Source organism: Arachis hypogaea, chromosome 4 (genome assembly GCF_003086295.3).
Source record: "Arachis hypogaea cultivar Tifrunner chromosome 4, arahy.Tifrunner.gnm2.J5K5, whole genome shotgun sequence".
Taxonomy (NCBI): domain Eukaryota; kingdom Viridiplantae; phylum Streptophyta; class Magnoliopsida; order Fabales; family Fabaceae; genus Arachis; species Arachis hypogaea.
The window spans coordinates 52243623-52387801 of NC_092039.1; the positions used below are offsets into that span (position 1 = coordinate 52243623).

General features: G+C 40.3%; 1 non-coding gene across 1 annotated transcript; it reads left to right on the forward strand.

The window, feature by feature from the left end:
* The first annotated feature begins 80699 nt into the window (after nt 1-80699).
* Nucleotides 80700-80803, forward strand: LOC112799427 (small nucleolar RNA R71). Its single transcript, XR_003201009.1, has one exon. It is a non-coding gene; the product is annotated as a small nucleolar RNA R71 (small nucleolar RNA).
* The last annotated feature ends 63376 nt before the right edge of the window (nt 80804-144179 follow it).

Sequence of the window (144179 nt, forward strand, 5' to 3'; positions counted from 1 at the left end):
CGTTGGAAAGTAGACATCCTGGGCTTTCCAGCAATATTTAATAGTCCATACTTTGCCCGAGAATTGATGGCCCAAACCGGCATTTCAAATCAGCTTCAGAATTCCCGGCTTTAAACGCCAGAACTGGCACAAAAATGGGAGTTAAACGCCCAAACTGGCACAAAAGCTGGCGTTTAACTACAGGAAAAGTCTCTACACATGAAAGCTTAAATTCTCAGCCCAAGCACACACCAAGTGGACCCCGAAAGTGGATTTTTACGTCATTTACTCATTCTTGTAAACCCCAGGTCACTAGTTCACTATAAATAGGACTTTTTGCCATTGTATCTATACCTCATGACACTTTACACATTTCATATTGTACTTTCTACGGCATGAGTCTCTAAACCCCATGGTTGGGGGTGAGGAGCTCTGCTGTGTCTTGATGGATTAATGCAATTACTACTGTTTTTCATTCAATCATGCTTGCTTCCATTCTAAGATATCACTCGTTCCTCAATTTGATGAATGTGATGATCTGTGACACTCATCATCATTCTCACCCATGAACGTGTGCCTTACAGCCACCTCCGTTCTACTTTAGATTGAGTGGATATCTCTTGGGTTCTTTAACCAGAATCTTCGTGGTATAAGCTAGAATGTATTGGCGGCCATTCTTGAGAATCCGGAAGGTCTAAACCTTGTCTTTGGTATTCTGAGTAGGATTCAGGGATTGAATGACTGTGATGAGCTTCAAACTCACGATTGTGGGGCGTTAGTGACAGACGTAAAAGAATCACTGGATTTTATTCCGACATGATCGAGAACCGAGAGATGAATAGCCGTGCTGTGACAGAGCGCGTTGAACATTTTCACTGAGAGGATGGGAGGTAGCCATTGACAATGGTGAAACCCTACATACAGCTTGCCATGGAAGGAGCCTTGTGTGCATGAAGAAGAAGACAGTAGGAAAGCAGAGATTCAGAAGATAGAGCATCTCCAAAACTTCAACCTGTTCTCCATTACTGCAAAACAAGTATTTATTTCATGTTTTTCTACTTTTCACAATTAAACCTGAGAATTATTGATATCCTGACTAAGAGTTACAACATAACCATAGCTTGCTTCAAGCCGACAATCTCCGTGGGATCGACCCTTACTCACGTAAGGTATTACTTGGATGACCCAGTGCACTTGCTGGTTAGTTGTGCGGAATTACAAAAGTGTGATTGCAATTTCGTGCACCAAGTTTTTGGCGCTATTGCCGGGGATTGTTCGAGTTTGGACAACTGACGGTCTATCTTGTTGCTTAGATTAGGAATATTTTATTTTTGTTGGTTTAGAGTCTTTTATTTGAGTCTAGTTTCATATTTTAAGTTTGGTGTCAATTGCATGCTTTTACTTTCTCTTAATTTTTTTTCGAAATTGCATAGTCCTAGCTGTTTCTTTACCTATAAAAATTCTAAGTTTGGTATCTTCTTTGTGTTTTCCTTTAAATTTTCGAAAATTTGTGTTTGATTTTCTAAAAATTTTAAGTTTGGTGTCATTTTGTTATTTTTCTCTTTCCACATTTCAAAAATCAAATCTTTTTCAAAATAATTTTCAATCATATCTTCTTAATTGCTAATTCCAAAATCTTTTTAATTAATTAATTAATTTAGTTTTCAATTTGCTTTGATTTTTTTTCTTTTGGTTTTCGAATTTTTTATTTTATTTTTCATTCATTTTAGTTTATTATTTTCAGTTACTTTAAAAAAAAAAATATATATATATATATATATATATATATATATATATATATATATATATATATATATATAACAATATCCACATCCTCTCCCTTTCTCCATCATGGACCTAAGTGGAATTGAGCAGTCCAGAAGGACTCTGGGGTCATATGCTAACCCCATTACAGCTGCATATGGGAGTAGCATCTGTATACCTCCCATTAAAGCAAGCAGCTTTGAGCTAAATCCTCAGCTCATTATCATGGTGCAGCAAAATTGCCAGTATTCCGGTCTTTCACAGGAAGAACCTACTGAGTTTCTGGCACAGTTTTTACAAATTGCTGACACAGTACGTGATAAAGAAGTGGATCAAGATGTCTACAGATTGTTACTGTTTCCATTTGCTGTAAAAGATCAAGCTAAGATGTGGTTGAATAACCAACCCACAGCAAGCATAAAAACATGGAGACAGTTATCAGACAGATTCCTGAATTAATTTTACCCTCCAAAAAGGATGACACAGCTAAGGCTGGACATCCAAGGCTTTAAACAAGAGGATAATGAGTCCCTTTATAATACCTGGGAGAGGTACAGAGGGATGCTAAGGAAATGCCCTTCTGAAATGTTTTCAGAGTGGGTACAGTTAGACATCTTCTACTATGGGGTTACAGAAAAAGCTCAGATGTCTTTAGACCACTCAGCTGGTGGATCTATACACATGAGGAAGACGATTGAAGAAGCTCAAGATCTCATAGATACAGTTGCTAGAAATCATCATCTATACTCAAGCAGTGAGTCCTCTATAAAAGAAGAAGCTATGGCTGTAACTACTGATCCTAATCCTCAAGAACAGATTGTTGAACTTAATCAGCAATTACTCCTGATGACAAAACAGTTAGCAGAATTTAAAGAGATGCTCCAAGAAAATAAAATTGCTAACAAGAATATAGAATCACAGTTGGATCAGACAAAACAGCAGCTATCTAAACAGATAACAGAAGAATGGCAAGCAGTTCAACTAAGGAGTGGAAAGACATTGAATAATTTAGCTCAAAGTAGCAAAAAGCCAAGAAAGGAACAACTGACAGAGGATAACCAAACCACTGCCCAAAATCCCTCTGAGGACAGTAAGAGCCCAGAGAGGAATCCTTCTGGCATTCAAACGCCAGAAAAGGGGGAAAAGTTGGCGTTAAACGCCCATTCCTTGCCCAGTTCTGGCGTTCAAACGCCAGAAAAGGGTGGGAAGCTGGCGTTAAACGCCCATCCTGTACCCAATCCTGGCGTTCAAATGCCAATGAGGAATCAGACACCTGAGAGTGCTGATAGTAACCCCTCTAAGAAGGCTTCTCCAACCACCTCTGTAGGGAATAAACCTGCAACAACTAAGGTTGAAGAATATAAAGCCAAGATGCCTTATCCTCAGAAACTCCACCAAGCGGAACAGGATAAACAATTTGCCCGCTTTGCAGACTATCTCAGGACTTTTGAAATAAAGATTCCATTTGCAGAAGCACTTGAGCAAATACCCTCTTATGCTAAGTTCATGAAAGAGATCTTAAGTCAGAAGAAGGATTGGAGAGAAACTGAAAAGGTGTTTCTCACTAAAGAATGCAGTACAGTCATTCTGAAAAGCTTACCAGAGAAGCTTCAAGATCCAGGAAGCTTTATGATACCATGCACATTAGAAGGTGCTTATACCAAGAGAGCCCTATGTGACCTTGGAGAAAGTATCAACCTAATACCTGCATCTACTATCAGAAAGCCTGGGTTGACTGAAGAAGTCAAACCAACCCGGATATGTCTCCAACTTGCTGATGGCTCCATTAAATATCCATCAGGCATAATTGAGGACATGATTGTCAAGGTTGGGCCATTTGCCTTTCCAACTGACTTTGTAGTGCTGGAAATAGAGGAGCACAAGAGTGCAACTCTCATCCTAGGAAGACCCTTCCTAGCAACTGGACGAACTCTCATTGATGTACAAAAAGGGGAAGTGACCCTGAGAGTCAATGAGGATGAGTTCAAGTTAAATGCTGTCAAAGCTATTCAGCATCCAGACACATCAAATGATTGCATGAGCGTTGATATTATTGACTCTTTGGTGGAAGAGATCAATATGACTGAGAGTCTCGAATCAGAGCTAAAGGATATCTTTAAATATGTTCAGCCTGACATGGAGGAACCAGAGGAAATAAAAGAACCTCTGAAAATTCCTCAGGAATAGGATAAGCCTCCTAAACCCGAGCTCAAGCCACTACCACCATCCCTGAAGTATGCATTTCTGGGAGAAGGTGACACTTTTCCAGTGATCATAAGCTCTGCTTTAAATTCACAGGAAGAGGAAGCACTAATTCAAGTGTTAAAGACACACAAGACAGCTCTTCGGTGGTCCATCAATGATCTTAAAGGCATTAGCCCAGCAAGATGCATGCACAAGATCCTATTGGAAGATAATGCCAAGCCAGTGGTTCAACCACAGAGGCGGCTAAATCCAGCCATGAAGGAGGTGGTGCAGAAAGAGGTCACTAAGTTATTAGAGGCTGGGATTATTTATCCTATTTCTGATAGCCCCTGGGTGAGCCCTGTCCAAGTTGTCCCCAAGAAGGGAGGCATGACAGTGGTTCATAATGAAAAGAATGAAGTGGTTCCTACAAGAACAGTTACAGGGTGGCGTATGTGTATTGATTACAGAAGGCTCAATACAGCCACCAGAAAGGATCATTTTCCTTTACCATTCATAGACCAAATGCTAGAAAGACTAGCGGGTCATGATTATTATTGCTTTTTGGATGGCTATTCAGGCTATAATCAAATTGTAGTGGACCCTCAAGATCAAGAGAAAATAGCATTCACCTGTCCTTCTGGCGTGTTTGCTTACAGAAGAATGCATTTTGGTCTATGCAATGCACCTGCAACCTTTCAGAGGTGCATGCTCTCTATCTTCTCTGATATGGTAGAGAAGTTCCTGGAAGTCTTCATGGATGACTTCTCAGTATTTGGAGACTCATTCAGCTCCTGTCTTGATCATTTAGCACTTGTCCTGAAAAGATGCTAAGAGACTAACCTGGTCTTAAACTGGGAGAAATGTCACTTTATGGTGACTGAAGGAATTGTCCTTGGGCACAAAATTTCAAGCAAGGGAATAGAGGTGGATCAAGAAAAGGTAGAGGTAATTGAAAAATTACCACCACCTGCCAATGTTAAGGCAATCAGAAGCTTTCTGGGGCATGCAGGATTATACAGAAGGTTTATAAAGGACTTTTCAAAAATTACAAAACCTCTAAGCAACCTGCTAGCTGCTGACACACCATTTGTGTTTGACACACAGTGTCTGCAGGCGTTTGGGACCCTGAAAGCCAAGCTGGTCACAGCACCAGTCATCTCTGCACCAGACTAGACATTACCATTCGAACTAATGTCTGATGCCAGTGACCATGCCATTGGTGCAGTGTTGGGACAGAGGCATAACAAGCTTCTGCACATCATTTATTATGCTAGCCGTGTTCTAAATGACACACAGAAGAATTACACAACCACAGAAAAAGAGTTACTTGCAGTGGTTTATGCCATTGACAAGTTTAGATCCTATTTAGTAGGGTCAAAAGTGATTGTGTACACTGACCATGCTGCTCTTAAATACTTACTCACAAAGCAGGATTCAAAACCCAGGCTCATAAGGTAGGTGTTGCTTCTGCAAGAGTTTGATATAGAAATAAGAGACAGAAAAGGGACAGAGAACCAGGTAGCTGATCATCTGTCCCGAATAGAACCAGTAGCAGGGGCGTCCCTCCCTTCTACTGAGATCTTTGAGACCTTTCCAGATGAGCAACTCTTTGCCATTCAGGAAGCTCCATGGTTTGCAGACATTGCAAATTATAAAGCTGTGAGGTTCATACCACAGGAGTACAGCAGGGTGCAAAGAAAAAAATTAATTTCAGATGCCAAGTACTACCTATGGGATGAGCCATATCTCTTTAAGAGATGTGCAGACAGAATAATCTGCAGATGTGTACCTAGAGAGGAAGCACAAAGGATCCTATGGCATTGCCATGGATCACAGTATGGGGGACATTTCGGAGGTGAGCGAACAGCCACTAAGGTCCTGCAATGTGGATTCTACTGGCCTACTCTCTATAGGGATGCCCGAGAGTTTGTGCGTAACTGTGATAGTTGCCAAAGAGCTGGTAACTTGCCTCATGGTTACGCCATGCCTCAATAAGGGATCTTAGAGATTGAATTGTTTGATGTATGGGGTATTGACTTCATGGGTCCCTTCCCACCATCATACTCAAACACTTATATTCTGGTGGCAGTAGACTATGTATCTAAATGGGTAGAAGCAATTGCCACACCCAATAATGATACCAAGACCGTGCTGAAATTCCTCCAGAAACATATCTTCAGCAGGTTTGGTGTTCCCAGAGTACTAATCAGTGATGGGGGCACTCATTTCTGCAATAAATAGCTGTACTCTGCTATGGTCCGATATGGAATTAGCCACAAAGTAGCAACTCCGTATCATCCACAAACAAATGGGCAAGCTGAAGTCTCTAATAGAGAGCTAAAAAAAATCCTGGAACGGACTGTTATTGCCCGTAGAAAGGATTGGGCAAAGAGCTTGGATGATGCTCTGTGGGCATACAGAACAGCATTCAAGACTCCTATAGGAACCTCTCCATACCAACTTGTGTATGGGAAGTCCTGTCATCTGCCCGTGGAACTGGAACATAAAGCCTACTGAGCAACTAGATTCCTAAACATGGATGCTAAGTTAGTTGGTGAAAAAAGATTTCTCCAGCTAAATGAGCTAGAGGAGTTCAGACTCAGTGCCTTTGAAAATGCAAAAATCTATAAGAAAAAGGCAAAGAAGTGGCATGACAAAAAGTTATCATCCAGAGTCTTTGAGCCAGGACAAAAAGTTTTGCTCTTCAACTCTAGGCTCAGACTATTCCCAGGAAAACTTAAATCCCGATGGAGGGGTCCGTATGTGATTACAGGAGTGTCACCATATGGATATGTTGAGCTTCAAGATATTGATTCTGATAAATAGTTCATTGTTAATGGACAGAGGATCAAACATTATCTTGAAAGCAATTTTGAGCAAGAATGCTCAAAATTGAGGCTTGAATGAAGCACAGTTAAGGTCCAGCTAAAGACAATAAAGAAGCGCTTGCTGGGAGGCAACCCAGCTATTAGCAGGTGATTTATTTTACTTAATAGAATATTGACATACATTCTTCAAGGTTGATCATCAAAATTGAAGGAATTCACAGAGTTACAGAAGAATTCAATGCAAAAAGCAGAGAAAAAGAGTTTGTTGGCAAGAAAACACCAGTAAAGGGTACTTTGGGCGTTAAACGCCAGTAAAGGTACCATTTTGGGCGTTAAACGCAAGAATGGGTACTATTCTGGGCGTTTAACGCCAGGATTGCAGCATCCTGGGCGTTTGGCAAAACGCCCAGTGATGAAGGGGTTTCTGGCGTTTAACGCCAGCCAGGGTACCTGGCTGGGCGTTAAATGCCATAATGGCCAATATTTGGGCGTTAAACGCCAGAATGGATACCATTCTGGGCGTATAATTCCAGAAAGGTAGGGGACAGAGATTTTGTTTTCCACTTCAAATTTTTTCAAACTTTCTTGTTTTGATCCATAATTTTCTGCATAAACACATTACAAACATTCATCATTCACCTTCAAATTTCAAAAATTAAATAATTTTCTAAATCATTCTTCAAATCTCTTTCAAATCCTTTCCAAATCTTCTTCAAAAACTCAAATATCTTCTCAAATTCTTTCCATATCTTCTCAAATCTCCTTCAAAATTTTCGAAATCAATCCCCCTCCCTTATAAATACATGTTCGGCCATCCCCCTCTCCCCACCATTCGAATTTGCTCTCCTCCTCTCTCTCCTCTTTCCTTTCTTTTGCTTGAGGGCAAGCAAACCTCTAAGTTTGGTGCGCTTTTCCGTGATCACTAAGCCAAGATTTATCAAGATCATGGCTCCTAAAGGAAAACAAACCAATTCAAAAGGCAAGAAAGAGAATAATCCAAAGAATCTTTGGAGTCAAGAGAAGTTCTTAACCAAAGAACATGCAGACCATTACCACAAAATAATGGGTCTGAGGTCAGTGATCCCGGAAGTCAGATTTGATCTGAAAGAAGATGAATATCCGGAGATCCAAGAGCAAATTCGAAACAGAGGATGGGAAGTTCTAACCAACCCTGAGACAAAGGTTGGAAGAAACATGGTTCAGGAATTCTACTCAAATCTGTGGCTGACAAATAAGCAGAGAATGACTGGAATTGCTTTTCATACCTACAGAACCATGGTCAGAGGGAGAATTATTTAATTCTATCTGGACAAAATAAAAGAGGTCTTCAAATTGCCTCAACTACAAGATGATCCTGAATCCTTTAATAGGAGAATGGTGAGAGTAGATAAGGGGTTGGATCAAGTTCTAGAGGACATATGCCTCCCTGGAACTAAGTGGACAACCAATTCAAAAGGTGTCCCAAACCAACTCAAGAGGGGAGATCTCAAACCAATTGTAAGAGGTTGGCTAGACTTCATTGGGCGTTCTATATTGCCCACTAGCAAGCGTTCTGAGGTCACGGTCAAGAGAGCAGTGATGATTCATTGCATTATGCTTGGAAAAGAAGTGGAAATTCATCATTTGATTTCTTGTGAGATTTACACAATTGCAAACAAGAACTCCATTGAAGCCAAACTGGCTTACCCAAGCTTAATCTCTCTGCTATGCAAAGATGCTGGGGTGAAGATGGGAGTAGATGAATTCATCCCAATTAAACATCCAATCACCAAGAAGTCAATGGAAGGACAAATGCAAGATAACTCTATCAAAAGGAGGGCGCAGGAATTCCTCCCCGAACTTCCTGAAATTGACTACTAAGCCAGCCTAGAAGCATCTGTTGCCAAGCTGCAAGAAACTATGGAACAAATTAAGGAAGAACAGCAGAATCAAAACTGCATGCTCTGTAAATTGCTGAAGGAACAAGAGAAGCAGGGGCGTGAGCTATAGGAGCTGAAGCACCAGAAGCTCTCCCTTGAAGGGTCAAATACCCCACAAGTTGAGGGAGCATCCACTTCTCAAAATCAAGGTTGTTGAGTCCTAACTCTGTGATAACCTCTATCATTAGGAGCCTATTTTAGAGTCATTTAAATTTTTTTTTTATTACTATTAGTCTTATCTTATATTTATTTTTGAGTCTTGTTCTTAATTCATGATTAATAAAATTTAAGGTTCATGTCTTAAAGCTATGAATGTCCTATGAATCCATCACCTCTCTTAAATGAAAAATGTTTTAATCACAAAAGAACAAGAAGTACAGGATTTCAAATTCATCTCTGAAAATAATTGAATTAGTTTGATGTGGTGACAATACTTTTTGTTTTCTGAATGAATGCTTGAACAGTGCATATGTCTTTTGAATTTGTTGATTAAAGAATGTTAAACTTGTTGGCTCTTGAAAGAATGATGGAAAAAGAGAAATGTTATTGAGGATCTGAAAAATCATCAGATTGATTCTTGAAGCAAGAAAAAGCAGTGAAATGAAAAAAAAGAGAAAGAGAAGAGAGAGAGCAAGTAGAAAAAGCCAATAGCCCTTTAAACAAAAAGGAAAGGGTAAAAAATAAAAAGTGATCCAAGGCAAAAAGAGCGTGCTTAAGAACCCTGGACACCTCTAATTGGGGACTCTAGCAAAGCTGAGTCACAATCTGAAAAGGTTTACCCAGTTATGTGTCTATGGCATGTATGTATCCGGTGGTAATACTGGAAGACAGAGTGCTTTGGGCCACAGCCAAGACTTATAAAGTAGCTGTGTTCAAGAATCATCATACTTAACTGGGAGAATCAATAACACTATCTAAATTCTGAGTTCCTATAGATGCCAATCATTCTAAACTGCAAAGGATAAAGTGAGATGCCAAAACTGTTCAGAGGCAAAAAGTTACTAGTCCCACTCATCTAACTGGAGCTAAGTTTCATTGATATTTTGGAGCCTATAGTATGTTTTCTTCTTTTCATCCTATTTGATTTTCAGTTGCTTGGGGACAAGCAATAATTTAAGTTTGGTGTTGTGATGAGCGGATAATTTATACGCTTTTTGGCACTATTTTTAGTATGTTTTTAGTACATTTTAGTTAGTTTTTAGTATGTTTTTATGAGTTTTTATTTAAAATTCACTTTTCTGGGCTTTACTATGAGTTTGTATGTTTTTCTGCGATTTCAGATAATTTCTGGCTGAAATTGAGGGACCTGAGAAAAGATCTGATTCAGAGGCTGAAAAAGGACTGCAGATGCTGTTGGATTCTGACCTCCCTACACTCGAAGTGGATTTTCTGGAGCTACAGAAGCCCAATTTGCGCGCTCTCAATTGCGTTGGAAAGTAGACATCCTGGACTTTCCAGAATTATATAATAGTCCATACGTTGCCCAAGAATTAATGGCCCAAACCGGCGTTTTAAATCAGCTTCAGAATTCTCGGCGTTAAACGCTGGAACTGGCACAAAAATGAGTTAAACGTCGGAACTGGCACAAAAATGGGAGTTAAACACCCAAACTGGCACAAAAGCTGGCGTTTAACTCCAGGAAAAGTCTCTACACATGAAAGCTTCAATGCTCAGCCCAAGCACACACCAAGTGGACCCCGGAAGTGGATTTTTACGTCATTTACTCATTCTTGTAAACCCCAGGTCACTAGTTCACTATAAATAGGACTTTTTGCTATTGTATCTGTACCTCATGACACTTTACATGTTTCATATTGTACTTTCTATGGCATGAGTCTCTAAACCCCATGGTTGGGGGTGAGGAGCTCTGCTGTGTCTTGATGGATTAATGCAATTACTACTATTTTTCATTCAATCACGCTTGCTTCCATTCTAAGATATCATTTGTTCCTCAATTTGATGAATGTGATGATCCGTGACACTCATCATCATTCTAACCCATGAACGTGTGCCTAACAACCACCTCCGTTCTACTTTAGATTGAGTGGATATCTCTTGGGTTCTTTAACCAGAATCTTCGTGGTATAAGCTAGAATGTATTGGCGGCCATTCTTGAGAATTCAGAAGGTCTAAACCTTGTCTGTGGTATTCTGAGTAGGATTCAGGGATTGAATGACTGTGATGAGCTTCAAACTCGCGATTGTGGGGCATTAGTGACAGACGCAAAAGAATCACTGGATTCTATTCCGACATGATCGAGAACCGACAGATGAATAGCCGTGCTGTGACAAAGCGCGTTGAACATTTTCATTGAGAGGATGGGAGGTAGCCATTGACAACAGTGAAACCCTACATACAAAAGTCGTGGGATCGACCCTTACTCACGTAAGGTATTACTTGGACGACCCAGTGCACTTGCTGGTTAGTTGTGCGGAATTACAAAAGTGTGATTGCAATTTCGTGCACCACGTACCTTTTAGCAAAACATTCCTGGCCTTCCTCTGGCCGTTTGCGAGATGTCTTCGTCCGTTTTTGTGGATCTTTGTAGAGTGTCGGTACTTTGTTGCCCGACTTCTTTTGATCACTTCTGATTTTGTCCACTTTCTGGTTGGTCGAGGTGGTCCTTGGGGCTAATTTGTCCGACGACCTTTTAGTGTTTTCGTAGAACACTTTTTAGTCATTCTGAACAATTTTGATAGCCTTGTCGTGGAGCCGTGGCTTTTTGGGCGGAGCTATGTCCGTTTTAGCGCACGTTTTTCGTTGGTCCGACATCTTCTTGTCGGTCCAAGTTGTAGCTTTCGTTGGTCCGACTTCTTCTTTTCGGTCCAGTTGTAGCTTTCGTTGATCCGACTTCTTCTTGTCGGTCTCTTCTGAGTTATGTCTGTAATCCTCTTTCTTGGACCTTGTTCAAGTCTCTTTCAGGGATTACTTTTATAACTTTTGTCGCTTGGGCCGACTTTGTCATGTCGGGTCCTCCTAAGTTATTTCTGTAATCCTCTTTCTTGGACCTTGTTCAAGTCTCTTTCAGGGATTACTTTTATAAATTTTGTCGTTTGGGCCGACTTTGTCATGTCAGGCTCTTCTAAGTTATATCTGTAATCCTCTTTCTTGGACCTTGTTCAGGTCTCTTTTAGGGATTACCTTTATAACTTGTTTTGTAGGAGACCGACTTCGTTAGGTCGATCTCTTCTAAGTTATTTTTGTAATCCTCTTTCTTGGACCTTTGTTAGGTCTCTTTCAGGGATTACTTTTATAACTTGTCTTGTAGGAGACCAACTTCGTTAGGTCAATCTCTTCTAAGTTATAGCAATTCCTCTTTAATAGGGTTGGCCAGACCTCTTTCCAGGGATTTGCTGATAACTTGGGTTGACTTGGTCCGACTTTTTAGTGTCGGCCAGTCTTTTTAAGTTATTATATAGCAATCCATAAGACATCGTCAGGTTCTTTTTGGGATCACTTTCGATAACTTCTTGCATTATTCTGTGTTCATCTTTGCCAATTCGTAGATGGTGGTTTCTATCCCGGTTTGATCGTCCTTTAGGTGAATCGCGTTTTCACCTTTGTCGGACGATCATTCCTATCGAGATCGTACAGTGAATCTGTTCTTCACTTTCTATCGATCTGTTGCTTTATAATCGAATGATGAATGCTTCAGATTAATGCGTCTTGGGAGTTTGTAGAGCAGTAAATTTTGGTTTTCACTTTGTCGACCTTTGTCAAAATCAAACGATGAATTCGGTTTTCATCGTGGTCGGGCGGTGAAGTTAGTTTTCACCTTGCCGACTTGTTTCTTTGTAATCGGACGATGACTTTGGTTTTCATCTTGCCAACTTTGTCGTGATCGGGCGGTGAATCTGGTGTTCACCTTGCCGACCTGCCGTAGTCGGGCGTCTTGGTAGGAAACTTTTTAGTGAATCTGTAATTTTTTAATAAAATGAAGATAAGAGTGTGTACATGTTAGTACTTACCTTTCTAGGTCGGGCAATCTTTTTGGATCTTAGCCTGGTGCCCTTTGTAGGCATGCCATGACCTTGGTAGCTCTTGGCCCTCGAGGTTGGACACTTTGTAGTAACATTTCCCCAGTTCTTCTGAACAACTTGGTATGATCCTTTCCAGTTGGCTGCTAGCTTCTCTTCTTCTGACCGACCTATTCTGATGTCATTTCGGATTAGGATGAGATCGTCGTTGCTAGGTTACCTTCCGATTGTATCCTGAGGCCATTTGACGTTTTAACACCTCTTCCTTGGTCTTTGCTCTTTCTCAGATTTCTGGAAGTAGGTCGAGTTCTTCCTTTTGAAGTTGGGAGTTGGCCTCTTCACTGTTGTGGATCAGTCTGGGTGATCCTTCTTCAACCTCCACTGGGATCATTGCCTCCATTCTGTAAGCTAATCGGAAAGGTGATTTCTTTGTGGTGGAGTGTGGAGTTGTCCAATATGCCCATAGGACTTGTCGAAACTCTTCTGGTAGGGCTATGTTTTTGATGTAAAGTTTTGACTTTATAGTTGGGTTTTTGCTCTGAAGAACTTTGGTTCAAAAAAGCTTGCCTCTTTGATCGTTTGTTATGACTTTTCTTTTGTCATTCGCCTTTGAGAAGAATGTGGGCTTTTAGGGTTTTGTTGCTGCTTTTGTTTCTTTTCATCGTTGCCTGACTCCTTTTGTATAAAAGTTCTAGCTTTTGTTTTGACCTTTTGTCTGAGAGGTGTTCGGACTGTTTGAGTATAGATTGTCTACTTCTCTTCTCTGTGTTCTTGCTCTGTTGTTGCCTCCAAAGGGTGCCCCTGGACTTTCGTGTGAGTCCTGGAGTTTCTCTTTTACTGCTGTATCTGACATCTGATATTTTGCTGTTATTGTCCGAGTTGTTTCCTTATTTGTCTGAGTTGTTTGGTAATAACCCCATGGTTGACCTATGTCTTCTTGAAAAAATATTGCAGAGATGTCTACTAAGATCCCGGACGGCATGTCTGATTGACTAGATTCCATAGTTTTAATGCGTGTTACTGTGGCTGACCCTGAGTACTGTGTGCGACTTAGGAGGTTCCGTAGAATTTGTATAGGGATGAGGAGAAGAATTATGAGCTGGTGTCGCCAGACTCTGAGGAGAGGGTTTGTTTTCCTTCCTTGTTGTGGTCTTGTAATGTAGCCTGGATGATGCTTCTATTATTGCCCCCTGGTTTGGTGTTAGCTAATTTTGAAAGTGCATCAGCTTGGGCATTCTGCTCCCGAGGTATGTATCGGACTTCATATTCCCCGAATTGTCCGAGCTGTTGGTACTGGCTGATTTTAAAAGTGCATCAGCTCGGGCATTCTGCTCCCGAGGTATGTGTCGGACTTCGTATTCCTCGAAATGTTCGAGCTGTTTTTTGTTTCTTTCTAGGGTCCCTCGAATTGTCTGAGCTGTTCTCTAATTTTGTCCAGGGTCCCCCGAATTACCCGAGGTATTTTTTCATAGTGGGATCCTCAGCTTGGTTACTCCCTTCTATTTGTGAGGTGACTACTTGTGAATTACTGGACATGGTAAGCTCCTACCTTTTTAGCTAGTCTTAAACCAGCGAGTATTGCCTCGTATTCAACTTGGTCATTTAGCTTGATTTGGCTTCCCTGATCGCTTTATATAATTATGCCTGCACCACTCCCGGTTTTGTTTGAAGAGTCGTCCATGTAGAGTTTCCATTTTGTAGGATTTCCCGGGGTGTCAGTGTTCTCTGTAATAAAGTCAGCCAAATACTGTGATTTGATGACTGTCTGAGCTTTATGTCGAATATCGATTTCAAATAACTTGACTGCCCACTGTAGAATTCTTCCTGCTAAGTCTGTTTTCTGTAGGATGCCTTCTATAGGCTGGTTGGTCTGAACTCTGATAGTGTGAGCTTGAAAGTATCGGTGGAGTCATCGAGAGGTGAGTATGAGGGCGTAGGCAAACTGCTCTATCTCTTGATAGTTTAGTTCGGCCCCTTGTAGAGCCTTGATGATGAAGTAGACGGGTTGTTGCCCACTTTTGTCTTCTTTAACTAGTGATGAGGCTATTGCCAGACTTCCCACTACGGGGTATAATATGAGCTTTTCACTTTCCCTTGGTTTGGTAAGAATGGGTGGTTGCCCCAAGAATTTTCAAAATCTTGGAAGGCTTGCTTGCACCCCGTAGTCCTATTCAAACCTCTCTCCCTTCCTTAATATACCTCTTTGAGGTGTCCTTTGCGAGATGATTTAGAGATCCTTCCTCCTCCGAATCCTCCATGAACATGTCTCTCAGGGGTGTGAGGTGGACATTCAACTCGTTCGACCTCTTTGGTGTGAGACGTTCGACTTGTCCGACCTCTTTGGTGTGAGGTTGACCTTCAACTTGTCCGACCACTTTGGTGTGAGATGGACCTTCAACTTTGTCCGACCTCTTTGGTGTGAGGTGGACCTTCAACTTTTCCGACCACTTTGGTGTGAGGTGGACCTTCAACTTTGTCCGACCTCTTTGGTGTGAGGTGGACCTTCAATGCGTCCGACTTCTTTGGTGTGAGGTGGACCTTCAACTTGTCCGACCTCTTTGGTGTGAGGTGGACTTACGCGTCCGACCTCTTTGGTGTGAGGTGGACCTTCAACTCATCCGACCTCTTTTGTGTGAGGTGGACTTTCAACGCGTCCGACCTCTTTTGTTTTTGATTGGGCGAGTTGATGGGATCTTCTCAGTGTTGCATATTTCTCGGTAGAAATCCACAACATACACCCGAAGGGGGTGTAATTGTGGTATTTTCTAGGCTTCTCTCCACGTTGATCTTCTTTTTTCTTGGACTCTTTATCCTTATCCCGAGAGGAGTAGGAATGTTCGGTTTTTGAGATCTCTCCTAGTCGAGAGTTTTCCTCCATGTTGATGTACTTCTCTACTCGTTCTTGTACCTCATTTAGAGATGTTTGGGTGCTTCCTGGATATTGAGTGGTTAAAAGGTCCTTCTCGTAGACCATTGATGAGGCCCCTAATAGCTACTTCTGTTGGTAGACTTTGTATGCCCATACATGTTTTGTTGAATCTTTCCATGTTGTTGCGAAGGCTCTCTCGATCTTCTTGCTTGATCCCTAATAGGCTCGGTGCGTGTTTGGCTTTGTCCTTCTGGATGGAGAATAACGGATTGCATCTGAGGCCTCTGTGAAATACATCCTGCTTCTGAAATTGCTAAGATGATGGCTTGGATCTGATATGCCGTCGTACGGGGTCATGTCTGGAGCTTTGAAGTCCTTTGGGACCTTTAGCTTTCGTGATCTCTTTGGTGAATGGATCTTGATCCTTGCAGGAGCTATCCTCATGAGAGGATCGATTAGCTTTGGCCTTGAGATCGGCTTCGAGTTTTAGGAGTTTGTCCTCCAATTCCCGGCGTCGCTTTATCTCCCTTTGTAGGTCTTTCTCAGGCTCTCGTTGATGTGGGGCTTCTTCTTCCAGTTCTTTTAAACGGTCTTGAAGCGCCTCCATGGCTCCCGTGTTTAGAGAATCCTTTTCATTGTTAAGTTGAGGAGTATCCTTTGGTGTAGTGTCCGCATTTTTGTGCCACGTTCTATCCTCTAGATCTGAATCGTGGTCATTGTCATGGTTGTCCGCCATGGTGATTGGATGACTTCCAAGTTCCCCGGCAACGGCGTCAATGTTCCGGGGGTTACCTGAAACTTTAGGTCGATCTCGGTCGAGATCTTTTGTGTTGGTCGAAGCCGACGTGTCCGGCAGGTGCATAGCGGCAGGAGCTGGTGTGTCCGACTTGTGGAACTGAGAGTGCTGCTGATCCTTTATCACCAAAGGGTGGGGGTACCTGCAAGGGACTCCGATGCTTAATTTAGCAAGGGTATTAAGCAGGTATTGAGTAGAATCAGAGTATGAATTATACCTGGGTGCTCCAGTGTATTTATAAAGGTGAGGAGTGACCTTCTGTGGATAAGATAAGTCAGTTATCTTATCTTATCTTATCTTTGAGTGAAGTCATCTTATCTTTAGAGGAACCGCCTTTATCTTTCTAGGCTTTGGCTGCCTTTAGATTGCTGTGTTCCTTCATTTTGGGCCTGCTTTGGGCTCCTTTGGCGATTTTGGCCGAGCTCTTTGAGAAGAGGTCGGGCATTGGCCGAGCTCTTTGAGAAGAGGTCAGATAGTCTAACCTGAAAAGGTCGGTCGGCTTGTCGCTAAACATCATGGGTTGGACAGCTTGACCCAGGGTATGAACACTTGTCTTCTGTCTGTTTTTGAGCAGGAACAGGGACAAGAAATCTCTTATAGATTTTGATCCTGAACCTGAAAGGACTTTGAGGTGGTGTTTGCAACAAGCTATACTTTACAAGGCTAGTGAAAATCTGAGGGAAACTTCTGAAAAGGAAGCTGCAGAGTCCACCATGGATCAGAATCGTGCTTTGAATGCCAATATGGCAAATCTGAATGAGAATGAACCTAGAAGAGTGCTTGGCTCGTATACTGCTCCCAATCCAGATTTTTATGGAAAAAGTATTATGGTGCTTTCTACAGCTACAAACAATTTTGAACTGAAGCCTCAACTAGACACTCTTGTGCAACAAAATTGTCAGTACCATGGACTTCCTCTGGAAGACTCGAATCAATTTATTTCTAATTTCCTGTAGATTTGTGATACTGTGAACACGAATGGAGTGAATCTCAAAGTTTACAAACTCATGCTCTTCCCATTTGCTTTGAGGGATAGAGCAAAGCTGTGGCTAGATTCTCAACCCAAGGAGAGCCTGGACACTTGGGATAAGGTGGTCATTGGATTTTTGACTAAATTTTTCCCACCACAAAAGCTGACCAAGCTAAAGGTAAAGGTTCAGACCTTCAGACAGAAAGATGGTGAGACCCTCTATGAAGCCTGGAAGAGATACAAGTTGCTGACCAGAGAATGCCCTCCGGACATGTTTTCTAAATGGACTCAGCTAGATATCTTTTATGAGGACTTATGTGAAATGTCCTATATGTGTTTAGATAATTCTGCAGGTGGCTCATTGCACATGAAGAAGACACAAGAGGAAACTACTGAGCTTATTGAGTTGGTTGCTAGCAACCAATATTTATACTCATTTAACAAGAATCCTGTGAACTCTGGGAACCCTCAGAAGAAAGGCGTGTTGGAAGTAGAAGCTTTTGATGCTTATCTTGCTCAGAACAAAATTTTATCTCAGCAGATAAATTTAATTTCTCAACAATTGAGTGGGATGCAGGTTTGACCTGTTAACCCTCAGAATGCACCTCAAGAGGCCCCTTATGACATGACTGGTAGCTCTATGCAAGGTGAGAATTATGATTATGCACAATCTTCTACTAAACAGGTCTATTACATGGGAAATACTCCTGGAAACCCCAATAAAGATCCATACTCTAAGACCTATAATCAGGGGTGGAGAAATCACCCAAATTTTGGGTGAAGAGAGCAACCTCAGAGATCACAGAATTTTAACAATAATTTGATGCACAAAAATTTGTCTCTCAACAAATTTCCCTTCGAAAAGTATACCAAATTGTCGTCAAGTAAAAACTCACAATAGTGTGAGGTCGAATCCCACAAGGATTGATTGGTCAAGCAACTTTAGTTGGAAAGATGTGCTAGTTGAGCTAAACAGAAATTGAGTTGGGAATTGCAGAAAATTAAATAGCGGGAAAGTAAAGTGCAGAAAGTAAATTGCAGAATCTTAAATGGGGATTTGGGGAAATGAACATGAAGATAAATGGCAGAAAGTAAAGAGAATGGGTAAGATCAGAAATGGGGAATTCATTGGGCGTAGGAGATGTTGCGTTCTCTAGATCAAATTCATTCTCATCTCTTCCTCAATCAATGCATTCATTGATCTCCTTGGCAATCTTAGGTGATTGGATCCCAATTCTTTGGCAACCCAATCTCTCTAAGCTTGAACAATTGCCCAATTCCTTGATTTAATTGCTCATGGGAAGAGATGAAGTATTGTCACTAATTATACCACATGTATTTCCAAATCAAAGTGTTGGGAAGATTACATGTCACTATATCCATCCAAACCCCAATTTGGTCCAACATGAGAAAGCATTTCTAGCATGATCTCCTCATCCCTTTTCCAAGGCTCAGAGGACATCCAATTATGGAGAGTTTCTTTTCCAAGACAACTAGCCAATTGAATTAAGATTGAAAGCTTTCTAGCAAATCAAGAGAAAAGAAAGAGGAAGAAGAAAGAAAACTATAATTGATCCATCAAATTACAACAGAGCTCCCTAACCAAATGAAAGGGGGTTTAGTTATTCATAGCTCTGGATATGGAAATGGAAAATGGTAGAAAAGAGTACATTCTCCAGAAACTAGAAAAGTGCAGAAAAGTAAATATACAAGGTGTAGTTCTCTAAATTGCCAAGATCCTTTCTAGTTCAAAACTACTCCTATATATACTACTCTTCTTGATCTTCTAGTTAGTTCTTCAAGACTAGGATATGGGCCTTTGATCTTGAGTTGAAGCAGTTATAATCTTTAGTGGGCTCAGCTTTGCTTGCAGAAAAGTGTGAGTTAGGCATGGACGTTAGTTAGAACGATTGTAGTGTTAACGTTAAGTGAAAATGTGGGTTCCAGAACGTTAGTGACGATCACCTTTTCCACTAACGTTCCAACCCACTAATGATCCACATTAACTTCAACGTTAGTGGCACCAACGTAACCACTAACATTGCCTCTTGGTCCTTTGCAAACGTTATTGGCGTTATCCTTTTTCTATAACGTTGGCTCTTGGGTCTTCTCCCTACGTTAGAGTTCACGTTAGTGTAACTAACGTGACCCTTAACGTGGGCATGCCTAAGCTTCGAGAGTGTGAGTGACACTTACCTTTGTCACTAACGCTCCAAACGCCCCTCCTTCCCACGTTAAAGTTCACGTTAATTGGATTAACGTTACCATTAACGTGGTGGTGATTGCCATCTCTAACGTTAGTGACAAAGGTAAGTGTCACTAACATTGGCCGATCATGCTTAGCTCCACGTTACTCTTCACGTAGTGGTCTTAACGTGACCACTAACGTGGGCATTCTTGGCTTAGTCCAACGTTAGTGACAAAGGTGAGTGTCACTAACGTTGGCAATTGCTTCCTCCCCCCGTTAGAGTTCACGTTAATTGGATTAATGTGGCTCTTAACGTGGCTAAATGTGCCCTTGTGGAATGTTAGTGGCATTCACTTTTACCACTAACGTTGGAGCTCCTCTTTGACTCCACGTTAGCTACCACGTTAATGTACTTAACGTGGCAACTAACATGGGCTATGATGGCGTCGAAGGCGTTATTGGCGATCACTTTTTCTATTAACACTACAGCTTGTCACCATTCCACGTTAATGGTCACGTTAATTAGCTTAACGTGACAACTAACGTGGCTCCTTCTTGCTTCCTTTGTCCTGAAATCAAGCAATTAAAGTGCATCAAAGCTCTTGTTCTAAGTCATGAGATCATGCATCATCAATTATATCATTCAAGTCATGATTAATTCTCATGAAATCATGTAAAGTTCACAATGTTTGCTTGAATCAAGGTGTAAGTGTATTTTCATCCAAAAACTTGCTTATTTACTAAGAAAATGCATGAAACTACCCTAAAACTGTAAAGAAAAGGTCAGTGAAACTGGCCAAGATGCCATGTCATCAATAATCCTCTTATATTTGGGTAATTAGGGATTTTATGCCATATAAACTAGAATTGAACTTCACCCTCTAATTGGAATTAAGTGACCAAGGAATTGGCGGTTGATGAAGGTTAAAGGAAACTAAAAAGGTCTAAGGAATTAAGGTTTAGTCACATATAGTTTGCCATGAATTGAATCTTGCATGATTATAATAGTTAGTAAGAAAAGTTAATCCGGAAGATAGATATCTCTGAAGCCTTAACGGTTTCTCCATATATACTTCACAACTTGTTCATTGCTTGCTTTTTAGATTCTCTGAATTACTGTTTGATGCATTTAAACACTCAACAGTCTTTTCTATTTGTCTAACTAAGTAAATCACTTAACCGTTGTTGCTTCAATCCTCATGGGATCGACCCTCATTCACTTGAGGTACTACTTGGTACGACCCGATGCACTTGCCGATTAGTTTGTGGGTTATAAATTCCGCACCAAGTTTTTGGCACCGTTGCCGGGGATTGACTGTTATTGACAACTGTTAGTTGTTTGATTAATTAGATTAGGCATTTTAGTTTTTATTTTATTTAATTCTGCCTAATAATTTTTGTATTCTAGTGCTAGTATTTTTCTTTAATTTCTGAAATTATGTTTGGTGTTACCTAGTTAATTTAATTTTAATTTTCCAGTTTAATTTTCTTTATAAATTTTGAATTTCCTCGTTTTATTAGTTTATATAATTTTCGAAAATCCCTCTGTTTGATTATTTAGTGTTTTATTTTTGTTTCTTTAAAGGTTATCTCACTGGAAATTCTCTACACTCTGACGTAGAGAATCCGACTTTTCTTGTCTTCTATCTGTTTATGAGCAAGAACAGGGACAAGAAACCTCTTATAGATTTTGATCCTGAACCTGAAAGGACTTTGAGGTGGTGGTGTTTGCAACAAGCTATACTTTACAAGGCTAGTGAAAATCTGAGTGAAACTTCTGAAAAGGAAGCTGCAGAGTCCATCATGGATTAGAATCGTGCTTTGAATGCCAATATGGCAAATCTGAATGAGAATGAACCTAGAAGAGTGCTTGGCTCGTATACTGCTCCCAATCCAGATTTTTATAGAAAAAGTATTGTGGTGGTTTCTATAGCTACAAACAATTTTGAACTGAAGCCTCAACTAGACACTCTTGTGCAACAAAATTGTTGGTATCATGGACTTTCTCTGGAAGACTCGAATCAATTTATTTTTAATTTCCTGAAGATTTGTGATACTGTGAACACGAATGGAGTGAATCTCGAAGTTTACAAACTCATGCTCTTCCCATTTGCTTTGAGGGATAGAGCAAAGCTGTGGCTAGATTCTCAACCCAAGGAGAGCCTGGCACTTGGGATAAGGTGGTCACTGGATTTCTGACTAAATTTTTCCCACCACAAAAGCTGACCAAGCTAAAGGTAAAGGTTCAGACCTTCAGACAGAAAGATGGTGAGACCCTCTATGAAGCCTGGAAGAGATACAAGCTGCTGACCAGAGAATGCCCTCCGTACATGTTTTCTAAATGGACTCAGCTAGATATCTTTTATGAGGACTTATGCGAAATGTCCTATATGTGTTTAGATAATTCTGTAGGTGGCTCATTGCACATGAAGAAGACACAAGAGGAGACTACTGAGCTTATTGAGTTGGTTGCTAGCAACCAATATTTATACTCATTTAACAAGAATCCTGTGAACTCTGGGAACCCTCAGAAGAAAGGCGTGTTGGAAGTAGAAGCTTTTGATGCTTATCTTGCTCAGAACAAAATTTTATCTCAGCAGATAAATTTAATTTCTCAACAATTGAGTGGGATGCAGGTTTGACCTGTTAACCCTCAGAATGCACCTCAAGAGGCCCCTTATGACATGACTGGTAGCTCTATGCAAGGTGAGAATTATGATTATGCACAATCTTCTACTAAACAGGTCTATTACATGGGAAATACTCCTGGAAACCCCAATAAAGATCCATACTCTAAGACCTATAATCAGGGGTGGAGAAATCACCCAAATTTTGGGTGAAGAGAGCAACCTCAGAGATCACAGAATTTTAACAATAATTTGATGCACAAAAATTTGTCTCTCAACAAATTTCCCTTCGAAAAGTATACCAAATTGTCGTCAAGTAAAAACTCACAATAGTGTGAGGTCGAATCCCACAAGGATTGATTGGTCAAGCAACTTTAGTTGGAAAGATGTGCTAGTTGAGCTAAACAGAAATTGAGTTGGGAATTGCAGAAAATTAAATAGCGGGAAAGGAAAGTGCAGAAAGTAAATTGCAGAATCTTAAATGATGATTTAGGAAAGTGAACATGAAGATAAATGGCAGAAAGTAAAGAGAATGGGTAAGATCAGAAATGGGAAATTCATTGGGCTTAGGAGATGTTGCGTTCTCCGGATCAAATTCATTCTCATCTCTTCCTCAATCAATGCATTCATTGATCTCCTTGGCAATCTTAGGTGATTGGATCCCAATTCGTTGGCAACCCAATCTGTCTAAGCTTGAGCAATTGCCCAATTCCTTGATTTAATTTCTCATGGGAAGAGATGAAGTATGGTCACTGATTATACCACATGTATTTCCAAATCAAAGTGTTGCGAAGATTACATGTCACTATATCCATCCAAACCCTAATTTGGTCCAACATGAGAAAGCATTTCTAGCATGATCTCCTCATCCCTTTTCCAAGGCTCAGAAGACATCCAATTATGGAGAGTTTCTTTTCCAAGACAACTAGCCAATTGAATTAAGATTGAAAGCTTTCTAGCATATCAAGAGAAAAGAAAGAGGAAGAAGAAAGAAAACTATAATTAATCCATCAAATTACAACAGAGCTCCCTAACCCAATGAAAGGGGGTTTAGTTATTCATAGCTCTGGATATGGAAATGGAAAATGGTAGAAAAGAGTACATTCTCCAGAAACTAGAAAAGTGCAGAAAAGTAAATATACAAGGTGTAGTTCTCCAAATTGCCAAGCTCCTTTCTAGTTCAAAACTACTCCTATATATACTACTCTTCTTGATCTTCTAGTTAGTTCTTCAAGTCTAGGATATGGGCCTTTCATCTTCAGTTGAAGCAGTTTTAATCTCTAGTGGGCTCAGCTTTGCTTGCAGAAAAGTGTGACTTAGGCATGGATGTTAGTTAGGACGGTTGTAGCATTAACGTTAAGTGAAAATGTGGGTTCCAGAATGTTAGTGACGATCACCTTTTCCACTAACGTTCCAACCCACTAATGATCCACGTTAATTTCAACGTTTGTGGCACCAACGTAACCACTAACATTGCCTCTTGGTCCTTTGCTAACGTTATTGGTGTTCACCTTTTTCAATAACATTGGCTCTTGGGTCTTCTCCCTACGTTAAAGTTCACGTTAGTGTAACTAACGTGACCCTTAACGTGGGCATGCCTAAGCTTCGAGAGTGTTAGTAACACTTACCTTTGTCACTAACGCTCCAAACGCCCTTCCTTCCCACGTTAAAATTCACGTTAATTGGATTAACGTGACCACTAACGTGGTGGTGATTGCCATCTCCAACGTTAGTGACAAAGGTGAGTGTCACTAACGTTGGCCCATCATGCTTAGCTCCACGTTACTCTTCACGTAGTGGTCTTAACGTGACCACTAACATGGGCACTCTTGGCTTTGTCCAACTTTAGTGACAAAGGTGAGTGTCACTAACGTTGGCATGTATTTTCTCCCCCCACGTTAGAGTTCACGTTAATTAGATTAATGTGGCTAAATGTGCCTTTGTGGAATGTTAGTGCAATTCACTTTTACCACTAACGTTGGAGCTCCTCTTTTCCTCCACGTTAGCTACCACGTTAATGTACTTAACATGGCAACTAACGTGGGCTATGATGGCGTCGAAGGCGTTATTGGCGATCACTTTTTCCATTAACGCTACAAGCTTGTCCCCATTTCACATTAGTGGTCACGTTAATTAACTTAACGTGACAACTAATGTGGCTCCTTCTTGCTTCATTTGTCTTGAAATCAAGCAATTAACCTGCATCAAAGCTCTGCTCCAAGTCATGAGATTATGCATCATCAATTATATCATTCAATTTCTGCCTAATTCTCATGAAATCATGTAAAGTTCACAATGTTTGCTTGAATCAAGGTGTAAGTGTATTTTCATCCAAAACTTGCTTATTTACTAAGAAAATATATGAAACTACCCTAAAACAGTAAAGAAAAGGTCAGTGAAACTGGCCAAGATGCCCTGGCATCACAACACCAAACTTAAAGCTTGCTTGTCCCTAAGCAAGTACTGAAACATAGGACAAATGAATGAAAGAACAAGATAAACAATCTATTGTTATTGAAGTCAAATTCCTGGTTTATGGGGTTTCGTGCAAAGCAACTTAGGTTCCTTCCTTCACTGGTGTTCAGGTCCTTATCATGCCCTTGAACTCTTGCTTGATTGCATCCCTTGAGACTTCTTATTTATTGATCCTCCCCTCTTTTCCAAGGTTTATTGCATTCTTTTTAGGCTAAGTGCTCTGTGAGAGGGCGATTCTTTAAGATAAGCTTTCAGCCAACACTCCCGAACCAGTTGTTTCAAGGTGTTAGGTGTTAAGACACCCCTAAGGACTTACTCCCTCAAGTCTCTTTTCCCCAGACATGCACACCACAGGCACATGGTTTGTTTATTTTTTTCTTTCTTGAGACCTTGGTGTCCAGCACCTCTTTGGGTTACTAAGTGCTCTGTAGCAAGGGTTGCTCTTGATAGTGGACTTTTTGCTGATAATCCCAAGTTAGTTAGCCCAAGTTACCAAGTGATAAGGCACCCCTGAGAGCTTATTCATCCAAGCATATCCCTTGCACAGGAACACCATAGACACAAGCCTCAATATTCAAACCCTTGGTACATAGCCTCATTTCTTATAACTGTTCTTTCCTTTTTATACTCTTATTGTTCTTTCCCTTTTTCTTATTGGGATCTTGTTAATTAGTTAGTCTCAAAAGGATGTGTTCCAAGCATGTGATTTAGAGCATATAATTGTCTAATTACCTTGTTGGTGAACCAACTTAGCTAATTAATTACCATACCACGAACTTAAGAATTCACTTCACAAGATAAACCCGACTCTTGTTTTTGGTAACTTTTTCTTTTTAATTGACTTAAAAGGACAAGCATACATATAAGAAAGATGACAATGGAAAGCCAGGGACCTAGACCAACACTGAAATTTTAAAGGCAGAATTGAAAGTTCCTAAGCTACTATGGAAGCATGTTCTATTTCATACATGATTTTCCTTATTTAAAACTTGAAAAAGATAAAACGAAGAGGGAGCTCCACCACCTTTTACTTATTAGAATGCTTATGTCCCTCTGTTTCCTTTGTCCTAGGGTCCTTCTTGATTGCTCGAATCCCCATTTCCTTTGCACTTCCCAATAAGCTTTTTCCAGAAACCAGCATCCTCCATCTTCTTCTTCAATGCTTCCTTCTGTTGTTTCACCTTCCCCTCCTCTTGTTCTGTTAGGTCTTTGCAAACTGCATCATATCTTGGGATGACAGGGTGGAAATTATGCATATGCTCAGCCACATAAGTCAACTTGGCTTGAGTGTTTATGCTAAACTCTTCCTGATGTAGCTGCCGTCCTTCATTGAGTATGCTAAACTCGTTGAATGCTTTCATCTGAGATATCTGACATTAGTTGAGTTCTTGAAGGCATTTGTCCTGATGCTCTTGCCTTTTAGTTACTTGATTGATGGCTTGGGTGAGCTGGGAGTAGTGCTTCTGTTGCTGCTCCATTTGTTGTTTCTGCCACTCACTTTATTGATTCATCCAATTAGAGAGCAGTTCTTCTTGATGATCCATCCTTTGGGATTGAATGTGTAGTTGTTGTTCTTATCCCTCCATATAACTCCTTGCTTGATCTTCAATGGCTCCTTCAATGTGATTCAAGTTTATGTTAGTTGGATCGTAGTACTCTTCTTGCTGGTATTCTTTTTGATGAGGTTCTTCTTGGTGGGGTTTTTCTTGGTGAGGTTCTTCTTGTGATGTTCTTTTCCTTATCTGAGGCCTTCTTTGTTGTTGAGCGGGTGCCACATAGGTTATATGCTGGAGCATAACTAACCTCCCAGGGTTTACCCATTTTGGATTGTTATCTTCGAATACTACCTTGGCTTTCATGCATAGTCTAAGGATGGTGCTGGGGTACCAAAGTCTAGCACCCGGATCATTCTTCTCGGCTGAGTCTTGGATTCCCTCAACTATAATTTCGTGCACGTTAATACTTCCACCCTTTATTAAGCAATGTACCATAATAGCTCGAGCAATGTTGACCTCAGAACTGTTTGCTGCTGGGAGGATAGATCTCCTCACGGGCTCAAACCATCCCTTGGCTTCTGAGATGAGGTCTCCTCTCCTAATGAATCGCGGTCTTCTATCTGAGTACCTTTCCCAATCAGATCCTATAACACACATATCGTTCACAATTTCTTCAAGTTCATCATTGTCGGGGCCATTACTTATTCTTACTTGATAATTGGGCTCATCAAATTATGGCAATCTCAGCTGAAGAGTCCTTGTTATAGCATTGGGGCTGAAGTCTACCTTTGTTCCTCTCACATAGCTTTTGAAGGTGGGAGCCCTGGTAGTGTCTTCTCTGGCCACATTGGCATAGAACTCCTTGATGAGATTTGCATTTATCTTTGTTTCTGGGTTCAAGAGCTTTTGCCAACCCCTCTGTTCAATCTTCTCTCTAATTTGTGGGCACTCATTCTCATTGAACTGGAATGTCAACTCTGGCAATATTTTCTTGTGTCTTATCCGTTCAAATTGGAGCTCATGGAAGGCGGTCTTTAATCTCCCTCTATCGAAAGGAATGCTCTCCACCGGTTCCTTCCCCTTTCGCCTCTTAGAGCTTGATGATGCCATGAGTAAGAGTTGGTGTGTGAAGGTGTTGAGTGTGTGTGTTCGAAAGAGAGAGGAGAGATGGATTGAGAGGATAATTACACATGGAATGGGTTAGAGTGGGGGTTATATAGGAGGATGATGAGATTGAAGGGTGTGGATTGATAGAAAAATCCAATGGTGGATGATTAGGGTTTAGCACTAGATAGGCACAAGGATCACCACTTTTATGAATTGATTGGTTCGGTCTCTGATGGTGTTTTTGTGGAAAAACAAATTTCTAACACACAAATCCAACCGGCAAGTATACCGGGTCGCATCAAGTAGTAATAACTCACAAGAGTGAGGTCGATCCCACAGGGATTGATGGATCAAGCAACTTTAGTGGGTGATTAGTTTAGTCAAGCTAACATTGAAGTGAATTGTGTGAAGTTGATCAACAGAAAGTAAATTGCAGGAATGATAAAGTTGTAGAATGTAAATGGGCAGAAAAATTAAAGAGCAAGAAAGTAAAATAGCTGAAACTTAAATTGCAAGAAAAGTAAATTGCATGAAAAGTAAAGGGGGGTTGGGTGCTGGAAATTAAAGAGAGCAATAGATCGAAACTCAGAAACTCTTGCAGAAAGCTTAACTTGCAGGAAAGTAAATTGGGATCATGAACAGAAATGTAAAATGAAGAACAAGTGCAGAAGAATTAAATTGCTTGAAAGTAAATTGAAAACCAATGGAACAGTAAAAACAGAAGAGCGGCCAAGAACTCAACTCAATTGCAAAATAAAATTGAAGATCTCAGGGAATCAAAGAGACTAGAAAACAAGTCTAGATCTCAATTCCTTCCTTGAGCAAAGTAGAAAGCAGATTGAAGAAGAAAGAAAGATGAAAGCCATAGAGAAAAACTTGGATCCAAAACTCAATTCACTGAATTATGCAGAAAATCAACAAAGAGCAATCTTAGATCAAGAATGAAACAGAATTCCTTCAAATCTCAATCCAAGATTCAAGACAGAAATGAAAATTAAAGGAGAGAGCTCTCAAATCCTAATGCTCCCTAGTGGAGCTAGCCTTTCTCATTCAGCTCCCCTACAAAGATGGAAATGATGCCTTATATAGGCTTTACAAAATAAAATGAAATTGAAATGAAAAACAAATTAAATGAAAATCCTAATTCTAGCTTGTTCTTGTGCCTTTGAGTGATGATGTGGGCTTTGCTTGCTTTGGATTTGAGGGAGAATGGGTCTTGGATGGCCTTGATTCAATTTGGTGAGGAATTGAATTAAATTGAATTTTGGTTGATTTTGGCCCATATGTTGCTCCCAAGAGGCTGCCCTGCTCTTGTGGAGGGCAGAGCAGGGAAACTTTGTGTGAGGAAGCATATTGTGTGCCAAATGTGGGAGCATCAGGATGCTGCCCTGCCCTTGTGGAGGGCAGGGCAATGTTGCCTTGGTGTGTCTTGTGCACACACCAAGTTCCTTGACCGTGCCATGATGGGCTTGTGTGCGGCAAGGAGTAGCGCCTAAGCCTTTACTTCCTTGAAGGTCTTGTGTTCGAACCTTGGTGAAAGCACTTGAGGAGCAATTTTTTTTCTTAATTTTTCATGAAGAGCACGACATTGCCCTGCTCTCCAAGAGGGCAGGGCAGAAAATTGAGCGCTACTTGCTTTGGGTGAGGCTCCAGCTTCGAACCTTAGTGGAAGCACATTGGTTTATTTTCGCTTATTTTTGGCCCTTAAAGATGCCTTTCGTTCCTGCCTTAATTGTACACCAAATATGGATTGCTAGATATCGTTGGAAAGCCCTAAAAGTCATCTTTCCAACGCAATTAGAAGCACATCAATCGGACGTTTGTAGCTCAAGTTATAGCCCTTTGAAGTAGGCATGGTCATGCTGTGAGCGGCCAGATTTTAACTTAACGAAAATTTGCTCCAACCTCACTTTGTTTCATCATGATTCTGCCCTGCCCTTGGCAAAAGCAGGGCAGTGTGCGTGCTGGTTGCTTTCTTCTTTAATTTGATCATGGGGCCACGCTTTTAAAAGCGTGGCCTAAGGCTCCAAAGTGTGCTCTAACTTCAAAGTGTGTCCAAAGCTCTTTTTTTTCTCCTTTTTTTGTGCTTTTTTGCTTCTTTTTCTTCTTATTTCCTACAAGATTTATAAAATTAAAAGATCAAGGAAATATACCAATTAAGTATAAAAGCATTCAATATTTAAGCACAAATCATCAATTTCTTGTATGAAAAAGCATAGAAAATAGGTATATGACACAACACCAAACTTAAACCTTGCTTGTCCCCAAGAAAGAAAAGAATCATGCAATAAAGATTGACAATCTAAGGTAAGAAGAATAGCAACTCAATGTTCATGGTAAGCTAGTTTTCTATGCATGCTTCAATCACAAAAGAAATGTAAATGATTGATGCTTCCATCTAGCTCAATTTATGAAATCTTTTTCTTATAATTCTTCCTTGAAATAAGCTTTTGATTTGATTTTTTTTTTTAGCTTTTCCTTTTGGGTGCTTTGCCCCATGAGTTAATAACAAAGCTACGACTTCTAAATGCTTTGTTTTCAAGTATTACCACTTGATACATAAGCACCACAAGCATTTAATTAGAGGACTTTATTAAGCTCATTTTTCTTTTCTTTTCTTGACTCTCTAATCATTGATTCTCAGAGCCTTGAGTTTTGAGGGAGTGCTTTTGCACTTGAGCCTAGCCTTGACTTCTAAGTGTTTTGTTTTCAAGCATTTGGCTTGATACATAAACACCACAAGCACTTAGCAAATAAATTGCCATTGGTACTCAGAGCCTTCAGCTTTCTCATTCTTTCCCTTTTTCTTTTCTTGCTTTAATTGTATTTGCTTCTTCAAGGTTTTCATGATTTCAAAAGATTTCACAAAATGTACTATATGAAAGACTTCAATTAAATAAAATCCAATGCAATTGAGCAACAATCAATCATACTAGCTTTCCAATACTTGTATGCACATGCTAAGTTCTTTTTTTAATGCCTTGTTTGTTTATGATCATGATACTTTACTGCTTTTGAACTCACAGAATTCAAGTTGGTAGTTATAATGCCACAGCAACATATTACAAATAAAGATTCAAGCTATGCTTTATTCATACACACATGTAAATAGAGAAGATAATAAGACAATCATGCAATTTAAGTGCTGGAAACAAATTAGAAGAAAAGGAACTCTACAACCTTGTAGTTCATCTTCATTATTGTTGTCCTTTTTCCTCTATTCTTCCTCTTTCCCTTGCCAAACTCAGTATGCTTGTTCATCCTCAAGCAATAATTAGAACAGTGGCTATGGGGCTAAGATAGATCATGAATGTCTTACATAATGAAATGTTAGCATTACATGTGTTGCAAGCAAGCAAAAATGAAAAATAACAATCAAGGCACAAGAGACAGCGACATTTTGATTGCAAGCATAAGAAGGTGTGCACAATACTTTGCATAAAGAATAAGTGGCACACCAAACTTAGTGTGACACTTTCAGTTGGAATTGATACAAGTATCTAATAGATATTGGAACCAAATTTTGTTGCATAGCAACACCAAACTTAGAATGCAATCATATGTCAATTTATTTGAATTAAAACTAAGCAGGTGAAACTATTATTTGTTAAGTACAATCACCAAGCCAAGAATCTGTCATGAATAAAGCTCTCTTGGTAATGTATTAACAAACACAGTAAATAAGCAAACTAAAATGAAAGCATTTAAAAACAGAAAAATGACAAAAGAAAGTAGAATGACAAAGTGTCAAATTAAAAGAAAAAAAATAACACTATAGAGGCATTATGATTATGCAGACAAGTAGTGTTGCTTGAATGAATTGCATAGAAAATAAGTGGCACACCAAACTTAGAATCTTGGTGTGTCACTTTCATTTTTGATTTGATGCAATCATCCAAAAAGATTGAGAACACTTTGTTGCAAGGCAACACCAAACTTAGAATGTAACCATATGCCAATTTATTGAATTTAAACAAAGCATAGAAAGAAATGTACCTACGGTTGGGTTACCTCCCAACAAGTGCTCTTTTAGTGTCATTAGCTTGACATGTTGCTCTTCACTTTCTTCCTCTTCTTCCAGTTTGTTAAGAGGAATGACCTCAAGGGGGGAGAAGATTCAGCTACTGTCCCTTGTCTTGGCCTTTCCTCAGCAAGCTTCCTTTTGCAAATGGCTTGATTGATCTTGCTTGCTGGATCAGGGATAGGATTGGTGCTCTTGTTAGTTGCCTTCACTTCTTTGGATTCATGAATTGGTTGCTGTGTGATTTTGGGAGTTTGATCTTCATCCAGAGCCTTTTGAATTGGTGGTTCAATGAGCTTGTCCTTCATGTGCCTCTCTGTTTTCCTTGAGTTTGGACGTTCTTGATTATCCTCCTCACTAGCTTGTTCTTCCACTTCCTCTTTTACACTCAACATTTGCTTTAATAGCTCTTTTATGGAGGAGGTTTGTTGATCTTCCCAAGCTTTCTTCATCTCCTCTTCATATTTTTCGATCAGTGTTGAGCATCTTTGGTCCAGGGGAGTTTGAGGAGGTTGTGAGTGTTCAGGTTCTCTTGTCATCTCAAGTGCAGTTTTAGGTTCAAATGTTTCCACCACCTCTTCCTTCTTTGCAATTTCACTTGATGCAGTAGCCTCTTCCTCTTGTTTTTCCTCCTTCTTCGTTGCACTCACCAATTGAGCTAGCTGCACTTCCATGTTTTTTAGGGAGTTTTCTTGTTCTTTCCAAACTTTCGTTGTCTTCTCCTCATATCTTTTGAGCATGGACTCAAGCTTTGAGAACCTTGAGTGGTTCATGGAAGTTTGTGTGGGTGGTAAGTTTTGAAAGGGGCTTTCTGTTGAAGCATGGTCAAGTGATGATATCTTTGGATGAATATCATATGGAGCATTAGAATCCCCTTCCCAACCACCATTAGAATCATGACTTGCATCATTTTGTGGTGGAAGGAAATATCCCATATGGTTCTCTTGCTCATCTTGTGTTTCTGAAGCAAATCTCCATGAGTTGGAGTGTTCAGAATGTGTATTCTCTTGGTGATATTCCCAGCCATCATTAGATATTGGTGATGGTGGATGATATCCCATAAAATTTTGTTTGACCATAAGATGAGTTGAACTCCATTTGTATTTTGTAAACATTAATGAAATTTGAAATTCATGTCACAGAGAAAGAATTTCTTAGTGAGGCAATAACTCAAACACCTTGCTTTCAACTTAGAACAGAGAATAAAAACAAAGAAAATGCTTGATCTAGACTTCTCACCCACTTAATCATTGTTGATCTAATCAATCCCCGGCAACGGCGCCAAAAACTTGATGTGTGGAAAACGATCCAACACAAAACTCACCGGCAAGTGTACCGAGTCGCATCAAGTAATAAAAACTCACGGGAGTGAGGTCGATCCCACAGGGATTGAAGGATTGAGCAATTTTAGTTTAGTGGTTGATTTAGTCAAGCGAATCAAGTATTGGTTGAGTGGTTTATCATTAACAGAAGCTAAATTGCTTGGAATGTAAAGGGAGAGGGGAGAATTGCAGTAAATTAAAGAACAGGAAAGTAAAAGATACTGAATCTTAAAGAGCAAGAAATTAAATGACTGAAACTTAAAGTGCAAGAAATGTAAATTGCAGTAACTTAAATTGGAAGAAATGTAAATTGCTTGAATGGAAAAGGGATTTAGGGATTGGGAATTCCGAATTTCAGCAAGGGAAAGTAAATTGCAACAATTAATAAATCAGAAGATGAATTGTAAGTAACTAAAATTCAAACAGGAAAATGAAATTAAATTGCAGCAAGGGTTCACAGAAGAACCAAAAAGGCCTGAGATCCCATTTTCCTTTTTGGTTCTTATGTGAACCCTTGCTGCAATTTAATTTCATTTTCCTGTTTGAATTTTAGTTACTTACAATTCATCTTCTGATTTATTAATTGTTGCAATTTACTTTCCCTTGCTGAAATTCGGAATTCCCAATCCCTAAATCCCTTTTCCATTCAAGCAATTTACATTTCTTGCAATTTAAGTTACTGCAATTTACATTTCTTGCACTTTAAGTTTCAGTCATTTAATTTCTTGCTCTTTAAGATTCAGTATCTTTTACTTTCCTGTTCTTTAATTTACTGCAATTCTCCCCTCTTCCTTTACATTCCAAGCAATTTAGTTTCTGTTAATGATAAACCACTCAACCAATACTTGATTCGCTTGACTAAATCAACCACTAAACTAAAATTGCTCAATCCTTCAATTCCTGTGGGATCGACCTCACTCCCGTGAGTTTTTATTACTTGATGCGACCCGGTACACTTGCCGGTGAGTTTTGTGTTGGATCATTTTCCACACATCAAAATCGTACTTAGACCATTTTCACTGAGAGGATCATACAGCCTGCCATGGAAGGAACCCATGCGTGTTTGGAGAAGAAGACAGTAGGAAAGCAGAGATTCAGATGACAGAGCATCTCCAGAACCTCAACCTGTTCCTCACTACTGATGACAAGTCATCTTAGCCTAGTTTTACTAGCCTTTTTCTTTTGTTTTCAATTGAATTATGCACTTTCTTGCATCCTAAGTAAGTGATTTGGAATGAAAATGCATAACTTCTTTAAATCAAACAACCACCATGAAATTAACGTTAACTCATAAGGTTTAAGCTGAATTTAATTGATTTTTAATTGATTTATAAGCCTTGTGAATTTAGTGATACTTTGAGTGGTTATTTTGGTTGATTGTAGGTGAAGAAAAGAAGAAAAGAGAAAGCGTGGCCTAAGAAAGTGTGGCCAAAGGAGAAAAAGGCGTGGCTTATAATGGAGGAAGCAAGCATTGCCCTCCACAAGGGCACACTGCCCTCTAGGAGGGCAACATAAGGGAACAAAGCTTGAAAGGCAACTCTGCCCTGCCCACTACAAGGGCAGAGCACAAATCTGTGCCTTGGAATCAAGAAGAACAAAATGTTGCCCTGCCCTCCTCAAGGGCAGTATCGGGCCTTCATGGAAAATAAATCAAAGGAAAATGCCTACCAATGCTTGCCACAAGAGTTGAACACGGGACCATGAGGAAGCAAGGAATTAAGCCTCACTTTGGTACCAAGAAAGCCAAGGAAAATGTGTAGCGTGTGTAGCATCCAAGTTTCGAACACGGGGCTTCAAGGTGGAAACACTGCCCTGCCCTCCGCGAGGGCAGGGCAGCATTTTGTGGTGCACAGCCAGCGCACCATTCTGGCGCAGCAAGGGAAGGCTCGGCAGCACTAGCAGCACGCACAGGCACCAATCTGGTGCACCAAAAAGTTATGCCCTGCCCTCCGCGAGGGCAGGGCAGCATCCTGCAGCACACACCAACGCACCACGCATCAATTTTCTGCCCTGCCCTCCACAAGGGCAGGGCAGCCTCCTGGAAGCTATTGTTTTTTGGGCTAAAATTGGATTAAAAATCCAATAAAATTCATTTCTTCAGCAAATCAAAAGCCCATCCAAATCCCAAGATCCAAGAATAGAAAGTGTATAAATAGGAGATAGTTTGATGTAATTAGGACCTTTGGCTTTACTTTTGAACTTTTACTTGGCTTTTGAATTTTGCACTTTCATTTTGAGCTCTTGAACTTTCCCTTGGGAATTTGACTGAGATTTCAGAGAATTGGGGAGGAGAATTGATCTCTCTTCTTCCTCATTCTTACTTGGGCACTTTTATTTTTCTTGTTTGAGTTTTGGGTGAGAAGAATTGAGGAAATTCTGTCTCAATCTCCATTTAAAATCTCTTTAAATCTTCTTCTGCACAATTGAGTTTAATTTCAGTTCCTCTACTGCTTCTTCTTCAATTTCTTTTTAATTGCTTTGTGAACTTGGGTCTGGGAAGGCAATTGAGATCTAGACTTTGCTTTCTAGTCTCTTGAGATCTGAGATCCCATTTTCCTTTTGGTTCTTCTGTGAACCTTGTTGCACTTTAATTTCAATTTCTGTTTGAATTCTCGTTGTTTCCAATTTAATCTCTGCTCTATTAATTGTTGCAATTTACTTTTCTTTGCTGAAATTCTGAATTCCCAATCCTCAACCCCTTTTCCATTCAAGCAATTTATATTTCTTGCCATTTAAGTTACTGCAATTTACATTTCTTGCACTTTAAGTTTCAATCATTTACTTTCTTGTTCTTTAAGATTCAGCAAGTTTACTTTCCTGCTCTTTAATTTACTGCAATTTCCTCTTCTCCCTTTACATTCCAAGCAATCTAGCTTATGTTAAATACAACTCACTCAACTAAAACTTAATTCGCGTGACTAAATCAACCACTAAACTAAAATTGCTCAATCCTTCAATCCCTGTGGGATCGACCTCACTCATGTGAGTTATTATTACTTGATGCGACCCGGTACACTTGCCGGTGAGTTTTGTGTTGGATCGTTTTCCACACATCAAGTTTTTGGCGCCGTTGCCGGGGATTGAAATAGATTGACAATGATTAAGTGAAGTGGTGATCTAGATCAAGCACTTTTACTTTTCTGTTCTTTAATTTTCAATTAACCCACTAACTGTTTGAATTTTTTCCTGAGATAACTGAAACTTCGCTTTAACAACAAAGTGAAGTTTTCCTAGAAATCTCTGGCATTATGCAATGCTCTTGCTTACACAAGAGAAGCAATTTCTGCCACTAATCTCCCAAGTCCATCAACTGTTTGATACTTTGTGCCAGCTAACCTTCTGAATCACATTCTGAGTTTGAATATATTCAATCATCACTTGAATTGTTTGTGATTGTGCAGATCATGGATGGGAACTCAACAAATTCTAGCAATCATGAGAGCAATATCCCCACCATGGGTGATAATGTAACCCATAGTTCGAAGCAACTATCCATAGCCATGAATGATGTTGCTCAATGGTTCGAAGCTTTCCCACAAGGAAGCATTATCGGATGGGAAGAACTGATGAGTGAACTTCTAGTCAAGATGAACCCATCACAGAGAATTGTTAAATCAGAGGCAGAAGTGCACCCATTCACACAAGAAAAAGAAATTGAAGATGCTCGTGCAGTCATGAGCCAAAACAAGCAGATGCATCATCAGACTCTACAACAACTAGACATGATGGCCAGAAAAATCGCTGAGCTGAGACATGCTGTAGTACATACATACAACCAGACTCAAAACTCATATGGGGGTAATCAAGCTGAACAAAGTTTTGGGGTCATTAACCATGAGCAACAAAGCTATGGGCACTTACAATCTCCAAGCAGTCACTCAAGCATGTTCCAACAGAGGGATCGGAAGGATGTGTACAATCCGCCATGGAAAACTCGATCCAACTGGAGGGGGCTTGAGAACAAAAACCAAAAACCAAGGGACTTCAACTGCAACAATCCCAACTTCAGAAACCAACATAAAACACACCTCCATAACAACAATAATCACACACAACCCTAACACACACCCTTCCAAGCCCGTCCTACCTCACCACTCACCCAAAATGACTTTCATCGACCACCACAATTGACACAGCCACTGATGGTGTTTTTGTGGAAAAATGAATTTCCAACACACATATCTAACCGGCAAGTGTACCGGGTCGCATCAAGTAATAATAACTCACAAGAGTGAGGTCGATCCCACAGGGATTGATGGATCAAGCAATTTTAGTGGGTGATTAGTTTAGTCAAGCTAACATTGAAGTGAATTGTGTGAAACTGTAGCCAACAGAATGTAAATTTGCAGGAATTGTAAATGACAGAATGTAAATAGGCAGGAAGCTTAAAGAGCAAGAAAAGTAAATTGGCAAAATCTCAAATGACAAGAAATCTAAATTGCATCAAATGTAAAGGGGATTGGGTGCAGGAAATTTAAAGGAAAGCAATAAGCAGCACTTAGACTAATTGCAGAATAATTAAATTGCATGAAAAGTAAAAGGACTTGGATGCTGGAAATTAAAATTCAACAAAAGAATGTAAGGAGCAATCAAGCAGACGAGTTGCTTGCAATAAATCTTAAACAGAAAACAGAATTGCTTGAAGGAGCAAACAGAAATTAAATTCAGTTTAATTGCCAAATGAGATTGAAGATCTCAGGAAATCAAAGAGACTAGAGAACAAGTCTAGATCTCAATTCCTTCCTTGATCCAACCAAGAACAATTGCAGAAGGAATGAAGATAAATGAATTGCAGAATTAAAAGAGAAGATGAAGCAGTATGTGAATTTCAATTATGCAGAAAAAGTAACCAAGAGATCTCAAGGTGAGAATGAAACAGAATTCCTCCAATCTCACTCAAGATTTAAAACAGAAAAGAAAACTAAAGGAGAGAGCTATCTATTCCTAATGGAGCCGGCCTCCTTTCAAAGATGGAAATGATGCCTTATATAGGCTTTACAAAATAAAATGAAAATGAAATTAAAACAAATTACAAAAATGAAAATCCTAAATTACTTGATCCATGTGCCTTTGAGTGATGATTTGGGCTTTGCTTGCTTTGGATTTGAGGAGAAATGGGTTTGGTTGGCCTTGATTCAATTTGGAGAGGAATTGAATTTAAATGAAAATTTGGTTGAATTTTTGCCCATGTTGCTCCCAGGAGGCTGCCCTGCCCTTGTGGAGGGCAGGGCAGAAAATTGGTGCATGGTGGTGCGTCCTTGGTGCGTGAGATGCTGCCCTGCCCGCGCCAAGGGCAAGGCAGGAAAAGTTGGTGCGCCAGAAATTCCTTGGTGCTGTCAGAATCAGGAATTGGTGCGCCAGAATTGAAAATTGGTGCGCCAGAATTGAGCTTGGTGCATAGGATGCTGCCCTGCCCTCGCAGAGGGCAGGGCAGGAAATTTTGGTGCTGCCAGGATTGAGGTTGGTGCGCCAGATGCTGCCAGGGACGTGCCATGGTGCGCCAGATGCTGCCAGAACGTGCCATGGTGCGCCAGATTTGTGCACCAACCCAAATGCTGCCCTGCCCTCGCGGAGGGCAGGGCAGTGTTTTCACTTTGATGTCCCAAGTTTGAACCATGGCCGAAACATACGCTACTTAATTTCCTTGGCTTTCTTGGCACCAAAGTAAGGCCTAGTTTCTTGCTTTCTCATGGCCCTTAAAGATGCCTTTCGTTCCTACCTCAATTGTGCGCCAAATATGGATTGCTATATATCGTTGGAAAGCTCTGAATGTCAGCTTTCCAACGCAACTGGAAGCACATCAATTGGACATCTGTAGCTCAAGTTATAGCCCTTTGAAGTAGGCATGGTCATGCTGTGTGCGGCCAGATTTTAACTTAGCGAAAATTCTTGCTTCCAACCACACTTTGCATCACGATTCTGCCCTGCCCTTGGCAAGGGCAGGATCGTGTGCGTGCTGGCTGCTTCCTTTCTTGATTTGGTCATGGGCCACGCTTTTAAAAGCGTGGCCTAAGGCTCCAAAGTGTACCCAACTTCAAAATGTACCCCAAAGCTCTTTTTTTCTCCTTTTTTTGTGCTTCTTTGCTTCTTTTTCTTCTTATTTCCTACAAGATTTATAAAATTAAAAGATCAAGAAAATATATCATTTAAGCACAAAAGCATTCAATATTTAAGCACAAATCATCAATTTCTTGTATGAAAAAGCATAGAAAATGGGTATATGATGACTTGTCATCACAACACCAAACTTAAACCTTGCTTGTCCCCAAGCAAGAAAAGAATCATGCAATAGAAATTGACAATCCAAGGTAAGAAGAGTAGCAAGTTAATGTTCATGGCAAGCTAGTTTTCTATGCATGCTACAATTACAAAAGAGATGTAAATGATTGATGCTTCTATCTAGCTTATTTTATGAAATCTTTTTCTTATAATTCTTCCTTGAAACAAGCTTTTGATTTTTTTTTCTCCTTTTGGGTGCTTTGCCCCATGAGTTAATAACAAAGCTAGGACTTCTAAATGCTTTGTTTTCAAGTATTACCACTTGATACATAAGCACCACAAGCATTTAATTAGAGGACTTCATTAAGCTCATTCTTCTTTTCTTTTCTTGACTCTCTAATCATTGATGCTCAGAGCCTTGAGCTTTAAGGGAGTGCTTTTGCACTTGAGCCTAGCCTTGACTTCTAAGTGTTTTGTTTTCAAGCATTTGGCTTGATACATAAACACCACAAGCACTTAGCAAATAAATTGCCATTGGTACTCAGAGCCTTCAACTTTCTCATTCTTTCCCTTTTTCTTTTCTTGCTTTAATTGTATTTGCTTCTTCAAGGTTTTCATGATTTCAAAAGATTTCACAAAATGTACTAGATGAAAAACTTCAATTAAATAAAATCCAATGCAATTGAGCAACAATTAATCATACTAGCTTTCCAATACTTGTATGCACATGCTAAATTCTTCTTTAATGCCTTGTTTGTTTATGATCATGATGCTTTACTGCTTTTGAATTCACAAAGCTCAAGTTGGTAGTTATAATGCCACAGCAACATATTATAAATCAAAATTCAAGTTATGCTTATTCATACCACACATGCATACAGAGAATATAAAGACAATCATGCAATTTAAAGTGTTGGAAACAAAGGAGAGGAAAAGGAACTTTACAACCTTGTAGTTCATCTTCATTATTATTGTCCTTTTTCTCCAATTCTTCCCTTTCCCTTGCCAACTTAGAGTGCTTGCTCATCCTCAAGCAACAATTAGAACAATGGCTATGGGGCTAAGATGGATCATGAATGTCTTACACAATGAAATGTTAGTAGCACATGTGTTTTAAGCAAGCAAAAATGAAAAATAACAATCAAGGCATAAGAGACAGTGACATTTGATTGCAAGCATAAGAAGGTGTGCACAATACTTTGCATAAAGAATAAGTGGCACACCAAACTTAGTGTGACACTTTCACTTGAAATTAATACAAGTATCTAGTAAGCATTGGAACCAAATTTTGTTGCATTGCAACACCAAACTTAGAATGCAACCATATGTCAATTTATTTGAACTAAGACTAAACAAAAGAAACTGTTATTTGTTGAATACAATCACCAAGCCAAGAATATGTCATGAATAAAGATCTCTTGGTGATATATTAACAAAAACAGTTAAGGAGCAAAATAAGTGGAAGCATTAAAAATAAGGAAATAACTAAAGTAAACAGAATAATAAAATGTCAAACCAAAAGAAAAACAACACTGCAAAGGCTTTATGATTATGCAGACAAGTGGTGTTGCTTAATGAATTGCATAGAGAATTAAGTGGCACACCAAACTTAGAATCTTAGTACGTCACTTCCATTTTTGATTTGATGCAATCATCCAAAAAGATTGAAAACAAGTTGTTGCAAGACAACACCAAACTTAGAATGTAACCATATGCCCATTTATTGAATTTAAACAAAGTAAAGAACGAAAACAAAGAAGAGAAGAAATTATACCTACGGTTGGGTTACCTCCCAACAAGTGCTCTTTTAGTGTCATTAGCTTGACATGTTGCTCTTCACTTTCTTCCTCTTCTTCCAGTTTGTTAAGAGGAATGACTTCAAGAGGGGAGAAGTTTCAGCTATTGCCCCCTGTCTTGGTCTCCTTTCAGCAAGCTTCCTTGTGAAATTAGCTTGATTAATCTTGCTTACTGGATCAGGGGGAGGATTGTTTGCAGCTGACCTTCTCTTGAATTTTGTCCTTGGTATCTTGGTCACAATCCTCTTCTTGGTGCTTTTGTTAATTGCCTTCACTTCTTGGATGTCAAGACATGGTTGCTGTGTGATTATTGGAGTGATTTCTTCATTAAGAGCCTCTTGAATTGGTGGTTCCATGAATCCTTCTATGCAACTCTCTGCTTCAATTGAGGGTGACTTCTCTTGAGTGTCTTCCTCACTTTCTTGATCCTCCACTTCTTCCCTTGTCACCTCAAGTGCAGTTTCATTTTCAACCACCTCATTCTTCATTGAAAGTTCACTTGATGCAGTGACCTCCTTATCTTGCTCTTCCACTTTCTCCTTCACATCCATCAATTGGCCTTCATTTTCCTTGCTCAGTGGTTCTACGCTCCTCCTTGTTTGCTCTAAGGGGCCATTCATCTTCTTGAAGATGATTTCTTTCCAGGATTGGGGTTGTGTGTATCTTTCCACGAGTTTTTTATGTATTTCAATGGCTTGAAGGTAATCCTCATCAGGTGGTTCAAGAGATGAAGGTTGAGAGTAATCATAATCAAGTGATGAAGAACTTTCAAATGAGAAACTGGGACGTGAGGGTGGATGCTCTTCCATTCTTTGGTGATACTTTCATCCACCATGAGGATAATGATATGAATCATTTTGTGGTGGTGGTTGGTATCCCATATGATTTTCTTGCTCATCTTGTGTCTCTGAAGCAAATCTCCATGAATTGGAGTGCTCAAAATGTGTATTCTCTTGGTGATATTCCCAGCCACCATTAGAGATTGGTGATGGTGGGTATATCCCATAAAATTTGTTTGATCATAAGATGAGTTGAACTCCATTTGAATTTTGTAAAACACAACACCAAGGGAAATTGAAATTCATATCTCAAAGATGAATTTCTTAGTGAGGCAATAACTCAAACACCTTGGTTTCAACTTAGAACAGAGAACAAAAATAAAGAAAATGCTTGATCTAGACTTCTCACCCACTTAATCATTGTTGATCTAAATCAATCCCCGGCAACGGCGCCAAAAACTTGATGGTGTTTTTGTGGAAAAATGAATTTCCAACACACATATCTAACCGGCAAGTGTACCGGGTCGCATCAAGTAATAATAACTCACAAGAGTGAGGTCGATCCCACAGGGATTGATGGATCAAGCAATTTTAGTGGGTGATTAGTTTAGTCAAGCTAACATTGAAGTGAATTGTGTGAAACTGTAGCCAACAGAATGTAAATTTGCAGGAATTGTAAATGACAGAATGTAAATAGGCAGGAAGCTTAAAGAGCAAGAAAAGTAAATTGGCAAAATCTCAAATGACAAGAAATCTAAATTGCATCAAATGTAAAGGGGATTGGGTGCAGGAAATTTAAAGGAAAGCAATAAGCAGCACTTAGACTAATTGCAGAATAATTAAATTGCATGAAAAGTAAAAGGACTTGGATGCTGGAAATTAAAATTCAACAAAAGAATGTAAGGAGCAATCAAGCAGACGAGTTGCTTGCAATAAATCTTAAACAGAAAACAGAATTGCTTGAAGGAGCAAACAGAAATTAAATTCAGTTTAATTGCCAAATGAGATTGAAGATCTCAGGTAATCAAAGAGACTAGAGAACAAGTCTAGATCTCAATTCCTTCCTTGATCCAACCAAGAACAATTGCAGAAGGAATGAAGATAAATGAATTGTAGAATTAAAAGAGAAGATGAAGCAGTATGTGAATTTCAATTATGCAGAAAAAGTAACCAAGAGATCTCAAGGTGAGAATGAAACAGAATTCCTCCAATCTCACTCAAGATTTAAAACAGAAAAGAAAACTAAAGGAGAGAGCTATCTATTCCTAATGGAGCCGGCCTCCTTTCAAAGATGGAAATGATGCCTTATATAGGCTTTACAAAATAAAATGAAAATGAAATTAAAACAAATTACAAAAATGAAAATCCTAAATTACTTGATCCATGTGCCTTTGAGTGATGATTTGGGCTTTGCTTGCTTTGGATTTGAGGAGAAATGGGTTTGGTTGGCCTTGATTCAATTTGGAGAGGAATTGAATTTAAATGAAAATTTGGTTGAATTTTGGCCCATGTTGCTCCCAGGAGGCTGCCCTGCCCTTGTGGAGGGCAGGGCAGAAAATTGGTGCATGGTGGTGCGTCCTTGGTGCGTGAGATGCTGCCCTGCCCGCGCCAAGGGCAGGGCAGGAAAAGTTGGTGCGCCAGAAATTCCTTGGTGCTGCCAGAATCAGGAATTGGTGCGCCAGAATTGAAAATTGGTGCGCCAGAATTGAGCTTGGTGCATAGGATGCTGCCCTGCCCTCGCAGAGGGCAGGGCAGGAAATTTTGGTGCTGCCAGGATTGAGGTTGGTGCGCCAGATGCTGCGAGGGACGTGCCATGGTGCGCCAGATGCTGCCAGAACGTGCCATGGTGCGCCAGATTTGTGCACCAACCCAAATGCTGCCCTGCCCTCGCGGAGGGTAGGGCAGTGTTTTCACTTTGATGTCCCAAGTTCGAACCATGGCCGAAACACACGCTACTTAATTTCCTTGGCTTTCTTGGCACCAAAGTAAGGCCTAGTTTCTTGCTTTCTCATGGCCCTTAAAGATGCCTTTTGTTCTTGCCTCAATTGTGCGCCAAATATGGATTGCTATATATCGTTGGAAAGCTCTGAATGTCAACTTTCCAACGCAACTGGAAGCACATCAATTGGACGTCTGTAGCTCAAGTTATAGCCCTTTGAAGTAGGCATGGTCATGCTGTGTGCGGCCAGATTTTAACTTAGCGAAAATTCTTGCTTCCAACCACACTTTGCATCACGATTCTGCCCTGCCCTTGGCAAGGGCAGGATCGTGTGCGTGCTGGCTGCTTCCTTTCTTGATTTGGTCATGGGCCACGCTTTTAAAAGCGTGGCCTAAGGCTCCAAAGTGTACCCAACTTCAAAATGTACCCCAAAGCTCTTTTTTTCTCCTTTTTTTGTGCTTCTTTGCTTCTTTTTCTTCTTATTTCCTACAAGATTTATAAAATTAAAAGATCAAGAAAATATATCATTTAAGCACAAAAGCATTCAATATTTAAGCACAAATCATCAATTTCTTGTATGAAAAAGCATAGAAAATGGGTATATGATGACTTGTCATCAGCCACAACCACTTCCAACCTTTCAAAGAATCTATGTTCTAGAAATGCTGATGGAAAGGTTCATGAAAATTCAAGAAATGATGGCAATAGAGCAGGAAGAAATAAAGAAACATCAAGAGATGATAAGCAAGAACCAAGAGGCTTCACTCAGAAGACTTGAAAGGCAGATGGAACAACTGGTTCAAAACCTTGTTGAATTGGGTGAGAAGAAGGGAACTCTGAACCCAAAGAGCCATGAGAAGGATGCTGGGTTGAAAGAGAAGGAAGTCGTGGAGGAAAGTAAGAAGTCAATGGAAAGAGAAACAGAGGGAAGGAAGCCCATAGCAAGAGGAGGAAACCTAAGGCAACAGAAGCCTCAACTTCCATGAGCACAGAATGAAGAATGTCAAGCTAGTGACAATAAAAGAGCGCTTGTTGGGAGGCAACCCAACCGGAGGTAACCATCTTTTCATATCTATTTCAATAAAAAGGTTAATTAGTTTTATCTAGATTGCAAGAAGCTAAGTTTGGTGTTGCACACCAAAACAATCTAAAGGAGAATGAAGGATTCTATGTTTGGTGTTCCACCAAAATCCCATCATAAAATACATTCTCACTTTCTGCATAATGCTAGCTTCAAGCATCTAGACGAACTAGTTAACTATTTTGCTGTTTCCTAGTTTTCAATTTTATTGCTTTTGACAAAGAAAAAAAAATTATCACACATGGTTAATTTGATGCATGAAAACCATTGGCAAGGTACTAAGTTTGGTGTTCCCACACCAAAGTAAGTTCAAAGGCCGACAAATAAATCATGCAGACTAACCATTGTTTCTAAGTGCTTGGGGAACAAGCAACTTTCAATATCACTGCAGAGTATCATACAAGCTTTTGGAGATATTAAGCATCATCAACCTAAGAGATGACAGATGGACATGAAGGCCAGTAATGATGATGATGAGGAAGAGGACAGCAAGCGAACTCCAAAAGGTTGTATTGTTCAGTGATTATTTTGTATCAGATGCTGCTAAGTTGAAAGTTACATAATACCCTTGCCTGTCTGCATAATATAGTTTTTCTATAATTCAATAAGCAAGATGCTTGATCATTCACAACATTTTTTCTCTTCAAAACTTCTTTGCACTCAATTTTCAAAAAAAAAATGCATCACATGAAAGTTCTTTGAAACGAAGGATTGAGGAATTAAACAACTTTGAGGCAAGCAAAAGATTAGGAGATGTGGCGGTTCTAGTTGTGTGATTATGTATTGAGGTTGCATGCTTATGAAAACTTGCATGGGAGCTCATAGGTAGGACATGAAGTTCAAAGAAGTATTGTGGAGATTCTCAAAAATTTATTGATCCAAGAAGCAGCAAACAAAACAAAAGAAAAAAAAAGGGGAACATGGCCCAAGGCTCTGAGCATCAATTACTAGGCAGAAAAAGAAAGAAGAAACAAAACTCAAAGAGTTGTTAGCCTAGTAAATGCTTGTAGTTAAGCTGTGTCAAAGAAAGAGGCTTGAGCAAGTAAATCCTTAGGGGTGCTTTAACACCTAATACCTTAAAACCAACTGGTTTAGGAGTATTGATTGAAAGCTTATCTAAAGAGCCGCTTTGAGACATGAAACTTAGAGTCGAGGCCAAAGCACAGAAACTATAAGCTGCTTCAAGGTGATTACATATAAAGAGATCTCCATGATACCATTTGAATGGAAATCCTAAGACCTAAGACTCCCAAGATGTAGGGACTAGTGAGCACTGAAGCCCTTGCATGAGCATATGATTTAGAGTTCACCCCACTGTCACTTAATCACTTCACTCACAGGACCTGACAAGTTATTCTTCAATCCGTCTTAATTGAAAGAACCATTGAGCATAAGTCCTTTCTTGCTTGGGGACAAGCAAGTTTTAAGTTTGGTGTTGTGATGACAAGTCATCTTAGCCTAGTTTTACTAGCCTTTTTCTTTTGTTTTCAATTGAATTATGCACTTTCTTGCATCCTAAGTAAGTGATTTGGAATGAAAATGCATAACTTCTTTAAATCAAACAACCACCATGAAATTAACGTTAACTCATAAGGTTTAAGCAAATTTAATTGATTTTTAATTGATTTATAAGCCTTGTGAATTTAGTGATACTTTGAGTGGTTATTTTGGTTGATTGTAGGTGAAGAAAAGAAGAAAAGAGAAAGCGTGGCCTAAGAAAGTGTGGCCAAAGGAGAAAAAGGCGTGGCTTATAATGGAGGAAGCAAGCATTGCCCTCCACAAGGGCACACTACCCTCTAGGAGGGCAACATAAGGGAACAAAGCTTGAAAGGCAACTCTGCCCTGCCCACTACAAGGGCAGAGCACAAATCTGTGCCTTGGAATCAAGAAGAACAAAATGTTGCCCTGCCCTCCTCAAGGGCAGTATCGGGCCTTCATGGAAAATAAATCAAAGGAAAATGCCTACCAATGCTTGCCACAAGAGTTGAACACGGGACCATGAGGAAGCAAGGAATTAAGCCTCACTTTGGTACCAAGAAAGCCAAGGAAAATGTGTAGCGTGTGTAGCATCCAAGTTTCGAACACGGGGCTTCAAGGTGGAAACACTGCCCTGCCCTCCGCGAGGGCAGGGCAGCATTTTGTGGTGCACAGCCAGCGCACCATTCTGGCGCACCAAGGGAAGGCTCGGCAGCACTAGCAGCACGCACAGGCACCAATCTGGTGCACCAAAAAGTTATGCCCTGCCCTCCGCGAAGGCAGGGCAGCATCCTGCAGCACACACCAACACACCACGCATCAATTTTCTGCCCTGCCCTCCACAAGGGCAGGGCAGCCTCCTGTAAGCTATTGTTTTTTGGGCTAAAATTGGATTAAAAATCCAATAAAATTCATTTCTTCAGCAAATCAAAAGCCCATCCAAATCCCAAGATCCAAGAATAGAAAGTGTATAAATAGGAGATAGTTTGATGTAATTAGGACCTTTGGCTTTACTTTTGAACTTTTACTTGGCTTTTGAATTTTGCACTTTCATTTTGAGCTCTTGAACTTTCCCTTGGGAATTTGACTGAGATTTCAGAGAATTGGGGAGGAGAATTGATCTCTCTTCTTCCTCATTCTTACTTGGGCACTTTTATTTTTCTTGTTTGAGTTTTGGGTGAGAAGAATTGAGGAAATTCTGTCTCAATCTCCATTTAAAATCTCTTTAAATCTTCTTCTGCACAATTGAGTTTAATTTCAGTTCCTCTACTGCTTCTTCTTCAATTTCTTTTTAATTGCTTTGTGAACTTGGGTCTGGGAAGGCAATTGAGATCTAGACTTTGCTTTCTAGTCTCTTGAGATCTGAGATCCCATTTTCCTTGTTGGTTCTTCTGTGAACCTTGCTGCACTTTAATTTCAATTTCTGTTTGAATTCTCGTTGTTTCCAATTTAATCTCTGCTCTATTAATTGTTGCAATTTACTTTTCTTTGCTGAAATTCTGAATTCCCAATCCTCAACCCCTTTTCCATTCAAGCAATTTATATTTCTTGCCATTTAAGTTACTGCAATTTACATTTCTTGCACTTTAAGTTTCAGTCATTTACTTTCTTGTTCTTTAAGATTCAGCAAGTTTACTTTCCTGCTCTTTAATTTATTGCAATTTCCCCTTCTCCCTTTACATTCCAAGCAATCTAGCTTCTGTTAAATACAACTCACTCAACTAAAACTTAATTCGCCTGACTAAATCAACCACTAAACTAAAATTTCTCAATCCTTCAATCCCTATGGGATCGACCTCACTCATGTGAGTTATTATTACTTGATGCGACCCGGTACACTTGCCGGTGAGTTTTGTGTTGGATCGTTTTCCACACATCAACTACTGAATCACAAGTATCATTTATTTCATGTTATTTACTTTTCATAAACAAAATCATTTTTATCACTAATCTCCTGACTAAGATTTACAAGATAACTATAGCTTGCTTCAAGCCGGCAATCTCCGTGGGATCGACCCTTACTCACGTAAGGTATTACTTGGACGACCCAGTGCACTTGCTGGTTAGTTTTGCGAAGTTGCAAAGGTGTGATTGCAATTTTATGCACCAACCACCAAAGTGGCCTCCATAATCAGAGTTATGACAGTGCCAAAGAATCTGCTGTGTTTTCTCATTCAAGACACATCTCTGGAATATAGCATCTGAGCATCTTCTAAAAAGGTATGGTTCCTCCTAAAAGTAGTACTTTGCATCAGTCAGTAGCTTCTTCACTTATTGTTTACTGTACTCTTTTGGAATGAAATTCATGGCTTTGTAATTTGCATTGTCTCAAAATCGTGGAGCCTGTTGAATGGTAAACAGTTGCTCATCCAGAAATGTCTCAATCACAGCTGTGGGTGGTTGCACGCCCTCCTCCTGTTCAATCCTGGAAAGGTGGTCAGCTACTTAATTTTCTGACCCTTTTCTGGCTTTGATCTCAATATCAAACTCTTGAAGGAGTAGCACCCATCTGATTAATCTTGGTTTAGAATCCTATTTGGTTAAAAGGTACTTCAAAGCAGCATGATCAGTATAAACAATAACCTTAGAACCAATTAAATAGGACCTAAACTTATCAATAGCATACACAATAGATAATAATTCTTTTTCTGTAGTTGTGTAATTTTTTTGAGCATCATTTAACACACGACTAGCGTAGTAAATGACATGTATAAGCTTGCCATGCCTCTGTCCTAAAACAGCTCCCATAGCATAATCACTAGCATCACACATTAATTCAAATGGCAAATCCCACTCAGGGGGAGCTATGATAGGACCAGAGGTAAGGTTTGCTTTTAGATTTTCAAAAGCATTCAGGCATTCAGTATCAAACACAAAAAGAACATCAGCAACTAGTAGGTTGCTCAATGGTTTAGCAATCTTAGAAAAATCCTTTATAAATCTTCTGTAAAATCCTGCATGACCCAAGAAACTCCAGACTGCCTTAACGTTAGATGGTGGCGGTAATTTTCAATTACCTCCACCTTGGTTCTATCAACCTCAATCCTTTTGCTTGAAATCCGGTGTCTAAGAACAATACCTTCTGTAACCATAAAGTGATATTTTTCCCAATTTAAAACAAGGTTTGATTCTTGACACCATTTCAAGACCAGAGATAAATGCTTAAGGCATGATTCAAAAGAATTACAAAAAACAGAAAAATCATCCATAAATACCTCAATAAACTTTTCAACCATATAAAAAAAATTGAAAGCATACACCTCTGAAAAGTTGTTGGGTGTTACATAGTCCAAATGGCATTCTCCTGTAAGCAAATACTCCAAAAGGACATGTAAATGTTGTTTTCTCTTGATCTTGTGGGTCCACTGCTATTTGGTTATATCCAGAATATCCATCTAGAAAACAATAAAAAGCATGACCAGCTAACCTCTCAAGCATCTGAACAATGAAAGGCAGGGGGAAGTGATCCTTCCTTGTAGTAGTGTTGAGCCTCCTGTAGTCTATGCACATTTTCCATCTTATGACGATCCTTGTAGGAATTAGCTCATTCTTTTTATTCTTGATCACTATCATCCCTCCTTTCTTGGGAACTACCTGCACAAGACTCACCCAAGGGCTATCATAAATAGGGTATATAATGCCGGCTTCTCATAGTTTTATTACCTCTTTTTGGACTACCCTTTTCATTTTTGGATTGAGTCTCCTTTGTGGTTGCACAACCGGTATAGCATCATGTTCAAGAAGGATCTTGTGCATACACTTGGTTAGACTAATCCCCTTTAAATCACCAATGGTCTACCCAAGAGCTGTTTTATGGCTCCTGAGCACTGCAATAAACGCCTCTTTCTCACCAGGCTTCAAGGAAAAGCTAATAATCACTGAATATGAATCATTTTCACCTAGGAACACATATTTCAGAGAAGGAGGCAAAGGCTTTAGCTCAAGCTTGGGGACTTCTTCCTACACCATAGGCGTGTTCATCAGTTTCTTCTGGGAGGTGAATCATCAATCTTAAGTAATTCATACTCAGAGAGAGGATTCAGAATATCATAAAGTACCTCAGCTTCTAGTACCACTTGAACAAGTGGTTCAACAACATCAACTCTCATACACCCTTCAGAATCATTAGGATGTTTGAGGGCTTCAAATACATTAAGGAACACCTGTTCTTCATTGACCCGCAGGGTTAATTCTCCCTTTTTTACATCAATCAGAGCTCTACCTGTAGCCAAAATGGGTCTTCCAAGAATAATAGAGGACTTTTTATCCTCTTCCATATCCAATATAACAAAATCAGTAGGAAAAATAAATGGCCCTACTTTCACAAGTAAATCTTCAACAACCCCCATAGGAAATTTAATAGAAAGATCAGCAAGTTGAAGAGAAATACGAGTGGGTTTTACCTCCTTAATTTGGAGCTTTTTCATAACCGAAAGTGGCATCAGATTGATGCTAGCTCCAAGATCACACAAAGCTCTCTGAATAGTGACATCTCCAATGGTGCAAGGAATTACAAAGCTCCCTGGATCATGCATCTTCTCAGGAAGGTTATGTTGAATAATAGCATTGCATTCCTTAGTTAACACCACAGTCTCTTGTTCCTTCTAATTCCTCTTGTTAGTCAATAGTTCTTTCATGAATTTAGCATAGAGAGGTATTTTCTCAATTTCCTCAGCAAAATGAATGTTGATTTGTAGCTTCTTGAAGACTTCTAAAAATCTAGAAAATTGTTTGTCTTTGAAAGCCTTCTAAAGCCTTCGAGAATATGGCATTTTACACTTGTATAGAGGAGCCTTTGGCAATGTAAGGTGAGTGTCAAGAGAGGCTGGGAATGGGTTATCTACTCGCCTAGGAGAGACTTGCTCTACCTCTTCTTTCTTCTCCTCTGGGGCTTCTTTTTCAACTAGCTCTTCATTGACCTTAGTCTCAAAACCAGCTACCTTACCACTTCTCAATTGAATGGCTTTACAGTCTTCTCTTGGTTTCACCACTGTATCACTAGAAAATGTACTTGAAGGCCTCTCAGATATTTACTTGCTCAACTGGCCTACTTGCACCTCTAAGTTTCTGATGAAAGCTCTAGTTTTCTACATAAAATTATTCAGTAATACTTCCCAATCAGTGTTCTTCTGGGGCTGAAAATCTGTCTGCTGAGGTGGTTGTTATTGATGAGACTAAAATTGGCAGTTATTATGATTATTTTGCTGGAAACTGCCCTGAGAATTATGATGCCAGGGCATCTTGGCCAGTTTCACTGACATTTTCTTTACTGTTTTAGGGTAGTTTCATGTATTTTCTTAGTAAATAAGCAAGTTTTGGATGAAATTACACTTACACCTTGATTCAAGCAAATATTGTGAATTTTACATGATTTCATGAGAATTAGGCAGGAATTGAATGATATAATTGATGATGCAAAATCTCATGACTTGGAGCAGAGCTTTGATGCACTTCAATTGCTTGATTTTAGGACAAAGGAAGCAAGAAGGAGCCACGGTAGTTGTCATGTTAAGTTAATTAACGTGACCACTAACATGGAATGGGGACAAGCTTGTAACGTTAATGGAAAAAGTGATCGCCAATAACGCCTTCGACGCCATCATAGCCCACGTTAGTTGCCACGTTAAGTACATTAACGTGGTAGCTAACGTGGAGAAAAAGAGGAGCTCCAACGTTAGTGATAAAAGTGAATGCCATTAACATTCTACAAAGGCACATTTAGCCATGTTAAGAGCAACGTTAATCCAATTAACGTGAACTTAAAGGTGGGGGGAGGAAACAATTGCCAACGTAAGTGACACTCACCTTTGTCACTAATGTTGGACTAAGCCAAGAGTGCCCACGTTAGTGGTCACGTTAAGACCACTAACGTGAAGAGTAACGTGGAGCTAAGCATGATAGGCCAACGTTAGTGGTCACTTTAATCCAATTAACGTGAACTCTAATGTGGGAAGGACGGGCGTTTGGAGCGTTAGTGACAAAGGTAAGTGTCACTAATGCTCTCGAAGCTTAGGCATGCCCACGTTAAGGGTCACGTTAGTTACACTAACGTAACCTCTAACGTGGGGAGAAGACCCAAGAGCCAACATTATTCAATAAGGTGAACGCCAATAACGTTTGTGAAGGACCAAGAGGAAACGTTAGTGGTCACGTTGGTGCCACTAACGTTGAAGTTAACGTGGATCATTAGTGGGTTGGAACATTAGTGGAAAAGGTGATTGTCACTAACGTTCTCGAACCCACATTTTCAGTTAACGTTAACACTACTAACGTCCTAACTAACGTCCATACCTAACTCACACTTTTCTGCAAGCAAAGCTGAGCCCACTAAAGATTGTAACTGCTTCAACTCAAGATCAAAGGCCCATATCCAAGACATGAAGAACTAACTAGAAGATCAAGAAGAGTAGTATATATAGGAGCAGTTTTGAACTAGAAAAGAGCCTGGTAATTTGGAGAACTACACCTTGTATATTTACTTTTTTGCACTTTTCTAGTTACTGGAGAATGTACTCTTTTCTACCATTTTCCATTTCCATTTCCAGAGCTATGAACAACTAAACCCCCTTTCATTGGGTTAGGGAGCTCTATTTGTAATTTGATGGATCAATTATAGTTTTCATTCTTCTTCCTCTTTCTTTTCTCTTGATTTACTAGAAAGCTTTCAATCTTAATTCAATTGGTTAGTTGTCTTGGAAAAGAAACTTTCCATAATTGGATCTCCTCTAAGCCTTGGAAAAGGGATGAGGAGATCATGCTAGAAATGCTTTCTCATGTTGGACCAAATTGGGGTTTGGACGAATATAGTGACATGTAATCTTCTCAACACTTTGATTTGGAAATACATGTGGTATAATCAGTGACCATACTTCATCTCTTCCCATGAGTAATTAAATCAAGGAATTGGGCAATTGTTCAAGCTTAGAGAGATTGGGTTGCCAAGGAATTGGGATCCAATCACCTAAGATTGCCAAGGAGATCAATGAATGCAATGATTGAGGAAGAGATGGGAATGAATTTGATCCAGAGAATGCAACATCTCCTAAGCCCAATGAATTCCCCATTTATGATCTTACCCATTCTCTTTACTTTCTGCCATTTATCTTCATGTTTATTTCCCCAAATCCCCATTTAAGATTCTGCAATTTACTTTCTGCACTTTACTTTCCCGCTATTTAATTTTTTGCAATTCCCAACTCAATTTCTATTTAGCTCAACTAGCACATCTTTCCAACTAAAGTTGCTTGACCAATCAATCCCTGTGGGATTCGACCTCACTCTATTGTAAGTTTTTACTTGACGAAAATTCGGTATACTTGCCGAAGGAAAATTTGTTGAGAGACAAGTTTTCATGCATCAAGTTTATGGCACCATTGCCGGGGGATTGATTTTGTATCGACAATGATTAAGTTGGAAGTTCACTAGATTGAGCATTTTCTTTTGATTGTTTATTTTACCTAGTCAATTATCTTTAGTTTCAGTTATTTTCTTCCCTATCCCCTCTCCCCCTCTTTGTTTTCTTTTTCTTTGTTGTTATTTACAATTCTATTCACTAACCCACTAACTATTTGATAATTTGCACCACTCACACTAACAGCCACTCTAACAAGAATAATCTCTTCATTTTATTTTTTGCTGTGTTCTCTGTTAGTTGTATGACAGGGAGAAGAAGCGGAGCTTCAACTTCCTTTGATTCTAAACCTGAGAGGACCTTCCTTAGATTAAGGAGGGAAGCAAGAGGGAAAAGAGTTGTTGGTCCTGAGGAAGAGGAAGAGTACTTTGAAACAAACATAGAGGAGAACATGGAAAATAACCATGAAGGAGAAGCTCACAACCATGTCAGAGAGGGCCCTCTGAATCATGCTGGGCAAGAGAGAAGAGTTCTAGGCTCTTACATCAATCCGAACCCAGAAAAATTGTGGAAGTAGTATCCAAAAGCCAACCATACATGCCAATAACTTTGAACGAAAATCCCAGCTCATCACCCTTGTTCAGAATAATTGTTCATTCAGAGGAAGTGCCCAAAAAAGACCCCAATCAACATGTAACCACCTTCCTAAGAATATGTGACACTGTGAAGTCTAATGGTGTTCATCTGGATGTCTATAGATTACTTTTGTTCCCTTTTTCACTCAAGGACAAAGCATCTAAATAGTTGGAATCTTTTTCGAAGGAGAGTTTGACATATTGGGAAGATGTAGTGAACAAATTTTTGGCAAGATTCTACCCCCCTCAAAGAATCAATAGGTTGAGAGCTGAGGTACAAACCTCCAGGCAACAAGATGGTGAAGCTCTCTATGAGGCTTAGGAGAGGTTTAAGAATTAACAAGAATGTGCCCACCAGACATGTTCAATGAATGGGTTCAACTATACATCTTTTATGAGGGTCTTTCCTATGAGTCAAAGAAGGCCGTAGACCATTCATCAGTGGGCTCTATAAACAAGAAGAAGACCATTGAAGAGGCCATATATGTCATTGAGACTGTAGCTGAGAATGACTACTTCTATGCTTCTGAAAGAAGCAACACTCGAGGAGTGATGGAGTTGAACCATATGGATGCACTGCTGGCTCAAAATAAGATGATCACCAAGCAGTTAGCTGACCTTACCAAGAAGGTGGAAGAGAACCAAGTTGCAGCAGTCATCACTTCAGCACCAGCTCAAGAAGGAGTGAATACAGAAGAAGAAGGTGACTGGGAACAAGCCAATTATGTTGGGACTCACCCAGACAGACCCATGATCCATACTCCAAAACTTACAATTTTGGTTGGAGAAACCACCCTAATTTTGGGTGGGGAAATCAACAAGACCAAGGCCAAGGCCAGAGCTGCCACACCCACAATCTTGACAACAATGCTACTCACCAACATCCCTCACAGAGATCATATCAACACCCACCTAATCACCCTTCTCAACCTCCATACCAAAACCAACATGACCACTCTCAACCTCCCAATCTCAACCCACCATCACCAACCGAAAATAGACTCTCCAGAATTGAGACTTTACTTGAAGACATATGTAAGAAAGTCCAAGACAACAGAGTGTTCAAGGATGAAGTGCGAGCCAATATCAAAAACTAGGGAGACACCATCAAGAGACTGGAGTCCCAAGTGGGGTATCTATCTCAACAGTTTTCCAAACCTACTGATAGGTTTCCAAGTGACACAGAGAAGAACCCAAGAGGAGAAGCAAAGAAAGTAAGATGGGAGGAATGCAAGATGATCACTCTAAGTGATGAGAGGAGTGTGGAAGAAGCAAACACACAAACAGAATACTTCCAAGACAATCCAAAGGAAAAGCATGAAGAGAGAAATCAAGAGGAGCTAAAGAAAGAGGAGACTCTGAACCCGTATGCACCTCTTCCCCAAAGGCTCAAGGGTGGTGTAGCAAGGAGAGTATATTTAAGGTTCCTCAACATGTTTGCATCCCTTCATGTGAACATACCATTCATTAAGGCTCTACAGCAAATGCCCTCATACATCAAGTACATAAAGGAGCTGCTAACCAAAAAGAGTTCACTGAAAGGTGGGCAAACAATAGTGATGAATAAGGAGTGCAATGCTCTCATCCAAACAGTTCCACCTACAAAAAAGAAGGACCCAAGGAGTTTTCACATCCCATGTGCTATAGGAGAAACATTGATTGATAAGGGACTCTGTGACCTGGGGGCAAGCATCAACTTAATGCCTCTATCCCTCATGAAAAAGCTTCAAATCAATGAGCTAACACCCACGGACGTAATCATCAAACTGGTTAACAAAACTCAAAAATAGGCAATAGGAGTGGTTGAAAATGTGTTAGTGAAGGTTGGGAACTACTTCCTTCCCACAGACTTTGTTATCTTGGATATGGAAGAGAATCACATCCATCCCATCATTCTTGGGATACCATTCTTAGCCACAGCGAGGGCATTTATAGGTGTGGAGCGAGGAGAACTAATATTGAGGATACACGATGAACAATTCACCTTCAATGTGTCACAAGAAGTAGATCATGATAACAAAGAGTTAAGGGAAGAGCACAATAAGAAACTGATGGAAGAGACAAGCACGGGAGCACAAGCACCACACTTGAGAATCCCTATGGATGACAAGCAATGTGGTCAGAAGGAGAAACAGCCAAGTGTAAACCAAGAGGAGTTAGACCCACTAGAGTCACATAAGACAAGCAACAAAACCATCCTAAAAGAAAAAACCACAAGGAGCAAGGTAACATCAAGGGAAACAAGGAAAAAGGCCCCAAGGGGATGGAAGAACAAGAAGATTCCTACAGAGGGTTTCTCTCTAGGAGATGAAGTGGTCTCCGCTTATCTTCCACCTATACCACCTCATCTCCCCACCATCCCATCTCAGCTGCCTCCAGTGTACACCATCAGCAAAATTCTGTCCTTAGAACATGTGGAACTTCTTAACAAGGCCAATGGAGACAGATTCACTGTAAGAGGGGAAGATTTGAAGCACTACCAACCACCCTGACAAAGGTCAAACGTCAAGCTAATGACGCTAAAGAAGCGCTTCATGGGAGGCAACCCATGCTTGATATCCTTTCTTTTTATTCTTTAATAGTAGTTAATAAAGCAAGGTTCATGAATTCTAAATCAACTTTGACAAACACTTATAAGAATCTCTACATGCAGCATATAGTGAATGACAAGTTTGGTGTTCAAGGCACACTAAGAGGACTTGAACACAATTCATATTATGCCAACCTTAGAGCCTTAATAAAATATTTTTTACACCACATGATCACAAACTAAGTTTGGTGTCACCTACGTTGCATGCATGAGCACTTAATTGGTCGGTTGGTTTGTATTCATGAATGGCCCTTAGTTAGTCAAAAGTAAAATAAAAAAAAAGGTGGCTAGCCTCCAAAAATTTCTTTTTACCGCCATAATTCAAACTAATCTCTCTTTTCTTTTGTCTTGCAAGGATATTAAAGGGAATATTGGAAGAAATTGAAGGGACAACCAATTGAAGGGGGGTTCGGCCACTTCACCAAAGGAACTACACACTTGTCTTCAAGGGGAGTACCTTGGGAAGTGTTGCCATGCAACATTGGGAGTAGGATAGCCTTGGAGACTGATGACATGTCATCATATACCTATTTTCTATGCTTTTTCATACAAGAAATTGATGATTTGTGCTTAAATATTGAATGCTTTTATACTTAATTGGTATATTTCCTTGATCTTTTAATTTTATAAATCTTGTAGGAAATAAGAAGAAAAAGAAGCAAAGAAGCACAAAAAAAGGAGAAAAAAAAGAGCTTTGGACACACTTTGAAGTTGGAGCACACTTTGGAGCCTTAGGCCACGCTTTTAAAAGCGTGGCCCATGATCAAATTAAAGAAGAAAGCAACCAGCACGCACACTGCCCTGCTCTTGCCAAGGGCAGGGCAGAATCATGATGAAACAAAGTGAGGTTGGAGCAAATTTTCGCTAAGTTAAAATCTGGCCACTCACAGCATGACCATGCCTACTTCAAAGGGCTATAACTTGAGCTACAAACGTTTGATTGATGTGCTTCCAGTTGCGTTGGAAAGCTGTCTTTTAGAGCTTTCCAACGATATATAGCAATCTATATTTGGCGTACAATTGAGGCAGGAACGGAAGGCATCTTTAAGGGCCAAAAATAAGCGAAAATAAACCAATGTGCTTCCACCAAGGTTCGAAGCTGGAGCCTCACCCAAAGCAAGTAGCGCTCAATTTTCTGCCCTGCCCTCTTGGAGAGCAGGGCAATGTCGTGCTCTTCATGAAAAATCAAGAAAAAAAATTGCTCCTCAAGTGCTTTCACCAAGGTTCGAACACAAGACCTTCAAGGAAGTAAAGGCTTAGGCGCTACTCCTTGGCGCACACAAGCCCATCATGGCACGGTCAAGGAACTTGGTGCGCGCACAAGACACACCAAGGCAACATTGCCCTGCCCTCCACAAGGGCAGGGCAGCATCCTGATGCTCCCACATTTGGCACGCAATATGCTTCCTCACACAAAGTTTCCCTGCTCTGCCCTCCACAAGAGCAGGGCAGCCTCCTGGGAGCAACATATGGGCCAAAAATCAACCAAAATTCAATTTAATTCAATTCCTCACCAAATTGAATCAAGGCCATCCAAGACCCATTCTCCCTCAAATCCAAAGCAAGAAAAGCCCACATCATCACTCAAAGGCACAAGAACAAGCTAGAATTAGGATTTTCATTTAATTTGTTTTTCATTTCAATTTCATTTTATTTTGTAAAGCCTATATAAGGCATCATTTCCATCTTTGTAGGGGAGCTGAATGAGAAAGGCTAGCTCCACTAGGGAGCATTAGGATTTGAGAGCTCTCTCCTTTAATTTTCATTTCTGTCTTGAATCTTGGATTGAGATTTGAAGGAATTCTGTTTCATTCTTGATCTAAGATTGCTCTTTGTTGATTTTCTGCATAATTCAGTGAATTGAGTTTTGGATCCAAGTTTTTCTCTACGGCTTTCATCTTTCTTTCTTCTTCAATCTGCTTTCTACTTTGCTCAAGGAAGGAATTGAGATCTAGACTTGTTTTCTAGTCTCTTTGATTCCCTGAGATCTTCAATTTTATTTTGCAATTGAGTTGAGTTCTTGGCCGCTCTTCTGTTTTTACTGTTCCATTGGTTTTCAATTTACTTTCAAGCAATTTAATTCTTCTGCACTTGTTCTTCATTTTACATTTCTGTTCATGATCCTAATTTACTTTCCTGCAAGTTAAGCTTTCTGCAAGAGTTTCTGAGTTTTGATCTATTGCTCTCTTTAATTTCCAGCACCCAACCCCCCTTTACTTTTCATGCAATTTACTTTTCTTGCAATTTAAGTTTCAGGTATTTTACTTTCTTGCTCTTTAAGTTTTCTGCCCATTTACATTCTACAACTTTATCATTCCTGCAATTTACTTTCTGTTGATCAACTTCACACAATTCACTTCAATGTTAGCTTGACTAAACTAATCACCCACTAAAGTTGCTTGATCCATCAATCCCTGTGGGATCGACCTCACTCTTGTGAGTTATTACTACTTGATGCGACCCGATATACTTGCCGGTTAGATTTTGTGTTGGAAATTTGTTTTTCCACAAAAACACCATCAAGTTTTTGGCGCCGTTGCCGGGGATTGAAATAGATTGACAATGATTAAGTGAAGTGGAGATCTAGATCAAGCACTTTTTCTTTTCTGTTGCTTTAGTTTTGGCTAACACACTAACTGTTTGAATTTTTGCTTAAACTAACTAAAACTTCATTCTAGCTATAGATTGAAGTTTCATTGGTTTTCTGGATCTGTGTGTTTATTGTTGTGTGTTTGTATGTCAGGTACAGGAAGATCTTCCCCTATCCTCTCTGAAATCGACCAAAGAACTCTTCGAAGAATAAGAAGAGCTGAAAGAGGGAAGAACGTTGTTGGAGAGGAAGAATCTGAGGAGGAATTCCAAGAAATGGAAGGAGATCCATCAAATCTCAACCAACCAGGAGGAGGGGCCAACAATAACCCACAACAAAGAAGAGTCCTGGCTTCATACACATTTGCAAATACTAGACACTATGGAAGTAGCATTCTTACTCCTAATGTCAATGCAAACAATTTTGAACTAAAGCCACAACTCATCACTTTGGTTCAAAACAACTGCTCTTTTGGAGGAGGGCCATTTGAGGACCCAAATCAACACTTATCTACCTTCTTGAGGATTTGTGATACTGTGAAAACCAATGGTGTGCCTCCTGACAGCTACAAGTTGTTGCTCTTTCCATTTTCTCTCAGAGACAAAGCCACCCAATGGCTAGAGACATTTCCAAAGGAGAGCATCAACACTTGGGATGACTTGGTGAGCAAGTTTCTTGCCAAATTTTACCCCCCTCAAAGGATCATAAGATTGAAGACTGAGGTGCAGACATTCACTCAAATGGAGGCTGAAAATTTATATGAAGCATGGGAAAGATATAAGGCACTATTGAGGAAATGTCCACCAGAGATGTTCATGGAGTGGGATAAGATGCAGAACTTCTATGAGGGACTCACTCTGAAGGCTCAAGAAGCACTTGACCATTCAGCTGGAGGCTCATTACAACTCATGAAAACTATAGAGGAAGCTCAAAATCTCATTGATATGGTGGCTAACAACCAATATTTCTTTGCTCACCAAAGGCAACGCCAACCATCACAAAGGAGAGGAGTAATGGAGTTGGAAGGAGTGGATTCAATCTTAGCTCAAAACAAAATGATGCAGCAGCAAATTCAGCAACAATTTGAGCAAATGGCCAAAAGGATTGATGGCCTGCAAGTTGCATCAGTAAGTGCCACAAGCCAACCAGCAACTACTTGGGGTCAGAATGAAGAAATTCAAGAGGAGCAACAGCAAGAGCAAGTCTAATACATGCACAACCAAAATCCTGGAACTAATGAAGTCTGTGGAGATATTTACAATCCTTCTTGGAAGAACCATCCCAACCTCAGATGGGGAGACAACCACAATCAAATTCAGCAGCCATGGCAAAGGAACTCAACTCAAAACAATTGGAAAAACACAAACAACAACCAGCCAAACACTAACCAAAACACATACAGAAAACTACAAAACACTTATCCCAACTCTAACCATTATCCACCCAATAACCACCCAACTAACCAAAACACCTATCATCATCCATCAACACCCCAAAACCAACCAATCTTACAAGACTCTCAGAGGATTACTAATCTAGAGATGCTCATGGAGAAGATGATGAAGAACCAAGAATTGACAACAAAGAACCAGGAAGCTTCCATGAAGAATTTGGAGAGGCAGATTGGGAAAATCTCCAAACAAATTTCTGTTGAAAACCCATCAAGCTCGCTACCAAGTGACACCATTCCTAATCCAAAAGAGGAATGCAAAGTAATACAGTTGAGGAGTGGAAAAATACTGCTGAAAGATGAAGAAGCCACCAAGAAGCCCAAGGAAAGTGACAAGAAACAAGTTGAAAAAGAAGCAGCCAATGACGAAGGTGCAACAGCAAGCAAGTACTCTCAGAATCAACCTCAAGAGAAAGAAAATAGACCACAAAACGTGAAGAAGGGAAAGCAGATCATGGAAGAACCGATTCCAAGACAACTTCAAGGGGAGAAAAGTTTGACACCTCCATTGCCTTATCCCCAAAGATTCCACAAAAAGACAAAGGATCAACATTTCCACAAATTCCTTGAGACTTTCAAGAAGTTGGAAATCAACATACCGCTAGCTGAGGCATTAGAGCAAATGCCTTTGTATGCCAAGTTCTTAAAGGAACTCATCAACAAGAAAAGAGACTGGAATGAAAAGGAGACAGTAATTCTCAATGAAGAATATAGTGCTGTGTTACAAAAAGGAATCCCACCAAAGCTTAAAGATCTAGGGAGTTTTGTAGTATCATGCACCATAGGCAATTTAACTTTGGACAAAGCTCTCTGTGATCTTAGAGCTAGCATCAACTTAATGCCCCTATCCATGATGAGGAAGCTTGCTATAGAAGAACTCAAACCCACCAGGATGTCACTAATCATGGCAGATAAATCAATCAAGACACCCAATGGAATTGTGGAAAATCTGTTAGTGAAGGTTGGGAAGTTTATCTTTCCTGCGGATTTTGTAATTTTGGACACCGACGAGGAAGGAAACAATTCAATAATCTTGGGAAGACCGTTTCTAGCAACTGCAAGAGCCATTATAGATGTGGAAAAAGGAGAAATGATCTTCAGAGTACACAATGAGCAAATGATCATAAATGTTTTCAAGTCAATGCAACACATTCCTGAGCAAGAAGATTACTTGAGGGTGGATGTGATAGAAAGCCTGGTGGAAGAAATATTAGACACTAATCAGCATGAGCAAGAAGGAGAAATTAATCAAGAGACAGCAAGGGAACACGCAGCTGAGATCTCTATTGACAAGGAGGAAAACCCAAGCAAGAAGAAAGAAGTGCATAAACAAGAGCTGAAGCCATTACCTACTCATCTCAAATATGCATTCCTAGGCACATCAGAGAGCTTCCCAGTGATCATCAATTCATCCCTGACAAAAAAAGAAGAAGGAGAGCTTCTTGATGTACACAGAGCTCACAAGGATGCTTTAGGATGGACCATCGATGATTTGAAAGGCATTAGCCCAGCAATATGTATGCATAAAATCCTCTTGGAGGATAATTTCAAAGTAGTAGTTCAACCTCAGAGAAGGTTAAATCCTGCGATGAAGGAAGTTGTCCAGAAAGAAGTAATGAAATTGTGGAATGCTGGGATAATATATCCTATCTCTGATAGTCCATGGATAAGCCCAGTCCAAGTGGTACCAAAGAAGTGAGGAATGACAGTCATTGTTAATGAGAATAATGAACTCATTCCAACAAGAACTGTGACAGGATGGAGAATGTGTATTGATTATAGGAGGTTGAATGACGCCACACGCAAAGATCATTTCCCACTTCCTTTCATTGATCAGATGCTTGAAAGATTAGCCGGCCATGCATACTATTGCTTCCTGGATGGCTATTCTGGGTATAATCAGATAGTGGTAGATCCAAAGGACCAAGAAAAGACTTCATTCACTTGTCCATTTGGAGTTTTTGCTTATAGAAGAATGCCATTTAGACTATGCAATGCCCCAGCCACTTTTCAAAGGTGTATGCTCTCCATTTTTTCAGATATGGTAGAAACGTTTTTAGAGGTTTTCATGGATGACTTTTCTATTTTTGGTGACAATTTCAGTACTTGCCTGAAACATCTAACTCTTGTTTTGAAATGGTGCCAAGAAACCAATTTGGTTTTAAACTGGGAAAAGTGCCATTTCATGGTGCCTGAGGGGATTGTTCTTGGTCACAAAGTTTCAAGAAAAGGGATAGAGGTTGATAAGGCAAAGGTGGAAATTATAGAGAAGCTTCCCCCACCAATTAATGTAAAATCTGTTAGAAGTTTCTTGGGACATGCAGGATTTTATAGAAGGTTTATCAAGGATATTTCGAAAATAGCTAAACATTTGAGTAATCTATTAATGATTGATAACCCTTTTGTTTTTGATGAAAACTGCCGGCATGCTTTTGAAACTTTAAAACATAAACTCACAACAACACCAATTATCACACCCCCGGATTGGGAAATACCCTTTGAACTCATGTGTGATGTGAGTGATATTGCAATTGGTGTTGTGCTTGGACAAAAAAAGGGAAACCTGCATCATGTCATATATTATGCAAGTAAGGTGTTGAATGAGGCTCAAAAAAATTACACCACAACAGAGAAGGAATTGTTAGCTGTAGTTTATGCGTTTGATAAGTTTAGATCATACTTGATAGGATCTAAAATTGTGGTTTATACTGACCATGCTGCCCTCAAGTATTTGATGTCAAAGCAGGATGCTAAACCAAGACTTATCAGGTGGATACTACTTCTACAGGAGTTTGATATTGAGATAAGGGACAGGAAAGGTATTGAGAACCGAGTTGCTGACCATTTGTCAAGGTTGCCACAAGAGAAAATTCAAGAAGCTTCACAACCTGTGAATGAAAGCTTCCCAGATGAACATCTTCTGCTGATCCAACAAACACCATGGTTCGCTGATATAGCAAACTACAAAGTGGGGAGGAAGATACCTCAAGAATTCACTAAGCAACAAGTGAAGAAGCTAATCAATGAAGCAAGGAAATTCTTATGGGATGAACCTTATCTGTTCAAAAGATGTACCATGGGACCCTTTCCCCCTTCTTATTCTTTCAGATATATCTTGGTAGCAGTAGAGTATGTTTCAAAGTGGGTGGAAGCCATAGCCACAACTACCTGTGATGCACAAATTGTCCTTCAATTCCTAAAGAAGCGCATTTTCACTAGATATGGAGTACCCAAGGGTCTTGTTAGTGATGGTGGTGGTCATTTTCGTAACAAACAAATGGAGAAACTTCTTCATAAATATGGAGTTATTCATAAAGTGGCCACACCATATCTCCCTCAGACTAATGGGCAGGCTGAATTAGCAAACAGAGAACTGAAGAAAATCCTAGAGAAAACAGTAGGTAGCACAAGAAAGGATTGGGCTAGGAAGTTGGAAGATGCACTTTGGGCGTACAGAACAGCTTTCAAAACTCCTATTGGGAAGTCTCCCTTTCAGCTGTTATATGGCAAATCTTGTCATCTCCCTGTAGAGCTTGAACACAAAGCCTTTTGGGCTACTAAACTTCTAAACCTTGATTCTGAAGCAGCAGGGGAGAAAAGGTTGTTGCAGCTAAATGAGCTGGATGAATTCAGGCTAGAAGCCTATGAAAATACCAAGATATACAAGGAAAAAGCCAAGAGATGGCATGACAGGAAGATTTTGAAGAAAGAATTCAAACCTGGACAACAAGTACTCTTATACAACTCACGACTCAAGATATTCCCTGGCAAGCTTAAGTCTAAATGGACTGGTCCATATTTGGTAACTAAGGTCTTTCCTTATGGGAGTATTGAATTGCTAGATGAAGCAACAAAGAGTCGGTTTACAGCAAATGGTCACAGAGCAAAGCTATATCTAGGAGGACAATGGGACAAGGAAAAAGAGGTTCAGAACCTAAATCCTCCTTGAAGTAAAAACAGAAGATGTCAAGCTAGTGACAATAAAAGAGTGCTTGTTGGGAGGCAACCCAACCTGAGGTAGTTTTATTTCATAAAATTTTCAATAAAAATGTTGAATAATTGGTATGGATTGCAAGGAGCTAAGTTTGGTGTTGCACACCAAAACAATTTAAGGGAGAATGAAAGATTCTAAGTTTGGTGTTCCACCAAAAATGTTATTTAAAAACACATTCTCACCTCTTGCATGATGCTAGCTCCAAGCAACCAAACACATTATTCAACTGTTTAACTTCTTTCTAGCTTTAATTTCATAACCTTTAGCAAGGACACAAGGTTTCACATATGGTTAACTGTTGCATCAGAAGCAGTGGCAAACAATTAAGTTTGGTGTTCTCACACCTAAATAAAACCAAGGGCCACACTCGATTTATGCATACTAACCAAGTAATTAAGGGCTTGAGAAGCAAGCAACTTTGAGAATTATGCAGGACATGAGTCAACAATTGAAGATATTGTGCATCTTAACTCAAAGAAAACACAACAGAAGGAAGAATCAAAGGGCTGCAACTTCGAAGGTTGTATCTAAACTTAATCCTTGCTGCTGTGAATTGTTTTGAACATGGAAACCATTATATATCCTGCTAAAGTGTTTATCTAGTTGCAAGTGAAGTTGTTTGATTAAGTATGCTAAATCTGCATGTTGTTTGTTATCCATCACTTAGTTAAATTTTGTTTTGTTTCCCACATGCTTGAATAAAAGAGAATTGTTTGAATTGAAAAGTGAAATATCCAATGTTGCATAAGTAAGAATGGAAGTTAATGGTGGTATATGTGTTTGATTAAATGCATAACTCATGAAATAATTGTTGCATAATATCATTTTCATTTAAGTGTGAGTTAGCTTGCTGTTATAAAGATTCTCATCAATAAAAGAAAAAGCCCTTGGGAACAAAAACAGAAAGAAAAGGAAGAAGAAAAAGCCAAAGTGGCAAGAAAAACAAAGAATAAAGGTTGGACACCAATAGCTTGGACCCTAGGACATATGCCTGTGGTGTTCTTGTACTAAGATATGCTTGGATAAGTAAATTCTAAGGGGTATTTTGAAACCCGGTCACTTAGATCAACTGATTTGGGATGGCCAATTGAAAGTCCAAAATAAAGAGCAACTTAGATACAGAACATTTAGTTATCCAAAGAGATGCTGGGCATCAATGATCCTAGGAAGAAATAGTGAGCCATGTGTCTGTGGTGGAAAGATGTTGAGTAAAAGAAAAAAATAAAGCCAAAGGCTACTACTGCAACATTAGACACCAAACCTCCAAAAGAATAAGCTTGTTAAGTATTATAAGAAAGAAAAGATAGCAAGGGAGTAATTAAAAAGTAAGGGCAGAGCACGGTTGCCTCTCAAGATTTGTTTCCTTATATTGCCCTCCTAAAGGGCAGTGTGCCCTTGTGGAGGGCAATGCTTGCACTCCTCCTTTATGCGCCACGCCTTTTTCTCCTTGGGCCACGCTTCCTTAAGCCACACTTCCTCTTTTCTTCTTTTCTTCACCTATAATAAACCAAAACAACTACTCAAAGTATCACTAAATTCACAAGGCTTATAAATCAATTAAAATTTAATTAAAATTAGCTTAAACCTCATGATTTAGCATCAATTTAATGGTAGTTGCTTGATTTAAAGAAGTTGTGCATTTTCATTCCAAATCACTTACTTAGGATGTAAGAAAGTGCATAAAGACTAATAAAACAAGTGAAATTAGCTTGAAAAATGGGTATATGATGACTTGTCATCAGGTTTCTGCACGGCTAATCAAATGTCAGATTTCTTGTCTCAGATGAAAAATACCAGACATAGCTACCACACGGCTAATCATCTATCGGTTCTCACTTGTGTCGGAATAGGATCTCTCTATCCTTTTGCATACTGTCACTGCGCCCAACATTCGTGAGTTTGAAGCTCGTCACAGTCATCCCTTCTAGATCCTACTCAGAATACCATAGACAAGGTTTAGACTTTTTGGATCTCATGAATGTTGCCCTTTGGTTCTAGCCTCTACCACGAAGGTTCTAATCTCACGGACTCGATCCGTGGATCAGAAACCCAAGAGATACGCACTCAAGCTATCGTCCAATGACTACGTTGAGCTCAGATATTACGGGAGTGGTTGTCAGCCACGAGTTCATAAGGTTGAGGATAATGATGAGTGTCATGGATCATCATATTCTCTATTTTGAAGTACGCGTAAGTATCTTAGAATAGAATTAAGCGTGATTGAAAAGAAATCAATAGTAATTACATTAATCCATTGAAACACAGTAGAGCTCCTCAACCCCACATATGGGGTTTAGAAACTCATGCCGTAGAAGATACAATATGAAATGTAAAAAATGCATAAGTTCTAAATGAATCTCTAAAAGTAGTTTTTATAGTAAACTAGTGACTTAGGTTTACAAAAAATGAGTAACTAAGTGCAGATAGTGCAGAAATTCACTTCTGTGGTCCACTTGGTGAGTTTTTGGGCTAAAATTTGAAGCTTTCACGTGCATAGGCCATTCTTGGAGTTAAACGCCGACTTGGGTGCCAGTTTGGGCGTTTAACTCCAGTTTTGGTGCTAGTTCAGGCGTTTTACACCAGAAAATGGTTTTTGGCTGGCATTTAACGCCAGTTTGGGCCATCAAATCTCAGGCAAAGTATGGACTATTATAAATTTCTGGAAAGCCCAAGATTTCTACTTTCTAACACAATTGAGAGCGCGCCAATTGGGCTTCTGTAGCTCTGGAAAATCTACTTCGAGTGCAGGAGGGTCAGAATCCAACAACATCTGTAGTCCTATCTCTGCCTTTAAATCAGATTTTTGCTCAGGTCCCTCAATTTCAGTCAGAAAATAGCTGATATTATAGAAAAACTCATAAACTCATAGTGATGTCCAGAATAGTGATTTTTGAATAAAATTTAATAAAAACATAACAAAAGTGAATAAAACATGCTAAAAACTATATGAAAACACTACCAAAAAGCATATAAAATATCCACTCATCACAACACTAAACTTAAACTGTTGCTTGTCCCCAAGCAACTAGACAAAAAAATAGGATAAAAAGAAGATTATGGTGCAATAACATCTCAGAGTCTTTAATGAAGCTCAAATTCAAATTAGATGAGTGGGGCTTAGAAATTTTTGCTTCTGAATAGTTTTGGCATCTCATTTTATTCTTTGAAGTTCAGAATGATTGGCATCCGTAGGAACTCAGAATTGAGATAGAGTTATAGATTCTCCTAGTTAAGTATATTGATCCTTGAACACAGCTTCTTATGAGTCTTGGCCATGACCCTAAGCATCTTGTTTTCCAGTATTACCACCGGATACATAAATGCCACAGACACATAACTGAGTGAACCTTTTCAGATTTTGACTCAGCTTTGCTAGAGTCCCCAGTTAGAGGTATCCAGAGTTCTTAAGCACACTCTTTTGCTTTAGATCACAACTTTAACCACTCAGTCCCAAGCTTTTCACTTGGACCTTCATGACACAAGCACATGGTTAGGGACAGCTTGATTTAGCAGCTTAGGCCAGGATTTTATTCCTTTGGGCCCTTCTATTCACTGATGCTCAAAGCCTTGGATCCTCTTTACCCTTGCCTTTTAGTTTAAAGGGTTACTGGCTTTTTGCTCTTGCCTTTTGATTTTAAAGAGCTATTGGCTTTTTCTTCTTGCTTTTTTTTCGCAAGCTTTGTGTTTTTCACTGCTTTTTCTTGCTTTAAGAATCAATTTTATGATTTTTCAGATTATCAATAACATTTCTCTTTTTTCATTATTCTTTCAAGAGCCAACAATTTTAACATTCATAAACTTCATTATAAAAAATATACACCATTCAAGCATTCATTCAGAGAGCTAAAGTAATGCCACCACATATAAATAATTTGAATTTTTCTTATTTTGTACTTAAAATATTTGCACCCTTGCTCTTCTAAAAAAATCTACTATTTTATTCATGTTTGATGATGATAAGAAGAGTAAATTATACCTAAATTGATAAAAATAATACTAATGCTCATGCAACTCTAATACTAATACTCATGCAACTCTTAAAATAGGTCTCTAATAACAGAAGTTATCACAGAGTTAAGACTCAACAACCTTTATTTTGAGAGAGAGGTACTCCCTTAATCTGTGGGACGGCCTGCTCTTCAAGGGACAGCTTCTGGCGCTTTAGCTTATGTAGCTCATGCCCTTGCTTCTCTTGTTCCTTGAGCAGTTTGCAAAGCATGCTATTTTGATTCTGCTGCTCTTCTTTGAGTTGATCCATAGCTTCTTGCAGCTTCGTGACAGATGCTTCTAAGCGGGCCCAATAGTCAAATTGAAGAATTTCTGGGAGGAGCTCATGCGCCCTCCTCTTGATGGGGTTGTCTTGAACTTGAGGTCCATCCATTACTTTTTTGGTGATTGGGCGTTCAAATAAGATGTACTCATCCACACCTATCTATACCCCTGCATCATTACATAATAGACTAATCAAGCTTGGGTAAGCCAATTTGGCCTCAGTGGATTCCTTGTTTGCAAATATGTAAATTTCACAAGGAATCAGCTGATGAACCTCCAGTTCTTTTCCCAACATAATATAGTGAATCGTCACTGCTCTTTTAACAGTGACTTCAGAGCAGTTATTGGGGGGAAGTATAGAGCGCCCAATAAAATCCAGCCAGCCCCTAGCAACTAGTTTGAGATCTCCTCTCTTCAGTTGGTTTAGGATACCTTTTGAATTGGTTATCCACTTGGTTCCAGGGAGGCATATGTCCTCTAGAACTTGATCCAGCTTTTTATCTTTAGCCATTCTCCTATTAAAGGATTATGGATCATCTTGTAGTTAAGGAAGTTTGAGGACTTCTCTCACTTTGTCAAGGTGGAAGTAAATAACCTTCCCTCTTACCATAGTCCGAAAAGTGTGGAAGGAAGTTTCCTTCATTCTTTGCCTATCTGTCATCCACATATTTGCATTGAATTCATGGATCATGTTTCTTCTAACATTTATCTCAGGATTAGCCAAGATTTTCCAGCCCCTGTTTTGAATCTGCTCTTGGATCTCCGGGTATTCATCTTCTTTCAAATTGAACTTGACTTCCGGGATCACTGATCTTTGGCACACAATTTTGAAGTAATGGTCTGCATGTTCTTTGGTGCAGAACCTCTCATGTATCCAAGGTTTTGGATTGTTTTCTTTCTTGCCTCTTGGAGTGGTTTGTTTTCCTTTAGGGGCCATGATCTTGATCACAAAAAATCACACCAAACTTAGAGATAGCAAGATTCGAATAATGGGTTGTGGGTGTTGGCCGAATGTATATTTAAAAGGGAGGGGTGGGTTTGAATTTTTAGAGAAGAAAAGATAGAAAGATATTATTGAAAAAAAAAGATAAACATGATGTGAAAAAGATAAGATTTTGAAATTTAAAAGATTTGAAAAAGATATGAGGAGGTGAAATCTGAATTTTTGTTGATGCAATTAAGAAATAATAGATAATATGGAAGAATGAAAAAGATTTGGAAAGAAATTGGAAAGAAAAATGGGTTTTAAAAATGTGTTGAAAAAGAATTGAAAAGAATTAATAAGATTGAAAAAAATATTTTTTTTTGAAAATGTAGATTGGAAGATGAATATTTGAAACATGTTTATGCAGAAAATTATGAATTAAAATATGAAAATTTGAAAAAAATTGAATTGGAAATAAAATTACCTCCCCCTACTGTTTTGGCATTAAACGCCCAGAATGATAGCCATTCTGGTGTTTAACGCCCATCTGGTGGCCAATTTGGGCATTTAACGCCCAGCCAGGGTACCTGGCTGGCGTTAAACGCCATAAATTCTTTGTCATTGGGCATTTTTCTGAACACCCAGGATGCTGCTGTTTTTGGGGTTAAACACCCAGAATGCTGCCCATTATGGCGTTTAACGCCCAGAATGGTATCTTTACTGTCGTTAAACGCCTAGAATGATAGCCATTCTGGCGTTTAACACCCAAAATGCCTCTTTACTGGCATTTTAACGCCAGTGAGCTCTTTTTATCTGTGATTCCTCCGCTTTATATTCTAAACCTTCATTTTTCTGAATTATTTACTGAAATGTATTATCAAACATGAATAACAAAATATGAATAAACTCAAAACATCTAATTCCTGCTAATGGCTGGGTTGCCTCCCAGCAAGCGCTTCTTTACTGTCTTTAGCTGGACTTTACTGAGCTTTAATCTAGTCTCAATTTTGAGCATTCTTGCTCAATATTCCCTTGAAGATAATGTTTGACTCTCTTCCCATTAACAATGAACTTTTTGTCAGAGTCAATATCCTGAAGCTCTACATATCCATATGGTGACACACTTGTAATCACATATGGTCCCTTCTACTGGGATTTTAGTTTCCCAGGGAACAATCTGAGTCTAGAGTTGAATAGCAAAATCTTCTGTCCCGGCTCAAAGAATCTAGATGAAAGCTTTCTGTCATGCCACCTTTTTGCTTTCTCCTTGTAAATTTTATCATTTTCGAAAGCATTGAGTCTGAACTCCTCTAGCTCATTCAACTGGAGCAATCTCTTCTCTCTAGCTACCTTAGCATCAAGGTTTAGGAACTTAGTTTCCCAGTAGGCCTTGTGTTCCAGTTCCACTGGCAGAAGACAGCCTTTTCCATACACAAGCTGGTATAGAGAGGTCCCTATAGGAGTCTTAAATACGGTTCTGTATGCCCACAGAGCATCATCCAGACTTCTTGCCCAATCCCTTCTACGGATATTTACAGTCTGTTCCAGGATTTGTTTTAGTTCTCTATTTGAGACTTTAGCCTGCCCATTTGTCTGTGGATGATATGGAGTTGCCACTTTATGGTTAATTTCATATCAGATCAGAGCAGAGTTAAGCTATTTATTGCAGAAATGAGTGCCTCCATCACTGATTAGTACTCTAGGGACACCAAACCTGCTGAAGATATGCTTGTGGAGGAATTTCAACACTGTCTTAATATCATTGGTGGGTGTTGCAATTGCTTCTACCCATTTAGATACATAGTCTACTGCCACCAGAATATAATTGTTTGAATATGATGGTGGGAAAGGTCCCATGAAGTCAATACCCCATACATCAAACAACTCAATCTCTAAGATCCCTTGCTGAGGCATGGCATAACCGTGAGGCAGATTACCAGCTCTTTGGCAACCCTCACAGTTACGTACAAACTCTCGGGAGTCTCTATAGAGAGTAGGTCAGTAGAAGCCACATTGGAGAACCCTTGTGGCTGTTTGCTCACCTCCAAAATGTCCTCCATATTGTGATCCATGGCAGTGCCATAGGATCTTCTACGCCTCTTCTCTAGGTATAAATCTATAGATTATTCCGTCTGTACACCTCTTAAAGAGATATGGTTCATCCCACAAGTAGTACTTTGTATCAGAAACCAATTTTTTTTTGCTCCCTACTGTACTCTTTGGGTATGAATCTCACAGCTTTATAGTTTGCAATGTCTGCAAACCATGGTGCTTACTGACTAGCAAATAATTGCTCATCCGGATAGGTTTCAAAGATCTCAGTACAAGGGAGGGATGCTCCTGCTACTGGTTCTATCCGGGATAGGTGATCAGCTACTTGGTTCTCTGTCCCTTTTCTGTCTCTTATTTCTATATCAAACTCTTGTAGAAGCAACACCCATCTTATGAGTCTTGGTTTTGAATCCTACTTTGTGAGGAGATATTTTAGAGCAGCATGGTCAGTGTATATGATCACTTTTGATCCTATTAAATAAGATCTGAACTTGTCAATGGCATAAACCACTGCAAGCAACTCCTTCTCTGTGGTTGAATAATTCTTCTGTGCGTCATTTAAAACACGGCTAGCATAATAAATGACATGCAGAAGCTTGTCATGCCTCTGTCCCAATACTGCACCAATGGCATGGTCACTGGCATCACACATTAGTTCAAATGGTAATGTTCAGTCTGGTACAGAAATGACTGGTCTTGTGACTACTTTAGCTTTCAGAGTCTCAAACGCTTGCAGACACTCTGTGTCAAAGACAAATAGCGTATCAACAGCTAGCAGATTGCTCAGAGGTTTTGCAATCTTTGAAAAATCTTTTATAAACCTCCTATAGAATCCTGCATGCCCCCAGAAAGCTTCTGATTGCTTTAACATTGGCAAGTGGTGGTAATTTTTCAATTACCTCTACCTTAGCTTGATCCATCTCTATTCCCTTGTTCGAAATTCTGTGCCCAAGGACAATTCCTTCAGTCACCATAAAGTGACATTTCTCCCAGTTTAAAACCAGGTTAGTCTCTTGGCATCTTTTCAAAACAAGTGCTAGATGGTCAAGACAGGAGCTGAATGAGTCTCCAAATACTGAGAAGTCATCCATGAAGACTTTCAAAAATTTCTCCACCATATCAGAAAAGATGGAGAGCATGCACCTCTGAAAGGTTGCAGGTGCATTGCACAGACCAAATGGCATCCTTCTGTAGGCAAATACTCCAGAGGGACATGTGAATGTTGTTTTCTCTTGGTCTTGAGGATCTACTGTAATTTGGTTGTAATCTGAATAGCCGTCCAAAAAGCAGTAGTATTCATGATCTGCTAGTCTCTCTGGCATCTGGTCTATGAATGGTAAAGAAAAATGATCCTTTCTGGTGGCTGTATTGAGCCTTATGCAGTCAATATACATACGCCACCCTGTAACTGTTCTTGTAGGAACCAGTTCATTCTTTTCATTATGAACCATTGTCATTCCTCCCTTCTTGGGAACAACTTGGATAAGGCTCACCCAGGGGCTATGGGAAATAGGATAAATAATTCTAGCCTCTAGTAATTTAGTGACCTCTTTCTGCACCACCTCCTTCATGGCTGGATTTAGCCGCCTCTGTGGTTGAACCACTAGCTTAGCATCATCCTCTAATAGGATCTTGTGCATGCATCTGGCTGGGCTAATGCCCTTAAGATCACTTATGGACCACCAAGAGCTGTCTTGTGTGTCCTTAGCACCTGAATTAGTGCTTTCTCTTCCTGTGGCTCTAAAGTAGAGCTTATGATCACAGGAAAAGTGTCATCCTCTCCTAGAAATACATATTTCAGGGATGGTGGTAGTTGTTCGAGCTCGGATTTAGGAGGTTTCTCCTCTTCCTGAGGAGTTTTAAGAGGTTCTTTTGTTTTCTCCGGTTCCTCCAGATCAGGCCGAACATCTTTAAAAATGTCCTCTAGCTCTAATTTGAGACTCTCAGTCATATTGACCTCTTCCACCAGAGAGTCAATAATATCAATGCTCATGCAGTCGTTTGGGGTGTTTGGATGCTGTATAGCTTTGACAGCATTCAACTTAAACTCATCCTCATTGACTCTCAAGGTCACCTCCCCGTTTTGGACATCAATGAGGGTTCGTCCAGTTGCTAGGAAAGGTCTTCCTAGAATGAGAGTTGCACTCTTGTGCTCCGCCATTTCCAGCACCACAAAGTCAATGGAAAAGGCAAATGGCCCAACCTTGATAATCATGTCCTCAATTACGCCTGATGGAATTTTAGTGGAGCCATCAGCAAGTTGGAGGCATATCGGGGTTGGTTTAACTTCATTAGTACGATGGTGGACGAAATTGTGATCAATGATATTGACTTTTTGGTCTTGTATGATTTTACTCTTAGGGCACTGTTTATTTGAAGTCACAACTCCGTTCAACTAACCAGCAAGTGTACTGGGTCGTCCAAGTAATAAACCTTACGTGAGTAAGGGTCGAATCCACAGAGATTGTTGGTATGAAGCAAGCTATGGTCACCTTGTAAATCTCAGTCAGGCAAATTAAACATTATTTATGGGTTTGAGGATAGGAATAATAAAAAGAAATAAATAATAAAAGGGATAGAACACTTATGCAGATTCATTGGTGGGAATTTCAGATAAGCGGATGGAGATGCTGTAGAGCTCTTGGACGCCTGCTCTCCTACTCCTTCTACTCAATCCTTCTTACTCCTTTCCATGGCAAGCTTTGTATAGGGGTTCACCATCAACTGTGGCTACTTTCATTCCTCACGGGGAAATAACCTGTGCGGCTGTCACTCGCACAGCTAACCAGTCTGGAGGCATCACCCATGGCTGATGGCTACATCCCATCCTCGCAGTGAAAACTATGCTAACGCACTCTGTCACAGTACGGCTAATCACCGGTTGGTTCCCGCTCCTACTGGAATAGAATCCCTCTTTTGCGTCTGTCACCAACGCCCAGCAGGTTAAAGTTTGAAGCACGTCACGGTCATTCATGATCGGAATCCTACTCGGAACACCACAGACAAGGTTGGACTTTCCGGACTCCCAGGATCCTACTCAGAACACCACAGACAAGGTTGGACTTTCCGGATCCAGATGAATGCCGCCAACTATCTAACTTATACCACGAAGATTCTGTTGGGGAATCTAAGAGATATGCATTCCAGCTCTGTTGCATGTAGAACGTAAGTGGTTGTCAATCACGCGCGTTCATAATTGAGAATGATAATGAGGGTAATCTGACTCATCACATTCATCATGTTCTTGGGTACGAATGAATATCTTGGAATAAGAATAAAAGAGAATTGAATAAAAGAAGATAGAATTTCATTAATACTTGAGGTACAGCAGAGCTCCACACCCTTAATCTATGGTGTGCAGAAACTCCACCGTTGAAAATACATAAGCAAAAGGTTCAGGCATGGCCGAATGGCCAGCCCTCTCCATGATCAAGTGACCGAATAATGAAAGACTTAAAGTGGTCAAAAGATGTCTAATACAATAGATAAATGTCCTATATATACTAGACTAGCTTCTAGGGTTTACATGAGTAAGTCATTGATGCATAAATCCACTTCCGGGGCCCACTTGGTGTGTGCTTGGGCTGAGCTTGATGAATTCACGTGTAGAGGCATTTCTTGGCGTCAAACTTCAGGTTATGACGTGTTTTGGGCGTTCAACTCCGGATCATGACGTTTTTCTGGCGTTTTACTCCAGACAGCAGCGTGTACTTGGCGTTCAACGCCAAGTTACGTCGTCATTCTTCGAATAAAGTATGGACTATTATATATTGCTGGAAAGCTCTGGATGTCTACTTTTCAACGCCGTTGAGAGCGCGCCAATTGGAGTTCTGTAGCTCCAGAAAATCCATTTCGAGTGTAGGGAGGTCAGAATCCAACAGCATCAGCAGTCCTTTTGTTAGCCTTCTTCAGAGTTTTGCTCAAATCCCTCAATTTCAGTCAGAATTTACCTGAAATCACAGAAAAACACACAAACTCATAGTAAAGTCCAGAAATGTGAATTTAACATAAAAACTAATGAAAACATCCCTAAAAGTAGCTCAAACTTACTAAAAACTATATGAAAACAATGCCAAAAAGCGTATAAATTATCCGCTCATCACAACACCAAACTTAAATTGTTGCTTGTCCCCAAGCAACTGAAAATCAAATAGGATAAAAAGAAGAGAATATACTATAAAGTCCAAAATATCAATGAATATTAATTTAATTAGATGAGCGGGACTTGTAGCTTTTTGCTTCTGAACAGTTTTGGCATCTCACTTTTTCCTTTGAAGTTTAGAGTGATTGGCTTCTCTAGGAACTTAGAATTTCAGATAGTGTTATTGACTTTCCTAGTTAGGCATGTTGATTCTTGAACACAGCTACTTTATGAGTCTTGGCTGTGGCCCTAAGCACTTTGTCTTCCAGTATTACCACCGGATACACAAATGCCACAGACACATAACTGGGTGAACCTTTTCAGATTGTGACTCAGCTTTGCTAAAGTCCCCAGTTAGTGGTGTCCAGAGCTCTTAAGCACACTCTTTTGCTTTGGATCACGACTTTAACCATTCAGTCTCAAGCTTTTCACTTGGACCTTCATGACACAAGCACATGGTTAGGGACAGCATGATTTAGCCGCTTAGGCCTGGATTTTATTTCCTTGGGCTCTCCTATCCATTGATGCTCAAAGCCTTGGATCCTTGCTACCCTTGCCTTTTGGTTTTAAGGGCTATTGGCTTTTTCTGCTTGCTTTTTCTTTCTATTTTATTTTTTCTTTTTTCGCCACTTTTTTTTTTTCACTGCTTTTTCTTGCTTCAAGAATCAATTCATGAATTTTTCAGTTCATCAATAACATTTCTCTTTGTTCATCATTCTTTCAAGAGCCAACAATTTTAACACTCATAAACAACAAGATCAAAAAATATGCACTGTTCAAGCATTCATTCAGAAAACAAAAATTATTGCCACCACATCAATATAATTAAATTAAATTCACTAATAATTTCGAAAATTATGTACTTCTTGTTCTTTTGAATTAAAACATTTTTCTTTTAAGAGAGGTGAAAGACTAATGGATTTTATTCATAGCTTTAAGGCATGGTTACACACTAATGATCATGAAGTAGAGACACAAAAACATAGATAAACATAACACTTAAAAACCGAAAACAGAAAGAAAATAAAGAACAAGGAATGAATCCACCTCTAGTGGCGTCTTCTTCTTGAAGGACCAATGATGTTCTTCAACTCTTCTATGTCCCTTCCTTGCCTTTGTTGCTCCTCTCTCATAGCTCTTTGATCTTCTCTTATTTCTTGGAGAGTGAGGGCGTGTTCATGGTGTTCCACCCTTAGTTGTTCCACGTTTTGGCTCAAGTCTTCTAAGGAGGTACTGAGTTGCTCCCAATAGTTGTTGGGAGGAAAGTGCATTCCATGAGGCATTTGTTGATGAACTTCCTCATGTTCTCCTTGGGGGCCGTGAGGAACTTCCCTTGTTTGCTCCATCCTTTTCTTGGTGATGGGCTTGTCTTCTTCAATGGAGACATCTCCATCTATGATAACTCCAGCTGAATAACATAGATGGCATATGAGGTGGGGGAAGGCTAGCCGTGCCATGTATGAAGGCTTGTTAGCTATTTTGTAGAGTTCATTGGCTATGACTTCATGAACCTCTACTTCCTCTCCAATCATGATGCTATGAATCATGATTGCCCGATCCACAGTAACTTCAGATCGGTTGCTTGTAGGGATGATGGATCTTTGGATGAACTCCAGCCATCCTCTAGTTACAGGCTTGAGGTCCAGTCTTCTTAGTTGGACTGGTTTGCCTTTGGAGTCTACTCTCCATTGGGCGCCTTCCACACAAATGTCCATTAGGACTTGGTCCAACCTTTGATTGAAGTTGACCCTCCTTGTGTAGGGGCGTTCATCACCTTGCATCATGGGTAGATGAAACGCCAACCTCACATTTTCCGGACTGAAATCTAAGTATTTCCCCCGAACCATTGTGAGATAGTTCTTTGGATTCGGGTTCATACTTTGATCATGGTTCCTAGTGATCCACGCATTAGCATAGAACTCTTGAACCATCAATAATCCGACTTGTTGCATGGGGTTGGTTATGACTTCCCACCCTCTTCTTTGGATCTCATGTCGGATTTCTGGATACTCATTCTTTTTGAGCTTGAAGGGGACCTCAGGGATCGCCCTCTTCTTTGCCACAACATCATAGAAGTGGTCTTGGTGGCTCTTGGAGATGAATCTCTCCTTTTCCCATGATTCGGAAGTGGAAGCTTTTACCTTCCCTTTTCCTTTTCTTGAGGAAACTCCGGTCTTGGGTGCCATTGATGGTGAAAAAAATAAAAAGCTAGGCTTTTTACCACACCAAACTTAAAATTTGCTCGTCCTCGAGCAAAAAGAAAAGAAGAGTAGAAGAAGAAGAAGAAGAAAATGTGAGTAGAGAGGGAGAAGGGGGGTTCGGCTATGTAGAGAAGAAGGGGTTATGTTGTGTGAAAATGAAGAAGAAAAGGGAGGTATTTATAGGGAGGGGGGGTTAGGTTTCGGCCATTTTGGGTGGGAATGGGTGGGAAATTGAATTTGAATGTAATGGGGGTAGGTGGGGTTTATGGGGAAGAGGAGGTTGATGTGAATGGTGCATGGGGTAATTGGGAAGAGAAATTGATGTGATTGGTGAAGGTTTTTGGGAAGGGTGACATTGAGAATGAGATTTGGATTAGGAGAGTGTGAATAGGATTAAAAGAAAAGGTAGGTGGGGATCCTGTGGGGTCCACAGGTCCTGAGGTGGGGATCCTGTGGGGTCCACAGGTCCTGAGGTGAAAAGAAATACCATTCCTTCACCATATAGGCGTGTAGATTGCCTTCATGCACCATTCTGGCGTTCAAACGCCCATTGGTGCATGTTCTGGGCGTTAAACGCCCATGTGATGCTTGATTCTGGCGTTGAACGCCAGTTTCAAGCTTGTTTCTGGCGTTCAGCGCCAGATTGTCCTCTGCGTGCGCATCCTGGCGTTAAACGCCAGGATGTTGCTTGTTTTGGGCGTTCAGCGCCAGGAAGATGCTCTGTTCTGGCGTTGAACGCCCGCCAGATGCATCTTCTGGGCGCTGAACGCCGGCCCGTGCGTCCTCCAGGGTAAAAAATTTTTTTCTTCTGTTTTTGACTCTGTTTTTAATTTTTTTTTGATTTTTTCGTGACTCCTCATGATCATGTACCTAATTAAACACAAAAATAACAAAGAAACAAAATAAAATAAAATTAGATAAATAAAATTGGGTTGCCTCCCAACAAGCGCTTCTTTAATGTCAATAGCTTGACAGTGGCTCTCATGGAGCCACAGAGCAATCAAGTCAATGTTGTCTAGTCCCAACACCAAACTTAGAGTTTGGATATGGGGCTTGAACACCAAACTTAGAGTTTGGTTGTGGCTTCACAACACCAAACTTAGAGTTTGACTGTGTGGGCTCTTCTTGACCTTGAACTGAGAGAAGCTCTTCATGCTTACTCTCTTTTGTCACAGAGGGATGGCCATGTGCTTGAAACACAAGGTATTCCCCATTTAATTGAAGGACTAGCTCTCCTCTGTTGACATCTATCACAGCTTCTGCTGTGGCTAGGAAAGGTCTTCCTAGGATGATGCATTTATCATCTTTCTTCCTAGTATCTAGGACTATGAAATCAGCAGGGATGTAAAAGTTTTCAACTTTTATAAGCACGTCCTCTACTATCCCATGAGCTTGTCTTATGGATTTATCTGCCAATTGTAATGAGAACAAGGCAGGTTGTACCTCAATGATTCTTAGCTTCTCCATTACAGAGAGTGGCATAAGGTTTATCCCTGACCCAAGATCACACAGAGCTTTTTCAAAGCTCATGGTGCCAATGGTGCAAGGTATTAAGAACTTGCCAGGATCTTGTTTCTTTTGAGGTAGAGTTTCCTGAATCCAAGTATCCAAATCACTAATGAGCAAGGGAGGTTCACTTTCCCAAGTCTCATTACCAAACAGCTTGGCATTCAGCTTCATGATAGCTCCTAAATATTGAGCAACTTGCTCACCAGTCACATCTTCATCCTCTTCAGAGGATGAATATTCTTCAGAGCTCATGAATGGCAGAAGGAGATTTAAAGGAATCTCTATGGTCTCTAGATGAGCCTCAGATTCCTCAGGATCCTTAATAGGAGACTCCTTCTTGCTTGAGGAACGTCCCAGGAGGTCTTCCTCACTAGGATTTTCGTCCTCCTCCTCCCTAGTGCATTCGGCCACTTTGATCAAATCAATGGCCTTGCACTCTCCTTTTGGATTCTCTTCTGTATTACTTGGGAGAATACTGGGAGGAGTTTCAATAACTTTCTTACTCAGCTGGCCTACTTGTGCCTCCAAATTTCTAATGGAGGATCTTGTTTCATTCATGAAACTGAAGGTGGCCTTTGACAGATCAGAGACTATATTAGCTAAATTAGAATTATTTTGTTCAGAGTTCTCTGTCTGTTGTTGAGAAGATGATGGATATGGCTTACTGTTATTCAGCCTATTGCGTCCACCATTGTTAAAACCTTGTTGAGGTTTTTGTTGATCCTTCCAGGAGAAATTTGGATGATTTCTCCATGATGGGTTATAGGTATTTCCATATGGTTCACCCAGATAATTAACTTCTGCCATGGTAGGGTTCTCAGGATCATAAGCTTCTTCAGAAGCTACCTCTCTAGTACTGTTGGATGCATGTTGCAATCCATTCAGATTTTGAGAGATCATGTTGACCTGTTGAGTCAACACTTTGTTCTGAGCCAGTATGGCATTCAGAGCATCAATTTCAAGAACTCCCTTCTTCTGAGGGACCCCATTATTCACGGAATTCCTCTCAGAGGTATACATGAACTGGTTGTTTGCAACCATGTCAATGAGTTCTTGAGCCTCTTCAGGCGTTTTCTTCAGGTGAATAGATCCACCTGCAGAATGGTCCAGTGACATTTTCGAAAATTCAGAGAGACCATAATAGAATATATCTAATAGGGTCCATTCTGAAAACATGTCAGATGGACATCTCTTGGTCAACTGCTTGTATCTTTCCCAAGCTTCATAGAGGGATTCACCATCTTTTTGTTTGAAAGTTTGAACATCCACTCTCAGCTTGCTCAGCTTTTGAGGAGGAAAGAATTTATCTAAGAAGGCAGTGACCAGCTTATCCCAGGAGTCCAGGCTATCCTTAGGTTGTGAATCCAACCATATTCTAGCTCTGTCTCTTACAGCAAAAGGGAAAAGCATGAGTCTGTAGACTTCAGGATCTACTCCATTCGTCTTTACAGTATCACAGACTTGCAAGAATTCAGTTAAGAACTGATAAGGATCTTCAGATGGAAGTCCATAAAACTTGCAGTTTTGTTGCATCAAAGCAACTAGTTGAGGCTTAAGCTCAAAGTTATTGGCTCCAATGGCAGGAATGGAGATGCTTCTTCCATCAAATTTGGATGTTGGCTTTGTGAAGTCACCAAGCATTCTCCTTGCATTATTATTATTATTATTTTCGGCCATCTCCTTCTCTTGTTCGAAAATTTCTGAAAGGTTGCTTCTGGATTGTTGTAATTTAGCTTTTCTTAATTTTCTCTTCAGAGTCCTTTCAGGTTCTGGATCAGCTTCAACAAGAGTGCCCTTTTCCTTGTTCCTGCTCATAAGAAAGAGAAGAAAACAAGAAAAGAAAAAGGAATCCTCTATGTCACAGTATAGAGATTCCCTCAGGTTAGTAGAAGAAGAAAGAGGTAGAAGAATGAAGAAGGATGAAGAAGAATTCGGATGAAGAGAGGTGAAGAGAAGTGTTAGTAGTTAAATAATTAAATAGAATAAGAGAAGAGAAAGAAATTTTCGAAAATAATTTTGAAAAAATGGTTAGTGATTTTCGAAAATTAAAGATGAGATGAGATTAAAATTAGAATTTAAAACCAGAAGAATTTTTGAAAAAGAGAGGGAGAATTTTCGAAAATTAGAGAGGGAAGAGTAGTTAGGTGGTTTTGAAAAAGATAAGAAACAAACAAAAAGTTGGTTAGTTGATTGAAAAAGATTTTGAAATCAAATTTTGAAAAAGATAAGAAGATAAGAAGTTAGATAAGATATTTTGAAATCAAATTTTGAAAAAGATAAGATAAAAGATAAAAAGATATATTTGAAAAAGATATTTTGAAAAAGATTTAATTTTAAAATTGACTTACCAACAAGAAACTACAAGATAAGATTCTAGAACTTAAAGATTGAACCTTTCTTAACAAGAAAGTAACAAACTTCAAATTTTTGAACCAATCACATTACTTGTTAGTTAATTTTCGAAAATTTGATAAAAAGATAAGAAAAAGATTTTTGAAAAATAATTTTTAAAATTTTCGAAAAATAGAAAAAAAAATGAAAAAGATATGATTTTTGAAAAAGATTTTGAAAAGATAAGATTTTTAAAATTGAAATTTTGACTTGACTTGTAAGAAACAACTAATTTTGAAAATTTTTGACCAAGTCAATCCCAAAATTTCGAAATTTTGGAGGAAAATAAGGAAAAGATATTTTTGATTTTTAAATTTTTAAAGAAAAACACAAAAATGACCCAAAACATGAAAATTTTGGATCAAGACACAAGATGCATGCAAGAATGCTATGAATGTCAAGATGAACACCAAGAACACTATGAAGATCATGATGAACATCAAGAACATAATTTTGAAAAATTTTTTGATGCAAAGAAAACATGCAAGACACCAAACTTAGAAATCTTTAATGCATGAAAATTATGAATGCAAAAATGCACATGAAAAACAACAAAAGACACAAAACAAGAAATCATCAAGATCAAACAAGAGGACTTGTCAAGAACAACTTGAAGATCATGAAGAACACTATGAATGCATGAATTTTCGAAAACAATGCAAGAAAAATTTTAAAAGCATGCACTTGACACCAAACTTAAAAATTAACACAAGACTCAAACAAGAAACACAAAATATTTTTGATTTTTATGATTTTCTAATTTTTTTTTTTTGTATTTTTATTGATTTTTTTCGAAAAACATTTTTGGAAAAACGAAAAATAAAAGAAAAATTTTGAAAAAGATTTTTGAAAAGAAAATTACCTAATCTGAGCAACAAGATGAACCGTCAGTTGTCCATACTTGAACAATCCCCGGCAACGGCGCCAAAAACTTGGTGGACGAAATTGTGATCAATGATATTGACTTTTTGGTCTTGTATGATTTTACTCTTAGGGCACTGTTTATTTGAAGTCACAACTCCGTTCAACTAACCAGCAAGTGTACTGGGTCGTCCAAGTAATAAACCTTACGTGAGTAAGGGTCGAATCCACAGAGATTGTTGGTATGAAGCAAGCTATGGTCACCTTGTAAATCTCAGTCAGGCAAATTAAACATTATTTATGGGTTTGAGGATAGGAATAATAAAAAGAAATAAATAATAAAAGGGATAGAACACTTATGCAGATTCATTGGTGGGAATTTCAGATAAGCGGATGGAGATGCTGTAGAGCTCTTGGACGCCTGCTCTCCTACTCCTTCTACTCAATCCTTCTTACTCCTTTCCATGGCAAGCTTTGTATAGGGGTTCACCATCAACTGTGGCTACTTTCATTCCTCACGGGGAAATAACCTGTGCGGCTGTCACTCGCACAACTAACCAGTCTGGAGGCATCACCCATGGCTGATGGCTACATCCCATCCTCGCAGTGAAAACTATGCTAACGCACTCTGTCACAGTACGGCTAATCACCGGTTGGTTCCCGCTCCTACTGGAATAGAATCCCTCTTTTGCGTCTGTCACCAACGCCCAGCAGGTTAAAGTTTGAAGCACGTCACGGTCATTCATGATCGGAATCCTACTCGGAACACCACAGACAAGGTTGGACTTTCCGGACTCCCAGGATCCTACTCAGAACACCACAGACAAGGTTGGACTTTCCGGATCCAGATGAATGCCGCCAACTATCTAACTTATACCACGAAGATTCTGTTGGGGAATCTAAGAGATATGCATTCCAGCTCTGTTGCATGTAGAACGTAAGTGGTTGTCAATCACGCGCGTTCATAATTGAGAATGATAATGAGGGTAATCTGACTCATCACATTCATCATGTTCTTGGGTACGAATGAATATCTTGGAATAAGAATAAAAGAGAATTGAATAAAAGAAGATAGAATTTCATTAATACTTGAGGTACAGCAGAGCTCCACACCCTTAATCTATGGTGTGCAGAAACTCCACCGTTGAAAATACATAAGCAAAAGGTTCAGGCATGGCCGAATGGCCAGCCCTCTCCATGATCAAGTGACCGAATAATGAAAGACTTAAAGTGGTCAAAAGATGTCTAATACAATAGATAAATGTCCTATATATACTAGACTAGCTTCTAGGGTTTACATGAGTAAGTCATTGATGCATAAATCCACTTCCGGGGCCCACTTGGTGTGTGCTTGGGCTGAGCTTGATGAATTCACGTGTAGAGGCATTTCTTGGCGTCAAACTTCAGGTTATGACGTGTTTTGGGCGTTCAACTCCGGATCATGACGTTTTTCTGGCGTTTTACTCCAGACAGCAGCGTGTACTTGGCGTTCAACGCCAAGTTACGTCGTCATTCTTCGAATAAAGTATGGACTATTATATATTGCTGGAAAGCTCTGGATGTCTACTTTCCAACGCCGTTGAGAGCGCGCCAATTGGAGTTCTGTAGCTACAGAAAATCCATTTCGAGTGCAGGGAGGTCAGAATCCAACAACATCAGCAGTCCTTTTGTTAGCCTTCTTCAGAGTTTTGCTCAAATCCCTCAATTTCAGTCAGAATTTACCTGAAATCACAGAAAAACACACAAACTCATAGTAAAGTCCAGAAATGTGAATTTAACATAAAAACTAATGAAAACATCCCTAAAAGTAGCTCAAACTTACTAAAAACTATATGAAAACAATGCCAAAAAGCGTATAAATTATCCGCTCATCATACGATCAGGCTGAACATCTTTAAAAATATCCTCTAGCTCTGATTCGAGAATCTCAGTCATATTGACCTCTTCCACCAGAGAGTCAATAATATCAACGCTCATACAGTCGTTTGGGTTGTTTGGATGCTACATAACTTTGACAGCATTCAACTTAAACTCATCCTCATTGACTCTCAGGGTCACCTCCCTTTTTTGGACATCAATGATAGTTCGTCCAGTTGTTAGGAAAGGTCTTCCTAAAATGAGAGTTGCACTCTTGTGCTCCACCATTTCCAGCACCACAAAGTCAGTGGGAAAGGCAAATGGCCCAACCTTGACAATCATGTCCTCAATTATGCCTGATGAAATTTTAGTGGAGCCATCAGCAAGTTGGAGGCATATCCAGATTGGTTTAACTTCATTAGTCAAACCAAGCTTTTTGATAATGGATGCATGTATCAGGTTGATACTTGCCCCAAGATCACATAAACCTGTCTTGGTACAAGCATTCTCTAATGTACATGGTATCATAAAGCTTCTGGAATCTTTAAGCTTCTTTGGTAAGCTTTTCAGAATGACTGCACTGCATTCTTCAGTGAGGAAAACTTTTTCAGTTTCTCTCCAATCCTTCTTATGACTTAAGATCTCTTTCATGAACTTAGCATAAGAGGGTATTTGCTCAAGTGCCTCTGCAAATAAAATCTTTATTTCAAAAGTCCTGAGATAGTCTGCAAAGCGGGAAAATTGTTTATCCTGTTCTGCTTGGCGTAGTTTCTGAGGATAAGGCATCTTGGCTTTATAGTCTTCAACCTTAGTTGTTGTAGGTTTACTACCTACAGAAGTGGTTGGAAAAGCCTACTTAAGGGGGCTGTATGGGCGTTTAACACCAGATTGCCACCCTTTTCTGGCGTTTGGACGCTAGAATTGGCCATCCACTGGGCGTTTAACACCACCTTTTCACCTTTTTTCTGGTGTTTGAATGCCAGAATCATTCCTCTCTGGGCTCTTACTGTCTTCAGAGGGATTTTGGGCAGTGGGTTGGTCATCTTCTGTCAGTTGTTCCATTCTTGGCTTCCTGCTGCCTTGAGTTGAAACATTCAATGTCTTTCCACTCCTTAAATGAACAGCTTGGCACTCTTTTGTTATCTGTTTAAATAACTGCTGTCTTGTCTGATCCAATTATGCTTCCATATTCTTGTTAGCATTTTTAGTTTCTTGTAGCATTTCCTTAAATTCTGCTAACTGTTTTGTTATAAAAAGCAATTGCTGATTGAGTTCAATAACTTGTTCTAGAGGACTAAGTTCAGTGGATACTGCTTTAGCTTCTTCTTTCATGGAGGACTCACTACTTAAGTGCAGATGCTGATTTCTAGCAACTGTATCAAAGAGCTCTTAAGCCTCTTCAATTGTCTTTCTCATGTGTATAGATCCGCCAGCTAAGTGGTCTAGAGACATCTGGGCCTTTTCTGTAAGTCCGTAGTAGAAGATGTCTAACTACACCTATTCTGAAAACATTTTAAAGGGGCATTGAAGATTGATGGTTTAGAAGTTATAATAAATTCTCGTTGCAAGTATAGTTTCTAAACCAAGCAATCAACCTTTCTTACAAATGTTTGGTTGTCACAAGTAACAAACCCAATAAAATTTATAAACCAAAGTATTCAAACCTCGGGTCTTCTTCTCAAGGAATTGCAGGGAAGTATGAATTATTATTGGTTATGCAAAATAGTGTTTTTGGGTTTTCAAAAGGTTTTGAACAAGAGAAATAAATTGCAGGAATTAATAAATTAATAACTAATAAAACTCTTGGCATGGTATGAAAACTGGAAGTCCTATCCTAGTTATCCTTATCAATGGTGATGAGAATTATACTATTGCTCCCACTAAGTCAACCTCTAACTATGAAAATCGGTTAAGTGGACAAATTAATTTAATACCTAAAGTCCTAGTCAACTCCTTAAGGAAAGACTAGAGTTATAGTAATCTAAATTAATCAGCAAGAATAATAATTATCAATCACAATGAGTTTGATAACTTAAGAGTTACCAATTAATCAACCAAGGCCAATAGTAAATAATCTAAATTAAAAATAAGGAAAAGCAATCATGAATCTGAAATACCTCAAATTATATTTAAATAAAGATGTCAATTCTAACATGGACAAGTTCATAAATCAAATTGGAAAGACAAATAAAAAGGACATTGAACCTGTAATTCAAGAAGATGAAAATATTCCTAAGTCCTTTAAGAGGAGTCATAATCCTAAGAGAGAGGAGATAATCTCTCTCACTAAAAACTACATCTAAATCCTAAAAAGTGTGTATGAATCCAGTATTCAGTCTCTAAATCTCCATATGCTCATAAATGGATGGATTCCTCCTTCAATCTGTGTTCTCTGGGCTTGGATCTAGGCCAAAAGGGGCCCAGAAATTGCTGAGACGGACTTCTGCAAATTCTGCAGATCGCGCACGTCACGTGTCTGGGTGGGTCACGCGGTCACGTCATCTGGAGTTTAGCTCTTCCACGCGGTCACGTCAGTCATGCGTCTGCGTCAGTTGTGTTTCGCACGCCACGCGTTCGCGTCGTCCATGCGGACGCATCGATGTCAGTTTCTCCAAAACTCCAATTTTGTGCTTTCCTTCCATTTTTGTATGTTTCCTTTCTATCTTTTAAGTCATTCCTGCCCTATAAAACCTGAAAGTACTCAACACACAAATCACGGCATCGAATGGTAATAAAGGATAATTAAATTTGATTATTTTAAAGCATAAGAAACATGTTTTCTCATATGTCATATCCTAAGGAAGGAATTGTAAAACCATGAAAATTCATATGAATAAGTAGATGAAGAGTTTATAAAATCATTCAATTTAAGCACAAGATTTATCATAAAATAGTGGTTTATCAACCTCCTCACACTTAAACAATAGCATGTCCTCATGCTAAATCCAAGACAAAGTGGTGGAATCTCATGCAATGCAATCTATTCTAAATGTATCTACCTAAATGAGTCATGCAAATCTATTTATTATTCAATTGTATATAAAACTTACATGTAGTTAAATTAATTCACATTCTCAAGGAATTATATATGCATAGCCAACCTTAGACAATGTTAAAGCACTTTTACAATTGAGATGGGTAAAAATATTTTCCAAACTTGCAAGACAATTAACAATTGAGGCAGAGATATATGGTGATGAGCTATTAAACCCTCACTGGATTTTGTATTTACTCTCTAGTCACTCAGTGTTTATTGGGTTAATCACTCTAATTTTCTTTTTATCCTTACTTTCTATAACTTTGTTCTTCATCTAACCAATCAACAATTATAGAATACAGACATACAAAAATCATGAGGTCTTTTCCAAGGTTGTAATGGGGCCAAGGTAGAGGTAAGGGTATATGTATAAGGCTAAGTGAGCCAATAAGTGAATCCTTGATTAGTCTAAGATCTCACCTAACATATACATACTTTATACAAATCAAAGTTTCTTAACTTATTTGCCCAAATTTTCCCACTTTGTATTGCAAATTCATGCATTAAATTTAACTCTGCCCCATGTGCATTGATTTTTTTCTTATTTTGCGTTTGGGGAGTTTTTGTATCCCCTTATTGAAAAAAAAATTTTTTTGATGCACATGGGAAATTAATTAATTTGATTTCACATGAGCATGCTTCCCAAAATTTTTATTTTGAATATTTTTATTCTTTTAAACTTTCTACCTTTGTTCCTGTTCATACCCTGACCGAGCTCCCCCAACTCGGAAGTCCATAGAAAGGTCCGACCTCGTCCCAAGGCCCACGCCTGAGGTCGGACCTCGGACAAATAAGCTAAGAAGGCCCATCAGAAGGAACGAAGCCCAAAACCTAAAGGCCGAAAAGGCCTAAAGAAAGGCGGTTCCACAAAGATAGGGATAAAGCTCCCAAAAGATAAGATAAGATAAGAATATCTTATCCAGGGAGGATCACGACCAACTACTATAAATACACTGGAGCACCCAGGTATAACTCATACTCTAATTCTACTCGATATCTGCTTGGACCCATGCTAACTTAAGCATCGGAGTGTCATTGCAGGTACAACCACCAGCCGCTCGGCACATCAAGCTCGGGTCACAGCACCCTCACCTCGGGTCTTGCCAGACGACCGAGCTACACGTTTCAGGTAACCCTCGGAACATTGGCGCCGTTGCCGGGGACCTGGAAGTCATCCCTTCGCCATGGCGGACGACCCTCCCAACAATAACCACGCTATATCAGAACAAGAAGAGGAAGTTGACACCGGCGAACGACCGGACAGCCCTCTATCACCACGCACTCCAGGAGGAAACAAACAGAATCGCCCAAAGACATCACTCCCAAACAAAGATCCACCAAATCCCGAGAAGGAAAAGAACTCGGAAATTCTAGAAACAGTTCGGGCACAGCAAAACCGGCTAAAACAACTCGACAGATACATAGCAGAAAAAGGAGAAGAAACCAGAAAAAGAAGGCGGGGAGATAACGAGGATCGGGCCGAACAAACCCCACGAACCCCTGAAAGACACGTGCACATGATAAATGGAGGTTTTGCAAGCGGAGGAACATCCAGATCCTCGCGAAAAAGACACCTCAAAGAAGTCTATCATGTCCGAGAAGACAGTCCCCTGCCCGAGTTGCCTACCATCTCATTTACCCGAGAAGATGCTCAAGGGATAATACCCGGGCACGACGATCCAATGGTGGTCACCATTATCCTAGCAAACGCCAACCTACATCGAACCCTGATTGACCAGGGAAGCTCAGCAGATATCCTGTTCAAAGCGGCCTTCGACAAGCTCGGACTTGAAGAAAAAGAGCTAAAGGCCTATCCCACCGACCTATTTGGACTAGGGGACACCCCGATCCATCCCTTAGGATACATATCGCTACACACTACCTTTGGAAGAGGCGAGCAATCTAAAACATTAAGCATCGACTACATTATAGTCGACGTTACCTCAGCATACAACGCCCTCATTGGGCGACCAACCCTAAACAGACTAGCAGCTGTAGTCTCGACCCCACACCTCTGTATGAAGTTCCCTACCGCAAAAGGAATCGCTACCCTAAAAGGCGACCAAAAACTGGCGCGGCGATGCTATAACGAAAGCTTGAGCTTAAAGGGAAAGGAGATCAACACAATAGAACTCGGGCGAGTTCAAGTCCGAGAAGACCTTCGGCCACAACCAGAGGGAGAAACCGAAAGAATCCAGATCGGGAACACACCTGAAAAGATAACAAACATAGGAGCAAACCTCGAAACAGGCCTAAAGGAGGAACTCATAACCCTCTTAAGGGAGAATTCCGACCTCTTCGCCTGGAAAGCCTCCGACATGCCAGGCATAAGCCCCGACCTAATGTGCCACAAGCTATCAGTGTACCCGGGATCCCGACCTGTCCAACAGCGACGCAGGAAGCTCGGGCCCGAACGCATGCAAGCAATAGAAGAACAAGTACAAGCACTACTAGATGCAGGGTTCATTAGGGAAGTAAAATACCCCCTATAGCTCGCAAACGTGGTCCTGGTAAAAAAGCCCAATGGAAAATGGAGGATGTGCGTCGACTACACGGATCTCAACAAAGCCTGCCCCAAAGACCCATATCCACTACCAAACATCGACGCCTTAGTCGACGCAGCCTCAGGCTACAGATATCTCTCCTTCATGGATGCATACTCGGGATACAACCAAATCCCGATGTACGGATCCGACCAAGAAAAAACCTCGTTCATAACCCCAAGGGCAAACTACTGCTACGTAGTAATGCCCTTCGGGCTGAAGAACGCAGGGGCAACCTACCAGAGGCTAATGAATAAAGTGTTCTCAGAGCACATCGGACTACAGCTAGAGGTGTATGTCGACGACATGCTGGTAAAAACACGAGAAGACAGAAACTTGGTGGCCGACCTCACCAGTGTCTTCGACACTCTCAGGAAACACAACATGAGACTTAACCCGACAAAGTGCACCTTCGCCGCAGAAGCCGGAAAGTTCTTAGGCTTCATGCTGACTCAAAGAGGCATCGAAGCAAACCCGGATAAATGCCAAGCAATACTCAATATGAAGAGCCCGACGTGTGTCAAAGAAGTACAACAACTGAATGGAAGGCTAGCCGCCCTATCAAGATTCTTGGCAGGATCAGCGATAAAATCACTACCTCTCTACTCACTCCTAAAGAAAGGGAAACCCTTCGCGTGGACCCCGGAGTGCGAAAACGCCTTCCAAAAATTCAAGGAATTCCTCGGGCAGCCACCAATCCTAACCCGACCTTTAAAAGGGGAAGAGCTCGTACTATACCTCTCGGTCGGACATCGAGCAGTCGCTTCAGCATTAATACGAGAAAATGACCAAGGACAACACCCCATATACTTTGTAAGCAAAGCACTACAAGGGGCCGAGTTAAACTATCAGAAAATAGAAAAATTCGCCTACGCCCTAGTGTTCACAGCTCGGAGGCTCCGTCCCTACTTTCAGGCCCACACCATCAAAGTCCGGACAAACCAACCCATGAGACACATCCTGCAAAAAACAGACATGGCAGGACGAATCCTACAATGGGCGGTGGAGCTGTCCGAGTTCGACCTTCACTATGAAGCTCGGACTGCCATAAAATCCCAGTATCTAGCCGACTTCATCGCAGAATACACTGAGACCCCTGGAACCCCACTCTCATGGAACCTGTATGTCGACGGGTCCTCAAACAAAACAGGAAGCGGAGCCGGGGTTATAATTGAAAGCGACCAAGGAACGCGGATAGAACTATCCCTAAAGTTCGAGTTCCAGGCTTCGAACAACCAGGCCGAATACGAGGCCCTACTAGCAGGACTAAAGCTAGCCGAAGAGGTCGGAGCCCAGAGAATCACAATCTTCAGCGACTCCCAGGTCATCACATCACAAGTAAATGGAAGTTACCAGGCCAAAGACCCAACTATGAAAAAATACCTGGACCAAACACAGGCACAGTTACGCCACTTCCCAGAAATACAAATCCAGCACATACCTCGGGAGCAAAATGCCCGGGCAGACGCCCTCTCAAAGCTTGCTAGCACCAAGCCTGGAGGCAACAACAGAAGTCTCCTACAAGAAACCTTACAATCTCCCTCCGTATTAAGAGAGGAAGAAATACTAAATATATCCAACCAACAACAAGGATGGATGACCCCCATACTCAACTACCTGAAGTCGGGAACTCTCCCCGCCGAAAGAAAAGAAGCTAAAAGGCTTACAAAGGACGCCCAGAATTATACATTAATTCACAACGTATTATACAGAAGAGGATTCTCAAATCCCCTCCTTAGATGCGTTCCGACCTCAGAAACAAAAAGCGTCCTCGAAGAAGTCCACGAAGGCATGTGTGGGAACCATCTCGGAGCTCGGGCACTATCCAAAAAAGTAGTCAGAGCCGGGTTCTACTGGCCGACCTTGCAAAGAGACGCAACGGAGTTTGTGAAAATATGCCCCCCTGCCAAAAACACGCCAATTTTCACAAGGCACCACCCGAAGACCTCATCAGCATCACTGCGCCATGGCCCTTCGCAAAATGGGGACTCGACCTACTCGGCCCGTTTCCACAAGGACCGGGGCAAGTCAAATACCTCATAGTAGGGGTCGACTACTTCACAAAGTGGATCGAAGCTGAACCCTTAGCCACTATTACGGCTCAGAAAAGCCGTAGATTCCTATACAAAAACATTGTCACGAGGTTCGGAGTCCCCTACTCCATCACAACAGACAATGGAACACAGTTCACGGACACAAGTTTTTAGAACTTGGTGGCCGAACTAAAAATCAAACAGCAATTCACATCGGTCGAGCACCCACAAGCCAATGGACAAGCAGAGGCTGCAAATAAAATCATCTTGGCCGGGTTAAAACGAAGACTCCAAGAGGCCAAAGGGGCATGGGCCGAAGAACTCCCCCAGGTACTATGGGCATATCGGACAACCCCGCACTCTACAACGGGAGAATCCCCATTCCGACTAGCCTACGGGATGGAAGCAATGATTCCTATCGAAATAGATGAAGGGTCGCCCAGAGTCATCTTCTACAACGAAGGAGGCAACCCACAGGCACAAAGGGAAGAACTCGACCTCCTCCCCGAGGTCCGAGAAAGAGCCCGAATCCGAGAAGAAGCCTTAAAACGGCGAACGGCCCTCAGATACAATCAAAAAGTAATAAAGCGAAGTTTCTCCATTCACGACCTGATTCTAATCCGAAATGACATCGGAACACAAAAGTCGGGAGAAGGAAAGCTAGCCGCAAATTGGAAAGGACCCTACAAGGTAACAGAAGTCTTAGGGACAGGCTACTACAAAATATCCGATCTAGAAGGCAATGAGCTGCCCAGGGCCTGGCACGCCTGTAATCTAAGACGGTACTACAGCTAGAAAAACCTAACCGAGGTGTACTCTTTTTCCCTACAAGGGTTTTTTAATGAGACACCCGGCTAAGTAAGATACCCGACCTAGTCAAAGGGTAAACAGTTTGTAAATATTCCTTCTTTTTTAATACTAATCAAATTTCTCTATTTTCTCTTCCTCATGATGAAGCAAATCCTAGAAAGTACCCCACCAAGGCGCATTAATTTATGCTCGGCAAAACGCAAAAAATCATTTGCCAAGAGACCATACAAGGTCGGCAAAGATGAAGCGACGAGGTTCAAATTAATGTGAGAAGTTATAAAGTAACTCTGAAATGGCTCGAAAAGCCAAATGAAAAAGAGGTTACAAAAATAACTTAAAAGGGCCGACCAACGACAAAATCGGACCTAACAAAAGGAGGTACTCGAGCACCCGATGTCCGAGAAAAAGCTCGGACCCAAGAAAGAAGCCTCAAAACGGCAAGAACCAAGATTTCGAAAAACGCTTACTAAAAAGTTGCTTTACAAAAGCAACTAAAAATTACAAGCGAAAAGAACGAAATCAGAAGAAGTTTCAAAACGCTAGCTAAAAAGTTGTTATCCGAAAACAACTAAAAAGCACAAAAGCGGAAACAAAAAGTCAAAACGCTAGCTAAAAAGTTGTTACCCGAAAACAACTAAAAAGCACAAAAGCGAAAGAACGAAATCGAAGGAAAACGCTGGCTAAAAAGTTGTTACCCGAAAACAACTAAAAAGCACAAAAGCGGAAACAAAAGGTCAAAACGCTGGCTAAAAAGTTGTTACCCGAAAACAACTAAAAAGCACAAAAGCGGAAACAAAAGGTCAAAACGCTGGCTAAAAGTTGCTTTACAAAAGCAACTAAAAAGTACAAGCGCAAGAACGAAACCAAAGGAAGTCTCAAAACGCTAGCTGAAAAAGTTGTTATTCAAAAAACAACTAAAAAGCATAAAAGCGGGACAAAAAGCCAAAACGCGAACACCACATAAATAAAGCTAAAAAGTTACTACAAGTAGCTAAAAAGCAAAAAGGTGTCCAAAAGCGTTCACAGTAACCATCCAAAAACAAAAGAGCCCAAAGGTCGGGCAAAACACCAAAAATTACAGAGGGTCAAGGTCCTTTCCGGACTCCACATCAACAGAAGGCTGCGGGGCAAACATAGAAATCGGGACTGCATCGACAGCAACGTCACCCGGGTTTGAAACCCCCACGCCAGATCCATCCCCGGCCAAAGAGGAAGTCGGGTTCTCAACAGGAACTTCGAGGTCGGACGCCGGAACCTCATCCTCGTTTGGAGCAGGAATGATCTTTCCCTCCACAACGACGTTATCCGTACTGAACAAGCTCAGATCTAGGTCGGGAGCAAGAACCCGGACCTGAGCCTTCAGATTTTCAAACATGGCATCCATACCCTTGGCCACGTGACCTTCCAGCTCATAAAATTTGTCCTGCGCAGATTGCAGCTCCTCCTTTGTCTCCACAAGCTCGGCATATAGCCGAGTATAATTCTCTGTAGCCGCCTTCGCCATCTCCTCAGATGTCTTCGCTGACGCCACAGCCGCGGTAGCCCTAGCTTTCTCTTTCTCCAAAGAGGCCTCCAGCTCAGTAATCCTGGCAGCCTTCAGTTGACTAATCTTATCAAGCTCGAACTAAGCCTTCTCAAGTCGGGAGCTGGTCGCACCAATGGGGGACTTCTTGAACTCCCGGGCAATAGCGGCATGAAGACTGGCCATCCGAACACAGCTCCGCGCCATATACTGAAAATGATGCTCCATAGACGCATCATTAGTAGAAATAAAGGTCTGAGGAAGGATATGCTGCTCAATCCAACCTAGAGCATCAAAGTCCTTATCATTGAAACTGGCAAGCTCCTGAGAGGTCTACTGCTTCTTAAGAGGAGGACCCGAGAACGGAGGAGGAGAAGAAGTAGCAGAGGTCGGAGGATCCTGGCTTACAGCTCGGAACTGAGGAGTCGGAATAGTCTTCGACCGAGTCTGAACACCCACGGTAGTCTTCTGCGGAGAGGATCGGACAGAAGCATCCCCGGCCTCGAGATTTCGAGCAGTCACCGACTTCTTCGTCCGACGAAGAAATTTCATGGAATCCGCCTGAGAAGACATCTCTGCAAGAAATAAAAGGGATTACCACAACAGAAATTCCACCAAAAATAAAGCAAAACACAAAGGAAAGGTCGGAATCTCAAAGAGGTCGGAAACTACCTAACTCGGAACGGAGAAGGCTTGGATCTCCCAACATTTTCTTCGTGTCCAAGTGAGGTGCCCGACCCCATAAACTGCTTACCACACCCACAAAAGCCTGCTCCACCTCATCTAGACTCTCAAACGTATACTTAACAGACACTACATTCTCCTGCCAACAAAGAGGAAAAGAAGGCTCCCCACTCTCATCTAGAAAGAAAGGTCGGACGTCCCCAGTAGCCCGGACCTTGAAGTAATAGTTCTTAAAATCGTGAAAAGACTCATCATACAGGGTACAGAACTTCCTCCCCTGGTTTGCCCTAAAAGAGACCCAAGACACCTTCCCCCCACCCGAACCCGGCTTCGTCAACACAAACAAATAAGAAAAAAGAGAAATAGAGGGAGGGACACCCAAAAACTGGCACAAAAGTTGGAACAGCTTTAAAAATGCCCAGGAATTTGGATGGAGCTGCGTAGGGGCAAGGTTACAGGACCACAACACCTCGGACTCCAGGTCGGTAAAAGGAAGTCAGACACCCAGCTTAGAGAAAAAACAATCATAGGCGTAAAAGAAGAGCTTCTCGGAACTGTCTAAAGGCGGGAAGCAAACTCTCTCCTCGGAATCCGGGGCTACTAACTCATAATCCCTCTCAGACTCCCTATCCTCACATATGCTACATTGCCTACGAAACCTAGCTAAATACTCAGAATCTACCACAGAAGGGACTCTTAAAGGAACAGGATCTACCCAACCAAGACCACTCGGAATCTTGGTCGACATTGCTTGAAGAACCTTTCGAGACATAAAAATCTTGCCTACAAAGAAGAATACAAAAGCAAAGGCAAAAATCACGTAAAGGCAGACAGCAAAAACCCATTCAGCAAAACGAGAAAACAAAGTTCTTTTAGAAAGAAAATGCAGCAACCCGAAAACAAAGTACCAAAAGAAAAGAGCCCCCCCCCCACATACAAGCAACCAAAGCGATGGCGGCGCCTCTTTTCGGGGCAACCCAGGCATAGAAGAAAAAGAAAAACAGAAGCATATATGCGCAAAGAAAATGAAGACAAGAACAAACCTGGAAGAAAGGAAGAAGACGACGAGCTCCGATGCAAGGAAAACGGAAACGGCGGCGAGGAGGAAACCCCGGAAAAACGCACAGAAAGAATCGGAGAAGAAGAACAAAGAAGGAGCGGCGCTCGAAAGAGAGATGGCGAAAACTCAGAAAATGGAAAGGGAACAGAATAAACGAAGAAAATGAGGAAAGGGGCAAATAAATAATGCCTTCAACAGAGCCCGAACGGAAATCGAGGAGAAACGGTAAAAAGCAATAAATGCTGAAAACGGCCATTTTTTGAAAATTTTGAACTATGCCCGAGCTCGACCTCTCAAAGGACGAACTCGGGCAGGGGCACTGTTCATACCCTGACCGAGCTCCCCCAACTCGGAAGTCCATAGAAAGGTCCGACCTCGTCCCAAGGCCCACGCCTGAGGTCGGACCTCGGACAAATAAGCTAAGAAGGCCCATCAGAAGGAACGAAGCCCAAAACCTAAAGGCCGAAAAGGCCTAAAGAAAGGCGGTTCCACAAAGATAGGGATAAAGCTCCCAAAAGATAAGATAAGATAAGAATATCTTATCCAGGGAGGATCACGACCAACTACTATAAATACACTGGAGCACCCAGGTATAACTCATACTCTAATTCTACTCGATATCTGCTTGGACCCATGCTAACTTAAGCATCGGAGTGTCATTGCAGGTACAACCACCAGCCGCTCGGCACATCAAGCTCGGGTCACAGCACCCTCACCTCGGGTCTTGCCAGACGACCGAGCTACACGTTTCAGGTAACCCTCGGAACAGTTCCTATCATCCATGTTCCCATAAAGTTCACCACACTTAAATTATACACAATACCTTATCTTAAGCTAACCAAGGATTCAACTTGGGATTCATATTTTGTTTTTCTGCTTAAGGTTAGTAATGTGGAATACAGAAAAAGAGGGGATTAACAAGCTCAAGGGGGCTAACAAGGGTGATGTAAAAGGTAGGCTAATTTGGGATAAGTGAGGAAAATTTCAAATGATGGCCTCAATCACTTTTTTAGTATGTATCTATATTCTATAATCGGACATATAGATTAAAACAAAGCAAAGAGCATCAGAATAAAAAGAAGGGCGAAGCACACAGGAATAAAAATTATGGTTTGAATGCAACCATACAATTAAGTTCAAAACTCACAGGCTGTGTGTCCTCAGGCTCATAAATCATATATCAGTATGTATGTCATGCAGGTAGAAATTAAGAGTTTCCATTATTCTCAATGTAAAATTTATTTGGGTGGCTTTAAAGTTTTAGTGTTCCTCCTTGAAGAAATGTTGTTAACTAACTAACATGTAATGCTATATATATACAAAGATTGTGGATTGTTTTGATTCTGTTAAAGTCTCTAGCTTACTTTCTTTTTATTTTCAATTTAAACCAAACTTATCATATGCTAAAAGGGTAAAATATGCTAATTAATCCACTTAATATATAACTAGTAAACTAAGGTGCAACTTAAGCTAAAATATCCAAGATATATACAGCCCAAAGTGCAGAATGCAAAAGTACAACAAAAACAAAAGAGAGAAAAATGTGCAAATAAAATACAGAAAATGGAAAAAATAAGATAAGAGTCTGTAGTGGTTCACTAAAAGAAATAGATGCCAGAGATGGCAACCTCCCCACACTTAAAATAAAGCATCGTCCTCGATGCTCACTCAAACTGGGTGTGAAGAAGTGTCATCTCCAGAAGGATGGACTGCTGGAGTCTCGATGGTGGTCTGAGGATCTGCAGACTGGATGAAGGTAGGAAGATCTATCTGCTGCATATGAGGCTCTGGCTGGATAGGAATCTCGGAATCTACGGCCTGTATCTGGTGTGGCTCCTCAGGATGTGGCACAGCCTGCTCCGGGCCTGCCTGCTCAGCCTGGGTGGGTGTCTCCTCCTCATAAGCGCTCGCCTCTACCTCAGATGTGTCAGAAGGGGTGTCAGGCTTGGAGGGGATATTGCCGCCGGACCGGATCATCAACTTGAGGTGCTCATAGCGTCGCTTGTTGCAACGTTTCATACGATCCAAGCGGGCAAAGAGTCGATGCACCAAATGGTAGATAGGCTTAGGAGCAGCCAGAGGTGCAGTGGGCAGGGCAGGTGCAGCAGTAGAAAAAGAGGGGGCAGCTGAAGGTGTGGCTGTCTCATCAGAAGCAATAATGAAGGTCTGTAGCCTAAAGCCAAAAAGTTCCTGCTATAAGGAATGATCTTTTTGCCGTCCGCAGCAGGTGGCTTCTCATCAGCATCCTCCCAAGGCACGTCAGCTCGACGACCTAGCTGGGTGACCAGATAAGGGAAGGAAAGGGTGCCTCTGATATGGATCCTGGCCATATAGTGCCGGATGAATCGTGGCAGGTACAGGTCCTTACCCTTCATCACACACCAGAGGAGGGTGATCATAGTAGCAGGCAGCTTTGTCTCATGAGTGCTCGGCATAATAAAGTTACTCAGGATCTGGTGCCAGAGCCGAGCCTCATCATTCAAGTATATCCGCTTGATTCCTTTAGGCATGGTGGTGTTCTTACCCATGACCCATGGGACAGTAGGGTCAAGGGCTATCCTCTCCTTGATAGCATCCCAGTCAAATCTCAGAAAGCGCATGTCTTCTTCAGCCTTTTGGTAACCGTCAGGCTTATCTGACTTAGGGTGAAGGCACAGAATATCCTTAATGGCCTCTTCAGTGACCAGTATTTGTTTCCCTCTGAGGTGCACTACATCCAGGGATGTCTTGAAATAATTGCAGTAAAACTCTCTTACCTAGGAAGCATTTACCTCAGTCAAATTTCTCTCCAAGAAGAACTAGCCTCTTTGTTTGATCTGATCGGAGGTGTACTGCTATAGTTCTTCTGAAATTTTCAAAGTCCTCTCCAGGTACAGATTTCTGGAGGTAGTAAACACTGAAAACTTCAGCTCACAGTATCGGTTTGCAAACTGAATTGGATCATTGGCAGGGAGGAGCTAGTCAGCCTTCTCTTGCATGGTAAAGAGCTTTTCCCGCCAGGATTCATCATGCAGAAGCTCCAGGAGAGACATAGAGGATTCACCTCTTTTCTGTTTGCGAGTTGTTGCCTTTCCTTTTCCCTTTCGCTGAGGGTCAGACATCCTGAAAAAAAAACAGAAATCTAAGATATAATAAAAGCAGGAAAACAAGTAGGCAAATAACAAGATAAGCACGAAGTGGCAAAGGAGCAATAGAAAAATGAAATGAGTTAAATAAATGTATATTTTGGATTGTTTTGGAGTTGAAAAGCTGATATGAGAAATCACATTCCAAAATATGTTAGAAGTGGAAAGCCTATTAATTAGGAAAAACAATAATCATGCCATGAGTGAAATTAATTGAAAGAAATAGTGAAAAGGCAAATGGGGAAATTAGAAAGTTAAAAGTGGGTAAAATTGAAAAAGAGGTTAGAAAGCGAAAATCAGTGAGTTAGTAAAAAGGAAGTCAGAGTAAGTGGCATGATGATTGGTTTCTAAGTGACAAGAATTTCACAATTTTAAGCAACAGTCAACTCATATTCAAGCAGGGGAATCAAGTTGTTGATGTTGCATATAGATATAGAAATAGAAAAAAGTGAAATCTAATCAACAACAATGTAATTTATTAACCCGGAAATTGAAGGGAATAAGAATGTTGGCCTGTGCAATCATGAATTGGTTTGGTAAAAGCGAAGGAATGCCAAATTCACATTGCTAAAACCAAAACATGAATAAATATCAAAACAATTTACAGAAAATTTGGGCAGCATTCCGGCTAAAATTGGATGTTCCCGGAAAATAAACAGCAAGAAAAATAGTTCATATGAGAATAACAATTGCTGCAAAGAGTCACAAACAGTAGGAGTGGTAAAGAACAGTCTAACAACAGCAAGAAACATTTAAAGAACAACATATGAACAGTATTAACATTACAGCCAGATTAAAATTGCAGAACAGATAAAACAAATAACAAGTACGGTGCAATTATCAGGCCTAAATCCACTAACCACATCCTAGCTACCTAACCACCTAAAATCCACTACAAACATGCATCTCTATCTAGCCTATTTGGGACAAAAATTGGAAAATAAACTAAAGAATCGCAAGGAGGAATCGCAGTATGGCGGAACCTGGTGCGTAAAGTGCAATGAGATGGAACAAGGATGAGGGCACGGTGGCGCGGTGGTGGAACTGGGCTGCGCGGTGGAGGTGGTGGCTGTTTGTGGTGGCGGGGGGTTTTGGTTCGGGTTATCAGTGGAGGGGGTGGTTTTAAGAAGAATGGGGGTGAGGGTAGTGGTGGTAGGAGGTGCGGCGGTAGGGTTCCGGTCGTGGTGGGGACAGGCTGCGGAGGGGGCAATGGTGCAAGAGGGAAGAAGAGAAGAGAGCGAAAAGAAAGAGAGTGAAGGAAGAAAGGGGGTGGCGTTGTGATTGGGGCTGGGTGGTGGAGGGTGGTGCGGGGGTAGGAGTTGGTTGGGAGTGGGTTGCAGAGAAGAAAGGAAGAAGAAGGGGAATGGGTGGTGCGACGGGTAGGGTTTCACGTCATTGCGGGTTAGTAAATTTGAATCCACGCGATCGCGTGGGGCACGCGGTCACGTGGCTAGGGCGGATGGGGGGTTGATGCGATCGCGTGGTCGACGCAATCGCGTGTGTTGGGTAAAAGATAGGTGACGCAGACGCGTAAAGCACACAAATGCGTCGCTGGAATTTGTGCTAGACGCATGTTTCCAGCGTCGTTTTAGCGCAACTCTCTCTTTGGTTTAGGGGGTCAAAAAATCCATGCGACGTGATCGCGTCGCTCACGTTTTTGCGTGGGATGGGTGTTGTAGAAGTGACGCGTTCGTGTCAGGGACGTGCACGCGTGGGTGGTTTTGTGCTAAAAGCACATCAGCCGCACGATTCCAGCCCAACTTTCTGGCCATTGGCTCTTTACGCCGATATCCGGATCACACATTTGCGTGAGTGACGCGGACATGTGGGAGGCTGATGAACGGATAATTTATACGTTTTATGGCATTGTTTTTAGTATGCTTTTAGTATGTTTTAGTTAGTTTTTATTATATTTTTATTAGTTTTTATTTAAAATTCACTTTTCTAGACTTTACTATGAGTTTGTGTGTTTTTCTGTGGTTTCAGGTATTTTCTGGCTGAAATTGAGGGACCTGAGCAAAAATTTGATTCAGAGGCTGAAAAAGGCTGCAGATGTTGTTGGATTCTGACCTCTCTGCACTCGAGGTGGATCTTCTCGAGCTACAAAAGCTCAATTAGTGCTCTCTCAATTGCGTTGGAAAGTAAACATCCAGAGCGTTCCAGAAATATACAATAGTTCATACTTTGCCCGAGATTTGATGGCCCAAACAAGCGTTCCAAGTCAGCTTCAGAATTCCCGGTGTTAAACGCCGGAATTGGCACAAAAGTGGGAGTTAAACGCCCAAACTGGCACAAAAGCTGGCGTTTAACTCCAAAAAAAGTCTCTACACATGGAAGCTTCAATGCTCAGCCCTAGCACACACCAAGTGGGCCCGGAAGTGGATTTTTATGTCATTTACTCATTTCTGTAAACCATAGGCTACTAGTTCTCTATAAATAGGACCTTTTGCTATTGTATTTGAGGAATCTTTCAATCTTCTGATCATCTTTTGATCATGTTTTTATGATTGAACCCTCTTTGGGAGCCTAGCCATTCGGCCATGCCTAGACCTTGTTCTTATGTATTTTCAACGGTAGAGTTTCTACACACCATAGATTAAGGTGTGGAGCTCTACTGTACCTCGAGTATTAATGTAATTACTATTGTTCTTCTATTCAATTCAGCTTATTCTTGTTCTAAGATATCACTTGTTCCTCAACTTGATGAATGTGATGATCCGTGACATTCATCATCATTCTCACCTATGAATGTGTGCCTAACAACCACCTCCGTTCTACCTTAGATTGAGTAAATATCTCTTGGTTTGCTTAATCAGAATCTTCGTGGTATAAGCTAGAATCCATTGGCGGCCATTCTTGAGAATCCGGAAGGTCTAAACCTTGTCTGTGGTATTCTGAGTAGGATTCAGGGATTGAATGACTGTGACGAGCTTCAAACTCACGATTGTGGGGCGTTAGTGACAGACACAAAAGAATCACTGGATTCTATTCCAACATGATCGAGAACCGACAGATGAATAGCCGTGCTGTGACACAGCGCATTGAACATTTTCGCTGAGAGGACGGGACTGTAGCCATTGACAACGGTGATTCCCAACATACAGCTTGCCATGGAAAGGAGTAAGAAGGATTGGATGAAGACAGTAGGAAAGCAGAGAGACGGAAGGGACAAAGCATCTCCATACGCTTATCTGAAATTCTCACCAATGAATTACATAAGTATCTCTATCTTTATTTTATTTTTATTCATCTTTTAATTATCAATCCTCCATAACCATTTGAATCCGCCTAACTGATATTTACAAGATGACCATAGCTTGCTTCATACCAACAATCTCTGTGGGATCGACCCTTACTCGCGTAAGGTTTATTACTTGGACGACCCAGTGCACTTGCTGGTTAGTTGTGCGAAGTTGTGATAAAGAGTTGAGATTGCAATTGAGCGTACTATGTTGATGGCGCCATTGATGATCACAATTTCGTGCACCAAGTTTTTGGCGCCGTTGCCAGGAATTCTTTGAGTTTGGACAACTGACGGTTCATCTTGTTGCTTAGATTAGGTAATTTTATTTTATGTTTAAGCTTTTTACTTTTCGAAAATTTTTCAAAAAAAAAATATTTCTATTTTGTTCTTCAGAGTTTTTAAGAATGGATTCTAGAGTTTCATGATGATTTGTTGAAGTATGGCTGGCTGTGAAGTCATGTCTAATCTTTTGGACCGAGGTTTTAACTTATCATCACAAGAGCTTGTTGATTTTTATCAATTTTGCTGTTGTGAGCAATGATCTGCTAAAGCTTGACTGGCCATTGGCCATGTCTAGTGTTTTGGACCGAAGCTTTCACTGAAAGCTTGGCTGGCTGTGAAGCCATGTCTAATTCCTGGACCGAAGTCTTAGACTAGCATTGCAATGATTCCTGGAATTCTTATTAAGAATTTTGAACCCTTGTTTTTCTTTTCCACTCAATTTTTGAAAAAGCACAAAAAAATTTATAAAATCTTAAAATCAAAAATATTTTTATGTTTCTTGTTTGAGTCTTGGTGCACGAAATTGCAATCACACTTTTGCAACTCCGCACCAACTAACCAGCAAGTGCACTGGGTCGTCCAAGTAATACCTTGCGTGAGCAAGGGTCGATCCCACGGAGATTGTCGGCTTGAAGCAAGCTATGGTTATCTTGTAAATCTTAGTCAGGATATCAGAAATTATCAGGATTGATTGTGAAAAAGAACAAAAGAACATGAAATGATTACTTGTTTTGCAGTAATGGAGAATAGGTTGAGGTTTTGGAGATGCTCTGTCCTCTGAATCTCTGCTTTCCCACTGTCTTCTTCATCAAACACGCAAGGTTCCTTCCATGGCAAGCTGTATGTAGGGTTTCACCATTGTCAATGGCTACCTCCCATCCTCTCAGTGAAAATGTTCCTATGCTCTGTCACAGCATGGCTAATCATCTGTCGGTTCTCGGTCAGGCCGGAATAGAATCCAGTGATTCTTTTGCGTCTGTCACTAACGCCCCGCCTGCTAGGAGTTTGAAGCATGTCACAGTCATCCAATCATTGAATCCTACTCAGAATACCACAGACAAGGTTTAGACCTTCCGGATTCTCTTGAATGCCGCCATCAGTTCTAACTTATACCACGAAGATTCCGGTTAAAGAACCCAAGAGATAACTACTTAATCTAAAGTAGAACGGAGGTGGTTGTCAGGCACACGTTCATAGTTGAGAATGATGATGATTGTCACGGATCATCACATTCATCCGGGTTAAGAACAAGTATTATCTTAGATGGAAGCAAGCATGATTGAATAAGAAACAGTAGTAATTGCATTAATCCATCAAGACACAGCAGAGCTCCTCACCCCCAACCATGGGGTTTAGAGACTCATGCCGTGGAAAGTACACAAAGAAAACGTGTAAAGTGTCATGAGGTACAGATACAATGTCAAAAGATCCTATTAATAGTAAACTAGTAGCCTAGGGTGTACAGAGATGAGTAAATGACTTAAAAATCCACTTCCGGGCCCACTTGGTGTGTGCTTGGGTTGAGCAATGAAGCATTTTCGTGTAGAGACCTTTTCTGGAGTTAAACGCCAGCTTTCATGCCAGTTTGGGCGTTTAACTCCAAGTTTTATGCCAGTTCCAGCGTTAAACGCTGGAATTTCTGAGGCTGATTTGCCACGCCGGTTTGGGCCATCAAATCTTGGGCAAAGTATGGACTATCATATATTGCTGGAAAGCCCAGGATGTCTACTTTCCAACGCCGTTGAGAGCGCGCCAATTGAGCTTCTGTAGCTCCAGAAAATCCACTTAGAGTGCAGGGAGGTCAGAATCCAACAGCATCTGCAGTCCTTTGCAGTCTCTGAATCAGATTTCTGCTCAGAACCCTCAATTTCAGCCAGAAAATACCTGAAATCACAGAAAAACACACAAACTCATAGTAAAGTCCAGAAAAGTGAATTTTAACTAAAAACTAATAAAAATATACTAAAAACTAACTAAATCATACTAAAAGCACACTAAAAACAATGCCAAAAAGCGTATAAATTATCCGCTCATCACAACACCAAACTTAAATTGTTGCTTGTCCCCAAGCAACTGAAAATCAAAATAGGATAAAAAGAAGAGAATATACTATAGACTCCAAAATATCAAGGAAACATAGCTCCAATTAGATGAGCGGGACTAGTAGCTTTTTGCCTTCGAACAGTTTTGGCACCTCACTCTATCCCTTGAAGTTCAGAATGATTGGCATCTATAAGAACTCAGAGCTCAGATAGTGTTATTGATTCTCTTAGTTGAGTATAGTGATTCTTGAACATAGCTAGTGTATGAGTCTTGGCTGTGGCCCAAAGCACTCTGTCTTCCAGTATTACCACCGGATACATACATGCCACAGACACATAATTGGGTGAACCTTTTCAGATTGTGACTCAGCTTTGCTAAAGTCCCCAATTTAGAGGTGTCCAGGGTTCTTAAGCACACTCTTGTTGCCTTGGATCACAACTTTATTTAAATTTTTTTCTTTTTTCTTTCTTTCTCTCTCTTTTTTTCGAAATTTTTTTTTTCTTCACTGCTTTTTCTTGCTTCAAGAATCAATCTGATGATTTTTCAGATCCTCAATAACAGTTCTCTTTTTCCCTCATTCTTTCAAGAGCCAACAATTTTAACATTCTTAAGACAACAAATTCAAGAGGCATATGCACTGTTCAAGCATTCATTCAGAAAACAAAAATTATTGTCACCACATCAAACTAATTCAACTAGTTTCAAGGATAAATTTCGAAATCCTGTACTTCTTGTTCTTTTGTGATTAAAGCATTTTTCATTTAAGAGAGGTGATGGATTCATAGGACATTCATAGCTTTAAGGCATAAAATTTCAATTTTATTAATTATGAATTAAGAACAAGACTCAAAGATAAATATAAGATGAGATAGAAAAAAATAAAAATAGAAAACAAAACAAAAGAAGAAAAAAAACGCAAAAACATAGGCTCCTAATGATAGAGGTTTTCACAGAGTTAGGACTCAACAACCTTGATTTTGAGAAGTGGATGCTCCCTCAACTTGAGAGGAGAACTTTTGGCGTTTCATCTCTTGGAGTTCACGCCCCTGCTTCTCTTGTTCCTTCAGCAATTTGCAGAGCATGCAGTTCTGATTCTGCTGTTCTTCCTTCAGTTGCTCCATAGTCCCTTGCAACTTGGTGATAGATGCTTCTAGGCTAGTCCAGTAGTCAATTCTTGGGAATTCAGGGAGGAATTCATGCGCCCTCCTCTTGATAGAGTTGTCTTGCATTTGTCCTTCCATTGACTTTTTGGTGATTGGGTGTTCAATGGGTATGAACTCATCTACTCCCATCTTCACCCCAGCCTCTTTACAGAGCAAGGAGATCAAGCTTGGGTAAGCCAATTTGGCTTCAGTGGAATTTTTATTTGCAATTGTGTAGATCTCACAAGCAATCACATGATGAACCTCCACTTCTTTTCCAAGCATAATGCAATGAATCATCACTGCTCTCTTGATGGTGACCTCAGAACGGTTGCTAGTGGGCAATATGGAACGCCCAATAAAGTCTAGCCAACCTCTTGCAATTGGTTTGAGGTCTCCCCTCTTGAGTTGGTTTGGGACACCCTTTGAATTGGTTATCCACTTAGTTCCAGGGAGGCATATGTCCTCTAGAACTTGATCCAACCCTTTATCTGCTCTCACCATCCTCCTATTGAAGGAATCAGGATCATCTTGCAGTTGAGGTAGTTTGAAGATTTCTCTTATTTTGTCTAGATGGAAGTACATAACTTTCCTTCTGACCATGGTTCTGTAGGTATGGTAAGCAGTTCCAGTCATTCTTTGCTTATCTGTTAGCCACAGATTAGAGTAGAATTCCTGAACCATGTTCCTTCCAACCTTTATTTCAGGATTGGTCAGAACTTCCCATCCTCTGTTTCGAATTTGCTCTTGGATCCCCGGATATTCATCTTCTTTCAGATCAAATTTAACTTCCGGGATCACTGACCTCAGACCCATTATTTTGTGATAATGGTCTTCATGTTCTTTGGTTAAGAACTTCTCTCGATTCCAAAGATTCTTTGGATTATTCTCTTTCTTTCCTCTTAAATTGGTTTGTTTTCCCTTAGGAGCCATGATCTTGATGAATCTTGGCTTAGTGATCACGGAAAAGCACACCAAACTTAGAGGTTTGCTTGTCCTCAAGCAAAAGAAAAGAAAGAAGAGAAGAGAGAAAGAGGAAGAGGAAATTCGAATGGTGTGGTGGGAAGAGGGAGCCAAACGTGTATTTATAAGGTGGGGAGGGGAGTTTTCGAAAAAAAAGAAATTTGAAAAGAGATTTGAGAAGATATGGAAAGAAATTGAGAGAAAGGTGAGTTTTTTGAACAAAATTTGGGAATGATTTGAATGATTTGAAGAATGATTTTGAAAATTTGAAAGTGAATGATGAGAGATTGAAATATATTTTTGTAGAAAAATATGGGTGAGAAAAGGAAAGTTTGAAAAAATTTGATTTGAAAACAAAATTGTGGTCCCCCCACCTTTCTGGCGTTAAACGCCCAGAATGGCACCCATTCTGGCGTTTAACGCCCATTTGGTGCCCCTTTTGGGCGTTTAACGCCCAGCCAGGTGCCCTGGCTGGCGTTAAACGCCAGAAATCTTTTATTACTGGGCGTTTTTCTGAACGCCCAAGATGCTGCACACCTGGCGTTAAACGCCTAGAATGGTGCCCATTCTGGTGTTTAACGCCCAAAATGGCACCATTCCTGGCGTTAAACGCCCAGAATGGCACCCATTCTGGCGTTTAACGCCCAAAATGCCCCTTACTGGCGTTTTTTTCGCCAGTAAGCTCTTTTTCTCTGCTTTTTGAGCTGAATCCTTCTGTAACTCTGTGAATTCCTTCATTTTTGATACTTGCCTCTGTAAGAACAATTCATACAACTTCCTAATGACTGGGTTGCCTCCCAGCAAGCGCTTCTTTACTGTCTTTAGCTGGACCTTTACTGAGAATCACTCAAGTCTCAGTTTTGAGCATTCCTGCTCAAAATTGCCTTCAAGATAATGCTTGATTCTCTGTCCATTAACAATGAACTTTTTGTCAGAATCAATATCCTGAAGCTCAACATATCCATATGGTGACACTCCTGTAATCACATACGGACCCCTCCACCGGGATTTGAGTTTTCCTGGGAACAGTCTGAGCCTAGAGTTGAAGAGCAGAACTTTTTGTCCTGGCTCAAAGACTCTGGTTGACAACTTCTTGTCATGCCATTTCTTTGCCTTTTCCTTATAAATTTTTGCATTTTCAAAGGCATTGAGTCTGAACTCCTCTAGCTCATTTAGCTGGAGCAATCTTTTTTCACTAGCTAACTGAGCATCCATGTTTAGGAATCTGGTTGCCCAGTAGGCTTTATGTTCCATTTCCACGGGCAGATGACAGGCCTTCCCATACACCAGTTGGTATGGAGAGGTTCCTATAGGAGTCTTGAATGCTGTTCTGTATGCCCACAGAGCATCATCCAAGCTCTTTGCCCAATCCTTTCTTCGGGCCATCACAGTCCGTTCCAGGATTCTCTTTAGCTCTCTGTTAGAGACTTCAGCTTGCCCATTTGTCTGTGGATGATATGGAGTTGCCACTTTGTGGCTAATTCCAGATCTAACCATAGCAGAGTATAGCTGTCTATTGCAAAAATGAGTGCCTCCGTCACTGATTAGTACTCTGGGGACACCAAATCTGTTGAAGATGTGTTTCTGGAGGAATTTCAGTACGGTCTTGGTATCATTAGTGGGTGTAGCAATTGCTTCCACCCACTTAGATACATAGTCTACTGCCACCAGAATATAAGTGTTTGAGTATGATGGTGGGAATGGCCCCATGAAGTCAACGCCCCATACATCAAACAATTCTATCTCTAATATCCCTTGTTGAGGCATGGCATATCCGTGACGCAAGTTACCAGCTCTTTGGCAACTGTCACAGTTACGCATAAACTCTCGGGAGTCTTTATAGAGAGTAGGCCAGTAGAAGCCACATTGGAGGACTTTAGTGGCTGTTCGCTCACTTCCAAAATGTCCTCCATATTGTGATCCATGGCAGTGCCATAGGATCCTTTGTGCTACTTCTCTGGGCACACATCTGCGGATCACTCCATCAGCACATCTCTTAAAGAGATATGGTTCATCCCAGAGGTAGTACTTGGCATCTGAAATTAATTTCTTTCTCTGCACGTAGCTGTACTCCTTGGGTATGAACTTTACAGCTTTATAATTTGCAATATCTGCAAACCATGGAGCTTCCTGAATGGCAAAGAGTTGCTCATCTGGGAAAGTCTCAGAAATCTCAGTAGAAGGGAGGGACGCCCCAGCTACTGGTTCTATTCGGGACAGATGATCAGCTACTTGGTTCTCTGTCCCTTTTCTGTCTCTTATTTCTATATCAAACTCTTGCAGAAGCAACACCCATCTTATAAGCCTGGGTTTTGAATCCTGCTTTGTGAGTAAGTATTTAAGAGCAGCATGGTCAGTGTACACAACTACTTTGGATCCCACTAGATAGGATCTAAACTTGTCAATGGCATAGACCACTGCAAGTAACTCTTTTTCTGTGGTTGTGTAGTTCTTCTGTGCGTCATTTAGAACACGGCTGGCATAGTAAATGACGTGCAGAAGCTTGTTATGCCTCTGTCCCAACACTGCACCAATGGCATGGTCACTGGCATCACACATTAGTTCAAATGGCAATGTCCAATCTGGTGCAGAGATGACTGGTGCTGTGACCAGCTTAGCTTTCAGGGTCTCAAATGCCTGCAGACACTGTGTGTCAAACACGAATGGTGTGTCAGCAGCTAACAGGTTACTCAGAGGTTTTGCAATTTTCGAAAAATCCTTTATAAACCTTCTGTAGAATCCTGCATGCCCCAGAAAGCTTCTGATTGCCTTAACATTGGCAGGTGGTGGTAATTTTTCAATTACCTCTACCTTTGCCTTATCCACCTCTATTCCCCTGCTTGAAATTTTGTGCCCAAGGACAATCCCTTCAGTCACCATAAAGTGACATTTCTCCCAGTTTAAAACCAAGTTAGTCTCTTGGCACCTTTTCAGGACAAGTGCTAGGTGATTAAGACAGGAGCTGAATGAGTCTCCATATACTGAGAAGTCATCCATGAAGACTTCCAGAAATTTCTCTACCATATCTGAGAAGATAGAGAGCATGCACTTTTGAAAGGTTGCAGGTGCATTACACAGACCAAAAGGCATCCTTCTGTAGGCAAACACGCCAGAAGGGCAAGTAAATGCTGTTTTCTCTTGGTCCTGAGGATCTACTGCAATTTGGTTGTAACCTGAATAGCCATCCAAAAAGCAGTAGTAGTCATGCCCAGCCAGTCTTTCTAGCATTTGGTCTATGAATAGTAAAGGAAAATGATCCTTTCTGGTGGCTGTATTGAGCCTTCTGTAGTCAATACACATACGCCACCCTGTGACTGTTCTTGTAGGAACCAGTTCATTTTTTTCATTATGAACCACTGTCATGCCTCCCTTTTTGGGGACAACTTGGACAGGGCTCACCCAGGGGCTATCAGAAATAGGATAAATAATCCCAGCCTCTAGTAATTTAGTGACATCTTTCTGCACCACCTCCTTCATGGCTGGATTTAGCCTCCTTTGTGGTTGGACCACTGGTTTGGCATTATCCTCCAACAGGATCTTGTGCATGCATCTAGCTGGGCTAATGCCCTTAAGATCACTTATGGACCACCCAAGAGCTGTCTTGTGTGTCCTTAGCACTTGAATCAGTGCTTCCTCTTCCTGTGGATTTAAAGTAGAGCTTATAATCACTGGAAAAGTTTCATCTCCTCCCAGAAATGCATATTTCAGGGATGGTGGTAGTGGTTTGAGTTCAGGTTTGGGAGGCTTATCCTCCTCCTGAGGAATTTTTGAAAATTCCTTTGTTTCCACTGATTCTTCCTGATCAGGTTGAGCACCCTTGAAGATGTCCTCAAGCTCTGATTCTAGGCTTTCAGTCATATTGATCTCTTCTACCAGAGAGTCAATAATGTCAGCGCCCATGCAGTCATTTGGTGTGTCTGGATGCTGCATGGCTTTTACAGCATTTAACTTGAACTCATCCTCATTGACTCTCAAGGTTACTTCCCCTTTTTGTACATCAATGAGAGTTCGTCCAGTTGCTAGGAAAGGTCTTCCTAGAATGAGAGTTGCACTCTTGTGCTCCTCTATTTCCAGCACCACAAAGTCAGTTGGAAAGGCGAATGGCCCAACCTTGACAATCATATCCTCTATTATGCCTGATGGATATTTAATGGAGCCATCAGCAAGTTGGAGGCATATCCGGGTTGGTTTGACTTCTCCAGTCAACCCAAGCTTTCTGATAGTGGATGCATGTATTAGATTGATGCTTGCTCCAAGATCACATAGGGCTGTCTTGGTGCAGGCACCTTCTAATGTGCATGGTATCATAAAGCTTCCTAGATCTTGAAGCTTTTCTGGTAAGCTTTTTAGAATGACTGCACTGCATTCTTCAGTGAGAAACACTTTTTCAGTTTCTCTCCAATCCTTCTTATGACTTAAGATTTCTTTCATGAATTTAGCATAAGAAGGTATTTGCTCAAGTGCCTCTGCAAACGGAATCTTTATTTCAAGAGTCCTTAGATAGTCTGCAAAGCGGGAAAATTGCTTATCCTGTTCCGCTTGGCGGAGTTTTTGAGGATAAGGCATCTTGGCTTTATATTCTTCAACCTTAGATGCTGCAGGTTTATTCCTTATAGAAGTGGTTGAAGAAGCCTTGTTAAAGGGATTACTGTCAGCACTTTCAGGTGTCTGATCATCCCTTGGCGTATGAACGCCAAGATTGGGTGGAAAATGGGCGTTTAACGCCAACTTTTCCCCCTTTTCTGGCGTTTGAACGCCAGAACTGGGCAAGGAATGGGCGTTTAACGCCAGCTTTCCTTCCCTTTCTGGCGTTTGAACGCCAATAACATTCCTCTCTGGGCTCTTACTGTCCTCAGAGGGATTTTGCACAGTGGTTTGGTTGTCCTCTGTCAATTATTCCTTGTTTGGCTTTTTGCTCTTCTGAGCAGTGTTATTCAGTGTCTTCCCACTCCTCAGTTGAACTGCTTGACATTCCTCTGTTATCTGTTTGGATATTTGCTGTTTTGCTTGCTTCAACTGCAGTTCTATGCTCTTGTTAGCAACTTTAGTTTCATGGAGCATTTCTTTAAAGTCTGCTAACTGTTCTGTCATCAGGAGCAATTGTTGATTAAGCTCAATTATCTGTTCTTGAGGATTAGGGTCAGTGACTACTGCCATGACTTCCTCTTTTGGAGAGAACTCATTGCTAGAGTACAAATATTGGTTTCTAGCAACAGTGTCTATAAGCTCTTGAGCTTCTTCAATTGTCTTCCTCATGTGTATAGATCCACCAGCTGAGTGGTCTAAAGACATCTGAGTTTTTTCTGTAAGCCCATAGTAGAAGATGTCTAACTGTACCCACTCTGAAAATATTTCAGAGGGGCATTTTCTTAGCATACCTCTATACCTCTCCCAGGCATTATAAAGGGATTCATTATCCTCTTGTTTAAAGCCTTGGATGTCTAGCCTTAGCTGTGTCATCCTTTTTGGAGGGTAAAAGTGATTCAGGAATTTGTCTGATAACTGTTTCCATGTCTTTATGCTTGCTGTAGGTTGGTTATTCAACCACCTTTTAGCTTGATCTTTTACAGCAAATGGAAACAGTAGTAATCTGTAGACATCCTGATCTACCTCTTTATCATGTACTGTGTCAGCAATTTGTAAAAACTGTGCCAGAAACTCAGTAGGTTCTTCCTGTGGAAGACCGGAATACTGGCAATTTTGCTGCACTATGATAATGAGTTGAGGATTTAGCTCAAAGCTGCTTGCTTTGATGGGAGGTGTACATATGCTACTCCCATATGCAGCTGTAATGGGGTTAGCATATGACCCCAGAGTCCTTTTGGACTGATCAATTCCACTTAGATCCATAATGGATTGCAAATAGATATATTTTGTTTTTTTTTTTGAATTAAACGAAAAAATAAAATAAAACAAAAGAAAATTAAAGTGAAAATTCAAAAATCAAAAAGAAAATAAGATCAAAGCAAATTGAGAACTGAATCAATTAGTTAATCAAAAAGATTTTGAAAATAGCAATTAAAAAGATATGATTGAAAAATTTTTATGAAAAAGATTTGATTTTTGAAAAGAGGAAAGAGAAAAACAACACAAAGACACCAAACTTAAAATTTTTAGAAAATCAAACACTAATTTTCGAAAATTTTTAAGGGAAAAACACAAAGAGGACACCAAACTTAGAATTTTTATGAATCAAAAAGGGACTAAGAACATGCAAATTCGAAAATTAAAAGAAAAACAAAAGCATGCAATTGACACCAAACTTAAAACATGAACTAGACTCAACTAAAAGACTCTAAACCAACAAAAACAAAACAGTCCTAATCTAAGCAACAAGATAAGCCGTCAGTTGTCCAAACTCGAACAATCCCCGGCAACGGCGCCAAAAACTTGGTGCACGAAATTGCAATCACACTTTTGCAACTCCGCACAACTAACCAGCAAGTGCACTGGGTCGTCCAAGTAATACCTTGCGTGAGCAAGGGTCGATCCCACGGAGATTGTCGGCTTGAAGCAAGCTATGGTTATCTTGTAAATCTTAGTCAGGATATCAGAAATTATCAGGATTGATTGTGAAAAAGAACAAAAGAACATGAAATGATTACTTGTTTTGCAGTAATGGAGAATAGGTTGAGGTTTTGGAGATGCTCTGTCCTCTGAATCTCTGCTTTCCCACTGTCTTCTTCATCAAACACGCAAGGTTCCTTCCATGGCAAGCTGTATGTAGGGTTTCACCGTTGTCAATGGCTACCTCCCATCCTCTCAGTGAAAATGTTCCTATGCTCTGTCACAGCATGGCTAATCATCTGTCGGTTCTCGGTCAGGCCGGAATAGAATCCAGTGATTCTTTTGCGTCTGTCACTAACGCCCCGCCTGCTAGGAGTTTGAAGCACGTCACAGTCATCCAATCATTGAATCCTACTCAGAATACCACAGACAAGGTTTAGACCTTCCGGATTCTCTTGAATGCCGCCATCAGTTCTAGCTTATACCACGAAGATTCTGGTTAAAGAACCCAAGAGATAACTACTTAATCTAAAGTAGAACGGAGGTGGTTGTCAGGCACACGTTCATAGTTGAGAATGATGATGATTGTCACGGATCATCACATTCATCCGAGTTAAGAACAAGTATTATCTTAGAATGGAAGCAAGCATGATTGAATAAGAAACAGTAGTAATTGCATTAATCCATCAAGACACAGCAGAGCTCCTCACCCCCAACCATGGGGTTTAGAGACTCATGCCGTGGAAAGTACACAAAGAAAACGTGTAAAGTGTCATGAGGTACAGATACAATGTCAAAAGATCCTATTAATAGTAAACTAGTAGCCTAGGGTGTACAGAGATGAGTAAATGACTTAAAAATCCACTTCCGGGCCCATTTGGTGTGTGCTTGGGTTGAGCAATGAAGCATTTTCGTGTAGAGACCTTTTCTGGAGTTAAACGCCAGCTTTCATGCCAGTTTGGGCGTTTAACTCCAAGTTTTATGCCAGTTCCAGCGTTAAACGCTGGAATTTCTGAGGCTGATTTGCCACGCCGGTTTGGGCCATCAAATCTTGGGCAAAGTATGGACTATCATATATTGCTGGAAAGCCCAGGATGTCTACTTTCCAACGCCGTTGAGAGCGCGCCAATTGGGCTTCTGTAGCTCCAGAAAATCCACTTCGAGTGCAGGGAGGTCAGAATCCAACAGCATCTGCAGTCCTTTTCAGTCTCTGAATCAGATTTCTGCTCAGAACCCTCAATTTCAGCCAGAAAATACCTGAAATCACAGAAAAACACACAAACTCATAGTAAAGTCCAGAAAAGTGAATTTTAACTAAAAACTAATAAAAATATACTAAAAACTAACTAAATCATACTAAAAACACACTAAAAACAATGCCAAAAAGCGTATAAATTATCCGCTCATCAAGTCTAATGTCTAATTTTAAGTTTGGTGTCTTGCATGCATTGTTTAATTGATCTTAGTTTCATTTTGATTATTCCTCATCATTAAAAATTCAAAAAAAAATTTTAATTTGTGTCTTTTCAAGTCAATAATACAGAGAATTGAAGATTCAGAACATGCAGCAGAGGAATTACACAGAAAAAGTTGGGCGTTCAAAACGCCCAGTGAAGAAAGAAAACTGGCATTTAGACACCAACCAGGGTACCTGGCTGGGCGTTTAACGCCCAAAAGGGTAGAATTTTTGGCGTTAAACGCCAGAATGGATACCATTCTGGGCGTTTAACGCCAGGATGATACAAGAGGGAAGATTTTGTTTCTAATTCAAATTTTTTTTCAAGTTTTCATAATTTTTCAAAATCAAATCTTTTTCAAACCATATCTTTTCAATCATATATTTTCAAAATCAATTTCTTTCCATTCTCAAAAATACTTGCCTACAATTAATGATTTGATTCAACATTTCAAGTATGTTGCCTTTTCTGTTAAGAAAAGTTTAATGATCTAATCATATCCTTTAAATTTCTTGTTAGCCAAGTCATTAATTTAAAAAATCAAAACTTTTTTAAATTGTTTCTCAATCATATCTTTTTAATCATATCTTTTTAAAACCGTACCTCTTCAATCATATCTTCTTAATCACATCTTTTTCCAAATAATTTTCAATCTTTTTGATTTCTATTTTCAAAATCTTTTTCAAAAATCACTTTTTTTCTTTCCCAACTTTAATTTTCGAAAATCATTCTTCAATTTTTCAAAATTTCTTCAAAATCTTTTAATTTATTTTCAAAAATTCTTCCCCTCTTCTCACATCCTTCTATTTAAAGGCTAACACTCCTCCACTATCAACAATTTGAACTCTATCTCTCTAGATAAGTTCGAATTCTTCTTCTTCTACCTCCTCCTTCTATTCTTCTTTTCCTCTGACATCTCAAGGAATCTCTATACTGTGACATAGAGGATTCCATATTTTCTTGTTCTTTTCTCTTTTATATGAGCAGGAGCAAAGACAAAAGCATTCTTGTTGAGGCTGACCCTAAACCTGAAAGGACCTTGAAGCGAAAGCTAAGAGAAGCTAAAGCACTACTCTCTGTAGAGGACCTAACAGAAATCTTCAAACAAGAAGAAGACATGGCAGCCGAAAACAACAACAATGCCAACAATGCAAGGAAGGTACTGGGTGACTTTACTGCACCTACTCCCGACTTCTATGGGAGAAGCATCTCTATCCCTGCCATTGGAGCAAACAACTTTGAGCTTAAGCCTCAATTACTTTCTCTAATGCAACAGAATTGCAAGTTCCATGGACTTCCATTGGAAGATCCTCATCAGTTTTTAGCTGAATTCTTGCAAATCTGTGACACTGTCAAGACCAATGGGGTTGACCCTGAGGTCTACAGACTTATGCTATTCCCTTTTGCTGTAAGAGACAGAGCTAGGATATGGTTGGACTCACAACCTAAAGAAAGCCTGAACTCTTGGGAAAAGCTAGTCAATGCCTTCTTGGCAAAGTTCTTTCCACCTCAAAAATTGAGTAAGCTTAGAGTGGAAGTCCAAACCTTCAGACAGAAGGAAGGTGAATCCCTCTATGAAGCTTGGGAAAGATAGAAACAATTGATCAGAAAGTGTCATTCTGACATGCTTTCTGAATGGAGCATCATAGGTATCTTCTATGATGGTCTGTCTGAACTGTCCAAGATGTCATTGGACAGCTCTGCTGGAGGATCTCTTCATCTGAAGAAGACGCCTGCAGAAGCTCAAGAACTCATTGAAATGGTTGCAAATAACCAATTCATGTACACTTCTGAAAGGAATCTTGTGAACAATGGGACGAATCAGAAGAAAGGAGTTCTTGAGATTGATACTCCGAATGCCATATTGGCTCAGAACAAAATATTGACTCAGCAAGTCAATATGATTTCTCAAAGTCTGTCTGGAATGCATGCTGCACCAGGTAGTACTAAGGACACTTCATCTGAAGAAGAAGCTTATGATCCTGAGAACCCATCAATGGAAGAGGTGAATTACATGGGAGAACCCTATAGAAACACCTATAATCCTTCATGGAGAAATCATCCAAATCTCTCATGGAAGGATCAACAGAGACCTCAACAAGGTTTCAACAACAATAATGGTGGAAGAAACAGGTTTAGCAATGGCAAGCCTTTTCCATCATCTTCTCAGCAACAGACAGAGAATTCTAAGCAGAGCCACTCTGACTTAGCAACTATGGTCTCTGATCTAATCAAAACCACTCAAAGTTTCATGACTGAAACAAGGTCCTTCATTAGAAACTTGGAGGCACAAATGGGTCAGCTGAGTAAGAAAGTTACTGAACTCCCTCCTAGTACTCTTCCAAGCAATACAGAAGAGAATCCAAAAGAAGAGTGTAAGGCCATCAACATGGCCAAATTTGGAGAGGAGGAAGAGGCACTGATCTCCACTGAGGAAGACCTCAATGGACATCCATTGGCCTCCAATGAGTTCCCTAATGAGGAACCATGGGAATCTGAGGCTCACACTGAGACCATAGAGATTCCATTGGATTTACTTCTGCCATTCATGAGCTCTGATGAGTATTCTTCCTCTAAAGAGGATGAAGATGTCACTGAAGAGCAAGTTGCTAAGTACCTTGGAGCAATCATGAAGCTAAATGACGAGTTATTTGGTAATGAGACTTGGGAGGACGAACCCCCTTTGCTCACCAAAGAACTGGATGACTTGACTTGGCAGAGATTACCTCAAAAGAGACAGGACCCTGGGAAGTTCTCAATACCTTGTACATTAGGCACCATGACCTTCGAGAAGGCTCTGTGTGACCTAGGGTTAAGCATAAACCTCATGCCTCTCTCTGTAATGGAGAAGCTAGTGATCTTTGAGGTACAAGCTGTAAGAATCTCACTAGAGATGGCAGACAATTCAAGAAAACAAGCTTATGGACTTGTAGAGGATGTTCTGGTAAAGATTGAAGACCATTACATCCCTGCTGATTTCATAGTCCTAGAGACTGGGAAGTGCATGGATGAATCCATCATCCTTGGCAGACCCTTCCTAGCCACAACAAAGGCTGTGATTGATGTTGACAGAGGAGAATTGATCATTCAAGTGAATGAAGAATCCTTTGTGTTTAAGGCTCAAGGATATCCCTCTGTAACCATGGAGAGGAAGCATGAAGAGCTTCTCTCAAAACAGAGTCAAACAGAGCCCCCACAATCAAACTCTAAGTTTGGTGTTGGGAGGCCACAACCAAATTCTAAGTTTGGTGTTGAACCCCCACATTCAAACTCTAAGTTTGGTGTTGGGAGGTTCCAACATTACTCTGAACATCTGTGAGGCTCCATGAGGGCCCGCTGTCAAGCTACTGACATTAAAGAAGCGCTTGTTGGGAGGTAACACAATGTTATATTTATCTATTTTCCATTGTTATTTTATGTTTTCTATAGGTTGATGATCATGTGAAGTCACAAAAACAATTGAAAAAGCAAAAACAGAATGAAAAACAAAAAGAAAAACAGCACACCCTGGAGGAAAAGCTTGCTGGCGTTTAAACGCCAGTAAGGGCAGCAAATGGGCGTTTAACGCCCAGTCTGGCACCATTATGGGCGTTTAACTCCAGAAAGGGGCACCAGACTGGCGTTTAACGCCAGAAAGGGGCACCAGACTGGCGTTTAACGCCAGAAAAGGGCAGCAGCCCGGCGTTTAACGCCAGGATTGGCAGAAAGGGTGTTTTACATGCCACTTGGTGCAGGGATGAGCTATCCTTAACACCTCAGGATCTGTGGACCCCACAGGATCCCTACCTACCCCACCACTCTCTCTCTTCTTCACCCATTCACCAATCACCTCAATACCTCTTCCCCAAAAAAACCCCTTACCTATCAAATCCCACCATTCTCTTCACCACTCACATCCATCCTTCATAAAACCTCACTTACCCCACCATCCAAATTCAAACCACTTTCGCTCCAAAACCCACCCATAATGGCCAAACCCTACCCCTATCTCCACCCCTATATAAACCCTACTTCACTCCTTCATTTTCACACAACCTAAACACTACTTCTCCCTCTCAGCTGAACCACAAAAGCCCCTCAATCTCCTCTATTTCCTCTTTTTCTACTCTTTTATTTCCTCTTTTGCTCGAGGACGAGAAAACCTTCTAAGTTTGGTGTGGTAAAAGCGTTGCTTTTTGTTTTTCCATAACCATTTATGGCACTTAAGGCCGGAGAAATCTCTAGAAAGAGGAAAGGGAAGGCAAAAGCTTCCACGTCCGAGTCATGAGAGATGGAGAGATTCATCTCAAGGGTACATCAAGACTACTTCTATGAAGTTGTGGCCATGAAGAAGGTGATCCCCGAGGTCCCTTTCAAACTCAAAAAGAGTGAATATCCAGAGATCCGACATGAGATCCGAAGAAGAGGTTGGAAAGTTCTTACCAACCCCATTCAACAAGTCAGAATCTTAATGGTTCAAGAGTTCTATGCCAATGCATGGATCACCAAGAACCATGATCAAAGTGTGAACCCGGACCCAAAGAATTGGCTTACAATGGTTCGTGGGAAATGCTTAGATTTTAGTCCGGAAAATGTAAAGTTGGCATTCAACTTGCCCATGATGCAAGGAGATGAACACCCCTGCACTAGAAGGGTCAACTTTGATCAAAGGTTGGACCAAGTCCTCATAGACATTTGTGAAGAGGGCGCTCAATGGAAGGAAGATTCAAAAGGGAAGCCAGTTCAACTGAGAAGGCATGACCTCACGCATGTGGCTAGGGGATGGTTGGAGTTTATCCAACGCTCAATCATTCCCACTAGCAACCGGTCCGAAGCTACTATAGACCGGGCTATCATGATTCATAGCATCATGATTGGAGAGGAAGTAGAAGTTCATGAGGTTATATCCCAAGAACTTTATAAGGTGGCGGACAAGTCCTCTACCTTGGCAAGGTTAGCCTTCCCTCATCTCATTTGTCACCTCTGTAATTCAGTTGGAATTAACATAGAGGGAGACATCCTCATTGATGAGGACAAGCCCATCACTAAGAAGAGGATGGAGCAAACAAGAGATCCCACTCATGGACATGAGGAAATTCCTCATCATGAAATCCCTGAGATGCCTCAAGGGATGCACTTTCCTCCACAAAACTATTGGGAGCAAATCAACACCTCCTTAGGAGAATTGAGTTCCAAGATGGGACAACTAAGGGTGGAGCACCAAGAACATTCCATCCTCTTCCATGAAATTAGAGATGATCAAAGAATCATGAGAGAGGAGCAACAAAGGCAAGGAAGAGACATTGAGGAGCTCAAGCACTCCATAAGATCTTCAAGAGGAAGAACAAGCCGCCATCACTAAGGTGGACTCGTTCTTTAATCTCCTTGTTCTTTATTTTTCTGTTTTTCAAAAATTATGCTTTATGTTTTATTTATGTTTGTGTCTTATGATCATTAGTGTCTTAGTGTCTATGCCTTAAAGTTATGAATGTCCTACGAATCCATCACCTTTCTTAAATGAAAAATGTTCTTAATTGAAAAAGAGAAGAATTGCATGAATTTCGAATTTTATAACAGATTAATTATTTTGATGTGGTGGCAATACTTTTGATTTCTGAATGTATGCTTGAACAGTGCATATGTCTTTTGAATTTATTTTTCATGAATGTTAAAATTGTTGGCTCTTGAAAGAATGATGAAAAAGGAGACATGTTACTGAGGATCTAAAAAAATCATAAAAATGATTCTTGAAGCAAGAAAAAGCAGTGAATTCAAAAAAAAAAGAGAAGAGCAAGCAGAAAAAGCCAATAGCCCTTTAAACCAACAGGCAAGGATAATAAAAAGGATCCAAGGCTTTGAGCATTAGTGGATAGTAGGGCCTACAGGAATAACATCATGGCCTAAGCGGCTAAACCAAGCTGTCCCTAACCATGTGCTTGTGGCGTGAAGGTGTCAAGTGAAAACTTGAGACTGAGCGGTTAAAGTCATGATCCAAAGCAAAAAGAGTGTGCTTAAGAACCATGGACACCTCTAATTGGGGACTTTAGCAAAGCTGAGTCACAATCTAAAAAGATTCACCAAGTTATGTGTCTGTGGCATGGATGTATCCGGTGGTGATACTGGAAAATAGAGTGCTTTGGGCCACGGCCAAGACTCATAAAGTAGCTGTGTTCAAGAATCATCATACTTAACTAGGAGAATCAATAACACTATCCAGATTCTGAGTTCCTGTAGAAGCCAATCATTCTGAACTTCAAAGGATAAAATGGGATGCCAAAACTGTTCAGAGGCAAAAAAGCTAAAAGCCCCGCTCATCTAATTAATATTGATCTTCATAGATGTTTTTGAAATTCATTGTATATTCTCTTCTTTTTATCCTATTTTATTTCCAGTTGCTTGGGGACAAGCAACAATTTAAGTTTGGTGTTGTAATGAGCGGATAATTTATACGCTTTTTGGCATTGTTTTTAGTATGCTTTTAGTATGTTTTAGTTAGTTTTTATTATATTTTTATTAGTTTTTATTTAAAATTCACTTTTCTGGACTTTACTATGAGTTTGTGTGTTTTTCTGTGATTTCAGGTATTTTCTGGCTAAAATTGAGGGACCTGAGCAAAAATCTGATTCAGAAGCTGAAAAGGTCTGCAGATGCTGTTGGATTCTGACCTCCCTGCACTCAAAGTAGATTTTCTGAAGCTACAGAATCCCAATTTCCGCGCTCTGATATGCGTTCGAAAGTAGACATCCAGGGCTTTCCAGCAATATATAATAGTCTATACTTTGCCAGAGATTTGATGGCCCAAACAGGCGTTCCAAATCAGCTTCAGAATTCCCGGTGTTAAACGCCGGAACTGGCACAAAAGTGGGAGTTAAACGCCCAAACTGGCACAAAAGCTGGCGTTTAACTCCAAGAAAAGTCTCTACACATGGAAGCTTCAATGCTCAGCCCAAGCACACACCAAGTGGGCCCGGAAGTGGATTTTTACGTCATTTACTCATTTCTGTAAACCATAGGCTACTAGTTCTCTATAAATAGGACCTTTTGCTATTGTATTTGAGGAATCTTTCAATCTTCAGATCATCTTTTGATCATGTTTTTATGATTGAACCCTCTTTGGGAGGCTGGCCATTCGGCCATGCCTAGACCTTGTTCTTATGTATTTTCAACGGTAGAGTTTCTACACACCATAGATTAAGGTGTGGAGCTCTGTTGTACCTTGAGTATTAATGCAATTACTATTGTTCTTCTATTCAATTCAACTTATTCTTGTTCTAAGATATCACTTGTTCCTCAACTTGATGAATGTGATGATCCGTGACACTCATCATCATTCTCACCTATGAACGTGTGCCTGACAACCACCTCCGTTCTACCTTAGATTGAGTGGATATCTCTTGGATTCCTTAATCAGAATCTTCGTGGTGTAAGCTAGAATCCATTGGTGGCCATTCTTGAGAATCCGGAAGGTCTAAACCTTGTCTGTGGTATTTTGAGTAGGATTCAGGGATTGAATGACTGTGACGAGCTTCAAAATCGTGATTGTGGGGCGTTAGTGACAGACGCAAAAGAATCACTGGATTCTATTCCGACATGATCGAGAATCGATAGCTGAATAGCCGTGCCGTGATAGGGCGCGTTGAACATTTTCACTGAGAGGACGGGACTGTAGCCATTGACAACGGTGATGCCCAACATACAGCTTGCCATGGAAAGGAGTAAGAAGGATTGGATGAAGACAGTAGGAAAGCAGAGAGACGGAAGGGACAAAGTATCTCCATACGCTTATCTGAAATTCTCACCAATGAATTACATAAGTATCTCTATCTTTATTTTATGTTTTATTCATCTTATAATTATCAATCCTCCATAAATTTGAATCCGCCTGACTGAGATTTACAAGATGACCATAGCTTGCTTCATACCAACAATCTCCGTGGGATCGACCCTTACTCGCATAAGGTTTATTACTTGGACGACCCAGTGCACTTGCTGGTTAGTTGTGCGAAGTTGTGATAAAGAGTTGAGATTGCAATTGAGCGTACCATGTTGATGGCACCATTGATGATCACAATTTCGTGCACCAGAGGCATTTTTCGCAACTGACGCGATCGCGTAGGGCACGCGGTCACGTGGAACAATTTGTGCCAAAGGCACGCCTTCAGCCTTGCGTTAGCATGACTCTCTGTTCACTTTCCTTCTTCTTTTAATGCACTTGTGACGCGGATGCGTCTGCGACACTGTTGCGTCGCGTGCTCTCTCTTTTTTCTTTTTTTTCTTTTTTTTATATATGCAAGTATGTAGTTATGCAAAATGCAGAATGCAATGAATGTCATGCAAAGATTCCAGGTTCAAACAAAATTCAAAAACTGAATAGAATGGAGAAGGAACGATCATACCATGGTGGGTTGTCTCCCACCTAGCACTTTTAGTTAAAGTCCTTAAGTTGGACATTTGATGAGCTTCTTGCTATGGTGGCTTGTGCTTGAATTCGTCCAGAAATCTCCACCAATGTTTGGAATGCCAGCATCCTCCGGGGTCCCAAACAAGGCACGTGAAGCCTTTGAGCAGTTTCAAACAGGTTTCCAGGCTCTCGGGGTGTTGAATGTCAGAATAAATTCCAGGATCCCAAACTCTACTTTTACACCCATTTTTGTCTTGATCTGCATTTTTCCAGCCGGATAGTAAGTAATCTAAATCCTCATTGTAGTGACCAAACAGCTTCCGAGATCCTTTCAATCGAGCTTGACACCAATCCTTGCACCTCAATTTGAAGTGTGAAACCTCATTGAATCTTGCATAACAGTGCTGAGTGCGAGTCATTTCCCTTTTGCTCTTAAAGCCGCAGAGAGCTCTAAGCTGGCCATCTGTCTCAAGTAAACCATATTCAAGTGGAAAAGTAAAGATAAAAGTCAAGGATTTTAACCACTTGAAGTTTGTGTTGGGTGGTAATGGCCTTGGGATAGGTGTTTCCAGTGGTTCTGCAAGCTCTACTCCCTTGTGGTTTTCTGTGAATTCCTCCACTTCTTTGCAAATTTCTTCCATTTCAACCATGTCTTGATCAAAGTCTTCGATATCTTCCTCATCACTTGTCATAACTGGGAGGTTGAGAAAAGTCTACCTCTGTATCATCTTCGTATTCACTTGGGGAAAATTCTTCTATCTCAAAGACTTCACTTGCGGATGCAAGTTCATCACTAAGAGGGCTTGACTTGTGATCATCATCATCAAGGAAACTTGCGTCTTGGGTTATTTCGTCCAGTTCTTCATAAGATATCTACATTGGAGGCTGTGCACTATCTCCCTTAGCATCAATTGTAACATCTTCGATGGAATTCTCTATAACTCTGGATTCTTGCGGAGGTTCGGCATCTCCTAAATCTTTGACCAACTCTTCTTCTTCTATAACGACAGCTTCCTCTACTTGTTCTAGTACGAAGTTATGCTCTATACTGTCCACTGGAGTTTCTAGTGTCTCCTTCATGCTACGTTCTTCATTAGATTCTCCACATGAAGCCATGGGGGTTTGTTGAGTGTCTGAACGTTGGGAAGGTAATTGATTTATTGCTTGCTTCAGTTGATGAAGGGTTGCATTAAATTGGTCTACTGATTCTTTGAAGCGAACCTGTGATTCTTGGCTCGATGGGTATGGACATGGTACATAGGGGAGTGGTGTTTCTTGGGAGTAATTGGATTGGCTTTGGGGTGGATAAGGATCGTACGGTGGCGAATGGTGAAAAGAAGCTTGTGAGTGTGGTGGTTTGAAGCTATGATGAGAGGATAGTCTCTGAGCATAGGGTGGGACTTGTTGGTAGCTACAAGGGGGTTCACCATATCTATCAGTTCGGTATGCATTGTAGAATGGTCTCTGTTCATGATATATTGGAAGGTGTTGTTGCCTCAAGGGTTGATCATATCCTCTTGGCTCCATCCATCTTTGATTACTTAGACCGTGATGCATATTCCTGTTATAGCTTCCATTCCTTTCAACAAAAGTAGAACCAAACTCAAAGTGAGAGGGGTGAGAATTCATAGTAGTTATTAGAAATAAGAAGGGAAAACAAAACAAATAAACAAGTAAAAGAAAAATATTTACAATAACCAATAATAAGGCACACGTTTACAATTCCCCGACAACGGTGCCATTTTGAAGAACTGAAGATTGATGGTTTAGAAGTTATAACAAATTCTCGTTGCAGGTATAGTTTCTAAACCAAGCAATCAACCTTTCTTACAAATGTTTGGTTGTCACAAGTAACAAACCCAATAAAATTTATAAACCGAAGTATTCAAATCTCGAGTCATCTTCTCAAGGAATTGCAGGGAAGTATGAATTATTATTGGTTATGCAAAATTGTGTTTTTGGGTTTTGAACAAGAGAAATAAATTGCAGGAATTAATAAATTAATAACTAATAAAACTTTGGCAAGGTATGAAAACTGGAAGTCCTATCCTAGTTATCCTTATCAATGGTAATGAGAATTATACTATTGCTCCAACTAAGTCAACCTCTAACTATGAAGGTCAGTTAAGTGGACAAATTAATTTAATACCAAAAGTCCTAGTCAACTCCTTAAGGAAAGACTAGAGTTATAGGAATCTAAATTAATCAGCAAGAATAATAATTATCAATCACGATGAGTTTGATAACTCAAGAGTTACCAATTAATCAACCAAGGCCAATAGTAAATAATCTAAATTAAAAATAAGGAAAAGCAATCATGAGTCTGAAATACCTCAAATTATATTTAAATAAAGATGTCAATTCTAACATGGCCAAGTTCATAAATCAAATTGGAAAAACAAATAAAAAGGACATTGAACCTGTAATTCAAGAAGATGAAAATATTCCTAAGTCCTTTAAGAGGAGTCCTAATCCTAAGAGAGAGGAGAGAACCTTTCTCACTAAAAACTACATCTAAATCCTAAAAAGTGTGTATGAATCCAGTATTCAGTCTCTAAATCTCCATATGCTCATGAATGGATGGATTCCTCCATTTATAATCCTTCAATCTGTGTTTTCTGGGCTTGGATCTGGGCCAAAAGGGGCCCAGAAATCGCTGAGACGGACTTCTGCAATATCTGTAGATCGCGCACGTCATGCGTCCGCGTGGGTCATGCGGTCGCGTCATCTGGAGTTTAGCTCTTCCACGCGGTCACGTCAGTCATGCGTCCGCGTCAGTTGTGTTTCGCACGCCACGTGTTCGCGTCATCCATGCGCTCGCATCGATGCTAATTTTTTGCAAAGCACGCGTTCACGTCGTCCATGCGGACGCGTCACTGCCGGTTTCTCCAAAACTCCAATTTTGTGCTTTCCTTCTATTTTTGTATGTTTCCTTTCCATCCTTTAAGTCATTCCTGCCCTATAAAACCTAAAAGTACTCAACACACAAATCACGGCATCGAATGGTAATAAAGGATAATTAAATTTGATTATTTTAAAGCATAAGAAACATGTTTTCTCATATGTCATATCCTAAGGAAGGAATTGTAAAACCATGCAAATTCATATGAATAAGTAGGTGAAGAGTTTATAAAATCATTCAATTTAAGCACAAGATTTTTCATAAAATAGTGGTTTATCAGGCATTTCCTTAGCATCCCTCTGTACCTCTCCCAGGCGTTATAAAGAGATTCACCATCCTCTTGTTTAAAGCCTTGGATGTCCAGCCTTAGCTGTGTCATCCTTTTTGGAGGGAAATATTGATTCAGGAATTTGTCTGACAACTGTTTCCATGTTCTTATGCTGGCCTTGGGTTGGTTGTTTAACCACCTCTTAGCTTGGTCATTTACAGCAAATGGAAACAGCAATAATCTACAGATATCCTGATGCACTTCCTTATCACGTACTGTGTCCGCAATTTGTAAGAACTGTGCCAAAAACTCAGTAGGTTCTTCCTGTGGAAGACCGGAATACTGGAAATTTCGCTGCACCATGATAATGAGCTAAGGATTTATCTCAAAATTACTAGCTCTAATGGAGGGTATACAGATACTACTTCCATATGAAGCAGTAATGGGGTTAGCATATGACCCTAGACTCCTTCTGGACTGTTCATTTCCACTTAGGTCCATGATGGAGAAAGGGAGATGATGTGAATTGCAAATAAACAACTTTCTCTCTTTTTTTTTTTGAAAACCGAAATTAAAAAAATAAAATAAAATAAATGAAAAATTGAATATAAGTTTCGAAAATTAAGAAGGGAAAAAGAAATAAAAGAAATTAGAAAACTAAACTAATTAATTAATTAAAAAGATTTGAAAATTTTTTATGTGCATTTCAAAAAAATGAGGAGAGAGAAAGTGATTAGGAAGTTTTGAAAATGATATGTCCTAAAATTAAAGATACTTGAAAATTAATACTTGTAAGAAAAGAAAAGATTTGGAAAAGATATGATTTAAAATTTTAAAGATTGAAACTTTCTTAACAAGAAAACACCAAACTTAAAATTTTTCAATCAAACTAATAAAATGGGACAAGTAATTCAAAAATTTAAAAGGAAAAAGGATTTTGAAAAATTTTATAAAAGATTTTCGAAAAATATAAAAAGAAAATTGAAAAATAATTTATTTTGAAAAACATTTAAAAAGATAAAATTTTAAAAAATAAAATCTTGACTTGACTAACAAGAAACTACCAAATTTTAAAAATTTTGACTAGGTCAACCTAATGAGTTCGAAAACGATGAGTAAATAAAGGAAAAGATTTTTTTTAATTTAACGAGGAAAGAGAAAAACAGTAAAATGACACCAAACTTAGAATTTTTAGATCAAAACAAAGAAACAACAACAAAACTTTGAATGTTAAGATGAACACCAAGAATACTTTGAAGATCAAGATGAACACCAAGAACAAATTTTAAAAATTTTTAGGAAAACAAAAACACAAAGGACACCAAACTTAAAATATGAATCTAGACTCAAACAGAAAACTCTAAACCAATAAAAGTAAATTATTCCTAATCTAAGCAACAAGATGAACCGTCAGTTGTTCAAACTCAAACAATCCCCAGCAACGGCGCCAAAAACTTGGTGCATGAAATTGCAATCACACCTTGGCAACTCCGCACAACTAACCAGCAAGTGCACTGGGTCGTCCAAGTAATACCTTACGTGAGTAAGGGTCGATCCCACGGAGATTGCCGGCTTGAAGCAAGCTATAGTTATCTTGTAAATCTTAGTCAAGAGATTAGTGATAAAAATGATTTTGTTTATGAAAAGTAAATAACATGAAATAAATGATACTTCTGATTCAATAGTGAGGAACAGGTTGAGGTTCCGGAGATGCTCTGTCATCTGAATCTCTACTTTCTTACTGTCTTCTTCTCCAAACATGCATGGCTTCCTTCCATGGCAGGCTATATGATACTCTCAGTGAAAATGGTCCAAGTACGGTTTCTGCACGGCTAATCAACTGTCAAATTTCTCGTCTCGGATGAAAAATACCAGGCACAGCTACCACACAGCTAATCATCTGTCGGTTCTCACTTGTGTCGGAATAGGATCTCTCTATCCTTTTGCACATTGTCACTGCGCCCAACATTCGTGAGTTTGAAACACGTCACAGTCATCCCTTTTCAGATCCTACTCAGAATACCACAGACAAGGTTTAGACTTTTTGGATCTCAGGAATGCTGCCAATTGGTTCTAGCCTCTACCACGAAGGTTCTAATCTCATGGACTCGGTCCGTGGATCAGAGACCCAAGAGATACGCACTCAAGCTGTCGCCCAATGACTACATTGAGCTCAGATAGAACGAAAGTGGTTGTTAGGCACACGTTCATAAGGTTGAGGATAATGATGAGTGTCACGGATCATCATATTCTCTATTTTGAAGTACGACTAAGTATCTTAGAATAGAATCAAGCGTGATTGAATAGAAAACAATAGTAATTGCATTAATCCATTGAAACACAGCAGAGCTCCTCACCCCCACCTATGGGGTTTAGGGACTCTTGCCATAGAAGATACAATATGAAATGTAAAAATGTCATAAGTTCTAAATGAATCTCTAAAAGTAGTTTTTATACTAAACTAGTGACCTAGGTTTACAGAAAATGAGTAACTAAGTGCAGATAGTGCAGAAATCCACTTCCGGGGTCCACTTGGTGAGTTTTTGGGCTGAACTTTAAAGCTTTCACGTTCATAGGCCGTTCTTGGAGTTAAACGCCGGCTTGGGTGCCAGTTTGGGCGTTTAACTCCAGTTTTGGTGCCAATTTTGGCGTTTTACGCCAAAAAAGGGGTTTCTGGCTGGCGTTTAACGTCATTTTGGGCCAGCAAATCTCGAGCAAAGTATGGACTATTATACATTGCTGGAAAGCCTAAGATGTCTACTTTCCAACGCAATTGAGTGCGCGCCAATTAGGCTTTTGTAGCTCCAAAAAATCCACCTCGAGTGCAGGAGGGTTAGAATCCAACAACAACTACAGTCCTTTCTCAGCCTCTGAATCAGATTTTTGCTCAGGTCCCTCAATTTCAGTCAGAAAATATCTAAAATTATAGAAAAACACACAAACTCATAGTGAATTCCATAATTATGATTTTTGAATAAAATTTAATAAAAATATAACAAAAAGTGACTAAAATATGCTAAAAACTATATGAAAACACTACCAAAAAGCGTATAAAATATTCGCTCATCAGTGGTGAAAGGACAGCTACAAAGGTCCTTCAAAGCAGTTTTTACTGGCCGACTCTCTTCGGGATTCAAGAGCATTTGTGAAGAACTGTGACAAATGTGAAAGAGAAAAGACTCTCCCTACCAACCATGAGATGTCACAGCAGGGGATTCTTGAGATTGAGTTGTTTGATGTGTGGGGTATTGACTTCATGGGACGTTTTCTACCCTCATATTCCAACAACTATATTTTGGTGGCAGTTGATTATGTGTCCAAGTGGGTAGAAGCTGTGGCTCTGCCCACCAATGATGCCAAAGTGGTGATGAGCTTTCTTCAGAGATATATTTTTAGCCGGTTTGGTGTCCCAAGGACACTCATTAGTGATGGTAGAAGTCACTTCAGTAACAGACAGCTGGACTCACTTATGCAAAGGTATGGAGTCCATTATAAAGTGGCAACCCCCTATCACGCTCAGACAAGTGGATAGGTTGAGGTCTCTAACAATGAACTCCAGAGGATTCTGGAGAAGACCGTCAGTGTCTCAAGGAAGGACTAGTCTAGGAAGCTTGATGACGCTCTATGGGCATACCGGATAGCTTACAAGACTTCTATTGGCATGTCCCCTTATCAGTTGGTCTATGGTAAAGCTTGTCACTTGCCAGTTTAGCTGGAGCATAGGGCTTACTGGGCGATGAAGTATCTGAACTTTGATGCTCAAGCTGCCTGAATCAAGAGAATGCTTGAGTTGAATGAGCTTGATGAATTCAGATATTTGGCCTATGAGACTGCCAAGCTCTATAAGGTGAGAACTAAGATATGGCATGACAAGAAGATTGCTATCAGAGTCTTTGAGCTAGGTGGTGCACGAAATTGTGATCACACTTTTCACAACTCCGCACAACTAACCAACAAGTGCACTAGGTCATCCAAGTAATACCTTACGTGAGTAAGGGTCGATCCCACAGAGATTCTCGGCTTGAAGCAACTATGGTCATCTTGTAAATCTCAGTCAGGAAGATTCAAATGGTTATGAGGTATTGATAATTAAAAGATATATAAGACGGAAAATAACATAGAGATACTTATGTAATTCATTGGTGGGATTTCAGATAAGCGTTTGGAGATGCTTTGTTGCTTTTGAACCTCTGCTTTCCTATTGTCTTCATCCAATCATGCGTCCTCCCTTCCAGGCAAGCTGTATGATCCTCTCAGTGAAAATGGTCCGGCTACGGTCTCTGTACGGCTAATCAACTATCGAATTTCTTGTCTCGGATGAAAAATACTGGGCACAGCTACCACAGGGCTAATCATCTGTCGATTCTCACTTATGTCGGAATAAGATCCATTGATCCTTTTGCACACTGTCACTATGCCCAACATTTGCGAGTTTGAAGCTCCTTAGAGTCATCCCTTTTCAGATCCTACTCGGAATACCACAGACAAGGTTTAGACTTTCCGGATCTCATGAATGCTGTCTATTGATTCTAGCCTATACCACGAAGATCCTAATCACGGGGTCGAATGCTCTGTTGTCAAGAGAGACGATGCGAATCCGTGGATCAGAGACCCAAGAGAGTATACTCCGGCTGGCGTCCAATGACTACATTGAACATCATGTAGACCGCTTTGTGGTTGTCAGGCATGCGGATCTTGGCTAAGCGAGTACTGAAGATAGTGGGTGATTGTCACGGGTCACCCCTTCAGTCTGACTTAACTGAATTAAGTACAAGAGTATATCTTGGAGAAGAAGTAGGCATGAATTGAAGGAAAAACAATAGTACTTGCATTAATTCATGAGCAACAGCAGAGCTCCTCACCTTAATCTATGAGGTGTAGAAACTCCACCGTTGAAAATACATAAGAGAGAAAGGTCTAGGACTGGCTGAATGGCCAGCCACCCCAAACATGATGATGAAGCTCAAGGGTTCCAAAAGAAGACCCTAATAGAATAGTATAAAGTGCTATTTATACTAAACTAGTAAACTAGGTTTACAGAAAATGAGTAGATAGTGCAGAAATTCACTTCTGGGGCCCACTTGGTGTGTGCCTGGGCTGATCTTTGAAGCTTTCACATGCATAGGCCATCCTTGGAGTTAAACGCCAGCTTGGGTTCCAGTTTGGACGTTTAACTCCAGCTTTGGCGCCAATTCTGGCGTTTTACGCCAGAAAAGGGTCTCTGATGGGCATTTGGATGTCTGTTTGGGCCATCAAATCTCGGGCAAAGTACAGACTATTATACATTGCTGGAAAGCCCAAGATGTCTACTTTCCATCGCAATTAACAGCGCGCCAATTGGGTTTCTGTACCTCTAGAAAATCTACTTAGAGTTCAGGGAGGTCAGAATCCAACAACATCTGCAGTCCTTTCTCAGCCTCTGAATCAGATTTTTGCTCAGATCCCTCAATTTCAGCCAAAAAATACCTGAAATCACAAAAAAATACACAAACTCATAGTAAAGTCCAGAAATGTGAATTTTTCATAAAAACTAATAAAAATATACTAAAAAGTGACTAAAATATTCTAGAAACTACCTAAAAACAATGCTAAAAAGTGTATAAATTATCCGCTCATCACAACACCAAACTTAAAATGTTGCTTGTTTCCAAGCAACTAAAAAAAATATAAGATAAAAAGAAGAGAATATACAATAAATCCCAAATATCAATGAAGTTTAGTTCTAATTAGATGAGCGGGACTTGTAGTTTTTTGCTTCTGAACAGTTTTTGCATCTCACTTTATACTTTGAAGTTCAGAATGATTGGCATCTGATGAGCGGATAATTTATACGCTTTTTGGCATTGTTTTTAGTATGTTTTTAGTATGTTTTAGTTAGTTTTTAGTATACTTTTATTAGTTTTTAGTTAAAATTCACTTTTCTGGACTTTACTATGAGTTTGTGTGTTTTTCTGTGATTTCAGGTATTTTCTGGCTGAAATTTAGGGACCTGAGCAAAAATCTGATTCAGAGGCTGAAAAGGACTGCAGATGCTGTTGGATTCTGACCTCCCTGCACTAGAAGTGGATTTTTCTGGAGCTACAGAAGCCCAATTGGCGCGCTCTTAACGGCGTTGGAAAGTAGACATCCTGGGCTTTCCAGCAATATATAATAGTCCATACTTTGCCCAAGATTTGATGGCCCAAGCTGGCGTTCCAAATCAGCTCAAAACTGCCCGGCGTTAAACGCCGGAACTGGCACAAGAATGGGAGTTAAACGCCCAAACTGGCACAAAAGCTGGCGTTTAACGCCGGAATTGGATTTTTATGTAATTTACTCATCTTTGTAAACCCTAGGCTACTAGTTCTCTACAAATAGGACCTTTTGCTATTGTATTTTCATCTTTGGACGTCTAGTTCTTAGATCAGATCTTGGTTCTTCTGGTTCCCTCTCTGGGACCAAAGCCAATGATCACTTTTGTTCTTATGTATTTTCAACGGTGGAGTTTCTACACACCATAGATTAAGGTGTGGAGCTCTGCTGTACCTCGAGTATTAATGCAATTACTATTGTTCTTCTATTCAATTCAGCTTATTCTTGTTCTAAGATATTCATTTGCACCCAAGAACATGATGAATGTGATGATTATGTGACACTCATCATCATTCTCACTTATGAACGAGTGCCTGACAACATCTTCTGTTCTACAAGCAAACAAGGCTTGAATGTTTATCTCTTGGATCCCTTAATCGGAATCTTCCTGGTATAAGCTAGAATTGATGGCGGCATTCAAGAGAATCCGGAAGGTCTAAACCTTGTCTGTGGTATTCTGAGTAGGATTCAATGATTGAATGACTGTGACGAGCTTCAAACTCGCGATTGTGGGGCGTTAGTGACAGACGCAAAAGAATCACTGGATTCTATTCCGACATGATCGAGAACCGACAGCTGAATAGCCGTGCCGTGACAGGGTGCGTTGAACATTTTCACTGAGAGAATGGGAGGTAGCCACTGACAACGGTGAAACCCTACATACAGCTTGCCATGGAAAGGAGTAAGAAGGATTGGATGAAGACAGTAGGAAAGCAGAGAGACGGAAGGGACAAAGCATCTCCATACGCTTATCTGAAATTCTCACCAATGAATTACATAAGTATCTCTATCTTTATCTTTATGTTTTATTCATCATCCATAACCATTTGAATCTGCCTGACTAAGATTTACAAGGTGACCATAGCTTGCTTCATACCAACAATCTCCGTGGGATCGACCCTTACTCGCGTAAGGTTTATTACTTGGACGACCCAGTACACTTGCTGGTTAGTTGTGCGAAGTTGTGATAAAGAGTTGAGATTACAATTGTGCGTACCATGTTGATGGCGCCATTGATGATCACAATTTCGTGCACCAAGTTTTTGGCGCCGTTGCAGGGGATTGTTGAGTTTGGACAACTGACGGTTCATCTTGTTGCTTAGATTAGGTATTTTTCAGAATTCTTAAGAATGAATTCTAGAGTTTCATGATGATCTGTTGAAGTCTGGCTGGCTGTGAAGCCATGTCTAATTTTATTGGACCGAGGTTTCAACTTATCATCACAAGAGCTTGTTGATTTCTATCAATCTTGCTGTTGGAGCAATGATCTGCTAAGGCTTGGCTGGCCATTGGCCATGTCTAGTGTTTTGGACCGGAGCTTTCTTTGAAAGCTTGGCTGGCTATGAAGCCATGTCTAATTCCTGGACTGGAGTCTTAGACTAGCATTGCAATGATTCCTGGAATTCTCATTAAGAATTTTGATATCTTTATTTTCTTTTTCCACTTAATTTTTGAAAAAAACCACAAAAAAAATTACAAAATCATAAAAACCAAAAATATTGTATGTCTCATGTTAAGTTTGGTGTCAATTGCATGTTTCTGTTCTTCTTGCATTCATTCATGTGTCTTCAGTGATCTTCAAGTTGTTCTTGATGATTTACTTGCTCTGATCTTTAAATTCTCTTGTCTTGAGTGTTTTGTTGTTTCTCATATGCATTCTCAACTTGTTAGTGTCAATAGTATACAAACTTTTAAGTTTGGTGTCTTGCATGCATTGTTTATTTGATTTTAGTTGCATCTTGATTATTCTTCATCATTAAAAATCCAAAAATATTTTGTCTTTTCAAGTCAATAATACAGAGAATTGAAGACTCAGAACATACAGCAGAGGAATTACACAGAAAAAGCTGGGCGTTCAAAACGCCCAGTGAGGAAGGCAGACTGGCGTTTAAACGCCAGCCAGGGTGCCTGGCTGGGCGTTTAACGCCCAAAAGGGTAGTGCTTTGGGCGTTAAATGCCAGAATGTGCACCATTCTGGGCGTTTAACGCCAGGATGGCACAAGAGGGAAGATTCTGTTTTCAATTCAAATTTTTTTTCAAGTTTTCAACATTTTTCAAAATCAAATCTTTTTCAAATCAAATCTTTTCAATCAAATCTTTTTCAAAATCAATTTCTTTCCATTTTCAAAAATACTTGCTATCAATTAATGATTTGATTCAACATTTCAAGTATGTTGCCTTTTCTGTTGAGAAATGTTTAATGTTTGAATCATATCTTTTCTTGTTAGCCAAGTTATTAATTTTTAAAATCAAATCTTTTTAAATTGTTATTCAAATCATATCTTCTCAATCATGTCTTTTTAAAACTATATCTTTTTCAATCATATCTTCTTTAATCACATCTTTTTTTAAAATAGTTTTCAATCATATCTTGTTGATTTCTAATTTCAAAATCTTTTTCAAAAATCACTTGATTTCTTTTTCCACTCTTAAGTTTTCGAAGATCAATTAGTGTTTTTCAAAATGTTTTTAAAATCCTATTAATTTATTTTCAAAAATTTCTTCCCCTCTTCTCACATCCTTCAATTTATGGACTAACACTATTCCTTGATGCACAATTCGAACTCCATCTTTCTTGATAAGTTCGAGTTCTTCTACTTCTTCCTTCTATTTTTCTTTTCCTCTGACACCTCAAGGAATCTCTATACTGTGACATAGAGGATTCCATACTTTCTTGTTCTCTTCTCTTTCATATAAGCAGGAGCAAAGACAAAAGCATTCTTGTTGAGGGTGACCCTGAACCTGAAAGGACCTTGAAGCGAAAGCTAAGAGAAGCTAAGGCACAAGTCTCTGTAGAGGACCTAACAGAAATCTTCAAAGAAGAAGAACCCATAGCAACCGAAAACAACAACAATGCCAACAATGCAAGGAAGGTGCTGGGTGACTTTACTGCACCTACTCCCGACTTCTATGGGAGAAGCATCTCTATCCCTACCATTGGAGCAAACAACTTTGAGCTTAAGCCTCAATTGGTTTCTCTAATGCAACAGAATTGCAAGTTCCATGGACTTCCATTGGAAGATCCTCATCAGTTTCTAGCTGAGTTCTTGCAAATCTGTGACACTGTCAAGACTAATGGGGTTGACCCTGAGGTCTACAGACTTATGCTATTCCCTTTTGCTGTAAGAGACAGAGCTAGGACATGGTTGGACTCACAACCTAAAGAAAGCCTGAACTCTTGGGAAAAGCTAGTCAATGCCTCCTTGGCAAAGTTCTTTCCACCTCAAAAATTGAGTAAGCTTAGAGTGGAAGTCCAAACCTTCAGACATAAGGAAGAAGAATCCCTCTATGAAGCTTGGGAAAGATACAAACAATTAATCAGAAAGTGTCCCTCTGACATGCTTTTTGAATGGAGCATCATAGGTATTTTCTATGATGGTCTGTCTGAACTGTCTGGAATGCAAGCTGCACCAGGCAGTACTAAGGACACTTCATCTGAAGAAGAAGCTTATGATCCTGAGAACCCTTCAATGGAAGAGGTGAATTACATGGGAGAACCCTATGGAAACACCTATAATCCTTCATGGAGAAATCATCCAAATCTTTCATGGAAGGATCAACAGAGACCTCAACAAGGTTTCAACAACAATAATGGTGGAAGAAACAGGTTTAGCAATGGCAAGCCTTTTCCATCATCTTCTCAGCAACAGACAGAGAATTCTAAGCAGAACCACTCTGACTTAGCAACCATGGTCTCTGATCTAATCAAAACCACCCAGAGTTTCATGACTGAAACAAGGTCCTCCATTAGAAACTTGGAGGCACAAGTGGGTCAGCTGAGTAAGAAAATTACTGAACTCCCTCCTGGTACTCTTCCAAGCAATACAGAAGAAAATCCAAAAGGAGAGTGCAAGGTCATCAACATGGCCAAATTTGGAGAGGAGGGAGAGGCAGTGAACGCCACTGAGGAAGACTTCAATGGACGTTCACTGGCCTCCAATGAGTTCCCTAATGAGGAACAATGGGAATCTGAGGCTCACACTGAGACCATAGAGATTCCATTGAATTTACTTCTGCCATTCATGAGCTCTGATGAGTATTCTTCCTCTGAAGAGGATGAAGATGTCACTGAAGAGCAAGTTTCCAAGTACCTTGGAGCAATCATGAAGCTAAATGACAAGTTATTTGGTAATGAGACTTGGGAGAACGAACCTCCTTTGCTCACTAAAGAACTGGATGACTTGTCTAGGCAGAAACTACCTCAAAAGAGACAGGATCCTAGGAAGTTTTCAATACCTTGTACCATAGGCACCATGACCTTTAAGAAGGCTCTGTGTGACCTAGGGTCAAGCATAAACCTCATGCCTCTCTCGGTAATGGAGAATCTAGGGATCTTTGAGGTACAAGCTGCAAGAATCTCACTAGAGATGGCAGACAATTCAAGAAAACAAGCTTATGGGCTTGTAGAGGATGTTCTGGTAAAGATTGAAGACCATTACATCCCTGCTGATTTCATAGTCCTAGAGACTGGGAAGTGCATGGATGAATCCATCATCCTTGGCAGACCCTTCATAGCCATAGCAAAGGCTGTGATTGATGTGGACAGAGGAGAATTGATCATTCAAGTGAATGAAGAATCCCTTGTGTTTAAGGCTCAAGGATATCCCTCTGTAACCATGGAGTGGAAGCGTGAATAGCTTCTCTCAAAACAGAGCCAAACAGAGTCCCCACAGTCAAACTCTAAGTTTGGTGTTGGGAGGCCACAACCAACTTCTAAGTTTGGTGTTGAACCCCCACATTCAAACTCTAAGTTTGGTGTTGGGAGGTTCCAACATTGCTCTGAGTATCTGTGAGGCTCCATGAGAGCCCTCTGTCAAGCTACTGACATTAAAGAAGCGCTTGTTGGGAGGCAACCCAATATTATATTTATCTATTTTTCTTTGTTATTTTATGTTTTCTGTAGGTTGATGATCATGAGAAGTCACAAAATCAGTTGAAAAAGCAAAAATAGAATGAAAAATAGAAAGAAAAATAGCACACCCTGGAGGAGAACTTGCTGGCGTTTAAACGCCAGTGAAGCTAGCAAATGGGCATTTAACTCCCAGTCTGGCACCATTCTGGGCGTTTAACGCCAGAAAGGGGCACCAGACTGGCGTTAAATGCCAAGAAAGGGCAGGAAGCTGGCGTTAAACGCCAGAAATGGGCACCAGCCCGGCGTTTAACGCCATAATTGGCATAAAGAGCATTTTTGCTCGCCACTTGGTGCAGGGATGAATTTTCCTTGACACCTTAGGCTCTGTGGAACCCACAGGATCCCCACCTACCCCACCACTCTCTCTCTTCTTCACCCATTCACCAATCACCTCAACACCTCTTCCCCAAAAACCCTTCACCTATCAAACTCCATCTTTCTCTTCACCACTCACATCCATCCTTCATAAAACCCCATCTACCTCACCATTCAAACCACTTTCCCTCCCAAACCCACCATCCCATAGCCGAACCCTACCCCTCTCTCCACTCCTATATAAACCCATCTTCACTCCTTCATTTTCACACAACATAAACACTACTTCTCCCCCTTTGGCCGAACCACAAAGCCATCTCCATCTCCTTCATTTCTTCTTCTTCTACTCTCTTCTTTCTTCTTTTGCTCGAGGACGAGCAAACCTTTTAAGTTTGGTGTGGTAAAAGCATTGCTTTTTGTTTTTCCATAACCATTTATGGCATCCAAGGCCGGAGAAACCTCTAGAAAGAGGAAAGGGAAGGCAAAAGCTTCCACCTCCGAGTCATGGGAGATGGAGAGATTCATCTCAAGGGTGCATCAAGACCACTTCTATGAAGTTGTGGCCTTGAAGAAGGTGATCCCCGAGGTCCCTTTTAAACTCAAAAAGAGTGAATATCCGGAGATCCGACATGAGATTCGAAGAAGAGGTCGGGAAGTTCTTACCAACCCCATTCAACAAGTCGGAATCTTAATGGTTCAAGAGTTCTATGCCAATGCATGGATCACCAAGAACCATGATCAAAGTGTGAACCCAGACCCAAAGAATTGGCTTACAATGGTTCGGGGGAAATACTTGGATTTTAGTCCGGAAAATGTAAGGTTGGCACTCAACTTGCCCATGATGCAAGGAGATGAACACCCATACACTAGAAGGGTCAACTTTGATCAAAGGTTGGACCAAGTCCTCACAGTCATTTGTGAAGAGGGCGCCCAATGGAAGAGAGATTCAAGAGGGAAGCCGGTTCAATTGAGAAGGCATGACCTCAAGCCCGTAGCTAGAGGATGGTTGGAGTTTATCCAATGCTCAATCATTCCGACTAGCAACCGGTCCGAAGTTACTATAAACCGGGCCATCATGATTCATAGCATCATGATTGGAGAAGAAATAGAAGTTCATGAGGTTATAGCCCAAGAACTTTATAAGGTGGCGGACAAGTCCTCTACCTTGGCAAGGTTAGCCTTTCCTCATCTCATTTGTCACCTCTGTTATTCAGTTGGAATTGACATAGAGGGAGACACCCTGATGAGCGGATATTTTATACGCTTTTTGGGGGTAATTTCATGTAGATTTTAGCATGTTTCAGTTAGTTTTTAGTAGAATAATATTAGTTTTTAGGCAAAAAATCATATTTCTGGACTTTACTATGAGTTTGTGTGTTTTTCTATGATTTCAGGTATTTTCTGGCTGAAATTGAGGGAGCTGAGCAAAAATCTGACTTAGGCTGAAAAAGGACTGCTGATGCTGTTGGATCCTGACCTCCCTGCACTCGAAATGGATTTTCTGGAGCTACAGGAGTCCAATTGGCGCGCTCTCAACGGCGTTGGAAAGTAGACATCCAGGGCTTTCCAGCAATATATAATAGTCTATACTTTGCGCGAGGATAGACGATGTAACTTGGCGTTAAACGCCAAGTTCATGCTGCTGTCTGGAGTTAAACGCCAGAAAAACGTCATTATCCGGAGTTGAACGCCCAAAACACGTCATAACCTGAAGTTTGACGCCAAGAAAGGCCTTTGCACGTGGAAAGCTTTAGTCTCAGCCCCAGCACACATCAAGTGGGCCCCAGAAGTGGATTTCTGCACCAATTATCTTAGTCTATTCATTTTCTGTAAACCTAGGTTATTAGTTTACTATTTAAACAACTTTTACAGACATCTCTTGTACCTCATGACATTTTCAGATCTGAATTACATACTTTGTGACGGCATGAGTCTCTAAACTCCATTGTTGGGGGTGAGGAGCTCTGCAGCGTCTCGATGATTTAATACAATTCCTTTGTTTTCCATTCAAACACGCTTGTTCTTATCTAAGATGTTTATTCGCGCTTAACTGTGGAGAAGGTGATGATCCGTGACACTCATCACCTTCCTCAACCCATGAACGTGTGTCTGACAACCACCTCCGTTCTACATCAGATTGAATGAATATCTCTTAGATTCCCCAACAGAATCTTCGTGGTATAAGCCGGATTGATGGCGGCATTCATGAGAATCCGGAAAGTCTAAACCTTGTCTGTGGTATTCCGAGTAGGATTCCGGGATTGAATGACTGTGACGTGCTTCAAACTTTAACCTGCTGGGCGTTAGTGACAGACGCAAAAGAGTGATTCTATTCCAGTAGGAGCGGGAACCAACCGGTGATTAGCCGTACTGTGACAGAGTGCGTGCATAGTTTTCACTGCGAGGATGGGAAGTAGCCATTGACAACGGTGACACCCTACATAGAGCTTGCCATGGAAGGAACCTGCGTGTGAGAAGAGGATTTCAAGGAAGAGTTGAAGTCAGAGGACAAAGCATCTCCAAAACTCCAACATATTCCCCAGTACTGAAAATCAAGTAACTCTATTATTTTAACTTACAATTTTATGAAATTTGCAGTTTGGCTTTTTACAAATAAATCCAAATAATCCTATTGATATCCTGACTAAGACTAATAAAATAAATATTGATTGCTTCAAACCAATAATCTCTGTGGATTCGACCCTTACTCACGTAAGGTATTACTTGGACGACCCAGTACACTTGCTGGTTAGTTGAACGGAATTGTGCTCTGAGCAAGTAATCAGTTAGTTAAATTAGTTCTCCTTGGCACATGCCAAGGAGCCATTAATTAAAGATCACAATTTCGTCCACCAAGTTTTTGGCGCCGTTGCCGGGGATTATTGAGTTTGGACAATTGAAGGTTTATTTTATTTCTTAGATTAGGAATAATTTATTTTTATTTTTATTTTTATTTTTATTGTTATAGAGTCATTAAATTTTGATAGGATAGTTTCTTTTCAAGAACATCTGCATCAAGTGTCATATTTATTCCCAATTGGCTTATATTCTTGATAAGGGAGCACCAGTACTTTTGAAAATCTTTTTCAAAAATAATTTTTCTTGATTTAATCTTGTGCCAAACTCCAAGTTTGGTGTTTTATTGTTAATTTTTATAATTTTCGAAAATTTATTTTGGTTTTCTAAAAATTTTAAGTTTGGTGTTCTTCCTTGTGTTCTTGGTGTTCTTGTGAATCTTCAAAGTGTTCTTGAGTTTTTCTTGTGCCTTGATCTTAAAATTTTTAAGTTTGGTGTTCCTTGGTGTTTTCCCTCCAAAATTTTTCGAAAATTAAGGAGCATTAGATCTAAAAATTTTAAGTCTTGTGTCTTTTGTGTGTTTTTCTCTTTCATCATAAAATTCAAAATTCAAAAATTTTTATTTTTCTAACTAATTTTGAACAATTTTTTTTCGAAAATCTTTTATAAAAATTCAATTTTCAATTTCAAAATATTTCCACTTTCTTTTATTTATTTCGTTTTTATTTTATTTAAAAAAAAAATATATATATATATATATATTTTTTTAACTTCTTTTGGTATTTATTCCATTTTTATTACTACATTCCAAACTATAAATTCTCAACTTGTATTCCATTATGGAAGTAAGTATGAGTGAACAGTCCAAGAGGACTCTGGGGTCATATGCTAACCCCACTACTGCTTCATATGGGAGTAGTATCTGTATACCTTCCATTGGAGTTAGTAGCTTTGAGCTGAATCCTCAGCTCATTATCATGGTGCAGCAAAACTGCCAGTATTCTGGTCTTCCACATGAAGAACCTACAGAGTTTCTGGCACAATTTCTGCAAATTGCTGATACAGTACATGATAAGGAAGTGAATCAGGATGTCTACAGATTACTACTGTTTCCATTTGCTGTAAAAGATCAAGCTAAGAGGTGGTTAAATAACCAGCCTAAGAACAGCATAAAAACATGGAAACAGCTGTCAGAAAAATTCCTGAATCACTATTTCCCTCCCAAACGGATGACACAGCTAAGACTAAGCATCCAAGGCTTCAAACAAGGAGATAATGAGTCCCTTTATGATGCCTGGGAGAGATACAGAGAGATGCTAAGAAAATGTCCCTCTGAAATGTTTTCAGAATGGGTGCAATTAGACATCTTTTACTATGGGCTTACAGAAAAAGCTCAGATTTCTCTAGACCACTCAGCTGGTGGATCTATACACATGAGAAAAACAATTGAAGAAGCTCAAGAGCTTATTGATACAGTTGCCAGAAATCAGCATCTGTATCTGAACAGTGAATCTTCCGTGAAAGAAGAAGCTAAAACAGTAACTGCAGAACTCAGTCCGGTGGATCAGGCTAATAAATTCAATCAGCAATTAGATTTTCTAACTCAGCAGCTAGCCGAATTCAAGGAAATATTACAGGAAACAAGAATGGCTAACAGGACCATGGAAGTACAATTAAAGCAAACAGAAAAGCAACTGTCAAGACAAATAACAGAAGAATGTCAAGCAGTTCAATTAAGAAGTGGGAAAACATTAAATACCTCACTTCAAAGTAGCAAGAAGACAGGAGATGAACAAATGGCTACTAAAAATCCCTCTGAGGACAAGCAGAGCCCATAAAGGGATAAAACTGGCGCTGAACGCCCAAACCATGCTTATTCCTGGCGTTCAACGCCAGAAACAAGCATGGATCTGGCGTTGAACGCCCAAAAGGAGCATGGTTCTGGCGTTCAAACGCCAGTAACAAACAAGGAAGTAGCGTTTGACGCCACTCCAGCTCCCACCACTAGCATTCAAATGCCAGTAGGGAATCAGTCACATACAAGTGCTGACCTTTCTAAAAAGGCTTCCCAACCCACTTCTGTAGATAATAAAACTGCAGCAACTAAGGTTGAGGAATACAAAGCCAAAATGCCTTATCCTCAAAAACTCCGCCAAGCGGAACAGGATAAGCAATTTGCCCGCTTTGCAGACTATCTCAGGACTCTTGAAATAAAGATTCCGTTTACAGAAGCACTTGAGCAAATACCCTCTTATGCTAAGTTCATGAAAGAGATCTTAAGTCATAAGAAGGATTGGAGGGAAACTGAAAAAGTTTACCTCACTGAAGAATGCAGTGCAGTCATTCTGAAAAGCTTACCTGAGAAGCTTAAAGATCCTGGGAGCTTTATGATACCATGCACATTAGAAGGTATTTGTACCAAGCAAGCTTTATGCGATCTTGGGGCAAGTATCAACCTAATACCTGCATCTACTATCAGAAAGATTGGTTTGACTGAAGAAATCAAACCAACCAGGATATGTCTTCAACTTGCTGATGGCTCCGTTAAATACCCATCAGGCGTGATTGAAGATATGATTGTCAAGGTTGGGCCATTTGCCTTTCCTACTGACTTTGTGGTGCTGGAAATGGAGGAGCACAAGAGTGCAACTCTCATTCTAGGAAGACCTTTCCTAGCAACTGGCCGAACCCTCATTGATGTCCAAAAAGGGGAAGTAACCTTGAGAGTCAATGAGGAAGAGTTCAAGTTGAATGTTGTTAAAGCCATGCAACATCCAGACACCCCAAATGACTGCATGAGTGTTGATCTCATTGATTCTCTGGTAAGAGAGGTCAACATGGCTGAGAGTCTCGAATCAAAGCTAGAGGACATCTTTAAAGATGTTCAGCCTGATTTGGAGGAATCAGAGAAGATAATAGAACCTCTGAAAATCCCTCAAGAAGAGGAGAAACCTCCAAAACCCGAGCTCAAGCCATTGCCACCATCCCTGAAATATGCATTCCTGGGAGAAGGTGAAACCTTTCCTGTAATTATAAGCTCTACCTTAGAGCCACAGGAAGAGGAAGCACTAATTCAAGTGCTAAGGACGCACAAGACAGCTCTTGGGTGGTCCATTAGTGATCTCAAGGGCATTAGCCCAGCCAGATGCATGCACAAAATCTTGTTGGA